The sequence below is a fragment of the Notamacropus eugenii genome, chromosome 3, assembly GCF_028372415.1.
Source record: "Notamacropus eugenii isolate mMacEug1 chromosome 3, mMacEug1.pri_v2, whole genome shotgun sequence".
In the NCBI taxonomy this organism is placed as follows: domain Eukaryota; kingdom Metazoa; phylum Chordata; class Mammalia; order Diprotodontia; family Macropodidae; genus Notamacropus; species Notamacropus eugenii.
In genome coordinates, this window is record NC_092874.1 from 224,141,468 (window position 1) to 224,285,646 (window position 144,179).

At 42.5% G+C, this 144,179-nt stretch overlaps 3 protein-coding genes, 1 long non-coding RNA gene and 1 other non-coding gene across 7 annotated transcripts in view; 3 read left to right on the plus strand and 2 right to left on the minus strand.

Moving 5' to 3' along the window:
- SCN8A (sodium voltage-gated channel alpha subunit 8) overlaps positions 1-13,956 on the plus strand; it is a 203,889-nt gene extending 189,933 nt beyond the window's left edge. For all 3 annotated transcript variants that reach the window (XM_072654715.1, XM_072654712.1, XM_072654713.1), the window contains 5 exons: positions 637-690; positions 1,322-1,459; positions 2,618-2,722; positions 5,071-5,341; positions 7,286-13,956. In XM_072654715.1, the coding sequence (XP_072510816.1) occupies positions 637-690; positions 1,322-1,459; positions 2,618-2,722; positions 5,071-5,341; positions 7,286-8,433 (1,716 nt within the window). In that variant the 3' untranslated portion in view covers positions 8,434-13,956. The remainder of the gene's footprint in view (positions 1-636; positions 691-1,321; positions 1,460-2,617; positions 2,723-5,070; positions 5,342-7,285) is intronic.
- A 1,391-nt stretch (positions 13,957-15,347) lies between these two features.
- TMDD1 (transmembrane and death domain 1) lies at positions 15,348-16,749 on the minus strand. Its single transcript, XM_072654716.1, has one exon. The coding sequence runs from the start codon at positions 16,532-16,534 to the stop codon at positions 15,668-15,670; it is 867 nt and encodes a 288-aa protein (XP_072510817.1). The 5' UTR covers positions 16,535-16,749; the 3' UTR covers positions 15,348-15,667.
- Positions 16,750-24,348: 7,599 nt separating this feature from the next.
- On the minus strand, positions 24,349-71,329 carry FIGNL2 (fidgetin like 2). The gene is made up of 2 exons (XM_072654717.1): positions 71,109-71,329; positions 24,349-26,497 (listed from the first exon to the last, which is right to left on the minus strand). The coding sequence occupies exon 2, from the start codon at positions 26,484-26,486 to the stop codon at positions 24,456-24,458; it is 2,031 nt and encodes a 676-aa protein (XP_072510818.1). The 5' UTR covers positions 26,487-26,497; positions 71,109-71,329; the 3' UTR covers positions 24,349-24,455.
- LOC140497875 (U6 spliceosomal RNA) lies at positions 27,979-28,085 on the plus strand. The gene has a single exon (XR_011964886.1). It is a non-coding gene; the product is annotated as a U6 spliceosomal RNA (small nuclear RNA).
- On the plus strand, positions 70,690-75,772 carry LOC140534081 (uncharacterized). Its single transcript, XR_011977162.1, has 3 exons — positions 70,690-71,133; positions 73,376-73,410; positions 74,207-75,772. It is a non-coding gene; the product is annotated as an uncharacterized lncRNA (long non-coding RNA).
- Positions 75,773-144,179: the final 68,407 nt, after the last annotated feature.

The following is a 144,179-nucleotide window of genomic DNA, read 5'->3' on the forward strand; positions in this document are numbered from 1 at the left end:
ACAAAGGGGGAAGGAGCTGATGGTTTCTGAGGCCAATGCCTTAGATGAAGTGTGTTTATGAAGGAGAAGGGTAGCTGGGAGTTGGATGCTGTTAAAATATGACCGTGTCTTTTTCACACCCCTGTTGTTTATTGCAAAGTGTTTTTGAAATGCCCTTAATTCAGACTAGGTGCCCATTGGAGCCCAGGAACCATCCTGCCATGGACCCAAGCATCCACAGGCACAGTGGTGTAACCCCATTGTATTTGCTTGCCCTCAGGTTCATTTTGTAGGCTCTCTCTCTCTTTTTTTATTTTAGCAAAATGTTCCTTTTGCCTAGATTTTAGACCAAATGAAACATCTATTCCTCACCCAAGTGCCAATGTAGTTCTTTCCCAGGCTATTCTTGGTTGTACTTAGTGACTTGAACAAAACCCCCTTGGGAACCGTATTAACAAAGAGTTGGGAAATGTTGTGTCCAAGCCAGAAGGTACCTAGGCTCCCACAGAGTAAGATGCTTTCCTCCTGAGTGCTCCTTGAGACTCCAGCCTCTTTGGGAATTACCTAAACCATGACGCTTCTGCTTGTCCTTCCTCCCCCATCCCGAAGCAGGCTGGGCTGCTGCCTGCACAATCTAATGATGCCTTTGTTTGCCAGGCGACCTTCAAAGGCTGGATGGACATCATGTATGCAGCTGTGGATTCCCGAAAGGTAAGGGTCAGATGACACAACCTATCCCCTTCTGGTCTGGATAGAAAGCAAGAGGGGGGAGAAAAGGTGAATTAGTCTAAGGAAGTGTTTCTGAAAAGGTTTGGGATTGTCATCCTGGAGCATTTATTACATTACATGTTTATTACAGATTCTGGTTTCCCCCCTGAAAGTCCATCACTCTGCTAGGTTAGCGCCAGTTGATTAATCATTCCTAGAGCTCCAGATGTTGATTCCTGCTTGGTCCAGGGAGGATGCTGGCATCTGGGGCCTACTGCGCAAATCCATTCCCAGTGGAGCAGTGTGTCTCCGACTTGATTTCCCCTTTTTAACATGGGAGACTTGGTCAGGATAGGCCCATTTTATCCCCAGAACTCTCAAACCAGTCTAGTGAGAAGCATAAGGTTTTCTTCCTTGTTCAACAGCGAGAGAGAACAAATACTGTACAGTGTCTGCTACCACAATTGAGATGACCAGGGCAGAACAGGTGTTGCTGCTTTTCATATGTCACAATCTAAACTCTGTAATTCCCCCCAACACACACACACACACACACACACACACACACACACACACACACATGAGTTCAGAAAGGAACATGACTTTGGAATTTTTTTCTCTCGTCTTGTGGCAGCCTGATCAACAGCCTAAATATGAAGATAACATCTACATGTACATCTACTTTGTCATCTTCATCATCTTCGGCTCCTTTTTCACTCTGAACCTGTTCATTGGTGTCATCATTGACAACTTCAATCAACAAAAGAAAAAGATAGGTCTTCCCCCCTCCTTGCCCCCCCCCCCCACCCTGATCAAATCAGCTCCCAGCTATCATGAGTATGCCCAGCGTAAAACTGGGCCTCTCACAAGTGAAGCTTCCTCTCCTAACTCACAGAATTATAGAACCTTGGAGGTGGAAGAGAGGGAGATCAGAGGTCATCTAGCCCAGCCCCAGCCTGGGACTTAAAGCCCCTTCTGTGACAGCCCCCTGTTCAATGGCCTTGTCATTAACAGTCATTTTTGGTGTTTCAGGAGTTAATTATGCAGCATGAGGATTATCCAAGTTTTCTGTTTCTCCTCCCTTCTCTTTTCAGCTGTTTGAGTACTTTAATTACTTATTATCCCATTATCTGGGGGTCAGAACCAGAGAGAATCATTCTGGTTTAAAAAAAAAAAGTGATAGGAGAGGAATAGAAAATAGGAATCTATCAATCAGCAGGTATTTATTAAGCACCTAATGTGCGCCAGGCACTGTGCATTGCTGTAATAAAGTTTGAGGTATTCTATTTATTCCTATTAACTATGATCCACTTATTTTAGGCTTGTATAGAAGACTTTCATTCATTTTATAAGCTAGCTTCAACTACAGAAATTCTTAGAGATTCTCTATTTTGTTAAAATAGATCTTTGAGGTATTAAATATTACCTGAAATATGTGGGCCATGGGAAGTTTTATACCTTTAGAAAGATTTTTGTTTTTATGTGTTTCCACTTTTTATTCTATGTACCTCTTTGAAAGGGCGGCCTGTCTAGGATATACTTATGTGATTATGAAGACATTTTTATACTTATTTCAAAAGTCATTACCCTCCTGAGAGTAGGTACGCAGTATAGAGAAGTCTTGTCAGTCTCCAAGAAAACTAGAATTTTCCCCTGACCACCTGAAGACTGGAAGAACTCATTATTATCCAATTATTATCCAATCCAGCAGATTGGATCTTCTCTAGGCTGGATCTGAGAGAACTCAAGGGAAGGGCAGACCAAGGCAGATTCCCTCCAGGCTTTCCCTAAACAGGATCAGTGCCCCAAGACTACCTCAGCCTCACCTTGTTGCTTAGCACTACACTGCAGGGAGGTTCAGAGGGAACAAATAAAAGATTAGTGTCTGATCACAAGTTGTAACGGCTCGTCCTTTCTTTCCTTCCTTTACTTTGGAGGTCAGGACATCTTTATGACTGAAGAACAGAAAAAGTACTACAATGCCATGAAGAAGCTGGGCTCCAAGAAACCCCAGAAACCCATCCCCAGGCCCCTCGTAAGTGTCTGAGAGCTGAGGGCAAGAAGCAGTGCAGGCTGGGCCCTGGGAGGGGAGGAGAAGGGTGAAGGATTTCTCTCCTGTTCTCTCCTCCTCACTGAGCCATACCATGCAGATCTGTGGGTGAGGGAGATAGCAGCTCGGGGCCTTTCATTGGTGGGGAGATATGATGAAGGCGCAAAGGGATGTCATGTTAACAACAACTGGCAAAGAGCCTGGCGAGATCAGGGGTTTAAATGAGCAAGAATTGGCAGGGAGAATAAATCCAAAAATGTGTCTTTTTTTAGTTACTGTCTTCTCAGCTTTTCTCCATGAAGCAGTTGTGATCTGTACGGTCCACTTCTGGAAATCAGCAGAGATTCTTTGGGCAGCCATTGGGGAAGGGCAGAGAGGAGAGCAGGACAGGGAGCTCGCCCAGGCCTTTGCTGGTTCATAATTCCTGTGGGTGAAAATCAGAGCTCTTCATATAAGTTAATTTTTGGGGTGGTATCATTAGGCAGATAGCATCTAAGAAGATGCACCATAGCCAAGACTTTCCATGTTACTCTTCCTCTGACCCACTTGCTTCATTGGTAGATTGCTAAATGGGTTCCAAAGCAGGAGATAGCCCAGCAATTTGGAACTCAGAACTTAAAAAAAAAAAGAACGTGAAAAAGAGGGAATCATCTTCTTTTTCAATCCCAAGGTTCTTTCCTTTATTTCTTTTTATTAAAGTCACCATGGCAGTAACTGTCCTACACAGCTTCTGAAACAGGAGTTCTTTACCTGGGATCCATAAACTTGTCTGGTTTTTTAAAAAATATTTTAATAACAAAATGTCAGTATAATTGATTTCCTTTATAATCCTATGTATTTTATGCTTTTGAAAACATGATCCTGAGAAGGGGTCCATAGGCTTCATCAGACTGCCCCAACTTGTTCTAAAATACTATTTTTAGCTACTTTTCTGCTCTCCCACCTCATGTTTGAAATTTGTGAGAATTTGTGTCTTGAGGTGATAGGAGAGAGTAAACCTGAATATATTTTTCTTCAGGTAGATGCTTGTGTTCTTTTAAACTAGTGCAGCAAGGAGCAGTAAGATGAGTAAGTTCAAATCACTCATGTTATCTCAGATGTCACTAAGACAGCCCTGAGCGACCAGGCCAGAAGAAGTGAGAGTCCCACTGCCCTCTTCCCTGAGATGATGACTTCTGCAGATTTAGTGTGAGTTTCTTGGGGCCATGTTTTAGAAAGGACATTAACAAGATAGAGAATGGCCAAAAGATGGTGACCAGGATGGAGAAGAGACTAGGGACAATGCTAAAGAAGGATCTTTGAAGGGCCTGCAGAAGAGAAAGCTTAGCAAGGACGTGATAGCCATTTAAGTATTTGAAGGACTGTCATGTGGATATGACACATGTCATGGGTCAAGATGGGGCTTGTTCTGCTTGATCCCAAGGACTAGGCCAGGAGTGAGGAACCTGTAACCTTAAGGCCGCAGGTATCCCACCCCTGGACTAGACCTAGAAGGAGAGAGTAGAAATTAAGAGAACCAAATTAAAACTCAGTGAAAGGAAAACTTCCTAACAGCTTGCAGTTGTACAAAAAATGAAAGAGGCTGTCTTGGGAGGTAGCAGGTTGTCCTTTCCTGGCAGTCTTTAGCTAAAAGGTGGATGATCACTTGTTGAGCCTCTTGTAAAGGAAATTTTTGTTCAAGTACCAGCTGAACTGGATGGCCTCTGAAGGTCCTTCCAACTCAGATGCTGTGAGACAGGGGCAAGGAGGAGGAAGGAATAGCTGGAGAACCACCAAAGGAGGAAAGACAACCAGAATAGGAAAGAAGATTCAAATCTTTGCTATAGGAGGATCCTTTGAAGGGACTAAGAAGGTTTAACCTAGAGAAGTTGCCTTAAGGGGCACATGAGAACTGTTCCAAGAATTGGGTAGACTGGATTTTTGCTGTTTGACCCCAGAGGGTCAAGCTGGTCAGACTGGCTGCCTCAGAAGGTGGCAGAGACTGGATGGCAATCTGTTAGGTACGTTGTCGTAGGGATTCTTTTCAGGTGCGGGTTGAGCTAGGTGACCTTCCAGTTCTGAAGTTCTGCTGGGGATATTGGGAAGTGTGAATAGGGTCCATGGTACAAATGAAATCTTTGCAGCCAAACAATTTTAGAAATCTCTTTGTAAGATAGGGCAACCACTATTCCTAGCAGGATGCCAGAGCAGATCTCTATAAAAAGAAGGGGAGAGTTACTGGGTTAGTAAGGTAGGGAGGTCAGTACTACATCTAGTAGTCAAATATTTCCTTTGCTTGAGAAAGTTCTTCTGAATCTCCATGTTTTTCCTTCTTCCTCTACATATTTCCTCAGAACAATATCCAAGGTGTTGTCTTTGATTTTGTAACTCAACAAGCTTTTGACATCGTGATCATGATGCTCATTTGCCTCAATATGGTGACGATGATGGTAGAGACAGACACCCAGAGCAAGCAGATGGAGAACATCCTCTATTGGATTAACCTGGTCTTTGTCATCTTCTTCACATGCGAGTGTGTGCTCAAGATGTTTGCTTTGCGGCACTACTACTTTACTATTGGTTGGAACATCTTTGACTTTGTGGTGGTCATCCTCTCCATTGTTGGTGAGCCAAAGGGATCAAGAGGGGAGGGCTTCTGGCATTTTGGGGGCAGACTGGATCCCCCAGCCAGCTCGGAAACATTTGTACTACTTGCAGTTCACAAGTAACTCACGAGCACCAATGAGAGAAATGGCTGAGCTATGTATTAGGCTTTAGATATGAGGAAATGATTAGACTTGGTCCTTGCTCTCAAAGAACATAACAGTCTAATAGGGAAAAAAAATAGATGTTATCATCAAAATATTTGTTTGAAATACTTGGGGCAGCTAGATGGTGCAATGAATAGAGCACTGGCCATAGAATCAGTGAACCTGAATTCAAATCCAGCCTCAGACATTTGGGCAAGTCACTTAACCCCAACTGTCTTGCCTTCCCACCTGTAAATAATAAAATAAAATACTGAGGGAAGTATGAAAAGAGAAAAAAAACCTAGTCAGAGATTTTTAGGTTTAAAAATGGCGAGGAAAATCCAGAAAAAATTCTGGAGGTGGCTTTCTGCTAAAATTTGAAGTATAAGGAACTAGAGGAGGATGTGGATTGAGTATATTGTCCCACCACTGGAGGTTTTCACTAAAACAAGATGGGGAAGCCACCCTGGTTCAGTTCAGATTTGGTCTTGAATCCTGGCTCTCAGAGTGAGACTGAACCCAGAAGACATTTGGAGGTTTTCCTGGTATCCTGCTGAGAAAAGAGGGGCGGACGTGAGTTTGAGAATATTTGCTGTCATTCCTTATCCTATCCACTTTTGGGGACTATTGACCTTTCCTACATATTCCGTCCTCTCCTGGTAGCTACAAGTACAGGCATTGTTGTCTTGGAAACTGCAGTGGGTGCTGTAACTCCGCATTTGCCTCCTCCAGTAACCCCAAGCTAGCTTGCTTCTCCCTTTTTTGCCTCTCTCTTCCCTGAAAATAAAAATCCAGTTTGGACTGACTCCTGATGACCAGATAAACCCCATAGGCACTAGAAAGTAATGGGTATTGCCCAAAGCAGAAAGAGTTCAGGAGAAACCTTAGATTTGAGCTGTGGGCCGTGAGATTATTCCTTGTTGGGCTTAGATCACATCCAGCTTTCTTGAATACTTCACAAAATCCTTAGGCTGGAAAAAGTCAGGAGAGGTCAGTCATTCAGTCCAGCCCCCTTCCTCTGTACATTCCTCAAAGAGAAAGTACTCTTTCCTCTCAAGGAAAGGAACTCCCACCTGACCCCATTAACACATTTCAGTATTCAGTTTCTTGGTAGAGTTGCCCTAATTTATACTCTCTCATGTCCCAGGTGAAGCTTTTTCCTATTTATTTGGCCCTTGGAAAAAATTAAAATTTTTTCTGTGAGAAAGCTCTAAAGAGCAGAAACTGATTTTCCTGTGCAAGTTTTATGTTCCGATTTTTTCACCATCTCATGCTTCTCGTCTCTCCCCTTCTAACTTCTCTACCATCACCCTTGAGTTATGTAGACCACTATAGAATTCTAATCAGGGTTATACGCAGGCTGAACGTAAAGGGGAAAAGACATGGCCGATATGTTTTGTCAGTGCATTTGTATCTTTTGACAATGTGGGCATTTTTTTTTAACTTTTAACTGTGGTACCACATTGAGACCATACTTACAAGAGTCTAGTAGCCTTTGTAACCCTGGGAAAGCCATTCCATTCTCATGTGTCCTTTTCTTGTCTCTCAAGGATGTTGAAATATGAAGGAGACAGTAAACTTGGCATTTGTTTCAAACTCCTTATAGGAAAGGCACCTTGTACATTTAATGTAGTGGTCCTATAATTTTTAGCTTATGAGAAATTGGGGGATGTTTTCTCTAAGGAGACCTACGACTGTAAGGGGAATTGGTCTATAAATTAGCTATGATTTTCTTGGGGCTAAAGGAGCCTGGGCAGGGAGATGAGGGCTAGATTGTGTCCATATTCTGACTTGTCTTCTTCTACCCTTTTATCCCTAGGAATGTTCCTAGCTGATATAATAGAGAAATATTTTGTGTCCCCAACTCTATTCCGAGTCATCCGATTGGCCCGAATTGGACGCATCTTGCGTCTTATCAAAGGAGCCAAAGGGATCCGTACCCTTCTCTTTGCCTTAATGATGTCCTTGCCAGCCCTTTTCAATATCGGCCTTTTGCTCTTCTTGGTCATGTTCATCTTCTCCATCTTTGGGATGTCTAACTTTGCCTATGTCAAACATGAAGCTGGTATTGACGACATGTTCAACTTTGAGACATTTGGCAATAGCATGATCTGCCTGTTTCAAATCACCACCTCAGCCGGCTGGGATGGTCTCCTGCTGCCCATATTGAACCGCCCACCTGACTGCAGCCTGGATAAGGAGCACCCAGGCAGCGGCTTTAAGGGAGACTGCGGGAACCCTTCGGTGGGGATCTTCTTCTTTGTCAGCTACATCATCATCTCCTTCCTGATTGTGGTAAATATGTACATTGCCATTATCTTGGAGAACTTCAGTGTGGCCACAGAGGAGAGTGCAGACCCTCTGAGTGAGGATGACTTTGAGACCTTCTATGAGATATGGGAGAAGTTTGACCCTGATGCCACGCAGTTCATTGAGTATTGTAAACTGGCAGACTTTGCTGATGCTTTAGAGCACCCACTTCGTGTCCCAAAGCCCAACACCATTGAGCTCATTGCTATGGATCTGCCAATGGTAAGTGGCGACCGCATCCACTGTCTGGACATCCTTTTTGCCTTTACCAAGAGGGTCCTGGGGGACAGTGGAGAGCTGGATGTCCTTCGGCAGCAGATGGAAGAGAGGTTCGTAGCATCCAATCCTTCCAAAATGTCTTACGAACCCATCACCACCACACTGCGACGCAAGCAGGAAGATGTGTCCGCAGTGGTCCTTCAGCGCGCCTATCGGGGACATTTAGCCAGACGGGGCTTCATCAGCCGAAAGCTAACCTCCAATAAGCTGGAGAATGGGGTCACGCACCGGGAGAAGAAAGAAGGAACCCCTTCTACAGCCTCCCTCCCATCCTATGACAGTGTAACGAAGCCTGAAAAGGAGAAACAAGAGCGCGCAGAGGAAGGAAGGAGGGAAAGAGCCAAAAGACAAAAAGAGGTCAGGGAATCAAAGTGTTAGAGGAAAAGCAAAAAATTATATATTGTACAGATTTAAAACTTGAAAGTGAAAGATTGTTTACAAACTTCCTGATTATTGTCAGTGCAGACAGCTGTGGAGACACCCTTCCCCAGAGATCTATACCAGACGTAGTCCACTTCCCATATAACAAGGTCGCGTCTTGAGCAGTGACCTGCCAGAGGCAAAGGACCCTTCTCTATGGACACATGGATTTCCTAATGCTCGGGCAGGTGGTTACTGCATGTTTTCACATCAGTCAATGCAACTTTAGGACAAAACCAAGAGGAAACAAAAACAGGACACAGTGAATAGGCTGCCGGGACCAGCATATTTCCGTTGCAGCCAAACGGGTTTTATTTTCTCATTTTATTGATTCTCAGAAGCAGAAAGCACCACTTTAACAGTTTGTTTGTTCATGCAAACTATATTTGCATTCTTACATTAGTTAAGCAGCTAAAAAAAAAAAGAAAGAAAAGAAAACACATTTAGCCCATGTCATTTAATTGTCACTTTCTTTGGTATTAACCGCATCTTCTTTACATGGGCTTCACATGGTTTGGAGATGGGTGGGAAAAACAACCAGGTTTCTTCAGGCTGAGGAGGACTTGCTCAGGCCAATTCCAAACATTGTGCTCGTTCACTGCGTAGAAACGTTTTGCATGATGGCATGCTGTGATCAGAAGTCATGCATGAGAACCATACACCACAGGACACTAATGACCTGTCCACTGCACTGGGTCATCCTTGGGACAGGACCCAGCCCTGCACCGGCCACTGTATTGGGAGACAATGGTAAGATGTCCACGCCCACTACAATTCCTTATCCGTTCTTAGAAGTCTTTCACACACTTCCCAGGTAATAACAAAACAAAACAAAAGCAAAACCAACCCACCAAACCGACAAGCAGGCCAAATCGGGTGTTTTTTATGTTAAACAGACATTTCTGACATACAGCCATTATTGCATATTTAAAACATGAACTCCTAAATGCTGCTCCATGTCCTGTTCATGGGGATACTGATACCAAATGGCTTGTATCAAAAACATCACTGTAAAACCAAATCCTACGGCTTACAGAAACAAACAGAACCAGTTCATTTGTACCTTGCAATATTTACAATGATAATTCAGCCTTTGCACTGGAGAACAGGCATTATTTGGGATGGAGATAAGTGCTATTAGAAAGTAGCACGTTATCTCGTGGTATTTCAGGGAACTTGAGCCAGCCTGTGGCTGGGGGCTAAGGAATTCTCACTTCACTTAGCATCATGTCCTTCTGCATTCTTGCTTTCTCTGGAAGGAGGAGGTGGGGGGAGGGAGGGTTCAAATATTCTATCCTGGTCTTTTGGCTCTTCTGCAGTGGGGTGGTATATACAGCCTGGCTCTCTGCATGACCTTTCTTTGCTTCCATAACATTTTCCACCAGACAGGGGTTCTCACTGACCTCTCTGGAATGGGGTGGACAGAAGCAACAGGACTGTGCTGGGGCTGTCACTGACCTTTGTGGTACAGCAGTAGTTGAAAAGTTCTGAGGTGGAGATGGAACCACCTTTTTACCTAATTCCATTTGGTTTCTTCTCTGCAGCACTCTTGATGGGAAGGGGATTTCATAATCATACTCCAGGAAGTTCTAATTTCTCCCAGCACATTTGGTTTCTGCCAGTTTTGTTGTCTATTTAGTCAGCTCTCTGTTCCCGCTGTCCATTTCCACTGGCCTGTGATTTTAGGGCAGGGTTACCTTGCCCATAGAATGAATTCCCCCTCAAAAAATATACTTTTCCATCCTGTTTAAGGAAAGAATGTTTTAGTCCCATGGTTTCTCATTGTGCTGACTTTTGATTTTCAAACTGAGATGCTGCAGCCAAGTGCCAACGAAAGAAAAGAGGGAGAAATATGAGAGTGTGGACCAAATCAAATACAACCTTCTGGAACCAGAAAAAGGGGAAAAAATCCCCCCCCAAAAAACCCATATACACCGACCTGCCTTGCAATAGAAGCACTTAGGTTGTCATTTCACAGTTTAACTGGCTTGTTTTGCATAGACCAAACCACAGCCAATCAGTAAGCAGAACTCTCCATTAGGGTGGACTTAGTGACAAGGGAGCGAGGTCCATTCAGTTCTCCTAGACCAATTCCAGCAATGTCATCAGCAGAGCTGTCTGCCCTACTATACCAGATACAAGAATGGGAAGTCATTTTTATCCGCCAGTTACCCTCCTTACCACTAGATTGTATAGTCACATACATATGTACAGGCTCCATTGTAAACAGCACAAAACAAAAGCTGAGACGTGTGGTTAAACTTTTTAAGAGAATTATAAATACTGTAATATATCATCATTTTATTTTATTGGCATGCCTTTTGTAAATACAAAAGATTAACTAAATTAAATAGGAAATGGCTTCTGGCTTATGCCATTGTCATGTTTATTTTTATTTTTTATACTTTTCTTTCTTCTTAGGTCTTAGATGCTGTCAGCCAATGTACATCCCCAAACCAGACAGACAAAAAATTTTTTTATTGCTAATGGTCTTTTCCAAAATGACAAAAAAAAGTTTATTTTTGTTCCAATGTGCAATAAATTCTAACCACTTCTATGCAAGATTTGGCTAAACTTCATAATTGTTGTTAGGTCTTGAGATAGGCAACAGAGTTGTAACATCCAGCATGGCGGGTACATGGAGTGCTCATGCTAATGATGTCATTAAGCTACTAGAGCGTAATAACGAGATTTTCCCTGAAATTTAACTGTTTTTTCCTTGCCCTAATTCCCCATCCCCAACCCAACAGGCTTCCTCCTCAGTACCACGTGGGCCTTGGTATCTGACATCCCTCCACCAGCTTCCCAGGGAATAGTTCGTTCCCGCTGTCATTTGAAGTTTCATCTTTTTTTGTTGTGGTTTAAAAAAAAAGAAAAGATGTAGTAACTCTTCTGACCCTTCTTGCCCATACCTAGTCACCCACCTCCACCCTACTCCAACACTCCTTTTGGTAGCAAATGACACCATCACCAGCAGTTTACACCCACAGAGAATGGGCACTAAACTGAGAGAATTACTACTGACATTTTTGTATGTCTTCCCTGGGCAGGTGAGTGGCAATACTTTGCCAAAAACTAAAAATGCCAATCAGGAAAGCAGCAGCATCCACAGTACCACTGCGCGCATATATATAAATATATATATAGATATATAAATATAAATATTTATTTTTTGTAGCCAGGTCCTTGGTGCAGTATTTATACTTGGGAATCCACCTTTAAAAGAGGACAAAAAAGCAAACAGACACACGATGCTGTCCATTTAAAAAGCCAAGCCAAAGCCTCGAGCAGCAGCATCAGACGGTGCAGTTGTCGGTGGGTTCGGTTCGTACCACCCCCTCCCCCGCCTTCTTTCCTTCCAACTGTGGTTGCTCTAGAGGAATTCCAAGCAGAGGGCAAGATGGAAGTTGGGGGAAGGGTAGAAAAACTGATCCAATCCAAATGAGCTGCGCTTAATCCTTGCTGAATGCATCCTGTTTGGCATGGGGAGTCCATGTAGGAGAATTAAGTAGAGACCCCGAGGCAGAACCCCTGGGGTCACCTCACCCAAAGTCCTTTTCTTTTTCTGCCGAAACAACTGTAAACCTGTAAAAGACCAATAATGAAAGATGGGTGTATTAGTGACTGCATGGAGACCGATGCTGCTCTAGGGCAGGTGTGATCAAATACATCACTATCGTAAGCCAAAAGGAAACCTAATAAAAATGACCCTTTTTACTGTACAAGGCAAGTTCGTCTTGGTGTGTGTCTGTTGCTTGACTGTCCCGGTTCTTGAGTTCTGATTTGGGTCTGGGAAATGAGATGGTAGCGAATTTGAGTTGGGAAGGGAGGGAAGAGAGATCAGAAAGTCTCTTGGAAGGCGGTGGTTTCAGGGGCAGGAGCATAGTAAGATGGGAGTGGAAAACCTGACCCAGACTCAGATGCCAACCCCAACAAATGCCCACACTGGATCTTGGCCCAGAGCCCCCAGAAACCTACCAGCCTCCCTGGCTGAGTTTCTGCAAGGTGTCGTTAGTGTCGGTCCTGCTGGTTTGGTCTCAGCTGCTTTCCCCATTACATAACAAATTTCACACTTCTTCAGTGGGCGTGGCTCCCAGTAGCTTCCCCCTCTCCCCCCCTTTGCTATGCAGTACACTGACCCCTGGCCATCACTGCTTCTACGGTTGGACACAACGGGGCTGATTCTGAATATAAATCACTCCCCAAAATACGTTCTACAACAGCCCGATAAAGGGCACCCCTCTTGTAGGCCATAACTCTGGTCCAGAGATACGCAATAGCAAAAAACAAGTGCTTGTGGCTAGGCTCGGGAAGCTGCTGGTTTGAAAGGAGGTAGATGGCAGTCCCATCCCCAAAGCCAATTTTTGTTTTTTTTCTCCTGGCCCCCAGCTCTGCAATGGAGGCACGTTTGCCATCAGTTAGGACTTGAGCCCTGAGCATCTTCAACCGTGTTGCCTACTTTTTCCCCAGTGCCCAGTTTTTGCAAAAAGCTTTGTCCATTTTTCAGAAACCTCATCCCACACGCTGCACCTACTCACACTCCCTGAGGAATTGGCTACAACTGGCCAGCACAGTGGGGAAATCAGGTCAGGATCAGGGAGAGAACACAAGGTTTGCACCAGAATGGAACAAAGCACTCAGCGCCTGGTTGCCTTGGTCTTCCTTCTCGAAAGGTAGCCAGCCCAGCTCTTTTCCAAAGTCAGAACAATCTCCTGGGGCTCCCACTGCTGCTGCTGTACGTAGAGGTTGTTGAGAAGCTTGAGGTGGGTGTAGGTGTGCGAGTGTTGTGTGTATGCGCGCGCGTGTGTTGTGTGTCTGTATGTATGTGTATAGGACATTTATAGGTAAAGGGGAGTGTGACCCAGTGGTTTCAGCAAAGGGACAGGACTCCTGGATTCCACCCTCAGCTCCTGCCACTGGCTCGTTCTGTGGCCTTGGGCAAGTCACTTAACCTCTCTGTGCCTCAGTTTCCTCATCTGTAAAATGGGGATAATAATACTGACCTACCTCACAGGGGTGTTGTGAGGCTTCAACTAAATGTCTGTAAAGCGCTTTGAGGTCCATGAGGCAAAGGCACTAGGGACGAGCAAAAAGTATTATTATTATAACTATTCTTGAACTGAGGAAGATGAAACAGTCCCATAAATGCTGCTATTATGAGAGCCATTTTAAATTGCACTGCTCCAACCACCCCCGCTTCTCAGCATCAGAACAGCAGGTCGAAAAAATGGCTTTCTTTTCACTTGCTTCCAGAGTTGGTGATAACTAGACAGTCTATATTGTTTTCCTTGTTGTATCTCCTTCCCCCACCCTCTTGGCTTGTTCCCTGTTCCGTTTCTGCGGAGAAAGGCAGGCATGCTTGAGACATGGGAATGTATAGTGGGTTGGAAGATTATAGTCTGAAATTTTGATTTTACTTTGTACTGTACATCTTTTTACTTTAGAATTTGCAATAAAGGGTTACATCAATCTTGTTTTCAACTCTCCTCTTGGATCGGCCTGTCATTCTCTCATTGCTGTCAATCTTCATCTCCCTCAGCAGAGTCCTTTTAGCTTTTAGCCCAGCCTTGGAGGGAGGGAAGGAGGCTCCAATCAGGGATGACTTTGACCCTAGTTCGAGATGGGTGCAGGCTAAATTGGCCTTGATTTCTTAGGGCATTCAGCCTCATTATTACACACACACACACACACACACACACACACACACACACACACACACAACCTATTTGGGAAAGGTCAGAAAAAGAATTATCAACAGGTTGAGCTTATAGTCAAAGCTGCCTAAACTCCTAGAATTTTGCCCAACCTGTTGAGGAAGAAAGGAGAGGACTCTATCCTCCGCACTTAGATTTGCCACAGTGACAGCCAAAATGATCTATAGCATCAATGCCTAATACATGAAGAGTAGTATGGTAGAATTTGGAATCAGACTGTTTGGATTGCCACCAACTTGCTGTGGAACCTTAAACGCCTAACTCATTTCCCTTTCCTGGAGCTAAGGGGATTGGACCAGATAGGCCCTGATGTCCTTTCCACCTTTAAAATCCTATCTAGGACAATTTTCTAATTCTGGCTCTGAGTCACCAACTTAGCTATGTAACCCTGGACACATTTGTTTCCCCATCTGTAAAAGGGGTCAAGCTCCTTCCTCTCAAGGTGGTTGTGGTGATCATAACGAGAGATAATGGAAAAGTTTGAAGACCTGGGTTCAAATCCTGCCTCAGATAAATACTGTTTGGGTGATCCTGGTTAAGTCACTTAACCTGTCTAAAGTTGTTGTCAAAGACGTTGTCAACCTTCATTGGTAGAGGGAATTTCCTCACTGGCTTAGTTCCCAATACCCATGAAATCTATTCCCTATCCAAAATGCCAATCCCCAGACTCTTGTTGCAAGATGACCCTTGTCACAAACCTGTAAGTACTTCTTCCATTTTCTGCCTGCTGCTCCCTCCCGTCCACCCAGCAATCCATGCTTCTCCTCCCCCCCCCCCCCCCGAAAAAAATCCCCAGCATCCTCATTACTTCTGGCCACAGGGAGGGAAGTGGGCTCTAATTCCGATCTCTTCTGCTCTCCCCCAGTCCCGAAGGCCACCATCTCCTGCTTGAGACTGAATTTGGCCTGCAACTAAAGCTTAAGTTTTCAAAAAACGTGATTTGTTGAGTCCAGTTCGGAAATGCTTTTGCTGAGATAATGGCATGGGGAGCTTAGAGGATGACTGTTACTTCTTTATGTCCTCACATGAATAAGGAGAAAGAATTTAGGTCCAGATAATTATCAGTACACTGATCCTTGAGAATAACATCTCTAAGAGTAGGCCGGAGGTCTTCCCATATCTATGCTTTACATTCTTTTTATAAACAAATAAACAAACAAAACTTTTGTATTGTTTTTGAATATTTATTTCCAAGACCCCATCATTTGTGTTTGTGTGTGGTGTGTGTGTGTGTGTGTGTGTGTGCATGTGTAATTGTGTGGTTATCTTGTATTTGTCCAGAGTCAAAATATCCTACCAATATTTGGGCACTGCTTACAGAACAACTTGTGTTTTGCAGACTGGAAACCGAAGAATCCTAAAGCCACATGCTTTCACACACAATGTATGTGGTTAGCCCCTTGTTGCTGCATTCCCGGGGTGTGCCTCTACAGTTCCGGGGCACTTAGGAGACGGTGAGGACACCAGCATGAGCTCCATTAAGGAAGAGTTTTAATTTCCCACAGGCAGTGGGGCCCGCTGGACCTCAAGAGGGGTGCGGAGACTAAGCCGGGGCGCTCGGACCTACACTCCCCGTCCTGGTCCTCGTCCCCAGCAGCCCCTGTGACCCACAGCGAGAGGAGGATGGTGAGCACGCCGAGCCCGAAGGCTCCCAACAAACCGGAGAAGAAGCCGACGATCAGGGACGAGAGCCAGTGGACCCTACCGCGCGGGTACGGACCCTGCGGCAGCCTCTCCACGATCAGCTCCAGCGCGTCCCAGGCGTCCAGGGCATCCCAGTCATCCGCGGCATCCCAGTCCGGGAGCAGCGCGCGGGGCCGCAGGGGCTGCGCCGGGGTGGGCTGCGCCGCCGCCGCTTTCTCGTAGGGCTGCGCGAATTTCCTCAGCTCCAACGTGGCCTCTTGGTGCAGGCTTTTGGCCAGCTCCCGAGCCACGTCGGGGCGGCCGCTGCGCCGCAGAACCCGGGCTACCCGGTCCCACGCCAGGGCCGGCGCCTTGGCCGCCAGCCACACCGCCAGCTCCTTCCGACACACGCTGTCCGCGTCCAGCCGCCGCAGGTCCCGCGGCTCCCGCCGCCGCCGCCGCCGCAGCCGCCGCAGCCCCGGCCTCGCGGGCTCATCTTCCGGAGGCCTCCGGTCCTCGGACAGTCGGGCCAGCTCCGCCTCGGGGTCGGGCTCGGGCGCCTCCAGGAGAGCTCGGAACAGATCGCATTCCTCCGGGGTCAGCATCTCGGCCAGGCGGACCGCCATGTGAGGGCCCATGGCGTCCTCGGCCGCCGCCGGCCCCAGCGTCCAGCCCAGCAGGACCAGTGCCAGGAGCGGAGGCCGCCACCAGCTACTCGCCATCGCCACGGTGCCAACGGCTCCAATGCTCGGAAATTCGAGGGACAGTAGGGGAGGGGGCTCCGAACCCAGGGGGCCAATGGGGAGGGCCACCTTCTGTCCGGGGTCTGCCCGACTGCTCCCCCGCGAGACGCAAGCAGTCAGGTATCCCGCTTTCTGATTTTTCAGCGTCAGGCCCTGGCTGACACTCGGGTACACTTTGGGTACACTCCTGGGCCCTTCGGGAGTGTCACCCCGAAATCTCAGGGCACTTTATACAATAGTAATTTTTATGTCAATCCATTTTCTCTTACACACGTGTCTTTACCTGTCTCTCCATTCCTTTAATGTTTTGCCCCCCAAAAATGTAGAAACTTTGGAGTCTGGAAGATCATAGATTTAGCCTGGGAAGGGACCTTGGAGGTTATCTAGTCCCATTTCCTCATTCTTCCCACCCGGAAATTCATGCCAAAAGAGGGGAACCACAATGATCTGGAGGGCAGAACTAAGCCTGGAACCCAAGTCCCCTGCCTCTCCATCTGTTCCCTCTCTCCTCCCCTCCCTCTTACCTTTTCCTGTCTTGCACAGGGGTATTCCTGGAGACCACATCCAATCAACAATAGTGAAACTCAGCTGAATTCCTTTTTAAGGGTCCTAAAATCTCCAACGCCCGCGTGGGTGTTGGAGGAGGGGAGAGAGATACAGGCCCCTTTCTCCCCGCTGCCTTTTAGTGCTGGAGGGGTCAGATCCCATGGCATCTGTACATCAAAAAGAACTACATTTCCATGAAGAGAGAAGGCTGAGACCATTTTCGATAGTGCCTTCCTTCCGCAGTCCCTAAATACACCACCCACCCCTGCCCGGTACCCGAACCATTTACAATCTGGGATTGGGGTCAGTAATTATTGGAGACACAAAAAGTTTCCATCGTCGTTTCTGCCTATTATAACGGTAGGCAATACATTTTTACAGAATTTTCCTGAGAATAACCCAGTGAAGCAGACAGGATGGGAATTAATACACCCATTTTTAAGAAAAAGAAGTTTTTTACCTGTGAAGTACTCATGAACACAGCACACAAACGTCTAAGATGGAATTTGTTTGTGCCTAAGTCTCCTAATACGCATTCCATTAAGCCACACTTCCTTCCAGGTAAAACCTTTTGAGGACAGGAGACTGCCAGTATGCAAATCTCCCTACGGCTATGCCTCTCATTTAGCCGCATTTCTGTTCATGACCTCCATGGTTACAGGGGAGGGACTCTGGGACAAGCTGTCTTACTTTCAGGAGGACCTTGGGCAAATCCTGATTCTTCCCTGGATTTTCCCATTTTTCCATGATGGGAGTGAGGGGACAAAATCCCTCCTCTAAAGTTCTGTTCTTACCTCCAGCACTATTTGGCTTTGGAGGTGGCTCCTCACTCTCTTATATCCTCACCCTCTGTCTTCACTCAGGCTTCCCTACTGAGGAGAAAGAGGAGGGAGGCTTCCGTCCTAGGGTAATTTTGTGAGATGGATAAAATAGTTGGTCTTGGGGTGGGGGTGTCTTAGGCCAGGGTTCCAAAGGGCTGGGCTCTGCCCAACAGCTAACTCCAGGATTTCGTAGGAAGGTGGTTTTTTTTCCCCATAGGGAGAGAGGTTGGTCCAGATAAGCACTGAGGTTCCTATGACTCTGTGACCTAAGATTGTCTGTCATCTTGCGGCATCAAAGAAGAATCCTTGATAGAGGCTTCAGATTTGTTTCAGGGGTGGTTTGTTTTTTTAAATAAAGTTCTCTTCTCTTCTCCTCTTCCCCCATCCTCAACTGTGCATGTACTTAACTTAGGTCAAACCTGGACCACACTCTCCAACTCCAAGGATGGCATCAGGGTTCAACCAAATGGTGTCCCATGGGATCTCAAAGCACTTTATAAATCAACAATCTCCTCTCAGCTCCCCATAGGGCACACTCCCTTTCCAAAAAATGGACAGAAATTCACCCATGGCTCTCTATGAAGGGTTTGGAATAAATTATCCGATGGTTCTTTTCAGGTGCAAATTTTGTGATCCAAGAGCTAGTATCCAGCCAGTATAGGCCCTTGACCTCTGCTCTTCCTCCCTCTTAGTTCTCATTCTCTCTCTCCTTTTCCTCCCTCCCTTTTCCCTCAGGCCTCTCTACCTCCTATTCAGGACTGAGCTGGTAGATGCTTTGGAAGAAAGTGAGCCTGTTTCCCCTCCTCTCCCTGTAAGAAAGAAGAAAAGATGTGGCAAGAGAGAGAGTTCCCTTGGCAGGCTCAGAGAAGCTGGATGTTGTGGGATGAGGAAAAGGACAGTCTGTCTGCCCAGGCCAGGGAGTGAGTCAAAAGTTGTGCCAGAATCCAACCCTAATCATCAGGGAGGACAGAGGTTATGGGTATGCAGATACATAAAGACACAGGGTCTTCTCACCTTCATGCAGAGATGTTCTATCATACACAAACACACAAAAAATAAGACACATAAAGGTCTAGTACTCCCAGTGAAAGGAGGAGGCTACCAGACACATACATACATACCTGTGTGCGCAGTTGCATGCACAAACTCATAGAAATACATTCACATGGAGAAACACTTAACCAGTCAAGATCCACACAACCATACAGGAGAGTATTCAGACAGTAGTGAGAAGGATACTGACTGAGTGCCAGAAAACCTAGGTTTTAATCTATGATCTGTCACTGTAAGACCTGAGCCTCAGTTTCTTTATCTGTAATATGAGATGACCTTTAAAGTGCCTTCCAATTTTGACATTCTATGACTCCAAACCCCATCTCAGTACCTGCCCCTCCCATTATTATTTAAATACCCCTTGTCCTAAAAGGTTTACCTCAGGTCCCATGAAGCCCTCCACAATTACTCTGGTTCTCATTGGCTTTCTCCTTAGAACTCAGCCCCGAATTCGTGGGTTGGGCTGCATAATTTAGCACATTTCATACAGTATTAGGAACCATAGGCTGAAAGGGGTGTCAGTATGAAGTCTAATTTCTCAATATACAACTGAAACCCAGATAGGGAAGGGATGTGTCCATGAGCCAAGTTACTCCTGAATAACGACAGCATTGCTTTCTTGGTTACAGAAGAAGCAGATGTAAAGAACTAGGTGTATACAGTAAGCACTTAATAAATGCCTGATATCACTGAGGAGACACAGCTAGGTTGCTCAGTGGATAGAGCATAGAACTTGGAACTGAGGACACCTGAGTTCAAATCCTGCCTCAGACACTTATTAGCTATGTGATCTTGGGCAAATAATTAACCTCTGCCCATCTATTTCTTCATTGGCAAAATCGAGATAACAATGCTTTATTTTAGTTACTGTGAGGATCAAATGAGATATTTGTAAAGCACTTTGCAAAATCTGAAAGCACTTTATAAATTCTAGCTATTATCACTAAGCAGGTGCTCAAGAAACCTTCCTGGACTTGACCCAATAACATTTCAGTATTTCAAGGACCTGTGATTTTGACCCTGTGGGTACTTCTTCCACTAATATAGAACATATGATATAGTGGGTGATCTTTAAGAAGTTTCTGTGGTCAAAAAGGTATCACCCTGTGGCCAGTCTGGCAACGAGCCTCTGTGAACTTAGCTCTTCCACACATTTCTTGTTGTGTTCTTCCATTGCCAAAGACCATGCCATCAGACATGACTTGCTCTTGACTTTGTTCTGAGTGAGGGAGGGCTGTGCAAGGTCACCAGCCTCACTTCTCCAGAGCCACTTAGATCCAGTGACCAGATATTCAGTCACACTTGAAAACTTTCAAGCTTGTCAAGCCCTTGGACCTGCCAAGAGTTGACAACTCAACTGCTTGCCTAGCCTTCAAAAATGCGACCCCAAAACCAAGATGAATCATGTTAGTTAGTAAGACGTCAGTGGAGGATTAAGTAACACAATTCAAACCAGACAGCCAGGCACCCTCACTAGCAGGCACCCAATAAATCTGTTTGATGCATGAAGAAAGACCAGACATTCATTCAGGCATTACCTGTGACCACCCTTCCCAGGTGCTTATTTCACCACTACCCTCCTCCCACCCCAGCCCTAGTAGGTTCCCCAAGAAAACCACTGGCACCTCACATCATCTCTTTAATACTGTGTAATACAATTTTTTTCTTTAAAATACAGTTGGTTTTTTTTTTTTTTTTGAGGTAGACAGACCACAACTCCAGAGCATGGGTCAGACAGGAGATAAATATGCCCACGTACAATACATTGCAAAATGAGGTAGAAATGGTTAGTTACACACCTCCTCCCCTGACAAAATGTGAGGGCAGGAAGAAAAGGACCAGCTGGTAAAGTAGGGCACAGGCCCCTCCCAGACACCCTGCCCCTGGATTCTTTGGTAAACCCTCCCAGGCCCTCCCCCCAGTGACCTGAAATCTTCAGCTCCAAGGTATCCTGAAGATGTTTTAGTTCTCCTCCCCACCCAATTCCCCTTGAGGTAGGTGTATCTCTGTGTTCCCATTGTATAGATGGGTAGACGAGACATCTTGGGGATTAGGGAGTATGAGGGGGAACTTTCCCCGTGTGCAAAGTGGGGCCTGGGGGTAAACAATGAGAAGTATAATAATATGGGCGGGGGGAGTATCCAGCAAAAGAGAGGATCCCTGGGACCTCCTGATTGGGGAGGGAATGGTCAGTGAGGGATCTTTATACATATCTCTGCCATAGAGCCAAGCCCACAAGTCAGGGGTAAATTCCCTGGGTGCTGGGTTTTGGGGGGCAAGTCTGTAAAACCAGTGCTAGCCATCCACCTCTCTAGGACCTAGGCTCATTCCCTCCCAATCCCCCTCCAAAAAAGTCTGAGTGGGAACCTGCAAATCTCCTCTCCCCTGGTCCTCCCTATGTTTTTTCCTATGTGATATGAATAGAACTGCTGTTACTGAGGAGCCAGGGAGCAGGGCTAGATTTATAGGGAAGGAAAGACAGGATGATGAAGGTAAAAGGGGAGGGTTAGATAGAAATAGGGGTGGGGGGAGAGACAATGAGAGGAAAGAACTGAAAAGGGAGGGATAATTCCTTTTCCCACTCCTGGGGCAAGACTTTGGATACAGCCTCCCCAGGGTCTGGGCAGACCCTGCCAAGCCAGGTAAGCAGGGCCTGAATGGAGAAACAGGATGGGGCAGCTAGATCCTGAATAACCCAGTGTCTCTAGCCCTAGCCCTACCGGGGAGATGCCTCAGTATCCCCTCTACAGATCTCTGCTTCAGCCTAAACGTAAATAGCAGGCTTCTAACCTAAGCCTGGGAACTGCGGGAGCTGGATGACCTTTGCCATGGTTCCTCTTGGCCATGCAGTCTGCATAGGGCCTAGTCTAGGCAGTGTGAATCCTTGTCTCTTCCCTTCCCCCTCTTTCAAGAGTCACCCACTGGGGAGGCTTAGGTTAATTTCAGGTTGCTAGATGATTGGGTCAAGAAAGGCCATTGTTACAGGCTAGGCCACCTCCTTGGGGACCATGAGAACAGCTGGTTTCATTTAGAAGGGAGGGGTCCCATTTAGAGCATCCTTCATCCCAGCATTAATGCTCAGGGAATCTAGAGGACCCAGGATGATGAGGGTAGGTCAATGGGGATAGTTTGAGACAGGAATGGAAAAGTAATCAAGGACCTGCAGTCAGGGAAAGGAGAAAAAAATAGGAGTGAGGCAGAGACAGGGTTATCAGGAAGAATCTGAAATTGATGCTAAAGACTGTCGGTACTCCTAGTTCCACAGACCAAGGCACAGAAACACCTTCCATCAGTCACAACCACATGTGGTTAGGACAAGAAGAGCCCTGGGCATCGGGATGTGTGAGGAGGAGGGGAGCATCTGAATCTTTGAGATAAAGATTCCCATAGCCTGGTTTCCCAGTGAGATGGAGGAAAGGGGAAACAATTGGGGAGGAGCCTAGTACAAACACCCTAAAGACAGGAGGAAGGCTGTCTCTTATCCCATCTTTGGTGCTGTCTAGTTCAGCAGCGGGGAACCTGTGCCCTCCAGGTCATATGTGGCCCTCTGGGCCCTCAAGTATGGCCCTTTGACTGAATCCAAACTTCACAGAACAAATCCCCCTAATAAAAGGATTTGTTGTATAAAACTTGGACTCAGTCAAAGGGCTGCACCAAGGACCTGAATCCCCTGCGCTCTGAGAGATGGACAGAGTAGGGAAGATCCCTTAGGTTTGCGGTCAGTTCTCAGGAGAGGAGTGTCCATGACAGGATACCACTTCTGGGAGTCCCTGGTATAGGTGGGATGGAGCAAACAAATATTTCACTTCATTGTTAGCTGCCCTCTCTCCCCATCTGCTCTCTTCATTATTAGAGCCAGGACACCAATCTTCCCATTCCAACTCTGGAAAACTTGACTTTCCCTGCCTTCTAAGGTAGTGCTGGAAATGACTTGCCCAGGTGTTTATGAGCCCCTCATAGGCATCACGGCTGCTCCTCCTTCCCACCAACTAAAAAACAAAACCCTTCCAGAGACATCTTAGTACAATTTCCATCTGAATCAAGTATGGGATCCTAAATCTCAGGAGGAGAGATGAGGTGACTTTTCCAGGACCTTCCCTTCCTAGACACCATCCATTAGAGCCCCCGAACTCCTGCCAAAACATGAGGACCCCTTTTTTCTTCCAGCTCCAGAGATGACCAGCACACAGAACTTCTACATTAGGATGAGGAAGGTCCCAGGACACAGGGTATGGTTTGGGTCTTTTTTTCTGATAGCTTTTTCAAAACTCACAACTTCTCTACAGAATCCAGCAGGAGACAGGCAGAGAAAAAGGGACTGGGGGATGTGAGGACGTCCAAGATGGAGAAGAATAAGGGGTAGGGAATATCCCCTGCCTTAAATAACCAAACCCAGCAACTCCCCCCTAAACCCCTATACTTATGGCCTCAGACCTAGAGAGGAAGTCCCAGAAATACATTCAGCTTCCCTTCCAGAAAGAGCGAGGAGTAGGGGGGAGGGCCAGAGTCAAGGAGTTTCTGATGCTAGCCCCGTTTCCTAAATCTTTTGGGGGAAAAGTTGCTCTCAGCCCCTTTAGGGGGAACATAGGGGAGTAGCTAAATTCAAAGACATTCTTTCTGGGGTTTATTCCTGAGTCATTAAAAAAAAAGACAGAAAACAACAACTTCTACAAACCTTACAAAAATAATAGGGAGGTATAGAATATTAAACATGCTACTCCCCCCACTCCAAAAAAAATCCCTCATTTGGGGTATTATTTGGCCTTTTTTTTTTGGCTCCCCCAGGCCAGAAGGTAGCCTGGGGTAGCAGAGCAGGGTCCCAGGAAGGAGACAGATATAAAGAGTATTGAATTCTTTCCCCATCCCTGGGATCTTTAAGAGCAGACAGAGGCTAGAGACCCCTTTGTCTGCTACTCATGAATACTCCTCTAGCTATCTGCTAGGGACAGAAAGTCAGACATAAAGACACAAGGGAAGAAGGGAGACACAGAAAGAGACAAGCAAAGAGAGGGCAAGATGGGGCAGGGGGAAAGAAATACAAAAAGACTGATGGAAATGGAAAGAGATCTTGAGGTAAAGGAAGGATATGACAGCCTGAAAGAGGCCCAAAAGACAAGAAGAGATGAAAAGGTAGTAAGAGAGAATAAGAGAGAGGCTGGGAAAGATGGAGATGAGACAACGAGAAGACAGAAAACAAGACAACCATCTCCACCAAGAGTACAGATGGAAAGAAAGGTTCCTGGGACCTGAGGTCACTTAGCCCAGGGCTGGAGTAATAAATAGTCGAGACCTGAGTACATTGAGCCTTCCCTGGGTGACCAGGCAGACCCAAAGCATCTTCCAATTCCCCCTCCCTCCCACCCTCCCCACATTCTTCCCATATACCCCTCCCTGATATCGGCCTGGTTCCAGAGACACCCCAAAGTAGTCATTGCTCCCTGCCAAGGAAGGGTCAGAGGGGGCGCTCCTCCACCCATTCATCAGTGTCCTGAGCCATACATCTTGTCCCATTCTACATACAAGTCCAACTCCTTGGGGGAGGCTTGGGGACACACTTTGGCCAAGGCTGCCTCAAAGTCTTTGTAGGATGGGGCTGGCTGCAACCCTGGGAGGCCCCCCCCAGCTCCAGCCCCAGCTCTGGCCACTGCCTGCTGGCACAGCTGTACCAGTTCACCCCCTGAGTATCCCTGTGTGCCCCGCACCAGAGCTGAAAGCTCCCCCTCACTTAGCCCACAGCCCTGCTGGGCTAGTGCCTGCTGGAGGATCTGCCCTCGGGCAGATGCATCAGGCAGGGACACATAGAATCGGTGAGCAAAGCGCCTGCGGGCAGCCTCATCCAGTGCCCCAGGTCGTGGTGTGGTGCCCACCACCACCACCCCCTCCCCACTAGTGCCACCCCCTCCATCCAGATAAGCCAGGAGCTGGGCCTGCAGGCTTCCAGAGGCAGGGGCCTCATCCTGGGCAGGCAGAAGGGCCTCCAGCTCGCTGATCACCAGCACAGCAGGGGGACGGCATCGGGCAGCAAAGAAGGCAGCCTGGAGCAGACGCCCACCTTCCCCTGCACCCTGGGCTGCCAAGGCTGCCCCACTCAGGCGCAGCAGCATGGAGCCCAGCTGGGTGGACAGGCACCGGCCCAAGAGAGACTTGCCTGCACCCCGAGGGCCAAAAAGCAGCAGAGTCCGAGGTGGGCAAGGCCCACGTGAATATGTGGCTGGTCTCAGCATGGGCCACACCAGCTCCTCTTCCAGGGCAGCCTTGAGGGCACCCTGCCCAGCGATGTCAGCCCATTGCACTGGGGGGCCACAGTCTACCATCTTGCTGGTCACTAGCTCCAGAGCCACAGGGTCCACACCCTTGGGGGGCTCTCCTGGGACAGCAAAGCCCCGAGAGATTGGGGCCAGCCCTCGCTCTACCGACACCCTCTCAGGGAACTTCTCAAAGGACTCCTGGTGTGGGGTATAGGCTGGAGAGCCTAATACCTTGAGAGAAGGGCCCCCGCCACTGCTGTACTTCCCTGACATTTCTTCCCTGGTCCCTGGCAGCTTCCCTCGGAACCCATTGCCTTGGCATTCACCATTGTTGTTTGAAGGAGGGTAGGAGGGACCATCGGAAATGGGGGGTTTGGGGGGCTCATAGCCATACTTGTGGTATCGACCTTCTCCCACTTCATCAAATGCCTTGCGCTTTAGTGAAATGACTGGTTCATTCCCGGGTGGGGGGGGCTGGAAACTGTAGGCTGCAGGTGTTGGTGGGGCAGGGGCTGCTGGGGGCAAGGGGGTGGGTGTGGCCAGACCTGAGGAAAGGTAAGGGGCAGGGGGTGGGTGTGGAGGGAGACCCCCAAATCCAGGCTGGGCTGCATAGCCTCCTGAGGGGTAGTTGTACAGGGAGCTAGAGGGGCCATAGCCAGGGGGAGGTGGTGGCTGTAGGAGTCCTGCTGAGGGTGGTGGGGGCAGAGCTGCACTTGCTTGCCCACAGTACCCAGTGGCAAGGTACCCCCCACCATATCCAGGACCATACTCCGGCCCTCCAGATGGCCCCCCACAGGCATTGCCAGTGTATAGAGGTTCAGGAAGATTCCCAGCTAATACAGGAGACCCTCCTAGGCCTCCTGGCCCCCCTCCCACACCCCCACTGACTGATTTTGTTCCTGGGAGACCCTCATGGAGGGAGGTAACTGGGTATGGCGGCTCTGCCCCGGGTGTCCCAGGCCAGGACTCCACATCTCCTTTGGCTCCATTGATGGCCCCAAAAGTGGTATCAGCATAGCCACCCAGGGTGGGCCTGTCATAGGGAGAGTTGAGGACCCCTGAGTACTTCTCAGCATAACGCTTGAGGAGATTGGAGGCTGTGAGGGTAGAGATGTCATCATGGGCCCAGGCATAGTGGCATCGCTGACGGCCTGCAGAGGGCAGCTCCAATTTGTGGGCTGGTGACGGAGTGGTAGAAGAGACATCCAGGTGCTGATCTGGCCACTGGTTGAGGGGCTGGGCATGTTCTGGTGTCCAGTGCATCTTCAACAGAGCTGAAGAAATAGAAGAAAGGAATCTATGAAACTCAAACCTAGGTTGTGCCAAGGCTGCTCAGTTCAGTGAGGGCATTAACCAGGGACAGACCTAGAGAGTCTCCTGCCCATTTCCCAACTGTCAAGTCCCCTTAGAGTTAACAGGGTCTTAGAAACAGGCAGTCAAAATTGTTGATCCCTGGCTTATGTGACCCCAGAGCATGGGTTACACCTTAGGGGCTCATTCAGGATACAAGGGGTTAATTTATAATCAACCTCAAGTGCCTAATCCTTCTTTAGGAGCTCCACCCACCTTTGAGGATCTTACAGGGTTTGGTTTGGTTTTAAGAGATTCAATGTACTTACCCTATTATGGTACAAATGTGGACAACTGTCTGAGATCCCACAGAGTTAAGGTTCATAAGCAGGGGATTTCCTGAATGCTTAAAAATCCTAAGTGCTGTCCCTTTTTGGAGGGGAAGCTGGATCAGACTGATTGGAACACCACAGATCACCCGGGCCCCTTACAGTTATAGCACACATGATTGTCCATACAGATGCATAGAAACAATACAAGCCATTAGGGTAAGCCTGGAGCATTCCTCTTGGCAGCATCTTATACACATGTTGATTCCTATATCTATACCTAGGCTCTCTTTCCTACCTCTGCCACTAGGGAGTTGTATGACCTAAGTAAGTCACCTTCTTGTTCTGGAACCATGGTTTCTTCCTTACAAAATGAGACAGTTGGCCGTGAACACAGACATATGCACAGATATAGATGCATACAACCCAGAATACATTTTCAAAGTTAGATACACATGCATGTCTACATATACATCAACACAAACCAATACCCACACAAAGAGCAATGGATTTGACATCATTTGACCTAGTTTCAAAACCATATTCTGGTACATATAGTCTGAATGACTTTGGCCATGGCAGTTCCAATTTCCAGTCCTCAGTTTCACAGAATTTCAGAATTTCAAATTTGCAAGGGGCCACAAAGGCCATCTAAACCCAATGGGACCTGAGGGGTCTCCTCTACAACCTAAGAAACAAGTGCTCACCCAGCCTTTGCCTCAAGACCTTCACTGACAGGGAACTCACCAACTCCAAAGGCATATACTTTGGAATAGCTCTCATGATTAGAAAGTTTTCCCTAATATGAAGCCTAAATTCTCTACCTCTTGCTCCCAGTACCTAGACCCTCCAGGGCCAGTTCAGGGGTTGCTAGAGACAGTTGCAACCAGCTGGCTCTGAAATTTTCATTGTGAGCATTTATAACTTGGAAATCACAACACTATAACTCGGTGCTTGATTTATTGTTTTGTTGATTGTCTAGGTTTAAGAAAAATATGGAGAAAATGTTAACAGTATGGATTAAATTTAAAAGCATGCAAAAAGTCATTTGTTAAACTCTTCATCAACATGCCTCTGGTTAAGCAGATCCAGTTCAATATCTCTTTCATATGACAGCCCTTTAAATGCTAGAAAGTGTGCTCACTTTGGCAACATATATTCTAAAATTGGAATGATACAGAAAAGATTAGCATGAACCTTGTGCAAGGGTGACAGGCAGATTAAGGAAAGGTGCTCTGTTTCTAGATAGATAGATGAATGGACAGATGAATAGAAAAACAGATTAGACAGACACATTAAACAGAAAGATTGATAAGATAGATTAGACAGACATAGATAAGATAGACAGACAGATAGATAGATGAAAGACAGAAAGATAGACAGACAGACATAGATTAGACAGATAGACAGAAAGATAGATTAAACAGATGAATATATATCAGACAAACAGATACATAGATTAGACAGACAGATTAGAAAGATACAGATACTTAGATTAGACAGACAGAAATAGATAGGTAGGAGAGACAGATTAGTCAAACTGATAGATTAGACAGAAAGAGGGAGAAAGAGAGAGGGGTGACAGAGAGGGGAGACACAGAGAGCGAGAGAGAGAGAGAGAAAGAGAGAGAGAGACAGAGAGAGAACCAGCACTCACTGCTAAGTATTGTGAATATAAAAGCATGCAAAAAGACAATCTGTATCCTCAAAAAGCTTATATTCTAATGGGAGAAGATAATATGGGAGGATAATAAGGGAAGTGAAAAGCAAGGCAGGAGGAGAGAAGCCCAAAGAGTAGATCAAACAATGAATGAAGTGAACTCATGAAATGGTGGCCCAGGCCAGCAACACATCAATGAGGGGACAGAAACTGAGGGCAGACAGGTTTCCTGAGTGGTAAGGGTACTGGAGAAGAGATAAATAAGTCCAGAGAATGACTTGAGGCAGAGATACCTATTGGGAAAAAAGTGAAATAATGTAATGGAGAGGTGATGAACTAGGTGGTAGTTGTGTGAACAAAGAGAAGAGATATGAGGAGAAAGATGTTGTGGACATAGAAATGGCAAGAGGTGGTAACTGACTGCACATATGGGCAAAGGAGAGTAATCAGGGATAATGCCAAGGTTGCCAATGTGGGAAACTAGAAAAATGATCTTGCTCTTGGCAGAGTCAGAGAGGTTCATCAAAGGGATGGGTTTGGGGGGAAAGAGAGTGAGTTCTGTTTTGGACATGTTGGGTTTAAGATGTTTCTGGGACATGTAGTTGGAAATGTGATTTGGGACAGAAGAAAGCCAGAATAGCTCAGAAGAGGGAAGAAGACTGAATATATAGATTGATGAATCATTTGCATAGTCATCTACATAATTAAATTCATAGGAGTTGATAAGGTCAGAAAGAAGGGGAGGAAAAGAGAGAGAGAGAGGAGGGGAGAGAGAGAGAAGGAGAGAGAGAGAGAGAGAGAGAGAGAGAGAGAGAGAGAGAGAGAGAGAGAGAGAGAGAGAGAGAGAGACAAGAACCTGGAGAGAGAAATGTCAAGAAAACCCAGAGAAGAGAAAGTATCTACGAGGAAAGGGTGACCAACAGTGTCAAAGGCTGCAGAGAGAGGTCAAGAAGGATGAGGACGGAGAAAAGGCCATTGGATCTGGCAATTAAGAGATCACTAGTAGCTTTGGAGAGAGCAGGTTCAGTTGAGTGATGAGGTCAGAGGCCAGATTTGTTGAGAAGTAAGTGAGAAGAGAGGAAGTGGAGGTGACAAGTGAGAATAGTTTTTTCTAGGAGCTCAGCAGAGAAAGGGAGGAGGGATAGAGGACAATAGCTTGAGGGTCTAATGAAGGTTTCTAGTTTTTTTTTTAGGAATGAGGAAGACTCAGGCTGTTTGTAGACCACAGGAAAGGAACTCGTACATAATAACAAAACCATTAACAACCACAAAATGACCACATTGGCCAGCATTTACGTAGGACTTCGAGGCTCCCGAAGCACTTTATATATGTTACCTCATTTAGTATTGGAAGAAATTGAAATTTAGCAAGAGGAGAAAGGTGAGTAAGGGGAGAATCCACTGGGCAAGACAGGAGAGGGTGGCATCAAGGGCAGCTGGCTCCTATGTCTTTTAAAAATCGAAGCTGGGTAATTAATTTCCTAAACGAACCCATCAGTCTCATTAGAAAACTCCCCTCTTCACTCTTCACAGGAATTTTTTCTAGTTTAGTCTTCAGAATTTAATTTCTGAGAGTTTCTCATTCTACCTAGGTGATATATACCCCACAGAGTTGAAATCCATGGGATCTAGCTATCCTTTCTCTGAATCCTTACTTCATAAAATGAAAAGGTTGGACTAGATTATCTCAAAGGTTCCTAGTTTCAAATCCAATGAAAGATCCTTCATTTACACACAGGCATAGACTGTGAATCGTGGGGAAGTGCTTCCTGACAGTTGGCCCCATACCTTATTCTCAAGGTTTTCTGGTAGGCACAGCTTCTCATATCACTCTGCACCCCATCAGACACAAATGACGAAGGGTATGAATTGGAGTCAAAGAGGTCCCAGGGCCCAAGGGCCAGCCAACACAGTGGAATTACTCAGTGTTCTGACACTGACTTCTGATTTTACTTTGCTTATCCTCTCTCCAAACACACTCATTTTTTTCTGTCAAGTCTCCCTGTTATTAAGGAGACACACAACAGATCCACTGACCTCACTCTTTTAAGATATATCATTGCTTTTGAGTGGAAAAGGGGCTAAAGAAGAGAATTTGGAACTCAAAACGTTTTTAAATGAATTTTATGACTTTGTATGTACAACCCAGATTGAATTGTCTGCCTTCTTAATGAGGGGGGTGGGGAGGGAGGGAGAGAATTGGAGCTCAACATTTTTAAAATGAAAGTTAAAAATTGTTTTTTACATGTAATTAGGGGGAAATAAAATACTAAATACAAGAAAGTTAAAATAAATACATTTATAAAAATATATATTAGAGCTTAGTGGAAAGAACACTACATTTTGAGTTGAGACTGGTTCAACTTCTGGCTTAATTACTTAATATTCATCCCTATTTTGGAAGAAGGTCAGTGGAGAAGTCCAAGAATTTGTGCCTAGCTCTCTGCTATTTATTTTTATCAATGACTTGAAAAAACCCAGAGATGGAATTACTATTGTGAGATGAAGGAATGACTTACAAAAAACATTCATTAAGTGTCTACTGAATGTAAAACACTCTCTAGGTGCCAGGGATACAAACAGAAAAGTAAGACAGAGGTTGCTCCCGTTCCAACAGAGGCAGACAACGCACGTGGAACATTTTAGCTATAAGTCAAATGGCAAGACCCTATGGTAGCAATAGCCTAACTAAAACATAAAATGAAAGGATCCAGATTCACAAAGATCTCAACAGGTTAAGAACATTGCGATGAGTCAATAATTTGAAATATAAAAGGCTGCTGTTCCCTTCCTCTCCTTTGCTCTATAAACCAAAGTAGGACTGACAAAGAATGAACCACGGAGAGAGACTAACCTCCTAAGCTTAATGCCTTGTATACAGAAGGAACCTAATAAATTATTGTTTAATTGAATCCAAAAGGATCTGGTGGATCATCTGGCTTTTCCATCTTCCCCATGGCAAATCAATCAACCCAAGCCACTTCTGTCTGCTCTCCCTGCCAGGCTGGAGAAGGACTTATTCCCAGTTTCCACTGGCAAGTCAATTTAAGAAGAGCTTCCTTTTCTCCTTTTAAACTTGCTTTACAATGAATGACCAACCTCTTGGGCTGTGATCCTAAGAACGAAGGAAGAAGGCAAGGAACAACAATAATTGATAATAACAACGAACATTCATATAGTAATTACTACGTACCAGGCACTGTGCTAAGGGCTATACCATTATTATATCATTTGATACTCACAACAACCCAGGGAGGTGGGTGTTATTATTACCCCCATTTTACAGATGACGAAACAGAGGCAAATGGGTTGGGTGACTTGACCCAGGGTCACAGAGCTGTGGGTTGTCTGAGGTTGGATTTGAACTCAGATCTCCTTGAAGACTCCAGGTCTAGTGCTCTGTATGCTGTACCACCTAGTTGCCCCTGGAAACACCCTCAGTACAGCAAAGGTAGTAGAACAATTCATCTAGGTAAGGGGATAAAAGTGTGGTCAGGGAGGAGCAGCCGCGCGAATATTAGAAAGGTGGGGAAGGCTGGCCTTGCGATTTTGTCTCCTATTTTAAACTTACAAAGCTGATTACATATGATTATTTATAAAAAATAAAAAAAAAAGATGTAACTCTCTACAACGTAAATAAAATCAGTTTTCTGAGTTTTCCACTAAAACATATGTTTTAGAAGCAAAATTTTTTTCACCTTAGTCATGTTGCATAGAATTAAAATGAATGGGAGAAACCATGAGAAAAACCAAACCAAACCAAAACATAACACAAAGAGAAAAGATGCTTCATTCTGTGTTCCAATTCCATAGATCTTCTTCTGGGTGTGGATGGCATTTTGCCTCAAGAGACCTTTGGGAATGTTTTAGGTCGCTGCATTGCTGGGAAGGGCTAGGTCTATCAGAAACAGTCCTCACACACTGTGGTTGTTACTGCATAGAAGTTTGTCCTGGTTCTGCTCATTTGACTCAGGAAAAGACAATAATTTTTGAATATTAATAAACAGCTGAAAACACACACACACACGTACACAAACTTGCTATAGGAGAATTAACAATTTTGCTTTCCAAGGCCTTTTCTAACTAGTAGTATGTGTAAAGAAGACCTGAAGCTTCCTTCCCTTCCAGGTTCTGCAAGACTTCCAGAGTATTAGTTTTCCAAAATGTCACTAGCCTTTTTCTCCACAGTCAGGGACCAAGTCTTACATATCTTGGTATATGACAATATCCCCCAGATGGTTTTTACATTGTTGGCGACCCCCCAAAAATATTTTTTGCATGAATGCCTTCTGAAACCTCTTCTTCCTTATTCTATCACTGGAGACCTTGCAGAACTGATCAGGGGAGAGTTGACTAATACTTGGTCCTACCTGAGTTATTCGCAGTCCCCCATCCCCCCACAAATGGCATACTTGCTCTTGGCTTATTTGGGTGAGTCAGTGTGATAGAGTAAAACCTATAGACTTGGAGTCAGAAAAGTTTCTCCAACACTCTCTATGAAACCTCTAGGCCTCCTTGGGCCTATCTGCTCATCCGTCAAATGGGTCCATACTCCTTTCAGCACTGCTTTCCCAACAGTGTGGTAAGGAAAGCACCATAAAAACATCAGACGTTAGGAAATATCTGACTTGGCATTTCGTTTTTCAGATAAGGAAACTGAGGCCCAGAGAAATGAACACCTTGTCCAAAGTCACAGAATGAATTCCTGGCAGAGATTATCCTAGAAACAATCTATAGCCTCTAAAATTCTCTGCTCTACAATTTTGAACTATGCCCAAAGGGCTACAAAAATGTGCATACCCTTTGACCCAGGGTCTAGGACTGTATCCCAAAGAGATCATAAAAATGAGAAAGGGTCCCACAAGTACAAAAATATTTATAGCAGCTCTCTTTGTGGTGGCCAAAAACTGGAAATCAAGGGGATGCCCATCAATTGGGGAATGGCTGAACAAGTTGTGGTATATGAATGTAATAGAATAATATCGTGCTATAAGAAATGAGGCACAGGAAGTCTTCAGAGAGGCCTGGAAGGACTTATATGAACTGATGCTGAGTGAAAGGAGCAGAACTAGAAGAATGTTGTACACAGCAACAACCACAGTGTTCGAGGAATTTTTCTGGCAGACTTAGCCCTTCACAGCAATGCAAGGACCTAAAAAATTCCCAATGGACTCATGAGGCAAAATGCCTACCACATCCAGAGAAAGAACTATGGAACTGGATCATAGAATGAAGCAGACCATTTTCTCTTGTGTTATGTTTATGGTTTCTCCCATTCATTTTAATTCTTCTATGCAACATGACTAAGGTGAAAATGTATTTAATAAGAATGTATGTGTAGAACCTATATAAGACTGTATGCCTTCTCAGGGAGGGAGTGGGGAGGAAGACGGGGGGGAAATCTAAGATATATGGAAGTGATTGTAGAAAATTGAAAATAAATCAAATAATTTAAAAAAATAAAATTCTCTCCTCTGGATCATACTGCTAAATCCCTAACTTAATAAGTGGGCCTTTCCCTCTCCCCTGGTGGGGGGTAGGGGTGGGGTGGGGAGAGAACGGAATACACATTGGACCTTGCCTATTGCATTGTTTTCCAAGGAAAAAACATTTAGCATAAAGCAGGTTTGTTTAGGATTCCATCTAAGGAAGTTTCTAAGGGAAAGGGAAGGGGACATGTATTTATTAAGTCCTATGTGCCAGGCTCAGTGCTAAGCACTTTACTATACATCTCCTATAATTCTCACAACAACCCTTGGAAGGTAGGTGCAATTATTAGACACATTTTACAGTTGAGAAAACCAAGGCAGACAGAGGGCTTCAGTCACTTGCACAGTGAGCAAGTGTCTAAAGCTGCATTTGAACTCAGGTCGTCCTGCTTGATCTACTGAAGAAAGTCTCGTAGTACCTAAGGCCCCTGACTCTAAAGTTACTCCATGAGGGGAGGCAGCTACGTGGCTCCCTTCATCCCGGTGTGATAAAGGGACGTCACTGCTCTCATGAAGATTTTACAGTCTCACCCATCTCCTGGCACAGAGGCAATGGACCAGAGGTGGGGGCACAATGAAGCATTCTTTCTCCAGCACAGCTGGAACTGGGGATTTGTCTTGCAGGACTATGCTTATTTGTTCTAAAGCAGAGCTTTTCTTTTTGTTTTTCTGGGATGGGAGGGGGGAGAGTAGGAAAGCAATGCCAAAGGGTAATGGAGGGAGTAATTTTTTTTAAAGGATGAAAAGAAAGAGAAGAACTTAAACAAATCATTTAAAAATAAACAGAAAAGAAGAAAATTCAGTAGGGGACAGAGATAAGCAAGAAGAGTTGAAACTACTCTGTTAAATTTTAATCTTTGGAAAAAAACTAAACTGTGTAGAGCAGGGGGTCTCCATTTAGGGTTAAAGTTCTTAGGTGCTCCTCTGCTTAGGTTAGATTTCAGGAAGTCCATGAACTTGGATGGAAAAAAAAATTACCTTTTTATTTTCACTCCCCTCTAGCTAAAATTCTACATTTCCTTCAATTACTGAAAACCAAGATTCTGAGGAAGGGTCCATAGGTTTCACCAGATGGTCAAAGGGGTCCGTGACACAAAGAAGATAAGAAAACTCTGACATGGAAGGCAAAAGCTCAAACAGTGCACACTGGAAGTTCAAAATTCCACATACCAACTGTTTTCTTTTTTTTTTCTATGCTGAAATGTTCATGTTTGTTAATAATAAATAAGCTCATAATAAAAAAGAAAAAAATGAAAAAGATTCTCTACCCTCTGTACACCCCCCCCCCCCCCTGCAATATCTCAGACTGGGACAAAGGGGGCCTTGGGAGGGGAGGATCCTATTGTCCTCTGTCTCCCGATGGAAATCTCATTAATCTATTCACTACAGCTCTGACAGGCCTTTTATGGAAGTCTTTTTGTCAACTGCTTAGAACTGGGGGTTGGGGGGACCTGGCTCACTGGGCATGGAAGTCATTTCCCAATCCTACGTCCTCTTCAAATGCCAGCTCCCCCAGTTGCTTCAAGGAGGGGAAGAAAAGAGGACATGGTAAAGAGAAAAAGGTTCTCAAAAAGGAGAGGGCAAGGAGAAGGATACAACAGAGAGGCAAGAAAAGAAATGGGGGGGGAGGAAAGGGGAGAGGTTACTTTTGCCTTTGTATCCCTAGCACTTAGAAGTGTTTGGCATATAGTAGGCACTTAATAAATGCTTGTTGATTGATTGGTTGAAAGCAAGGGAGAAGGGTATGAGAATAGGGAATGGGGAGAGGTCTGCTGAATTAACATTGACCTCCATTGCCAGGCCACCCCTTGTTAACCCCACCCTTTTCCCTTGCTCCCATTTTAGAAAGGGGATTCCCACCTCTCCCTTTCTGCCATCCAGCACTGAAAAGTCCAATATTTAAAAAGGATGATGACAATTATTGGAGGAGGTTCAGGAGGACAGACACACTACTGCACTGTTAGTAGAGTTGTGAACTGATCCAGCCATTTGGGAAAGCAATTTGTAACTATATCTCAAAAAGTCACTGAAATGTGAATACCTTTTGACCCAGTAATACTACTATCAGGCATGTACACCCAAGGTGATCAAAGAAAGAGGGAAATGACCCCATATGCATAAAAATACTTTTGGCTGCATTTTTTTGTCATCTTAAAGAACTAAAAGCAAGTGGATGTCTATCAAGTAGATGGTGACTGATTAAATTATGGCATAGGAATGCATGTGTGTTATTAAACTGTATGAGTGATGGAAGAGGAACGTGAATAAAATCAAGAGAACAATTTCCACAGCGATGCTGCTGTTACAAAGTTCCAAGAAAGTTTGGTGCACCTCCAGAGAACTGAGAGCAAATCATGCCTCCTCCCCATCTCTTGCCAGAGAAGTGGGGGCAGACAGGGCAGAATGCAACACACATTTCCAGCCATGACCAATGTGTGGATTTCTTATTTAGGGAGAGTGAAGAGTTATGATGGAAAGTCAGGGGAGGGGCATAGAGTCACCCCTAAAGACAAAAAAAGAGAAAAAATCAATAAAGTATTTTAAAATACACAGAAGAACGAATGAAGTTCAGAAAGGGACAAAAACAAGGCCGATGTTAGAACGACTGAGTTAAACTTAATATATACTTTTAAAATAGCTACGTATAATAAAGATGTCATGGTACAATAGGGAAAAAAAAGGTCCAGTGTCTGCGGCTTACATCTGTGGACTCCCAAGGAAGCCCACATAGAGGGGGTCAAGGGGGAAAGGTCAGAGAGATGCTGACTACTTTTTATATAACCCACTACCTGCTTTCTAGCCAATCTCCTGCCTTACTTCCATTAGATCCATAGCCTGATTTTTGTGAAGTTCTGGTTATAAGAATCAGTGCTATGATATCTTCCTTCAATATCCTACGCTTTTAGAACGAAGGGAAACTGGGAGTTTTCAATTTCCAGACTGAACAGACGGAGGAATGAAAGAAGCCGTGTGCTTTGTTCAGCATAGCAGGTGGGGGTTAGAGAAGCAAAAGGCAAGCTGGGTTTCTTGAAATCTTGTCCTCAGCGAAGGTGTGGGCTTCCCAAAAGCCTCAGTCCCTTCCTCTAACCGCAGCCAGAGCAAGGGGAGGGGGGAGGGGAAGTCCTAGGGTTCAAATGGAAAGGATGAAAGACCTAAAGATGTTTAGCCCAGAGAACATAAAACTTAGAAGGTACATGATCCCTGCCTTCAAATACTGAGAGATTAGATTTGTGCTCTTTGACCCTAGAAAGCAAGACGAGAAGCAAGGGATGGGAATTGAAGGGACGAAAACTTTGGCTCTCCATAAGGAAGAACTTTCTAACAATCAGAATTGTCCAAAAATAAAACAAGGTTGCCTATTTAATCAAAAACTGGATGACTGCATGTCAAGGCTGATGCCAAAGGGATTACTACACAATGGAGGGAAATGGGTCGAGAGGATCTCAGGGGTCCCTTCCAATTCCAGGATCATGATTCTATGAAATGAGTCCAATTCCAGGCCCAGGACCAAGTGAAGTAGCCAGGCTGGAACAATGAGGACTTTCCCCCTTAACTCTAAGGCTGTCCATCCCTTTTCTATCCATGAAATGGGTATGTCTCAGATGTCCACTCCCTCCCTCCTAGCGGATAGACTCCTGGGTCTTTGGGGACCTTTAACTACAAGGAAGGGGGGGCTGGAGCTTAAAGGGGAGTATGTGTGGCGAGTTAGAGCTGAGTGGAGTCAGCTGGTCAGCTTCTGCTCATTGTTTTATGGGTGAATAGCTATGTACCTTTGGGCAAGTCGGCTAATTTCTCAGTGTCCTAGTTTCACCATCTGTGAAAGTCAACTGACACCACAGGTCTTTATGGCCCCTCTGGGACCAGGAAATAATGCTATGAGACAAATAATCCTTCCTCCCCCATGTCCAGCCTGACCAGCTGAATGGGCTGCGCCATTCCCCTTTCTGGCCTCTGCTCAAGCTATTTTCCCTATGGGAGATGAATTCTCTCCCTCTTTCTCAGAGTCTATAGAAATCCCAACGTTCCAGCCTTCAAGGCCTTGTTCAAATCCCACTCCCTCCAGTGATCTCTCCCTCTTGGCCATGCTAAATGGTCTCCTTCTCTAACCCACAGACTTTGGAGCTGCAAGAGAGCTCAGAGTTCAAGTCCAAACTGACCACTTTTCAGGAGAGCAAACTGAGAAAAGCAGGATGGCTTGCACAAATTCCCATGTTCTAGAAGAGCCCAAGGCTGGATTCAAATTCAGGGTCCTTGTCTCCAAACTCTTTCCACTACAGCACAATGTCTTCATCTTCTCTCATGTTACTGTTCCCCCTCTAGTCAGACTACAAAATCTCTGCTTCTCAGTAACCTACCGAGTTAGGCATACAGATGGCCTAATATATACTTATCCATTCATTCTTGCCTGGGCTGAACAAGCCACCCTACACCACTCTCCACCTCCTTTGGCAGATGCCTGTCAAAGCAAAGAGGAAAGGGGAAAGACCAGGAAGTAGGAAGAGACTTAAGCCCTAAGGAAACTCCCAGTAGGATACAGAGAAAGAAAGACACATTCAGAACATACATGCAGACACAGAGAAAATGAAAAAAAATAGGAGCAGCTTGGCAGAGCCCTATAACATCAAATCAAGGTAGATGGCATATTGGCTAGGGTACTGGACCCGAGATCAGGAAGACGTGAGTTCAGATCTGACCTCAGAAACATCCTAGCTTTGTGACCTAGGGCAAGGGACTAAATCTTTGTCTGCTTCCCTTTCCTCAACTGTAAAATGGGGATAATAGCATCTACCTCAGGGTTTGAGGGAGGACCAAATTAGGTAATATTCTCTCAGGGCTTTGCAAACCTATCGCTGCCAGTTATGACGATGATGGTGACACTGTGGAGTGGTCAGTGATAGTAACAGAACCTAGAGGTCAGTAGACTAAGTGTTCCGAAAAAGAGGCAGGGGAAGTAGACTTGGCAAGGCAGAGAGGAGCACAGCAGGGGGCAAAAAGAAAAGACAAGGTCTATAAACAGTGGGAGAGCACCTTGGCACAGGAGGAGGGGAAACTCCCTTCCCAGAGGATGCCACACCTCCCCCCTTGTATGTCTGGCACCTTTACATACACATGGACTTAAGGCAGGAGTTCTTGGGAGGAGGAAAATTTGGGGTTCCAAATAGAAATGTAGACACGATAGCACTGAGATGAAAGACAGATCTCCCCACCTCCTGTCCATTACTGTCCCCCTCCCCAGTAAAACTAGGTAACACGTGTAGGTTAAACCTTAAAGGTTTACAAAGTGCTTTACACGTAATATCTCATTTGATTGCACAACCACCCATAGAGATGGTGCTCTCATTGTGCACATTTTTTAGATAGGAAAATTGAGGATTTGAATTCATGTCTTAAACCCCAAGACTGGCACTCCAACCACTATGCCATATAGCTGCCTCACTAGGCCATACCTCATTTGTGTTTTTAGTCCATCTGCCAATTCCTTCTGTCCCGTGTTCCTCCATTCCACCTGTGTCCCCTCCCCTCCCCTCCCTGACAAAGGGAAGGGATGGAATGCCCATCAAAGCCCTGACCCTTACACATGGTAAAAACATCACTGTGATTCTGATCCTGTTTCCTCATGGACAGTGGGGCCACTCGGCCTGCCCTCTCTCCTCTCCCAGACCAGGGAGAGAAGCAGCCCTGGCTGCTCAAGTGTCAAAAGCCAAACAGCAGGAGGTCAGCTTGAGAGCTGTCTGACCAAAAGACTACCTCCATCTGGACTGTATGTGAGGGGGTGGTGATAAGCAATGGAGAAGTCCCTTTTCGGTCCCCTCGGTCAGGGCCACAGCTGAGCTGTGTCCATCTGTTGGCCTGTAACTGAGTAGTCTCAAGTAGATGGGGGAGAGAGGGGAGGCAAGCACGGATGGGAAAGGTTAAACAAATTCTGGTAGAGGAATGGAATGGAATATTACTGAACTGGAAGAAATCACAGCAGGAAGAATATCAGAAAGGCTTCACAACCTGATCCAAAATAAAGCGAGCAGAGCCAAGGGGAAAAAATATGACTGCAACAATGTAAATAGAACTATAGAACAAATGAATATTAATGTTGCAAAATGACATAGAATAAGCTTGGACCCAAAGAAGAAAGAGAAGACATCCCCACATTATTCCTTTGCAGAAATAGAGGGGAAGAGGGACCTACAGGTGCAAAACAGGGCATACAGCCGGATTTTTTCCCCCATGTATTGATTAGTTTGGCTGAATGTTTTTTCTTTTTCTTAAAAAAAAAAATCCTTTGTTATAAGGGATGACTCTCTGGGAGTAGGAGGGGGAATGGTACAGGGAGAAACTGTATGCAGTGGAAAAGTAACATATAGCAATAAAAATCAATGTGGGGGGCAGGCAACTCCCTTCAGCAGGAACAGGCCATCCAGGTCAGGGTTCTCCAAATACAGAAGGGGGTGTGGCAGTATCCCCAAGCTCCCAGGCATTTGGGATACTACATATTCTCAATCTCAGTTCAGATCTGCTTTGTCAGAAAAGCTTGCCTATTCCCCTAATAACAATTCTTCAGCTACTGTACTGACCTCTATAGTAGATAATTCTCCTCCCTCCCAAAAAAAGGCAATTAAAAAAAAAATCATTCTTACTCAGCATGTTACAATTATTTGGATTATACCATGATGTAGTGAATCAAGTCAGAAACACCTGAATTCTAACCTTTGTTTTGACACTTAAATTACCATGCTCCAGGGGGAAGAGTGGCAGATTTGGAACCAGAGGGCCTGGGTTTGAATCTCTGCCACTTATACCTGTGTTACTCTGAGCAAATCTCTTATCCTTCTATGGGCCTTAGTCATCTCAATAATCTTCAAGATCCATTCCAGTTCTAAACTTATGACCCCCATTATCTTCTCTGGGTCTCAGTTTCCTCATTTGTAAAATGAAAGAGTTGGACTACATGAACTCTAAGATCCCTTCCCGGTCAGAGGTGCTGTAGGTCTATGACTCCCCTTCATTAAAATATTATCATTAAATATCATTAAATCATTAAAATATCAAATATTTCCACTAAATTCCCATTTAGAGAGAAGAGAAATAAGAGAAAACTATACGGACCTTCAATGCTTCCCCCAAAGTGGCTCATCCACAACTGGGGTTTTGATGAACAATCATAGTTTTAACATCTCCCAGATGACCAGTCCACAAATATTCCTAGCCATCTGACCTGGCAAGTAGGACCGTCCTCATATCTAGCCTACTGCATCCAAAACCTCCATATTTTTATCTTTAATCTCAGTAACAGAGCCAATGACATATCAGTGATGTTCTTTGCTTCTCCTTTATGGCCTTGGAGTAGGGTCATGACAGGATCTGCCCATCTGGCTTCCACACCCTATGTCTTCACAAATATCTTCCCTCCCTCTTATCCAGAGAGAAGAAGCAAAGGACCTGGCTCATTCAAGGAGCTTTGGGTGAGGGAAGATGAACGGTTTGTTGCCCAGTGGTACAGGCTAGGGCTAGGCTAAGGAATGGCCCATCTCCCTCCCTCCTTACCATCTCTCTCTAAGCTCTTACTCTTTCTCACCATCCTCATCCTCACTATATGCCAGCAACAGCAAAGAGAAGGAGAACTGAAAAAAAAGCCTCTGGAAAGAATACAGTCCAGGAAGCACAGAGGGTCCATCCTGGAACACTAACTAGGCTTAGCTAGGAGAGACGCAATTTTCCAATCTCCATTCCAAAAGGTCAGGTTTATCCCTACATTGGGAGGATGGAGATGGGGGGAGGGTAAGAAAAAGGAGAGAAGGAAGGGCTAGGGACTCCCTCACTCTTGGGGCCTGGACGAAGCCTTTGTCTCTGCCCAGTGGCCCAGGCAGGTGGGGGGGCGCCCGGGAGGAGGGGGAGAGGACACTAGGATAGGAACGGATGCTCCTCCGGTCTCCCCCCACCCCCCTGCCTCCCAGCTGCCACCAGCCCCTGGAGCATTGTAAGGCTCTGGGCCAATCACCAACCAGCTCAGAGAAAGTCCCAAAGCCCAGCTCAGTCCCAAGGGAGAGAATTAGCACTTTTGAACCACTCAACCCACAACTAACAAAGCAAGAGGCGGAGGGAAAGAGGGAGGAGGGAGAGAGAGCGGGAGGGAGGGAAGGGGGGAGGTCTTTTTTAAATTAAAAAAAGGGGAGGAGGACTTATTCCCCTCCCCAACCTAAGCTTCCCCCTCCCCCTCAAGAAAATAGGGGGCTGAAAGTAAGCAATTCCAATGGCACTTAATTTCTAATGAAGACAATGAATCATTGATAAAATAGCTTCCTGAAATCGAGTCTAATGGCCCATCTATTGTGCCCCGGGGTCTCGGGGGGTGAGGGTCTAGCTCCCAAGCCTGCCCTTCCCTAACGTCACCAGGCACCGATCTCTGCGGGGACAACGAATGAACGAGCTAACTCCTCCTTCCTTCCCCCCGCTCCGCCCCTCATTGGGGTCCCCCCCCCAAACACCCTCCCACACACAGCCCACGCGGGCCCACGCACGCAAACCCCAGCATGCATGCACATGTACACACACATCCATCCCCCAGCCTGGCATCTGCCAGCGGGCAGGCAGCAGGAGTGGCTGGGGGCGGGGCGGGCAGGGACACCCCTCCACCCCTCCACCCCCCCCCCCCACCCCCGCAATCTGGCCTTGTTCCGGGGCCCGAGCCCCGGCACGCTTTGTTCCGCTTCCTCGCTGAGTGACAGCTAGTTTGTGGCGCCCCTGGGGCTTCCGAGAGGGCTCCGGCCCTCGGCCGAACTAAGCTAATGGCTTTTCCAGCGGTGGTCCTTTCAGGCCAGGCTGGGCAGCTCGCCCGCGGCTTCCCCTCCCCCGGCCGTCCTTCCTCGAGTCCTTCACTACCCCCCAGCACCTCTCCGATCCCCAAAACCCAGCCGCAGCAGGTGGCCGCCGTTACAGGGATGGGTCACAGCCGTTCCTTGTCTACATCTTGCCTCCAGTGACCACTAAGCCGCCTGCCCCACTCACATTCAGGGGTCCCTCTAAACCGGCTCCACATTTCTAAGTTAGAAATACCTCAAGTAGAAAGAAAGCACAAGAACAACGGGGTCAGGGCCCTGGGACGTATCCTTGGCTCTGCCCGGGGGATCTCTGTAAGGGACATATCATCACTTCACCTCCATAAAGGAGATTAGACCAGATGACCTCCAAAGGTTCCTTCCAGTCCAAAATCCTGTGAGTCTAAAAGCTCTCCTTCTTCCTGGCTATATGACCTTAGGTAAGCCACCAAACACTTCTTCCCATCTGTAAAATGGGGATAAAACTTTTGGCTTCACCCCATAGATGTCAAAGATATAGAAAGGATGCTGGATTTGGCGTCACAGAGCCAGGGTCTGAATCTTGATTCTTGAATGTCACCCCACCCCCAATCCCTGGACCCCCTGCCCAAGAACGCTTGAAAGGAGCAAAAAAAAAAAATCTTACAGCATCAGCTTTTAAATAGTATGTGGGTTCAGAACAGGAGGAAAGGTAGGTAGTGCTAATTTAAGAGAGTGCTAACTTAAGGAAGCTGACCTAGGGACTTTCTCCTTCCTATGCCGCATGACCTGGGGCCAAAATTCAGGATGGCACTGTTAGACTTCTACTCCAACATGTACAAATCTTCAATTCTGCATGCCCTCCTTTGAAGATTACAACCCCTCCATAACCGAGTAGAAATAGCTTCTGGAGTGGCCATGGGAAAGAAAATCATCCCTGTGGCCAATTTAACAATGGGTCTCACCAAATTTAACTAGAGTGGCCCTCAGAGAGGCTTTACTGGGTCAGTATCTTTCCAGTCTGTGCAGTCCAGAATCACTGAGACATCAGAGAAGGATCAAAGTTCTGCTTCTTTATGGTTTAAATAAGTCTTCTGGGCTAATCTGGGAGCCTATTTATCCCCATGTAACACAGTGGCACTGGCAAAATACTCAGCAGCAAACAACTGACTTACAAGCAGTTTCTGAAAGACTCGGAACATTTTATTGGTACTTTCGTTGGAGTACTAATTGGGGCAGCTAGGTGGCGCATTGGATAGAGTGAAGGCCTCAAGTTAGGAAGACTCACCTTCATGAGTTCAAATCTATCCTCAGACACCTGTGTGACCCTGGCCCAAGTCACCTGATTGCCTCAGTTTCCTCATCTGTAAAATGAGCTGGAGAAGAAAATGACAAACTACTCCAGCATCTTTGCCAAGAAAACTCCAAACAAAATGTCTGATACATCCAATAAAGTAAATAAGTAAGTACTTGTTATTTTGGGTTATTGTATATACCTTGTAACTCTTTCACTAGGCTCTAAGACAGGGCACAAAACTGTTTGGATTCAGTCAAAGGGCTGAACTCGAGGACCTAGAGGGCCACTTGTGGACTCAAGGCTGCAGGTTCTTCACTCCTGCTCTAAGGTTTTTTAGGGAAGGATCCAGGACTCCTCAGTTATCTAAAATATCCACTCAATAGTGATAGCGATGTTGATAGAGGTAGGAGTGAATCTGGGCCTGGAATCAGGAAGACCTGAGTTAAATTCAATCTTAGACATTTACTAGCTGTGTGACCCTGGGCAAGTCATTTAACCTCTGACTGACTCAGTTTCCTCAACTATAAACTGGGGATAATAACAGTACCTACCTCACAAGTTGTTGTGCGGATCTAATGAGATAAAATTTGTAAAGCATTTAGCACAGTGTCTATCACACAGTAGGTGCTTTATACATTTTAACTGTTTTAATTATTATTCAATAAACCCTTGTTGAATTGAAAAATAACTCTTCATAAATTGTGGATAGCTGAAACTACTTTACTATTCCCAATTTCTAAGCCCCCAGTGACCACAGCCTCTCTTCCCTCCTCCCCAGTCATTTCTTCCCCAGGCTTCTCTAGTCTCAGCTCAGTGCAGGTCTAAGTCATACAATGTCAGAGCTGTGAGGGGTGTAGGAGATAATTACATCCAGCACCCTTGTTGTGCAGATGAGGAAACCGAGGTCAAGGGAGAAGTGATTTTGTTCAAAGTTATATTGCGGCAGATCTGGGATTCAAACCAAGGTCCTTTGAATCTACAACCCCCCAACAAGTGTGTCCTCTTGCCCTTCCCCCCCATCTCTCTCTCTCCTGAAGTACAGCAGAGCCTGAAGGCAGAAGCCAGTGAGATACCCCCTCCATTAGGTTCACAGCCTGATTTCTCATTAGGCGGTCTGATTGCTTTTACCCAGGCCTTGGGTTTCAAAGTGAAAGAAAGAGCTGGGATGAGGAGGGAGGTGCTCCCCTTTCCCTGACCATTCCCTGTGGCTTATGACTACTCATTGCCCCTAGTAAAATCCCTTCCCTACCCTCACCCCAATCTCAGTCCTGTCCTATCCAATCTTTCTCTTCTCTAGGAAGCCTCATAAACTTCCATTACTACTCTCCTACCATCAGGACTCCAAAGAGAGAAGTCCCCAAGATTGAACTCTGATCATGTAAGCCTGGAATTGGAGGCTCTGGGCCATAGGTTACATTCACATACACCTGCCCCGCTCCTACACACATGGAAGTGCTCATTCTGTACTTTATCACAAAATTCTGACCATTTATTTCCATCCTCTCTTTTTACTGATGAGAAAACTTGAATTCATTTACCCTTGTTCATATGCTGCTTTTTAAGTAGTCCAGTCTGTGTCTCTGTATGTCTTATGTGTCTGCCTCCCTTTTCCTGTTACACCAAAACACTGCAGGGGCCCTGGCTCTTCCCCCAGTTTCTAGCCACATCATCACAGAAGAATGGAGCATGGCCAGGTGGTGTGTGGTTGGGGGGGTAGAACTCACAAGATCAAAGATTTGGAGTTAGAAGTGAGCTTGGGGTCATCTAATTCAACCCTCTCGTTTAAAAATGAGAAACTGAGGCCCCCAAAGGTCACATGACTTGCCCAAGGTCATACCCTCTTTCTCCTCCTCTCTCTCAAGTCACCAATGATCTCTTAACTGCCGGAGACAATGGTCTTTTCTCAGGCCTCACCCCTCTTGACCTCTCAGCAGCCTCAGACAATGTGGATCACCCTTTCCTCCATATACTTTCTCTTTTCTAGGTCTTCAAGGCATTGCTTCCTCTAGCTTTTCCTCCTACTTGTCAGACAGCTCCTTCTTGGTCTAATTGCCTGCCTTTTCTCTTCTCTTTCTACAAGTCTGCTCACTGAAATGGCCTCATCTCCTCACATGGGTTTAATTAGCATCACTCTGCAAATCTACCTAGCTTGAGTTTTTCTCCAGAGCTCCAATCCCACGTCGTAAGCTATTTTCCGAATATGACTATAGCCAACATTGATATAATACTTACTATGTTTGAGGCATTGTGCTAAGCGCTTTACAAATATTCTATCATTTTATCTTCACAACAACCCTGGGAGACTGATGTAATAATTTCCGTTTTATGGATGGGGAAACTGAGGTATTAAATGATTTGCCGATGATCACCTACCTAGGAAGCACCTGAGATCATATTTGAATTTAGGTCTTCCCGACTCCAGGCCTCACGCTCTATCCACTACACCATGCAACTCCTCTCATGTTTCCAACTCTTGGTCTCCTGTAAGCATCTTGTGTCCAAAATAGAACTTACTCCTTCCCCCCAAATCCCCAAATCCTCTTCCTAACATCTCTATTTTCTGTCCAGGATCACTACCACCCTTTCAGTCTCTCACATCAAAACCTCTGAGATGTCCTCAGTATCTCATTCTCTTTCATCTCACATATTTAATCATTTCACAAGTCATAGATTGGAAGGTTCTTTTTGATTTTAAATCTATGCTGATATATATATAGTACTGTACATTCCACCTATATCTCTTTTCTCATCATATCTCACATCACTCAAATCATTCTACTTAAGGCCTTCACCACCTCTCCAGGGATTATTGCAATAACCCCCTCATTAACCTTCCTGCCTCAGATCTTTCCCCCTCTATCCCTCAGCATCTATCAACAACCACATAAAAAGCTTCCAAATCACTAATGATAAGAAAAATGCAAATGAAAACAAGTATGAGCCTCAAACTCATACCTATTAGATTAGTAAAGTAACAAAAAGGGAAAATGACAATTGTTGGAAGGAAAAGTAGGAGGAAGGACCCACTAATGCAGAGTTGATTCAATCACCCAGGAAAGCAAACAGCTCTAAATTTCCTCTTGTAGAAAAAAAATATACAAAATCTTCCTTTAAAACCTGGCTACAACCTACCCTTCACAGCTTTATTACAAACTATTATTACAAACCAGGCTTCTCACTGTTCTTCACAGGCAACATTCCATCTCCAGCCTCTCTGCCTTCGTCTAGGCTGTGCCATATACCTGGAATGAACTCTCTCCTTACCTCTCTGCCTCTCAGAATCCCTAATGTCCTTCAAAACTCAGGTTCAAATGCCACCTTCTACATAAAGTCTTTTCTGATGTCTCTAGTTGCTTCCCCTCAAAATTACTTTGTATCTACTTTGTATATCTCGATATATGCATGTATCCTTTCTCCAACCCCCACCACTTCCCCATATACTATGAGGTCCTTGAAAACAAGGACTTTTTTCATATATATCTGTTTCTGGCTTAGTACAATTCATTGCACATAAGCAGGAGCTTAACAAATGTTGATTGATCATTAAGCTACCCTACCTGGGCCCTCTTCACCTTAGACCTATTCTACTATTCTCCCTTTCTGTTGCAGGTCTACAAAGCCCATGAGAGTCAAATTTATTGACTTTGGGTCATGTAGGCAGCCTCCCTTGTATTAGGCTAGGCAAAAGTTAGGGAATTCAAAATGAAGAGAAGGAAGGAGAAAGTTGGAGGTGGGAGTTAAGAGGATCATTGTTATGGGAGCTTCTGGCTTGGTGGAATTACCAGGGAGATCCCAAGTCCCTGGAAATCTTTACTCCTGTCAGTAGATTGTGCAATTCAGGGTATCCACTCTAAGCCAAGCTCAGGGAACAAGCTTCCTACCTTCTGCCTCAGCAGAACTGCCTCTTCCTCTCTTTCTTCCTCTCTTCCTATTTTCTCCTCCCCCCTCCCCCCAATATCCTTCCCATAGACCCAAGGGAGTACAGAGCATTAGAAACTCCAGGAATGAAGCCAGGATGTCTGCCTTTCAAGACCCAGCAGCTTTACGCACCCCCCCCACCCCCGCCCCGGGGAGCCCTACCTGGCTGAAACCATCCCTCCAGGCCCGGGCAGATGTGGACAGGGTGAAAAGTGGAGAGTGGGAGAGAGAGGGAAGGAAGAGAAATCACTCTTAGTCATCTCAGGATGTTGCAGAATTTTTTAGAGACCTGAGAGATGGCTTCATCTGACTTAGCCTCCCACACATTCAGCTTCCCATTCCTTAGTTAAGCTCAACCTTCACCCCCACCTCCTCAGCTTAACATCCCCTTGTTTACTGGATGGCTCCTAGCAGCCACATGAGCCCTGTCCCACACTCTAGGCCCCCATCCTTTACCCCAAGTCTGGCATCTCCTACAGTTCCCTCATTCCCCACATAACATCTCATCCTCTACATTTATGGCCCCATCTCCTATGCACCTTCACCTCCATGCACTCAGCTCACTTACCTTCCACAAGCACACACAGTTCCCTGTACTTATTTCTCTATACTAATTCATCCATTCCCTATACTAAGCTCCTTCCATCTCATACTTAATTTTCTCCTCCACACCCCACCCCCATCCCTATCCTACAAACAATACTCCCCAAGGCCTGGAATCCATGCTCCCCATCTCCCAGAGTTACAAACAGTCCACTGCACCCCACCCCTGTCTCCAAGGCTGGGAATTTCTTCCCAAGAGACATATTAAGGGGAAAAATGTAATAGAGTGGAAAGAACACTGATCTGAGGATCAAAAGCCCTGACTTTGGACCCTGACTCTGTCCCCCTACTAGCCAAGGATCTCTTACCTGCTTTGTCACTTAACCTCTCTGAGGCTCGTTTCTTATCTGTAAAATGGGAATATAGGAATACTTACACTACCTTCCTCAGAGAGTTACTGTGAAGAAATCTATTTACCAACTAGAAATCCTTTCTCCTTTCCTTCTCCCCTGCTTTCTTGCTCCCCACCCCATCCCTTCTTTCCTTTCCCTGTAGTCATGAAAAGAAATCCCTGCTCCCAAATGGGAAGCACCAGGGGATTAATATCCTTAGCCAATGTACATTGCTATGGTACTTGACTTTCCAGGTAGTTTCTGGACCCATTAAGCGTATGTGAAAGCCCACCCTCCCCAAACCCTGCTCATGCCCCCTCCCCACTGTTCTGATCTGATCCTTCCTTCCATATAAGACTTTACCACCTTGCCGCCTGATTATCTCACTTTCCCACTGCTCCAGTGCTCCTTCCATAGGGATCCTGGGCTTGAAATTTTAGATTACAGTCACTGGGCTATCTTCCATTTCCTCCCCAAGTCTTTATTCCTCCAGGGAACCCCGATTTCATCAATGCATCCTTGTATGTTGGGGCTTCAGACCCATCTTCTGCAGGTTTTAATCTAAATCAGAAAGGCTTGAGTTCAAATACAGACTCAGACTCTCAGTAGCTCTACGGCTCTGGGCAAGTCACTTAACCTTTGCCCATATTGGTTTCTTCATCTGTAAAATGGAAATAATAGCACCGACCTCTCAGGGATGTTATGAGGGTCAAATGAGATAATATTTACAAAGTGCCGGACACATAGTAGATACTGTATCAGTACTAATGTTACTATTACTATTCTGAATCTCCCCTTTACTAGCTATGTGACTCTAGGCCAGTCCCCTAAAACACTGAGCCCTAGTTTCCTCCTCTCTGAAATATGAATAAAAACCCCACTATTACCAATCCCACGATAGAGGGTTAAGGTCAAAAACCTGGGGATAAGTAGGTATAGTAGTTAATACTCTAGAAATTCATGGGCTTTTCCCGAAAGGGTTCATGTCCTGCCAGAATGAGTACTGACTTGTACATTAGAGGTCCTCAGAATGTTTATTAAATTGAATACTGTGATGATTAAGTTTTGGGAAGGATGACCTTTCAATGTATCCTTTCAGTGGCTTGAGTCTGACCGCGTCTGAACTGAAGGGGGGAAGACAGAAGAACCCTGCTCTGGCTTATGCCACCCTCGGCTTCCTCCAAGCCCTAAAACTAGAGATCACATCCTCCTACCCCCCACCTCTGGCTCTTTGCAGCTATCTTCAATCAGTCCTCAGAATCCAAAGGTGGTGGCTTCCTGAGGCAGAGTACATTGTTTTCATTCATCCAGCTGCCAGAGTTCTTTCATCCTCACTATCTCATCAACCCATCAATCAATCAACATGGCACAGTAGTTAGGTCTGGTCTGGAGATAGGAATAAAGAAATGAAATAGGCCTTGCCCTCACTTAGCATGCTCACTGATAAGTATGTAAAGGACAGAAACAAAATCAATTTACAGTAATTTGGGTGGGGAGGGAGAAACCACTAACCACTCGAAAGTCCTTTTAAACTGAAGAGCTTTAAAGGGAGCTAGGGGTTCCTAAAGCTGAAGGTGAGTAGGGAGAACATTCTAGGCCTGAGGCACAGCTTGTACAAAGGCAAAGAGGTGGGAGATGGAATGTCATGTATGAGGAACAGGAGTATGCCAGTTTCACCAGAGGGGATCATGCGTGATGGGAGTTATACCTCTATAATCATTCCGAAAAAAAGAAGCTGGAGTCAGATTGTGATTTAAAGGTCAAACAGAAGTTTGTATTTTAATCTAAGGGTAAATGGGAGCCATTGAAGCTTCTTGGGTAGAGGATTGATATAATCAGACCTCTGCTTTGGTAACATTAGTTTGGCAGTTATGTGGAAGAAATATGGATTGAATAATAGTAATAATATATAGCACTTTAAGAATTGCAAAGCACTTTACCAATATTATTTCATTTGATCCTTCCAGCAACCCTGGGAAATAGGTACTATTATTATCCCCATTCTAAAGATGAGGAAGTTGAGGCAAATAGAGATGAAGTGACTTGTCTTAGATCACACAGCTAGTAAGTATCTGAGGTAGGATTGGAACTCAGATCTTCCTGATTCCAAGTCCAGAATTCTATCCACTGCACTGCAGGGAGACCAAAATAACAAGCTATTGTGATAATCCAGGGAAGAGATAATGAGGACATTTGTAATGTGGGTATCGAGGAAGAGAAGGTGATAACACTTGGCTGGACACCAGGAGTGAGAGAGATTGTTAAGTGGGGTGACTGCAAGATTGGTCATGCACTTGACAAGAAGAGCACAGTGGGGTAAAAATAGGTCAGGAATTAGGAGGAGGGTTGGGTCTAGGGAAAAAGATAACAAGTTCTGTTTTGTATGTGCTGAGTTTGAGATGCTTATGGGACATCCAGGTGGAGAGGTCAAGTTTCCCCTCCCCACACTACTTTCTACTTAGTTTATCCATATCCTGTACATTCTGATACAGAAATGCTAGGGAAACTCTGCAGCACTGGGGGCAGGAAGACTGTCCCAGATCTAATCTGAATGAATAGGTGGGTCAAACTGACCTCTAGGGATCCTCTTCCAATTCTCTCAGTTTCTCTCTCAGTCTAGAAATGGGAACAAAACCCAATATTAAAAGCTAGTGTATACATAGCAATCTGAGGTTTGGGCCTTTATTCTTGGCCCATCTAGGCTTTAGGCCTAGATGGACTCTAAGAGCCTTGGTTTCTCATCTTCCTTCCCCTCAGCCCTTTTCCTTCCTCATCAAAACTCTTCTCAGCAGAGATCTCTGCCTCTAAGAGTGACGAGGTCAGGTAAGAAACCACCTGATGGGAGAAGTGAACTTGAATGGTTAAGGTAAGGCTTTTTGAAAATTAATATGGATTTGGTGCCTTTCCTTCTTCCCAACCCCAGCTCTCTTATTCAAACTTATTGAAACATTTCAAACCCTTCAGCCTTGAGGCTCCATGGCCATCCATCCTTTTCACTACTACCAGATTAATTTTCCTTATGAATAGCTCTGGAAATGCCACTTCCCTGCTAAACAAACAAACAAACAAACAAAAAAACTCAACCCCTTTCAATGACTCCCTCAATGCCTATTAAATAATAGGCATTATTTAATGCCCAGCTCCTTGGTCTAGTATTTAAGGGTTCAAATTACCACTCTAACACCATCTTTCTCTACTCCATCCCAGATACCCTTTGATCTAACCAAACTGGATTAGTAACTTCCCCAAACATGGGAATATTTGTCTTTGAATACCTTTGTTTATACTTTCTCTGGACCTGAAATAAGGCTCCCTCTTGTCCTCACTCATCTCCACCTATCCAAACCCTCTTTATCCTCAAAGCCCAACTCTGATGCTCCCTCCTCCATGAAGCATCTCTGATCCTCCCAGCTGAAGGGGATGCCTGATTCCACTGAACCCCCATAACCCTATGAGCCTTTACTGTATCACAGATCACATTCTGCCTTGCATTGCCATTTAGCATATGCACTGATCTTTGAATTTCAGCTCTGACACTTATGACCTAGATTATAATCACTTGGTCAAATCACTTACTCTCTGGGCTCGTTTCCTCATTTGTAAAATGAAGGGGTCAGAGTGTAATATGATCATCAATAAAGTTCCTGCCAGCTTTAAATCCTATGATCCTCCTACATCAGGGTTTATTAACCCAGGATCCGAAGAACCCCAAAGAGTCCATGGAAATATTTCAGACAGTCCTTGAACTTAGATGGAAAAAATATATCCTTATTTCAATAACTTCTAATTGATATTTAGCACTCCTTTTGATATGAATGTAGGCAAGAAAACACAATTCTGAGAAGGTTCACCAGACTGCCAAAGGGGGCAGAGTGAACACACGGTTAGAAACTGCAGTAGTAGATTCTAATTCCCATGAAGGAAGAGACTGTTATTTTCCATTTTTATATCTGTAGTCTGCCATGTATAGAGTAGGCTCTTTAGATGATTGCTGAAGAATGAATAGGTGACTGGCACTAATATGTGATATGACTCTACTTCATTCATTAAAATGGAGACAGTACCTAACCAGGCAGCTAAGAGGTACAGTAAACAGACTGCTGAGTCAGGAAGACCTGTGTTCAAATCCAGCCTCATATACTGAGACTGTCCTTTACGGAGCAAGTCATTTAACCCTGTTGGCCTCAGTTTCTTCAATATAAAATGATGATGATGATGATACCAACCTCACAGAGTCATCTCAAGGATCAAATGAGCTAACATTTGCAAAGCACACAGCCCATCGGCTAGCACCTAATAAGGATTTAATAAATGTTTGCTCCTTTCTCCCCTGCCTGTCTCTCAGGGCTCTCTTGAGAACCAGATGAGCTCACATTTACATATCATTTTTGAGTTTACAAAGCTTATTCTTTACAACAACCCCAGTGAAGTATTATTATCCCCATTTTACAGGTAAAGAAACTGAGATCCAGGGAGGCAAAGACTTGTCCAAGTTCATACGGTTAAGAAACGGCAGAGCTCGAATTCCAATCCCAGCAGGAGCCTGGAGGCAAACTCCAATCCAGCCGTCCTTAAATATTACAGTCTTGTTTAAATGTACACAGTTCTACCAACACCACCACAATCCGAGTCCTCATTACTTCTTCCTTGGGTTATTGCCTGGTGTCCCCCCAGGGGAATGCAAGCAACTTGAGGGCAGAAACTACCTTTCACCCCTTTCAGTTCTTCAGTAAATAATAGGTGCTTAACAATTGTTTACTGATTGATTGCCTGATATCCCCAAATCTCTGCACCTTCCAATTCATCCTGTACCTTCGTAATAAATACGCATAGTAAAGCAAAGCAAATTCTTTCACATGCTTATTTATTATGAGGATTTTCTCTTTTTTTGTTTAGCTAGGGGTGATGTGGGAGAGAACAAAATAAATGCTTTTTAATTGAAAAATTTTTAAAGAGAATAAAATGAGTGTGAGATCAGAAAGAGAGTTGTGACTGGTGGAAGGAATAGCCACACACATTCAAATTACTGACACGTAAGTGGAGAAAGGGCAGCTAGGTGGTACAGTGGATAAAGTGCTAGATCTAGAGTAAGACAGACCTTAGTTCAAAACCAGCCTCACACACTGACTAATTGTGTGACCTGGAGAAAGTCATGTAACCCTCTCTGACTCAGTTTCCTTGTCTGTAAAATGAGTTAGGGTGAAAATAGCAAACTGCTACAGTGTCAATGCCAAGAAATCCCCAAGTGGGTTTCTTCACAAGAACTAAGGAGGCTTTACATGAACAGACTGTTGTCCCAAAAGTGTGTGCAATTCCAACAAGGTTAGGTGGATCTGGATCTGTTTCAGTGTCTGGACCCAAAAAACAGACATTAATAGGTTGGACAACTTGGCATTTCTGCTAAGACTCTGTGACAGAAGTCTCTAGAAGAGTGCACCAAGAATATGTCTGGAGTCCTGTGCTTTCAGTAATCTTGTCAATAACTGGAACGAAGGTAAGATGATTGTCAAATTTGCAAGAGAGGGTTACCACAGAGTGATTGAGTCAGGACTCAACCAGATCTCCATAAGCTAGAAAGATGGGTAGAATCTTACCTAAGAAGACAAATTTATCCCCCAATCCCAGAATTTAGGGGATGCTCCAGCAAACTTCTGCTTCTACCTCACTGGTTCAAATCTTTTCTGTCCTTCAGGGCCTCAGCTGAAGTTCCACTTTCTCCAGGAATCCTGTTCTGAATCACAAGGGATTTCTTGGTCACCTGAGCTCCTAAAACACTTGCAGTTTGTACTGATCATTTTGTAAGTGACCCTACTTTTTCTTATCAAGGAAGGAAAGGAAAACAGTTACAAGTACTTATTAAGCACTGCCAAGCGCCATGCACGTACTTCATAACAATGATCTCATTTTGTTACTCAGTTGTTCCATGTATGTTCTCCATCCCAGCCCTCAAATCAATTTGAAGCTTCTTGAGAACGAGATTCCTATCTTTATCCCTTAGTCTTATGCACATAGTAGGTGCTCACTAAATTGTTTAGTAAGTGAATGAATATAGCAGTGAATTGTGGGATAGATGAATTAACGAACAAGAGATTGGGCGAGAGAAAGAATTTATTAAATGCTTACTTTGTGCTAAGCTAACACAGGCTGTTCAAGTCTCGAAATGCCAAATATAAAGCTACCCAACTGGATCCTGTTGAGGGTGCAGTTGGGAGAGAGGGGGCACAGTCAAGGTTTCATAGCAGGACCAGGACCAGAACCCAAGCGTTTGCATTCTCAGGGCAGTGCCTTTAGAGGTCTGAGAGATGCAGAAAATAAGTAAGTCCTGAGTGTGTTCTGTGATAGGATTTTGCTGAGAAGGTCCAGGAGGGAATAATGTATCTGATGGGAAAATCTGAATTCAAATTTGACTTCAGACACTTACAAGCTATGTGACCCCGGGTGAGTCATTTAACTGGTCTATCTCAGTTTCCTCATCTGTAAAACGGAGATAATAGCAGCGCCTACCTCCCAAGGTTGTAGTGAGGCAGGGGAATGAGATATTTGTAAAACTCTCTGAAAACCTTAAAGGGCTAAATAAATTTTAAGTGTTATCATCATCAACATTTTCACAGATCATTAGCTCCCAGTGACTGGTCCCGCTCCCTAAGCATCGCCAGTGGAAGTCTGGAGAGAGACAGAAGACAAAACTTGACACTACTGAGAATAGAGATCGTCCTCATGGACTGTTATTAGGTAATCCTGTAGGTCAGATCTGCTGGTCTTTGCTTCAGTGAGCCTCATGGCTACCTGCTCATTTACTTGCTCAGAGAGACCTTTAAGGAGGAAAGGGAATGGGGGGAGTAAGAAAGGGAAAACCTAGGGAGGGGTCCGGCACATAGATAACCTCAAAGAGCCAATAATCCAAAAGCTAGTCCTGCTTGACTTTGAAACTGATCTGGTTTATAGTAGATATGGGCTCAGATCAATAGTAAAACACATCTGTATCAGTGGGAGGAGTCATGGAATAAACTGTTGATCATTTCTTAGAGATAGCTATGTGTAGAAGGTCCTTAAAAAAAAAAAACGTCAGTTATAAGTTTAATTGATTTGGTTAGTGTTAAAGGGTCAAAGAAAAAATGCAGTCGTGAATAAAAAGTGGATCCTCAAGTCGGAAAGGCAGGGTCTCAAGACCTGTCTCTGACATATTTTGACCCTATGACCCTTTGCAGGTCCCTTAGCGTCTCAGTGCCCCTGGTCAACTCTCTCTGATTAGAAATTGCAGGATAACTGCAGATGTACACTGGTGGAGAGAATTTCTGCACAGGAATTCTATGCGTTCATGAAATCACAGGTCTGAATATTTTTCAGTTGTTTAGGGTTAAGTTTGTAATAAAAAAATTTGTATTGAAGGGACCTAGGATTCACGTCTTGGCCCTCTTCACGAATGAAGAACAACATTTTTCAGTCATGTCTGACTCTTTGTGACGTCATTTGGAGTTTTCTTGGCAAAGATCCTGGAGTGGTTTGTCATTTCCTTCTCCAGCTCATCAAACAGATGAGGAACCTGAGGCAAACAGGGTGAAGTGACTTGCCCAGGGTCACACAGCTAGTATCTAAAGTTGGATTTGAACTCATGAAGATGAATCTTTCTAACTCAAAACCAGTGTTCTAATCCACTGTGCTACCTAGCTACCCCATGATTTGCACATATTATATTATATATATTACAAGCCATGTTAATATCTTTTATTGCTAACATTACATATAATTTTATGTATATGAGTATCTGTGTACATATATGGGCATGTATGTATATAAGTATATATGCATGTATGTGTGTCTATCTTCTGATGCCTCATCATGGTATGGAGGTGACCCTGGGTTGCCAATATCACCAGCACCAAACACAGTGCCTTATACACTAAGGGACTTAACTTATTTGATGAATTGAACAGCAGAGAGACAAGATTAAGTAAATATTATGCAAGCTGGATCAATCTCTGCTGAGTCAGCTCAGTAGGAGGGACCAGGGTACAGAGGGATTAATCTGAGATTTCCTGAATGAGATGACTCTGGGGTAGAACTTAGAAGAAAATAAAGTATTTAGCACCAGAGACCTCATAATATGGTTTTTTAAAAAAAGTTCAACAAAATGAGAACTATCCAAGCTTTATTCTGGAAATGGATCCTTCTGACCTCAAGTATGCTTTGGAATTGCTTAATCAGCCAGCCACAGAATGTGGAACCAAACTGACTCCACTCCACCCAACATCCCTTAAATTGCATCAAGGAGTTAAAAAAACAAACTTGTCATCTCCTAGCTTCTCTCCACAATTATCATCCTTGTTGTGACCGTGGGCAAGTCGCTTCTCCCCTCTTAGAAACTCAGTTTCCTCATTTGTAAAATGAAGGAGTTAGACTGGATTAGAGGTGTCAAAAACAGAGATTACAGCCCAACCAGATTAAAATGTAATTAGGAAATATTTAACAAAATAAATGAAAATACAATAGAATATAGAAGATATTAATAATATGTGGTTTTCTAAGTCAATATGCCACAGGGATCCTTATGGATCCTTATCCATAATAGCTGCCATTTCTATTTTACTTTGATACTAAAGGAGTTTGATACTTTAGGAGGACCAGATGTCCTCCTAAAACTGCTAAGAATGTTCCAGAGTTTATGATCCCTGTTGCTGCTGTAATGCAGTCCATATGGACTCCCACTGACCTACTGCTTAACAGACTGACCCTAGTTGAGGTGAAAGAATGGTATTCTGGGAAAGAAGGTGCCCATTCTCTCTAGCTACAGACGAAGAAAGAATTCCAAATGGAAGACCTAGAGTGCATGCTTTGGTTAGGGGACTTCAAGCAGCTTCTTCTGTTTCGGAAAGGGAAGAGAAACACTCACGGTAATAAACTCACAGTGATCTCAGCTTGACATTCAACAGCCTTTCATAATCCATCTCCAGGTCACTCTGAAATTGTCCTTATTATGCTCTTGTGTACGCGCTACATTTCAGCCAAACTGGACCACTAAGCTCTTCCTGGCTTTTGCCAAACCCTCTCCCAGAATTCCCCAAAGCCTGGGACCCAGCTCCCTTTTCATCCCTAATTGTTGATATTGCTCTTGTCCCACATGGTACAATTCAGGTGTTTCCTCCCAAAGAAAGACAGCCAAGAGGGAAGGATTCTTAAGTGTGGTCTGGTCTGCGTCTTTTCTTTATCTGACATTCCTTCTGCTTTGTTTCATGCTTATTTGGATACTCACCTAATTACTCTCCCTGCCCCCAGCCCTCCACCCCCAAAAGCCCACCCCTTGGGGATAGTCTCTAATTTCTCCCATCTATTTTTGCTTTGGTATCAGTCTTCCACCCAGCAGCTATGCATAGTAAGTGCTTTAAAAATATTTGCTGAAACATTCTATGATGACCAACTATGACAGACTTAGTTCTTCTCAACAATATAATGATCCAAAATAATTCCAATAAACGCGTGACAGGAAATGCTAACCACATACACAGAAAGAACGATGATTCTGAACGCAGAATGAAGTGTACTATTTTCACTTTTTTGGCTACTTTTTTTCTTTCTTGTTGTTTTCCGCTTTTTTTCTGATTCTTCTTTTATAACATGACTAATGTGGAAATAGGTTTAATATGATTGTACATGTATAACCTGTATCAGATTATTTGCTGTCTTGGGGAGGGGGGAGGGAAGGAGAGAAAGGAGGAAGAAAAATCTGGAACTCAAAATCTTACAAAAATGTATGTTGAAAATTATCTTTACATGTAATTCGTAATGAAAATTATCTTTACAATTGGGGAAAATGCTATTAAGGAAAAATGTTTGCTGAACCTGAATGAAGCTATTGGGGGAAGGACAGGGAAGAGCTTTGTGGATTTTCAAAAAGCTTACATTTAATAGTCCCTATATTGGAAAATCTCATTGGATGATCCCTATTGCAAACTCCTCAGCCTGGCATTTAAGGCCCTGGTAATTTGGGCTCAATCTACCTTTGTAGATCTCTTTCACGTTCCATCCCACAACTAGCCTAGCTGTTACCTAAATTCCACATTCCATTTACTGAGTCCTTGAATTCCCAGGGGCCATCTGACCATGCCTGGAATGTAGGCCTTTGGTATCTGTGCCTCTTAAAATTATCTTCCTTCAAGGCCAACCTTGAATCTTTTCCTAATAGCTCTCCCCACCCTTCCCTTCTACCCCAATTTTGGGTGTTCTCTTTCCTCAAATCTCTTCGTATTTTATATCATGATTATGTTGCATCCCCACAGTCAAATAACAATAATTAACACAAAGTAGGAGGTAGAGTGGGAGGTGGGAAAGAGAAAAGGGTAAGGGATCAATTGCGATATCCAAACAGAACAAAATACAATTATGCTGTAAAAAATGAGGGAAATCACAGAGATATAGAAAGACTGATATGAACTGACGCTGAGTGAACTGAGCAGAACCAGGGAAACATTTTATACTATAATATTAGTATTATAAATACATACTTATATATAGTATAAATCAGTGTTACAAAAATGAATAATTTTGAAAGACTTAAGGATTCTGATCATCCACATGACCAACCATGTCTCTAGAGGAAAGAAGAATGTTACCCACCTAATAATGAATGAGAGATGATAGACCAATATGCCATATAAGAAGCGCATTTTGGGATGTGGTGAATGTGTCACTACATTTTGCTTAAAATGATACTTTTTCTCTCTCATTCTCTCTCTTTCTCTCCTCTTTCTTTATCTCTCTCACCTTGAATCCTTCCTTCCTTTCTTCCTTTTCTGTAGGTGGGAGAAAAAAATGAATGTTTGATCATTAAAAAAAGTAATTTTAAAATGCTTTTAAAACAAAAGCATAATGGCTCTTGAGTTAGTGGAGTTGAGTTCAAATTTCATCCTAGATGTTTACTACCTGTAAGACTTCAGGGTAGGGCCTCAGGTGAAGGGCCTCTGACATTCCTTCCAGTCCTATGTCTAAGATCCTCATCACCACCAGAAGAGGAAATTGCAACTCAGGGAGGTTAGGTAACTAGCCCAAGGTAATGCACTCAAGTATGAGAGGTAGATTTTGAACTAGATGCAAACCTTCCAGTACATTTTGCTCAATTTTTAGAGGGGAAGAATTGTCTCCTTTTTATGTGTGGGTGTTTGTCTTTGTATCCCCAGAGAGCACAAAGCAGGGGGTTTAATAAATATTTATTTAAATGAATTTAGGGAGGGGGATGGGTCTGCAACCTACTGAATTGAGAAAGGCAACATGGGAAGAACTAGGTGAAGGGACCTGGATTGGCATCCCTACTGTCTAAAGAGTGGTGAGGCCTTGGGCAAGTCATTTTTCATTCCTGTGAGCCTCATCTGTAAAACTAAGACAATTCTTAGTTTTAACTTAATTAATTAATTTAATTCCAGTCCTGTCTATCCCATAGGATTATTTAGGAATTAAGAACTAAAGGACAACAATGTTTTTGAAAAGCAAAAGATAACCTTTCCTCTCTTCCAGGCTCTGGGGCTCTTCCCCTCAGTTTCCTCTAGGCATTGCAAATTTGTTTGAATACTGGCCTGGACCCAGGCGACAGCCAGGGAGCTGCAGAAACAAGAAGATCCTCCGGAGCATTCCAAAGCGACAGAGAAAGTACTTTGAGATCAGTTCTGGTTTGGGATTCTCCAGGATGTGACTCCTCTTTCCGTGTACTCATGCCACCCTCACCCAATCCTTCTGAGCAGTAATGAGGTTATCATGCCCTCCTCCAAATTCCAGTGTCCAAATTAGTTAAATTATCTTTGTTAAATTATCTTAAATTATCTTACCCAGAAGGTATCTGAGCTGCCAGCTCCCTCCCACATATAACATGGCTTGTCACTCAGCACAGGAAGTCCCTCCCCATCCCCCACATCACACAGGACTTAAAGCTGGAAGCGACCTTAAAAATCAATCTCAGTATTTTACAGATGAGGAAATTAAGATACAAAGAGTGCAAGTGACTTTCCCTGGGACAAACAGCTAGCAAATATACGAGGCAAGGCTTGAATCCAAGTCCAGTGCCCTATGCATTAAACCATGCTGCATCTTGTGCCTCGCCAAATGCCAATCCTTTATTATTATTCCCTCCATCTACTTTTCCCCTCCTACTCAGGAACTGCTAAACAGGCCAGAGGCACCTCGATCCAAGACAGATTTGTTATGTAACCTCCACAGGGCCCACAATGCAGCTAAACAGTCCTTTTGCTCCTCCCTAACTCATTCTCTATCCCACTCCTCACACAGGCTATTGCAAGTCTTCTCTTCTCTCCCCAAGGCTCCCTCTTCCTCCACTCTCTCAGCTGAGGGCACCACCTCCATCAATTAACTCTTGGCATTTTCACTGGCTGTTCCCCCATGCCTGGAATGCTCTCCAACCACTTGGTTTCCCTGCTTTCTTCAAAAGTCCCAGCTAAAATCCTATATCTTGGTCCCCCTTAATTCTGGTGCCTTCCCTCTGTTGACTGTATCCAATTGATCTTGTATATATCTTGTCTTACATGCTGTCTCCTCCATTAGGGTGTGAGATCCGTGATGAGGACTGGCTTTTGCCTTTCTTTGCATTCCCAGAGCTTAGCACAGTGTCAGGTACACAGGAAGTACTTAATAAATGCTTATTTCATATTATACTTTACCCAGAAAATACAAACTATACAAAGCTCCCTCTTTTTTCTTCTTTATCTCAAAACTCCTAGACATCACCCTTCACTCTCTCCTCCTTCACTCTGCTCTTTGATAATTAGATGCTCCTTCTCTTTAAAACAGGAGACAAAAAGAAATACAATATAGACTCTATTATGTGACAAGCACTGAGCTAAGCACTTTACAAAAATGATCTCATTTGACCTGATGATCTGATTTGATACATGTAACCTTGATCTGTTTCCTCTTGTATTCTCCAGGAGATCCCTCCCTCAGTCATCCCCCACCTCAAATCATGTCTCTCTCTATCTAGTTCCCTTCAGTACTACCTAATGTCTCCCTCATCCTTAAGAAAAACTAAAAACCTTTCCTAAGCCCAACTATTCCCTCAAACCATTATCCTATACCTCACCTCCTTCTTAGCCAAATTTCTAGAAAAAAAGCTGTCAACAATTATTTCCTCCTTTCCTGCCTCAAATTCACCCAATTTTTTGCAGCCTGACTTCTGACCTGATCACTCAACTAAAACTGTTCTTTCCAAAGTTTTCAGTGATCTCTCAATTGCCAAATCTGACCACCTTTTACACTATCTCACTTTCTCTAAGACAGTTCAAGCAGCATCTTCTACAAAAGATCTTTACCTAATCACTCCAGATGCTAGTGTCCTAGCTTCCTTGCATTAATTTTGTACTTTTCCTGCATGTACTTAATGTGTATCTTTGATATAGGGTTAGGTACCACCAGTGTCAACAGTCTCTTTCATAGAGGCTATACCATTACCATATCTTTAAGACTTTGGAATCTTGCAGTGACAGCTTAAACTCCCATTGAAAAGTCAGTGATGCATCCAGAGAAAGAACAATGGAATTGGATCATAGAATGAAGCAGATCATTTTTTTTTGTATTATGTTTTGTTTTGCTTTATGGTTTCTCCCATCCATTTAATTCTTCTATTCAACATGACTAAGGTGAAAATGTGTTTAATATGAATGTATGTGTAGAACCTATATAAGATTGCACACCATCTTGGGGAGGGAGTGGGGAGGATGGGGGGAAGGAGGAAGAGGAGGGGAAAAAATCTAAGACATATGAAAGTGATTGTAGAACACTGAAAACAAATAAAATAATTTTTTTAAATAGTCAGTGATGAGTGAAAGTATGTACCCAGGAGTTTTCACTTTGACTTATGAGGAGTCTGTGGGGAGATCAAGAGTTTTAATCATGATCAACGAAGAGACAAAAAGATTGTTATTCTGAAGAGTTACCTCTTTGCAGTTGGAAAGACTCTGAAAATGGAGAGGAAAAAAAACCCTGATTCTCCGAGAGAAGTAAATTTAGCTCTTTCTTGTGAGTAAATAAGAAAAGGCTTTTTGAGAGACTTTGGGAAACCATGAATGGCCTGGATGTCACAAGTGAGAAGTGGAGGGTGACTGGCTATAATCTTCACAGGTAAAACACTGTGAATAATCTTTCTTCGTGTTAATATTCATTACAATGCTAATCAATTGTCACTGGGGTTTATTGAAGCCTCGGAAAGTAGAGGTTTGAGATATAGCGAAAGATGAGAAACTTCTTACGGGAAAAGAGATTTTTTTTAGTTTATTAAATACATAATATTTGATAAACTGGGTTTGAAGCTCAAAATTAATTAATAAGTGTGCCTGGGCTCTGGTTCCCTTTAGGAATATGGGTTAAGGCTAATTTTCTTCCCAAAGAGGTAACAAAGGCGAGGACTTGATTAGCCTAGGTTGGGGAGGTTGCTGGAGAAGGGGGAAGGCTCAAGCCATGTCCTTGGATACAGGTTCTGGAGAGCCTTTGGCTGTATGGATGTGGCTTGCTGGTCACCCAGGAGCATATAAAAAGTCCCATCTTCATGGGATGGGGGGGGTCTTTCAGCCTTGGTGGATGTCCCAAGACCATGTGAATCACCAGACTAGGTCTTGATGATTTGACAGGTTTCTATATGGAGATGAAAGGGGCCTATATCTGTGTGGGCTGAGTGTTACTGTACTTTTGTTGAATATTCTTTCTGTATTAGGCCTAAGGAAATCTTCTTTTATTAACTGTTCAATGTCCTCATCTTGATCCAGCTTCAAACTTGAACTAACAAGGTAATGGCTTGAATCAGTCCTACCCTTAATAACTCTAAACTTCGTGAAGTAATTTATAGATCATTAGGTAAATGTGAACAAACTTTTAAAATCTTGAATATAAAGTGCACCAGAGATAGCTTATGAATATCCAGACAAGACTTTTGTCATACACTACCCTGGAAAGCTTGGGAGCAGTGTTAAACCAAGAGGGATATCATTGGAAATCATTTGCCTTCAGCAGAGATAAGGAAACTAAGACACAGGCAAGACTTGAACTCAGGTCTTCCTGAATCCAAGTCCACTGTCCTATGCATTAAACCATATGCCCGTGCACTAAATCACTTGGTGACAGTTCAGACTAACAGTTCTGTAGATAAGTTGGATTTCTTCTTTGAAGTGAACTGTCCTCCCTTCATCACCACTACCTTCCCCCAGAGCCAACATGGATCATGCTCCGACCAAAACCATGAAGATGGTGCCATGGGCTATCATAGAAAAGTACTACACCTGTCTGGGCAATGACTTCCACACCCACAAGTACCTGTGCTAGGAGATGGCCATCACCCCCAGCCAGAAGTTCTGCCACAAGATATGTTATTCATCTATGAAGTAGATCCAGAGAGGTCCTGTGAGAGATATCTCTATCAAACTGCTAGAAGAAGAAAAGAGAAAGGAGAGGTAACTATATCCCTAAGGTCTCAGCTTTGGATCAGGAGATCACTGAAGTGGACCCTGATACCAAAGAAATGTTGAAACTCCTGGACTTTGGAAGTTTGTCCAGCCTGCAAGTTACCCAGCCTACTTTTGGAATAAATTCCAAATAAATTCCAAAAGACCAAAAGGAGCTGATTAATACTTATTTTTGACTTCTTTCCAACAAACTTGAGAAACTCTATCCCTCAAAAAATGAAATGGACGGTCAATGAAAAATTCAAAGATTATGTACATGGAGCTAAATATCAAATGTAAATTGACAAAAATATACAGATATATTTTGACTAGTAGCAAGTTAGTTGCTGTTCACCAGAGGATGGTAGCAATGGTGGCCAATTTTGAACTGAGCATATGCCACCAGCCTGGGAAAATTAATGTGGATATTGTTGTTCTGTCTTGAAGGCCATGTGACACAAAAACCATAGTAATTTCTAAAGAGGAAGTGAAAGCTAGATGTCGTACCTAAGGAGTCAGGTCATGACCAAATGGAAGTGTTATCTGGGAGTCTACAACTTCCATTAGACAGAATGTCAGCAGATCATCTGAGCCTTGGTTCGTTAAACCAACCTCTTTGTGACTTGGTTGTCTGAATGAGTAGAAGAGAGATTGGATGGTTGATGATGGACTGTGAGAAGTAATACAAGCTAAGAAGTAAGGCAATGATACTTAAAAGCTTGAGTTCCAGTCCTCAGAAACCATTCCATTGATGCAAAGATGGCAAAAGTTGAAGTTGTACAGAGATTGTCACTGTTGCTACACATGGGACATGGGGAAGTAGTTGGTGCCATACTGAGCATTTCTTATTATAGCCATGAAGGGAACAAGCATTTACTGAAGCCTACTATGTGCCAGGCACTGTGCTATGCCCTATACAAATATTATTTCCTTGAAAATGAAATAATTACCACACAGTAACTTTGGTCAGTAGAGGATTCAGAGCCAGTACATAACAGATTTTATTGGCCCAAGATGGCTGACTACAAAGAAAAGTATTGCCAAGTCATGCAGCATTTTTGTAGAATATAAGCACTAGCAAACCTTTGGAATTTGTCTGTATTGACATTTCATCACTGGAAGGAGATAGGAAGAACATAAGCCATATTTTGGATTGATCATTTCTCTAGATAGGAAAAGGCATACCCAACTAGAAACCCCATAGTTGCTAAAGTAATGTGGAAGAAGTATCTTTCAACGTATGGATTTGCTGCCAGGATTCACTTTGACCAAAGAAGAGTCTTTGAAATCAAGTTATTTAAAGAAATGCCAGCTTTGGGCAGGTAACTGAGAATTGTACATTGCCATCCTCGATGAGACCCACAATCTGAAGGTTTCAACCAAATGTTGATGGACATATGAAGAACATTCTGAAGGCTGAACACAAAGTTCAGTGGGGTCAACATATTGTATTTTTAGTTTATTAGTATAACTCCATTAGAAATTATACCATAGGTTTTATAACATATTTACTCATGCCTGGCCATAAATCATGCATACCTATTGATATGATTTAGAGTTTCAGAAACTGAAACAGATATAGTCACTCACAAACAATACTTATCTCGGTTGACAGAAGCTGAAGAACTTTTACCAACTGGCTATGACCTCAGCTTAAAAGAATTCTTTCAGAAATAAACAAAGGTACGATGTCCAAGTTTGTTATCAAGAACTACAGCAGGTGACAGGGCTTTGCTGAGAAACCTTGGGATTCAAGGAATCTACCACAAATAGGACATGTAGAGATGGCTAATGCTTTCAAGTTGCTGAGAGACTGGGTAACTTGCCAGTGAATAGAATAATACTAGAAAGTAGTGGAGGAGAATGCAAGGTGTCTTGGGGTGACAGGAGGGGAGAGATGGGAAGAAATTTGAAACTCAAAATCTTGTAGAAATGAATGCTGAAAACTAAAATAAATAAATAAATTTTAAAAAAAGAAAGTAGAGGAGGTTCTATATAATACAATTCATTTAAACCATCTATTGCCTAGATGGTTTAGAGTCAGTTGGACTCCCTGAGGATCTAGAAGTAAGTAAGGATGAGCAACTAAGAGGTGTTTGAGACTGTCCATCAATTATAACTAGATTTTCTGAGTTAGAAAATGGCTCAGAAAGATATGCTTCCAGTGAGCTTGACACCATGTCCAGAAATACAACAACCTTGGTATAGACTAAGGAGGTTCAGACAAAGTTCAAACCCAGTTTAGACAAAGTAGGGGAAGGGAGGTTAGGCAGTCACTTCCCTGGCTAAAACTTCATTTATAGAGAGCTCTAAGGTGGAGGCTTAGAGGAAAAAGAACCAAGTACTAAGCTTAAATATAAGGAAAGGTAGTATCAAAGTTCAAGTATTCATATAGAAAGGTAAGCAGATCACAAAAGAACCATCACCATTTGACTTCTGGCTAAACGGAACTTATAATGTTATAGAAAAAGAAGAAGCAGATAGTCATGGAGTCAGATGTAGTTCCTGTTGATAAATTATATACTGTGTTACTCTATACTTTTATGTATACAGTGTTATGAATATATTATTGTGATTATTATTATAATTACTAGTATGTCATTTTAAAGTAGTATTTTATTATTATTATTAATGGTAGTGTACAGTTTTTCTCCTTATCTGAAACAACTTATCAAGTGGTGCTTTGCATTATATTTGTATCATTTGTGTCTAATATTAAAGATATTTGATATACCCCAAATGATTTTTCAGGGGACTAAAAAAGTTTTGACGATGTGGAGAATAAACACTAGCTCCTTCACAAAGTCCTTCACAAAAATAATAGCTACTGTTTCTGTATCTTTAACAGGTATTGGAATCTTAGAACAACGATACTGAACTTTCATTCCTTGAGAAGTCAGTGGTAAGTATATGTTTTAACTTTGGACCATACAGACTCTGAAGAAGAGTTTGAGTATCATCTATAGAGAGACGGAGTTTTAGTTGTCATCTGTAGTGAGTTTAAGGTTTGACTACCATCTTTGAGAAGACACCAAGATTAACTGTCATTCTGAAGTTACCTGCCATACCTGGAGAGAGACGGAAAGAACAGAGAGAAAGTACTGATTTCCGGAGAGGACTGAATTTAGTTCTTATATTGTAAAATAAATAAGAAGAGGATTCTTAAAATACTTTGGATTTTCTTGGGACAGAACAGTGAGACTGCGATCTAGAAGTGAAGGCAAGAATAACAACAATGGTTAAGAAATAACACTAGCTACAAACTTCCTCATAGCTAAAACATTGCAGATAATTATGTCTTTGTGTTATTTTGGTTACATTGTTAATAAATTACATGGTTGGCAACTGATATTCATTTAAGCCCAACAGAGTAGGGGTTTGAGACATATTGAGAGATAAGCAATGGTTTACGAGAAAATAAGTTTCTTTAGTTTATTAAATAAAAATGTTGGCACTGGAATTCAGAACTGATTACTTAATTAATGAGGCTAAGATTTTCATAATTAATAAAGAAATATATAAACATGCCCCCCAATTTCCTTAAAATGCAAGAAAATGAGAATGACTAGGAGTAACAAGTCAAATGTGAGGTATAGTAATGGCCACTCTGCATAGGCTACACGTGAGCGTGACTGACCTTAAAACTAAGTTCCACAAAAATATATATGTTGTCTCCTCCTTGAAAGCAGGAAATTATTGCAGTTGTGTTTCCGTCACTTAGCACAGTGCCTATCATAGAGTGAGTGCTTAATAAATGCTTGCTTGATAGACTGACATATAGGCAGAGCACTGGGATATGAGACCAGATAGAGAGACAGACAGACAGACAGATAGGTATAGACAGCTTTTAATCCTAATTCCAACACTTGCTATCTCTGAGACTTTTGAGCCTCAGTTTCCTCATGTGTAAAACAAGGTTAATATTAATTGCACTACCTTCCTCAAAGAGTTGTGAAGAAATATGTGGCAAAACTTAAAGCACCATATTACAAATGTTATTGTTATCACGTCACCTAGTCTAGTGAGACTCCATATCCTAGTGATAATTCATAGCCTCACAACCCAGGTCGTCAAGTCCCTACTTACATACATTCTAGGCAGGGGCACACATATCGGTAACTCCAGATCCCTGCTCCACCCCCCACACCACTCCCAACCTCTATCTAACTGGCCTGGCATCATGGGAGATTTGGTCTTTCTCACTGGAGAGGGGGTAGGGAGAAGGTGTCTGACGCTGCTTCATATATAATAGCAAGGCAGAGCTAAATTCATAGGAAATAACTCCTGAGGTGGAATATATGGAGGCTGTCACTGAGGCTTCTGGGAAAGACTTTTGGCATTTGAGGGGAAAGCATCATTTTTCTGTCTCTTTTCTTTCCTGTCCTTTCCAGTGGGTATGGGATATTACAGGCAAAGTAGCTCCTAAGGCCCATTTGAATACTTTCTGTAAGAGGAAAAGATTATTTTCTAGGAGAGTTCCCTGCCTCTTTAATTCAGATCCCCAGCAGGGCCACTAGGGCCAGTTCATCTCCAGTATCTAGTGGACACCAGTAGTTTTCATTCAGAACCCCTGGCAGTTATCTCTCTTTCCTTTTCCCTTCCTCCCCCAACAGGGAATTACTTCTGTCGGTCCCCCCCTCCAGCCACAGGAAACTGTAACTAATTGTGGCCTGAGGCGCTAGCCTTCTAGCTCCTCTTCCCCCAACCCCTCCTCATATGTAGTAAAGGTTTTGGGGATAGTGGGCAAGGAGAGAGGCAGGGTTCAGATACAGGCACATAGGAATCCACATCTGAGAATATATTTTTTTTCTAGATGTGTCAGGGAAATTTTAACAGGATTCCACCCTGTAGCCACCAGCCCCTGTGCCTTGTGCTCAATCCTCTTTCCCCTCCCTATCCACCTCCTCCCTCTGTCCCGGCACTGGTCTTGGGACAAGGCAGCCCCTCCAGTCCCTGCCTGGGACAACAATCCCTAGCCGAGTCATTGGCCACCGGTCGCAGCAAAACACAACACAAACATTCTTCCGTCCTCTATTCTCCTCCAAATTAGGTCTCTATGGAGACAGGCACAGGCAGCCTGACAGCCCCGCAGCCTAATCCTGATTTAGTGACCATCCCAGTAACAGCCCACCCACCCCAGCAGCCTGGGCCCAGCTTCCCCCAGGCCCTCCCCTTCCTCTCTTCTCCTCTTCTTTTCTCTCATTTCCCAAGCCCTCTCCTTAGCTAGGGGGAGAGAATAAGGATCCGGAAAGATCCTAAAAATGGGGTCCAGGATACAAGGAGAGGGGTAAGAGTTTTCTGCCCTTTGGCCAGATGGGGGTGGGGTGGAGACAAAGTGACCTTTCTGATCAAAACTGATCCATGTAAAATGAGGGGGTTGGACTACATGACCTCCAAGGCCCAACAATAATAGTTCCCCTTTTCATAGCACTTTACCTATACTATGTCATTTCATCCTCACAGCTGTGACATGGGGGTAATTTTTCCAATGAGGAAACTGAGTTGCCCAGGGTCACAGAGCTAGTATGTGAAGTTAGATTCAAATCGAGGGCCTTCTGACTCCCAGTACAGTTCTCTAGCTACTGTTGCCTCCTGTTTCCCTGCCCAAGAGTCAAAGGACCTGGCTTTGAAATTTGCCTCTGCCATGTATTAACTTGGCAAATCACCTTCCTCTCTTCTGCAGCTCATTTTTCTGGTTTGTATAATGAAAGGCTCTGGTGGCTAGAGGATTTCTAAGGTGCCTTCTAACCCTAACTCTACCGCCTTCCATGTCTAATATTTGGTGGTTTTGAAGTAGTCACCTCCAGGGCTCTAACCTAGAGGAAGCAGAACACATCTCAAGGGCTCTCCTGGCATGTCATTGGGTGTCCAGAGAAACCCTAGGAGTCTAGGAGCCTCGTCTGATATTTCCTTTGGTGCAGAAGAGGACTGGGAAAAAAGAGGAATCTTCTGCTCTTATTATAAATACCCTGCTCCCTCTGGAGCCTGGAGTCTGGGGCCAGGAGGGAGGAAATGAACTGCAAAGAACCAGCAGACTCCAAATGTCCGAGGGGCACCAGGCAGGAGCCAGGAGGGGTTGGGGAGTCCTTTAGGCAGTGGGGGCAGGGTTGAACTGTGCCAGATAGTGTCTGCCCTTACTCTCCTGTCACTTGGGGAGGGGGTGGATTGAGAACCTATCCTGCTCCGACAACGCCCCCCCCCATACAACACACACACACACACACACACACACACACACACACACACACACACACACACACACACACACACACACACGCACACACACGCACACAGAGGCCTCTGGACAAAGACCTGACCGGGGTGGGAGGGGCCAGAGGGCCGGCCCCTCAGCTCCTACAGCCCCGGCGGCTCCTTCTGACCCACGACCCCAAAGATCGTAGCCCGTCCGGCGGCTCCCAAACCTTGGCAGGCTCCTCCCCAGAGCCAGCTGCAAGTCAAGGGTGCAGCGGCGGACCCTACTGAGAAGGGGAGCGCCCGGGGGCGTCCCAGCGTGGGGACTGCCTTCCCCGGAGTAGCTGACCCTGGGCTCCCAAGCACCAGCACTGGCCTTCTCTGCCCTCCCGACCCCGTCCCGGCTCGGCCCTAGTTCACCCACCCCAACCCGGCCCCGCCAGGGTCCGGCTCTCGGACAATCCTTCCGGACTCCCCGCCCCGACCGATCGCACACTCCTCGCCGGCTGCCCCTGCCCCGACCCCGGCCCGCAGCCCCCGCCCCCGGCCCGCGCGTACCTCGGCATCCCGGCCCCAGTTCTAGGTGAGCGTGCGAGGGCCGGGGGGGCGTCCGGTACCGGGGCCGGGCCGGGAGCAGAGGCGCGGGCCGGGGGCTGCGGGCGGGAGCGGGGGGGCGGCGGCGGCGGCGGGCCGACCGGCCGCGACGCTGACCATCCTGGGGACGCTGCTGCCGCTGCCGCTGCCGCGGCTGGGAGCGGGACTGGGCAGTGGGGGTGGCCGGACAAGGGGCGGCCCTGGCTCCCCCCTCGGGCAGGACCCCCTCCCCCGCCCCTCCCCCGCCCCTCCCCCGCCTCCTCCCCGCCCCGGCCCCCTCGGCTCCCGCCCCTTTCCCTGCCCCTCCCCCTTACCTTTACCCCTCCCTCCCTCCCCCAACTCCTTCCAGCCCTCCTTCCTTTCCCTGTCCCCTCGCTTCCCTGCACTCCTTCCCTTCCCCCCTTCTCTCCGCCCTCCCTGCTCCCTCCCCTTAGTCTCTTCTTCCTTTCCGATCCTCCTTTCTTCTCTCCTTTCCTAACCTCTATCCCCCACCCCCACCTCCCCAGGGCTCTCCCAGCCCCTCCCCCTTCCCTCCCTCCCCCTCCTTCTCCTCTAAGATAAATTAGCCCGGAGGAGAGGGGGAAGAAGGCGAGTGGCCAATGGTGCGTGGAGAGTTGTCCTGGTTTCTCTCCCCAGGAGCGCCCCAGCGCGTCCCTTTTTCCTCTCTCCCCTCCCCCTTCCCATATGGGGCCTTCGAAGCCAGAGTTGGGGGACAAGGAAGGGGAGCGTTGGAGAAAGATCACGAAAGTAAGGGGGGGCGTTTAAATAGGAATAGATTTGGGGGAAAAGGCCAAGGAAGGGCTGAGGGCTGACCCCTGCGCATAGGGCTAGGCACGAGTGGGTAGGGTGTGGCTGATCCCAGGCCACTGGGTTTTCCCCGTGGACCTCCTGCCCAAGGTCTGCCGGGATCTGAGCAGGCTTCCTGGGCTGGAGTGCGGGCAAAGGGTCAGGTGATGAAATGGAAATTCGAAAACCCCATTCCATCCCAAAGCACGCCCTCTGTACTCTACCCAACTTGAGCAAATGAAACTGTTTTCTGAGAGGCGAACCTTTTCCCCCTGATTAGTATCCTTTAGGCATTCAATAAATATTCATTAAATGCTAATATGATAATAATAGCTGACATTTGTATCCCATTTGGTGCTTCCACAGTCCTTTTGCATACATACATATATATATATATTTTATTCGGTTCTCACAACTAACTCTGGATTTTTTTTAGCACCATTTTACAGATGAAGAAACTGAGGCAGAGAAAGTTCAAGTGACATGCCTGGCTGAAGTCACACAGTTAGCAAGGAGGGGAGCATTCAGGTCTTATAAATGCTGGGTTCTTTCCACTGCAGAGGGAAGCAAAATTGACAAGCTTTGAAACTAAACAGCAATGCCTTGAACAGGAATGGAAATAAATGATGAGATCCTAGGAAGGAAGGATCCCTGAGGGCTGAGATGGTCAAGGAAGGCTTCACAGAGGAGGGTGTAACCTCCTAAGCAGCCTCCTGACCTAAAGGATTCCAGCCAGTCTTTTGCTTAAGACTGAAAAGTATTTCATAGATCATCTAGCTCAAGGCCCTCATTTTGGGGCAGGGGTACGGAGTGGGGGGGTGGGGAGTACTGTGGGAAGGTCTACAGTTTTTTTTCATCACCCTGAGAACCGCTGGAGATCAACAGCCTATACTTAACAGTGTTAGAAAATTCTCTTGGACAGAGAAAGGCCCAAGATCACACAATTAGTATGTTTTCCCAGACTCTCTATCAACAATTCCATGCTGCCTCTCCTTTTATAGATGAGACAACAGGCCCAAAGAAGTTAAATGACTTGCCGAAGGTCACACAGCTGTAGCTCTAGTTACAGTTGCTCACTCTTCCACTCAGAAGTCAGCAAGATCTCCCTTTGGTCTCCTGAGTAAAGTTCTAACCCAATCTTTCTTTGAAGGCCCTCAGCACAATCTTATTATTTCAGTAGGTGGAGTAACTATTCATATACTCCAAGTTCCAGCCAAACTGAGCTAGATTAAAAAAAAAAACAAAAAAAACACAGGTGAAAATTTATCTCTGCACTCTGCCTAGAATACCTAGTAAATTCTTGTCCTTTAAAGTTCAACTCAGATACCCTTTTCTCTATGAAGCCTGGACTGACCTTTTCCCCAGCCCCTCCAGCTCTGTACCTCCCACAGAATTTTGTTTTCTCCTTGCTAATAGACATGTATTATATCATATTTATTTTACAGGTCACATCCTTCACTAGACTATAAGCTCTCTAAAGGTAAGGATGTACTGTGTCTAAACTTTGTATCCTCTTAGCACTCAAAACAGTCTCCTGCTCAAGACAGGTACTTAAATATATTATTTGATTGCTCTGAATGCCATGTACACAGTAGGGATTTAATAAATGCTCATAGAATTGAACTACTGTATGTCTTACAGAGTCCAGTTTGGTATATCATCTGACAGAAATCAGATGTCAGGGAGATCATGGAAAAGCCCCATGAGGCTCCACAGTTAGATCATCTCTGTTCCAATCATGCATTCAGTTAGTATAATTCTCACCTGAAAACCCAGCAGAGCTCCTCCAAACACCCTGATTGCTCTTAGCTGGGAGTTCTCTCTCCCCTCTCCCATTTACCTAATAGTATTGTAGACAAATAGGAAAAGTGTTCACCCCCTTCAAGGCTCTCTTCCATCCTTTCTCCTCTTACTCTCTCCCTCTTTTTCTTCATCATCTTCTATCATTCCTCCTTTTCACCTACACTCTTCTTTTCCCTCCCCAGCTTTTCTCTCTCCTTTTCACCTCCCCCTTTCCTTTTTTCTCTCCCCACTCCTTCCTTCCCTTCCCTACTAATTCAAATACCTTCTTACCCTTAATTCAAACTACCTAAGCCAGGCAGATTTCATTATGTTTTCTTTGCGTTTACAGAAATAACCCCATTACAGTTTTGTGCATGATGAAAGATAGCACGTTCTCAGACGTATACTAATATAGTCACATATAGTAGCTATAATTTAGGTACTGCTTTAAGGATTGACACTTACTTTACCTATATTATCTCATTTGATCTCAGACATAAACATACAGAGGCTGAAACATGAACGTTGAACCAGAAATAGGCAAATGCACTCATAGCGTGCTAGACTGTATCATCTCATCTGAGCTCAGTTTGAAGGCTCTCCGTGTCTGTGTGTGATATGTGTGAACGCACTTGGGAAAATGTACCCATAAATGCAAGACATCATCATCATTCAGCCCATTCCTTTGGACTTGATCTACAAGATGATCAAAAGCCACAACATAGACTCAAAACCTATACAGAGTGTGGACCTGCCATGAGTTCTCCGTATTGGTTGATTTCCCTAGACCCCTTACCATGGCCACCTTTGTTTCTCCAAATTGTCCCTTGAGATGGGCAGGCAGAGGCTGAGGATAAAGCTGCCCCTGCCCCCTCCCATCAGATGATTAAAGGTCATTTGTTCTAGGATTGGGCATTTGTCAGCCAGGGAGGCTGGAATGATGTATTAACAGGGATTTAATGAGCTTGAGGCTGGAGGAGCTACACTTCATTTCCTGACTATTCAGCCAGGATAGGGATGGTGTGTATATGGGGAGGATTCAGATTCCCCCCCCCCCCCACTCTACTACTGCCCCATCCTGCCCCAAGGACCAAGCATTTCTACAAGGACCAATCCATTCTGCATGTCAGGAGTGTTGGGGATCTGTTATGGATTGCTGTAATAGAAGAAACTTTGAGTCTGAAGATTTCAAGTCAGCTCTGTTGTGAGCTCTGAGAGTCACAGTTCCCTCTTCTGTAAAATGGGGGGTTCCCTTCTACCTTTAACAGTCAATGAGCCTAAGAATTGGCTCATCTGCCTTTCTCCAAAGAGAATCCCACTCATCCAGCCCAGTGAAAGAGATGGCACAGGCTCCCTTGATCATCCCTTACAGTGTCCCCTCCCTACTGGGAAGTTCTTTCTTGGGTGGACCTTTCTCTTGTGCTCTTATTGAAAATCGGGAGAGATTGGTCACTTTTGACCTTGGTGGATCAGTCTTTCATTCAGTTCACGTCAATAGACATTTATTAAGCATCTACTATTTGCAGAGTGCTGAGCCAGGCCCTGAGAATACCAAGACTAAAAGGAAAAAAATCCTTTCTCTCCAGAAGCTTATGGACAAAGAATCAGTAGAGTTAGAGCAGGAAACTGCTTTAGAATTCACCTAATTCAATCCTCTCCTTTCCTAGTTAAAGCAAAAGGGCCTACAGACAGAGGTTAAGTGATTATTTAAGCTTCACAAAAGTATATTGGAAGGGGTGGTGGGGTATGACATTTATACAAATAATTAAAGGCAAGGTAATTTGGAGAGGGCAGCTGAATGGCCTAATGGATATAGCCCTGGGCTCACAGAGGTTCCCAAAGTGGGGAAGGGGGGGGGGCTGGAACTATCCCTAGGGGTGGGAAGTAACCTTGGGTGCAATTGGGGGGCATTAAATAAAAATAAGGGAGTGATGGAAACATAAGAAAAGATAAGAAAAGTTTTTAAAACCATTTGTGTATATTTCATCTTTTGTATAACAGAGTTAAAGTCATAGTGATTACATTATTTTCCAAATAAATACACAAAAGTGCAAATTATAACCAATCAATGGTCAAGTCTGCTAACAGGTCTGAACAAGCAAGTGTTGGCAGGTTAGCTTTTTGGGCATTGTCAGGAAGTCCAGCATGCTTCAACAGGAATATGTGTGTGTAAGGACTTAACAAAACACAATACTATAAGGCTACATGATGTCATACTGTGTCATCAAAATTTCAATGCAAGAAAAACCCCACAAATTTAAAATAAATCATTAAATTTAAGATGCATTATTTAAAAAATATATTTTATATTTTTTGAAATGACGCAAATTTTTTAAAAAGCCCATTAAAGAGGTTAAAGAAAGTAGATTACCAGGGGGTCACTGCATAATTTTTTTTTGAAAAGGGGCAGTAGGCCAAATAAGTTTGGGATCCTCTTTAGAGTCAGGAAGACTCTTCTTCCTGAGTTCAAATCTGGCCTCAGACACTTCCTAGATGTGTGACTCTGGGCAAGTCACTTAACCTTGTTTGCCTCATTTTCCTCATCTTTAAAATGTGCTGGAGAAGGCAATGACAAACCACATAAGTATCTTTGCCAAGAAAGTTGGACACTACTGAAAAACAACTGAATCTGATGGGTGGGGAGGAAGGAGCCATAAACTTAAAGACATAGTCTTACAGTATGGTGAAAAGTACACTGAATGTGCAGTCAAAGGATCTAGGTTCAAATGCTGCCTCTCATGTTTGCTACCAGAATGATCCTGGGCAAATCACTTAATCCCTTTGGGCCTCACTTTCCTCATATACAAAATGAGGAAGTTAGCCTAAATCAGTGGTTCTCAGTCTTTTTGATCTCAAAACCCCTTTATACTCTTAAAAATTCGTGAGGAAACCCCCCCCCCTTCAAGAGCTTTTGTTTATGTGGGCATAATCTATTAATAGTTATATCAGAGATTAACACTGATTAAAAACTAAAAAAAATTAATTCATTTAAAAATAATAGGGGTGGAGCAAAGATGGCAGAGTAACAGCATGCATTTTCTAGAGCACTGCTCCCAAGACCAGTCAAATACCTATAAAAATTGGCTATCAACACATTCTGGAGCTGCAGAACTGACAGAATGATGGAGTGAAGCAAATCTCTAGTCCAAGACAGCCTGGAAGTTTGCTGGAAGTTTCTATCATGCCACGCAGGAGGCAGGGCACAGTCCAGTATGAGCAGGACCTTAGCAGGTCTTGGGGAGACTGAATCTTTCACACCTGTGGCAGTTTACAGACATCAAGACCCCAAAACACTGAGGACAAATTGGAAAGTCAGTGGAAAAAGCCTGTGAGACCAGTGTGGGAGAGTGGAGTGATCTGGCCCCAGTCACAGGGCAGATGGAGAAGGGGATGGAGGAACACCCAGCAGCCACAGCAGCACCAGGGACAGAGACAGTGACTGTTTCTGGAGCTCTAGGCCCACAGATTGTGGGGGAATTGAGTGGCTGACAGTACACCTCCTCAACCCCACTGGAAGCAGAGATCCACCTTGACAAAGAGCTCAAAAGTCAAGTAAATGGCTGGGGAAATGAGCAAAAAATGAAAAAAGAATCAGACTATAGAATCTTACTTTGGTGACAAGGGAGACCAAAACATGCAAATAGAAGACAACAAAGTCAAGGCTCCTCCATCCACAGCCTCCAAGAAAAATATGAATTGATCATAGGTCATGGAAGAGCTTAAAAAAGGATTTTGAAAATCAAGTAAGAGAAGTAGAGCAAAAATTGGGAAAAGAAATGACAATGATGTAAGAAAATTTCGAAAAATGAGTCAACTGCTAGCTAAAGGAGACCCCAAAAAATGCTGAAGAAAATAACATTGTGAAAAATAGACTAACTCAAATAACAAATGAGATCCAAAAAGCCAATGAAGAGAAGAATGCCTAAAAAGCAGAATTGGCCAGATGGAAAAGGAGGTCCAAAAGCTCACTGAAGAAAATAATTCCTTAAAGATTAAAATGGAGCAGATGGAAGCTAATGACTTTAAGAAAAATCAAGAAATTATAAAACAAAACCAAAGGAATGGAAAAATAGCAGACAATGTGAAATATCTCATTGGAAAAACAACTGACCTAGAAAATAGATCCAGGAGAGGCAATGTAAAAATTATGGGACTATCTGAAAGTAATGATCAAAAAAAAGAGCCTAGATATCATCTTCCAAGAAATTATCAAGAAAAACTGCCCTGAAATTCTAGAACCAGAGGGTAAAATAAATATTGAAAGAATCCACTGCTCACCTCCTAAAAGAGATCCCAAAAGGAAAACTCCTAGGAATAGTGTAGCCAAATTCCAGAGATCCTAGGTCAAGGAGAAAATATTGCAAGCAGCCAGAAAGAAACAATTTAAGTACTGTAGAAATACAATCAGGATAACATAAGATCTAGCAGCTTCTACATTAAGGGATCACAGGGTTTGGAATATGATATTCCAGAAGTCAAAGGAACTGGGATTAAAACCAAGAATCACCTACCCAGCAAAACTGAGTATGATACTTCAGGGGAAAAACATGGTTATTCAATGAAATAGAGGACTTTCAAGCATTCTTTTTAAAAAAAAAAATATATATATATATATATATAATTTACTTATTTTTCAGTTCTCAACATTCCCTCCACAAGAATTTGAATTCCAAATTTTTTCCCCATCTCTCCCCACCCCCACCCCGAGACAGCATGTACCCCATCCACGCCTTCCTCCAGTCTGTCCTCCCTTTTATTACCCACCCTTCTTCCATCCCCCTTCCCGCCTATTTTCCTGTAGGGCAAAATAGATTTCTATACACCATTGCCTGTATAGCTTAATTTCCAGTTGCATACTAAAACAATTTTTAACATTCATTCTTAAAGCTTTAAGTTCCATATTCTCTCCCTCCCTCCCTACCTTGAGAAAACAAGCAATTCAATATAGGTTATGCATGCAATGCAAAGCACTTCCACAATATTTATGTTGTAAAAGACTAACCACATTTCCCTCTGTCCTATCCTCCTCTCCATTTATTCCATTATCTCCCTTGACTTGTCCTCCCACAATAGTGTTTGCTTCTGATTATCCTTTTCCCCAATTTGCTGTCCATTCTATTATCTTCCCTCTCTTATCCCCTTGCCCCTTGCCTCCCTGCAGGGTAAATTAGATTTCCATATCCAATTGAATGTGTGTTATTCCCTCCTTAAGTGAAATCCCATGAGAGTAAGGCTCAGTTATTTAGTTTCATCTCCCCCCTCTTCCTCTCCATCCAGCTCACCCATGCCCTCTGTCTATGTATCTATATATCTATATCTATCTACCTATCTATATACATATATCCATGTACATATACATACCCACACATATATAATATACACATACATACCTACCCATACACACCTACATATATATATATGTATATATATTCCCTCTAACTACCTTAATAATGTAAAAAGTCTCATGAGTTACAAATAACATCTTTCCATGTAGGAATGTAAACAGTTCAACTGTAATGAGTTCCTTAAGACTTCTCTTTCCTGTTTACCTTTTCATATTTCTCTTGATTCTTGTATTTGAAATTCAAATTTCTTTTCAGCTATGGTATTTTCAATGAGAATGCTTGAAAGTCCTCTATTTCATTGAAATTCCATTTTTCCCCCAAAGTATTATACTCAGTTTTGCTGGGTAGGTGATTCTTGGTTTTAAACCTGTCTTCTTTGACCTCTGGAATATTATATTCCAAGTCCTTTGATCCCTTAGTGTAGAAGCTGCTAAATCCTGTTTTATACGGATTGTATTTCCACAATACTTGAATTGTTTCTTTCTGGCTGCTTATAATATTTTCTCCTTGACGTGGGAACTCTGGAATTTGGCTACAGTGTTCCTAGGAATTTTCCTTTTGGAATCTCTTTCAGGAGGTAATTGGTGAATTCTTTCCATTTCTATTTTACCCTCTGGTTCTAGAATATCAGGGCAATTTTCCTTGATAATTTCTTGAAAGATGATGTCTAGGCTCTTGTTTTGATCTTGACTTTCAGGTAGACCAATAATTTTTAAATTATCTCTCCTGAATCTATTTTCCAGGTCAGTTGTTTTTCCAACGAGCTATTTCACATTGTCTCCTATTTTTCATTCTTTTGGTTTTGTTTTGTAATTTCTTGGTTTCTCATAAAGTCATTAGCTTTCATCTGTTCCATTCTAATTTTTAAAGAACTGTTTTCTTCAGTGAAACCTCCTTTTGAACCTCCCTTTCCATTTGGCAAATTCTGCTTTTTAAAGCATTCTTCTCCTCATTGGCTTTTTAGACCTCTTTTGCCATTAGGGTTAGTATATTTTTTACAATGTGATTTTCTTCAGCATTTTTTGAGTCTCCATTAGCAAGCTGTTGACTTGCTTTTCATTATTTTCTTGCATCACTCTCATTTCTCTTCCCAATTTTTTTCTCCACCTCTCTTACTTGATTTTCAAAATCATTTTTGAGCTCTTCTATGGCCTGAGACAATTGCATATATTTTGGAGGTTTTGGATGTAGAAGCCTTAGCTTTCATGTCTTCCCCTGATGGTATGCTTTGTTCTTCCTCATCCAAGAGGATGGAAGAAAATACCTGTTCACCAAGAGAGTGACCTTCTATAATCTTATTTTTTTCTCACTTTTTTGGACATTTTCCCAGGCAGTTACTTGACTTTTGAGTCTTTTGTCAAATGGAGAGTATACTCTAGGGAACTGTAAGTTGTCAGTTCCTCTGTGATGGCACAATCAAGGGAGAGGAGTTTACTCCTCTCCTGGCCTTGTGCTCTGTTCTATGAACAACTTCAAGCATTTCTATCTGCCCAGGATCTGAGTAGGATTCCCTCTCCATAGTCATCACTTGCTTCACCACACCAGGGCTCCTCCTCACCCCAGCACTGCCACTCAGAACTGAGACTCAGATCAGCTACTCAATTCCCCTGGGATCTTTAGGCCAGGGCTCCAAAAGTGGATGCTGCTGCAGCAGTGGCTGCTGCTGCCCTGTGGTCAGGGCTGGGTTGGGACCACATTCCCCTCTCACCCAGGTGAAAGAGCTTTCTCACTGACCTTTGAAGCTGTCTTCAGCATTTGTCGGTTGAGAAATCTGGGAACCACAGCTGCTGCCTGTGATTTTGTGCCCTAAAGCCTGCTCCAGTCCTGTCCATGTCACACTATGTGGTGCAGGCTGGGCTATGCTCTGCTCTGAGCCCAATGATATAGACCTTGTCTTGGCGTGGAAATCTCTTTCACTCTGTCGTTTTGTGGTTTCTGCTGTTCTAGAATTTGTTTAGAGTCATTTTTTACAGGTATTTTATGGGCTATGGGGGGAGAACTTCTACAGGTCAGTCCTTCTACTCTACCATGTTGGCTCCACCCCATTTTCAAACACTCTTGATGAAACGACTAGAGCTGAATAGAAAATTTGATTTCAAACACAAGAATCAAGAGAAATATGAAAAGGTAAGCAGGAAAGAGAAACCATAAAGGGCTTACTAAAGTGAACTGTTTACATTCCTACATGGAAAGATAATATTTATAACTCTTAATACTTCTCTCAGTATTAGGGTAGTTGGAGGGATTATATACATATAGACAGAAGGTACAGAGTGAGTTGAATAGGAAGGGATGATATCTAAAAAAATAAAATTAAGGATTGAGAGAGGAATATATTGGGAGGAGAAAGTGAAAAATAGAATGGGACAAATTATCTCTCACATTAAACAGGCAAGAAAAAGCTTTTTTAATGGAAGGGAAGAGAGGAGAGGTAACAGGGGAAAAAGTGAAGCTTACTCTCATCACATTTGGCTTAAGGAGGGAATAACATATATACTCAATTTGCTATGAAAATCTATCTTAAACTACAGGAAAGGAGGGGAAAAGGGGATAAGTGGGGTGTGGGGGGATGATAGAAGGGAGGGCAAATGGGAGGAGGATATAATTAGAAGTAAATACTTTTGAGGAGGGATAGGGTCAAAAGAGAGAATAGAATAAATGGGGGCAGGATAGGATGGAGGGATATATAGTCTTTCACAACATGATTTTTATGGGAGTCTTTTGCATAACTACCCATGTGTAACATATATCGAATTGCTTCCCTTCTCAGTGGGGATGGGTGGGGAGGGAGGAAGGGAGAGAAGTTGGAACTCAGGGTTTTAAAAACAAATGTTAAAATTTGTTTTTGCATAGAACTAGGAAATAAGATATACAGGCAATGGATTATAGAAATCTATCTTGCCCTCCAAGAAAATAGAGGGGATGGGGATAAGAGAAGGGAGGGGTGTGATAGAAGGGAGGGAAGATTGGAGGGAAGGGAATCAGAATGCTCACTGTCTTGGGGTGGGGGAAGGGAGAGATGGGGAGAAAATTTGGAACTCAAAATCTTGTGGAAATGAATGCTGAAAACTAAAAATAAATAAATTAGGGAAAAAATGAAAAAAATAAATCAATTATATGTTAAAATAACATTTTAATGGAAAATAACTATATTTTCCCCCCAAAATGAGAAAAGTGGTATTGCTTCACATATTTTCACAAATCTCATTAATGTCTACCTTGATGAAGTACTACTGGATTTTCCTGCTTCTGCATTCCATCTGCTGTGATAAATTGTTTTGGTGAAATATATGAAGAAAATCTGGCCTCACATGTATATGCAATTAGAAAAGAGAGAAGTATTTTAATTTGTACTATTTTAAAAATAGTTTTGATTTCATGGACCCCATGAAAGGAGGGGGAATCTTTCAGGGGTCAACAGATAACATCTGGAGAACCCATGGATGAGATGATCCTAAAGGTACCTTCCGACTTTAAATCCTATGATATTTCTTTACTTACATTTGGTTACTTCAAAGATATATAGGGTGATAAAGATTGCAGCTCCTCTGTGTTTTAATAGATGTTTTCATAAATTACTGTGGAGGAAAAGAATCATTAACTAGTGGCCAACCTTGGAATGATCAATGCCACCAAAGCCTGGTGGCTAGTTCTCAGGGGTTAACACAGTCAGTTGCCAGATCCTTATTTAGAATCTTTTAAAAAAAAAAACCTTTAAAGGCCCAGGGTTAGCTAGCAAGTAATAGATGACATTTATATAAATATAAGGTTTGCAAAGCACTTTACATAGGTTATTTCATTTGATCCTCACAACAACCTTTTGACATTATTGGATGTTATTTTTTTTCCTTATTTTATGGATGAAGAAACTAAGGCCGAGAAAGATGAAGTGATTTGCCCAGGGTGTTATACCTAGTAAGTGTCTGAAGAAGGATTTGAACTCAGGTCTACCTAACTCTAAGTCCAGGAGGTAATAGAATAGGGAAGGTATCTCATTCTGTGGTTGTTGTTCATCCCTCATTCTTGAAGAGGACCAGTGACATCATGAGGATGATGTCTTGACTTGCCCATGAATTCATTATGCCCAATAATGAAGGGGAAGGAAAAGACAGAGACAGAGAGACAGAGGCAGACAGACAGAGAGCTCTTTGGGGAAGGGGGAGTAGAAGAGATTCTTTCCTGAGGAATCTTAGAGACTGGTGAAATTTAGGAAAAGGACAGGGAAGAGGGGGAGAAAGGAATACGAGGCAAGTGCTAGGTCTGGTGAAGGTGCTTCTTCCCATGTCCTGGGAAAAAAGAGACCTCATTGTCTCTTTTCCCCATATGACTGGGAGAAAATCCAGTCAATCCATCAAGCACTTTGGAGCCCCTATTATGTGTTATAGGAGCATAGATTTAGAGGTTGTAGAGACCTTAGAGAAAATCTAGTCCAGTTCCTTTATTTTTAAATAGACATGGGAACTGAGACCCGGAGCAGTCACACAGGTAGTACACAGTTGAGTTGGGATTTGCATCTAGGCTTTCAGACTCTTGGATCAGTGCTCTCCCTACAATATCATACTAATTCCAATTCAACTGAAAAAGCATTTATTAGCTTTCTACTATATGGAAGGCCCCAGGCCCTCAATACCCCAGGCACCCCAAGGACCTTTCCCAGTAAACTGTTTGTCTTATAATTTTAATGACTTTGATTTTGTTTGTCCAAAAGCTTTCAATTGTAAATTATCAAAATCTTCCATTTTATTTCCTATCCCTTTTATCCTCTCTATTTTATCTTATCCTATCTCCTCTGTCCCTTGTTTGGTGAAGAAATCTGTCTGACTAGAAGATTCTGAAAACATTAGGCTCTATATTGATAGGGAGGGTGGTAGTGGGAATTCCTCAGTCAGAATTCCCTTTGTTGATAAAATCATGTTTCTGGTCAAAAAAAAGAAAAGAATTGACCCATGATTGAGTAAGGCAGTGGTTCGCAAATTTTGGGTCTCAGAATTCTGTTAGACTCTTTAAAATGGAGACTCTCTGAGAGCTTTTGCTTGTATGGGTTATATCTATTGATGGTTTCCATATTAGAATTTAAAATGGATAGATTTTAAAAATATTGATTTATTTAAAAGTAACAATAATAAACCCATGTTTATATAAAAAATGTTGTGATGAAAAATTACTATTTAAAAATAATTAGTGAGAATGAATTTGTTTTACATATTTTTGTAAACATCTTTGATGACAACTTTAATAGGAAACAGTTGGATTTTCATATCTACTTCTGCATTCAATCTGTTGTGATATATTATTTTGATTGAAGTACAAAAAGAAAACCCAGTCTCACACGGACATATAGTTGGAAAATGGAGGAGTATTTTAATAAGCAAATAATATTCAATATTTTATCAAAACAATTTTGACCTTGTAAACTTCCTGAAAATGTCTTGGGGAACCCCAGGGGTCTCAGGACCACACTTTAAAAACTGCTGACATAGGGAACCCCAAGGGAGGATAATCCCTCTATTAACACAGGTTAGTATCTTCTCTCTATAGGATATATATGTATGTGTGGGTCTGTCTAAATATATAGATATGCCTAGTGGATTACATAGGTAGATATGGTTTGACATCTGATTTGGCGCACCAAGGCCATCTAACTGCCTTTCCTCTTTTGCGGAGAGTAGAAACGCCATGCTGACATGGCCCATAGCCTGGCTGTGGAATAGTGAGGAGGAGGCAGGCAGGATCCAGGACTGCCTGGAGGCTGAGCAATCTCTCCTCCAGTCTCTAAGAAAGGTATGGGGCTAGAATTAAATCTATCAGCCACCCCTCAAATATACCTAATCTAAGTATAGTAGTCTGCGTTCAGAAGATGTTGACCTAAACTGCATGTTCAAATCCTTTAACCCGTAATCTTTTAGATTGTGACTTTCATTTATTTGATTCAATTTCCTATTTATCTTAGACTTCAGAGAAACTAGATGCAAAATTTTTACAGTTAACGATTTCCCTTACAATTTTAACAATGATTTTGTTTGTATAAAAACTTTCAATTTTTTATGACCAAAATTGTCCACTTTATCTCCTATGATACTCTGTCCCTTGTTTGGTGAAGAAATCTTCCTCTAGCAATAGTTGTGAAATAGTTGTTCTTCTAATTGATTTAATATATGATCTTTTGTGAAGAGGCAATGAAGGATAGTGGAGAAAGACCAGAAGCCAAGAAAACCTGGGTTCAAGTCCTGTCTCTGATACATAAATGGCTCTGTGAGCATGGACAAGTACTTAACCTCTCAGGGCTGTAAAAAACTGTAGGACTGTAAGTAACAAAGAGGGTACCAACCTGCACTGGTTTAGGAAATTTTCTCATCTGGGAGTTCCATGCCTAATGAAATAGCAGGTCTAGTCCCCATCATTATTATCTTTTATATCTTGTTCAAGCATCCATTTGAAGATTAGTGTGGTATATTATGTGAGAGACTGATCTAAACCTAATTTCTTAGAGATCTAATTTAAATCAATTACCATTTTACCCCAGGACTTTTTGTCACATAGTGAGTCTTTGCCCCAGTAAAGACTTTATTGAACATTATACTATTCTATTTGATTGCTTTTAAAGTCTTGTGTACCTAATCTGTTTCATGGACAACCATTCTTTTTTTGGATCAGTACAAAATAGTTGTACTAATTACGACTTTATAGTATAGTTTGAGATTTGGTATTGGTCAACCTCTTTCCTTTTCATATTTTTCCTCATTATTTCCCTTGAAATTCTTGATCTTCTGTTTCTTAAGATGAATTTTTTCACTAGTTTTCATTAATGAATTTTTCATTATTTTCATTATTTGATTAAAGTAACCCTTTGGTTGCTTGGCTGGTAAAGCACTGAATCAGTAAATTAGTTGTGTAATCTTTATTACATTGGTACAGTCTTCATTATATGTTAAATCATATTTAACATATAATTATTTAAATCTGTATTTGTATAAAGCATTTTGTGGTTAAATTGATATATTTGTTTTGTGTGTCTTGGCAGGTGTACTTTAAGATATTTTATGCTAATTTGTTTTTTTGAAGGAAATTTCTCTTCCATTTCTTGCTTCTGAGTTTTGTTGGCATGTATAGTAAATATACCTTATATTTATATATAGTATATATGTTCTATATATGAAAAGAAAGATTGATGATTTTTATAGGTTTATCTTCTATATCCTGCTGCTTCGCTGAAATTATCAACTTCTAGTTGAAACTCTAGGATTCTCTTAAATCATTCTATCATCTGCAAAAAAGGAATTTTGTTTCTTCTTTGCCTGTGATTATCTTGATTTCTTTTTCTTGCTTATTTTTTATATAGTAGCTAGAAATGTTTTTATTGGAAACATACATATAATTTAATATTCCTATATTACACAAAAAATAGCTCTAAATAGATACTACTAACACATTAAGGAATGGTCCATTTATTTCTATGCATTTTAATATTTTTATCATAAAGTAATGTATTTTGTCAAAATTTTTTTAATTGATTGATATAATCACATGATTTTTATCATTTTTGCTATTATCTTTATAGTTTTCCCAATACTGAACCAACCCTGCATCCCAGGTATAAATCTAATCTCGCCATAGTATGTAATCTTTTAAATATGCTGTTGCAACTTCTTTGCTAATATTTTATTTAATTTTTTGCTTTCATATTTGTTAGAAGTGATGATCTATACTTTTCTTTCTCTGCTTTATCTCTCCCTGGCTTAGTTATTAGGATATTTATCTCTTAGAGTTTAGAAAGATTCCTTCTTTCCCTATTTTTGCAAACAATTAACTTATTATTGGAAGTAATCTTTCTTTGAATGTTTACTAAAATTCATTTGTAAATCTCTCTGATCTTACAGAGTTTTTTTAAAGTTCTTCCTTGACTTGCTCAATTTTGTTTTCTAAGATTAAATTACTTAAAAACTCTTTTTCTTGTTCTATTAATTTTGGCATTTTATATTTTGCAAATATCCATCTATTTAATTTATTTTGTTATTGATACTGACGTAGTTGGGCAAAATAGTTTCCAATAAAACTTCTTTTATTTCTTTTTCATTTATTGTGAATTTTTCTTTTTCATTTTTATTACAGAAATTTAGTTTTCCTAATTTTTCATCAGATTAGCAAAAGGTTCATCAGTTATTAGTCAAATCCCTCCTAGTTTTATTTATGTATGCAACACTCTTTTTAATTTGTAATTTTGTTTGCCTCATTTTTGGGTTTTCAAAATTTCCATTTTTGTCTTTCATGGAGGTTTTTTATTTGTTTCTTTTCTAGTATTTTTTAGTTGCCCACCAAATTCACTCATCTATGCTCTTTTGTTAATCAAAGTGTTTAGAGTTCTGAATTTTCCCTGAGGGACTGCTTTGACTGTATCCCCAAAATTTTGTTATGTTGTCCCATTGCATCTCATTTGTTATTCTGTCTGGTGCTCTTTTCAGGTATTTGCTGGAGTTTAAGTGGGAGAATTGAGCTCCTCTAGGACCTTTCATGACCCAGAAGTGTTCAGTTGCTAGATTTTGATTCTGCCACAGCAACATATTTCCCACATATCTCTCTTCACCTCACTCGCAAGACTCCTAACCGATCACCTCCTGCCTGAATAATGGGGACTCTCTGCTTAGTCTCTCCCAGCCTCTAATCCATCCTCCATACAGCAGACACAATCGTCTTTTTAAAGTATAGATCCTACTTTGTCACCATCTAAGTCAAGAGACCTTTCAGCAGTTCCCTATAAACCTTAAACCTACTGCACTCTGAAGCTGGGACGCCAATGCGCCCATGCCTAAGGGCTTTTCTAGACCCCCCTAGCTTTAGAATGATTATGAATAGTAACTGTTGCTGTGGCTTCGCCTCATTAAAGGGGCCATGCCTTGGCTACTTCTTAAACAGGCCTGTTCAATGAATGGGTGTTGCCTTATCCTAAGTGAGTACCTTCAAAGACCTTGGCCTAAAGGGGCCAAGGTCTCCCAGTGCATCCTGGGTCATCTCCAGTCATCCTGATGAATATCTGATCACTGGATTCAGATCACTCTGGAGGAGAAGTGAGGCTGGTGACCTGCACAGCCCTCCCTCACTCAAAACAAAGTCCAGTGCAAGTCATGTCATCATTCCTCTGATGGCATGGTCTTCTTTGGCAATGAAGGACGAGCACACAATTGCTTCCAAATAAAATACACACTCTTCCGACTAGCATCGAAAGCCCTCCATGATTATCTGTAGCCTACCTTTCCAGACTTATTACACATGTTCCTTTCACATACTTCACTTTTCAGACGAAGTGATCTGCTTGCTCTTGTTCATACACAGCATTCCATTTCCCACCTTCTAATTGGTCTCAGTGGATAGTCTTTTCTCTTCCAGTCCCTTTTCCACACAGTTGCCAAATTGCTATTTCTAAAGGTTGTATCTAGATATGTTCTTCCTTTCTTCAAGAAGCTTCTGTGGCTCCCTATTTCTTTCAAGTTAAAATGTGCTCTTCTGTTTGAAATTTAAATCCCTTTAAGGAGTCATCTGCAGTCATCCTGATCTATATCTTCCCACTAGATCCAGATGGCTCTGGAGGAGAAAGTGAGGCTGGTGACTTTGCACAGCCCTCCCTCACTTAAATCCAATTCACTTGAAAGTCATGGCATCACCTTTTTGATGTCATGGTCCTCTTTGAGAAGGAAGGACAAACATCATCAATGATCAAAGCCCTTTACAATCTGGCTCTACCTGTTTTCAGGCTGATTGTATGCTACACATTCTTCTTCATGTACTCTAAGTAAACTGGCCTGCTAGCCATTTCCTATACAATATTCCCGTACAATTTTCCATCTCCAACCTCCATGCCTTTTACTGGCTATTTCCTCCTTCCTGGAGTGATCACCTCTTCATCTGGGCCTCTTAAAACCACTAGCTCCCTCCAAGGCTCAGCCACCTCTTGCAGGGAGCCCTTCCTGATTCCAGTAATTATCAGTTTGCTCTCCATCTTCAAATTATCCCCTTTATACCTACCCAGTGGATACATTGTATTTTTACAATAGAAGGTAAGCTCCTTGAAAGCAGGGACCATTTTTCATTTTGTCTTTGTATCCCTGGAACTTTGCAGAGTCAACAGTAGGCACTTAATGAATACTTGTTAAAACAAAGCACTCTTCCATAATGGAAAAGAATATAACCAGAATGGTAGAGCTGGAAGAAAGGGGTTGTAATTACAGGCTATGTTCCTTCCCAATCTCGTTCATTCATTCATTCCACAAACATTTATTCCAAAAACAAACCCCCAACATTCAAGGTACTGTATGGGATGCAAAGATTGAGACCCAATCTTATGGCAATTACAGTCTAGGATGTTAGACAAAACCTTCCCATCAGTGCTACAATACAGGCTAGAATATGAGACCATATGGACTGATTTCATTGGTTCTCCCCCACCCAGAACCCAGGACGAGCATGTTTGTTGAAGGGAAGTACTCAGTCCCTAGCTGGCCCCTCTGTTTTACGCCTTCTTTCCTATCCAGGTATCCATGTTTCCGCTTTAGTGGGGAAAAAATTCGGGATTGGGAGTGGGAATAGTTACCATTGCTTGTTACTTATTCCTTTTCTTATGTTCATTTTCCTTCTCTCCAAAATAGGGATGAAAAACTGTATTATTTGCCCCAGAGGGTTGCTTCAAAGTTCAAATAAGATAATAAATGTGGAGATGTTTAAAAAAGAGAAAATGATGCAAATATGTGGTCGTAGAACTGTAGAACTTTAGAGCTGGAAGGCCATTTAGCCCAACTAAGTAATTTTACAAAATAGGAAACTGAGGCCTGGAGAGGGGAAATGACATCCCAAGGTATTATTGTTAGGCAGTTAGGTGGCACAGGGATTAGAATGCCAGGCCTGGAGTCTGCAAGACTCATCTTCCTGAGTTCAAATCTGGTCTCAGATACTTACTAGTTGTGTGACCTTGGGCAAGTCACTTAACCCTGTTTGCCTCAGTTTCCAAGCTGGAGAAGGAAATGGCAAGCCACTCCAGTATCTTTGCCAAGTAAACCCCAAACGGGATCACAAAGAGTCAGACACAACTGAAAGGACTCAACAACATTATTGCTGTTGTTATTATATTCTCCCTTATTTCATTCCTTCAGTTCCTAACATCCCATCCATTGTTGATTCAAGGAGATAACCCTTCCCAACTCCACTTGTATAAACACTCTTTCCTAATCTTCCCTTAGCCATACCAGGACTAATGCCCTCACCTCTCTGGCTCCACATCCTGTAAATATTTAACTCTCCTTATTATCTATTGATCATCCCAACTTGTTCTAAGTTCACTTATTGTCATTCTGACACCTCATCTCTACTTGTTCCTGTCTCTAGCTCTGTCTGTCTGCTTGTCCCAGGCTGAGAAGTTCAAGGGCAGGGCCCCCAAAGCATAGACCCAGCAACACCTCAACTAGGCCTGTAACCCAAAGAGATGAAAGAAAGAGGAAAAAATGGTACATTGGTACAAAGATGTTAACAGCAAAGAAGCTCTTTTTGTAGTAGCAGAGAACTGGAAACTTAGAGAATGGTCCAGCTATGAAGCTGCTGAACAAAGTATGGTGTATAAATGTGAGGGAATATTCTTGTGCTGTAAGAACTTTTAAAACCTATAGTTTTAGAGAAACCTGATATAAAGTAAAGGGAACAGAGGGCAGCTAGGTGGCGAAGTGCATAGAGTGCTGGGCCTGGAGTCATCAGGACTCATTTTCCTGAGTTCAAATCCAGCCTCAGACACTTACTAGCTGTGTGACCCTGGGCAAGTCACCCCTGTTTGCCTCAGTTTCCTCATAACACCTGTCTCATGGGGTTGTTGTGAAGATCATAAGAGACCAAGCCAAAAGATGGTGAAGCATGCATAGGGGAGGAGAGAAGAAGCAAGCATTTATTATACCCCTGCTATGTACCAGTAACTGCCAATAGATTTACAGACATGATCTCATTTTATCATCACAACAACCCTGTGAAGTAAGTGCTATTGTTATCCCTGTTTTACAGATGGAGAAACTGAGACAAAGAGAGGCTAAGTGATTTCCTTGAAAAGAATAGTAATAATTCATTGAAAGGAGTTTGGTTTTTATTATTATAAACAAGAACTATCAAACACAAATGCTCAGATACACAAATGATAATAAAAAATTATAAAATGATAAACTTTTATTTTTTGTATTTTAAAGTATATATGTATATATTATACTTCTATAAAAAATGTCTGCTTAACAAGGTAACAAAAAATTATGCTCTATTTGATTTGGTTCTAGCTGATACCCCCCCCCCCAACCCCCTTCCCATTCTTGTATTTCCCAGTATTTTGTTAATATCTCACATTTACAGAGCACTTAACAGTTTAAATGTAAAACTGTGCTAAGACTTTTGGTGATATGTATATATGCATATGTGTGTATATGTATCTATACATAAGTGTGTGTGTGTGTATGTGGAGAGAGAGAGAGAGAGAGAGAGAGAGAGAGAGAGGGAGAGAGAGAGAGAGAGAGAGAGAGAGAGAGAGAGAGAGAGAGAGAGAGAGAGAGAGAGAGAGAGAGAGAGAGGAGAGAGAGGAGAGAGAGGAGAGAGAGAGAGAGAGAGAGAGAGAGAGAGAGAGAGAAGAGAGAGAGAGAGAGAGAGAGAGAGAGAGAGAGAGAGAGAGGAGAGAGAGAGAGAGAGAGAGAGAGAGAGAGGAGAGAGAGAGAGAGAGAGAGGAGAGAGAGGAGAGAGAGAGAGAGAGAGAGAGAGAGAGAGAGAGAGAGAGAGAGACGAGAGAGAGAGAGAGAGAGACTGGAGAGAGACTAGAGAGAGAGAGAGAGAGAGACCCTCGAGAAACATTGTGCTTTGAGTATTCCCAGTTTGCCTAGCGTGGAACCTGCTTCATCCTCTTCCATATGGGGGGGTGGGATGTAGCCTCCCTGATTGGCCACTTGCATCATTAAAAGGTAGCTGCGCTCTTTGTTGGCAATTCCTATTTGCTGAGGCCAGTGTGGACACAAGGAACTGAACTTGGTGAGAGAAGAAGGGACTTATCTTTCCCTGCTCCCCCTCTTTTTTTTGCTCCCCCTCTTTTAACCCAGCTCTGAAAAATGGGCCTGAGGGTATTTGTTTCTGTTCTGTGTTGTTTGTCCCCAGTTCAAACTGTTAAGCAAAACAGTTGGCTTTAATTGGCCACCCAAAAAAATGTATGTTTCATTCTTCTCTCGTAATTCATCACTTCTCTGGCAGGAGGTGGAAAATATGCTTCCTTACTGGTCCTCTGGAATTGCCATCAGTCACTACATTGATCAGAGTTTTTAAGTCTTTCAAAGTGGAGAAAATCTCTCTGGATAAGAAGGGTCTAAGTGTTTTTGTGAAATTCTTACTTCTGTGACTGATTTGCCACCCACTTGTCTTAAGTGGAACTTTGGAACGTCAGTTTCTGACTCATTCACTCCAACCCAGTCTGTACCTGGATATCAGCTGATGTCCCTAAGATTAGACATCAACTCCCTTTACAAGTACTCAGGCTCACAAACATCAAATCATATTTTCACAGTGAAGAATTTAGTCCTTTCTCTGGAGTAAAGGAGTACCTTTCCCTTTCCTGAGGGATCCTATCTCTTTCCACCCCAACAGAGACCTGTGCAACCTTATTGACTCAAACTACTCCTTTGAGTAGGATTCGGGAGAACAAGGTCAAGGTTTTCTCCTTCTTGTTGTTCCCTAAATGCTTGTAGATCCTATGAAATTATGAATGTTTTGATTCATCTCATAGTGACTGATTTATAAGTCCCGTAATCCTTTTTTTAACATACGTAAGTATGTGCTTGCTTCTTTGAATTTGATTGGCTGTAGTGCCAGAACTGGGATCCATTCAAAAAGGTTTCTCTTCATGATGTGGCTAGAGAACTGGAACCAGTTATAGAATGTCTTCGATGCTCCAAATCTCTCCAAGGCAGTTCTATTACATGTTGTCATAACACTGTGGAGTCAAATCCTCCCCACACCCCTTCCACATGGGGGATTGCATCAGCCAAAAATGCCAATACCTGCTGATCAGCTCCTCCTTACATATTGAATGTCAGACTTTATCTGAGATTTGTTGTCATGATGTTTTCTCAGTTAAATGCTTCTCTCCTAATTCTATCTGAATGGATTTCATTCGTGCAAAAACTTTTCAATTTTATATACTTTAGAATGTCCATTTTATCTTTTATGGCCACCTCTACCCTTTGTTTAGTTAAAGCATTCTTCTGTTAGCCAAAGTTGGACAAGGTACTTCCTTCCATTTTCCACTATTTTAGAAAAAAAATTAAGTGATCTTTTATTTTTAGCTATATATCCATTTGGAGCTTATTGTAGCATATACTGAAAGATAATAAGTAATTTAGAAAGATAGGAAGATAATTTCTGCCAAATTGCTTTGCAATTTGCCCAGTAGTTTTTGTCAACTAAGGAGTACTTATTCTAATTGTTAGTATCCTTGTGTATCCCAAACTATGCTTGAGTGCTTCTAGGTTTTGCTTACCTATTCTGTACTCTTGATCCACTGTTCTGTAGTTTAACTAGTAGGGAACTATACCCATTAATACTTCCTTTTCTTTTTAGGAAATATTAAGCAATAACGTTATGTCAGTGTTATGACAGTCTAAGGACTGGTATTACTTGAATGAAAGATCTGATAGGTCTCATTTGAATAGGAAGGCTTACTTAGCATCAAGGAGACAAGCCCCTCATCTGAAGTCATTGGTTTCATTCTAATCAAAGGCCTAATAAGATCTTGCAACAGGAGACAATCAAGGTCAGGAAAGGATCTTAATTCCCTGGAATTAAGAGACTTTGTCCCATTTCTTGTGACAAACTAGGAGGGAAGTAAGTGCCTTTGCTTTACTCAGTTTAAGAATAGAATCTCCTGAATTCAATGATCTTCGAGCAGATTGAAAGGGAGATCTTCTGGCATATAGTAGGAACTTAATAAATGTTGATTGAATGGTTACAGAGGGAATAATTGGCTTGGGGAAGTGATTTCTTTTAGGGTCCGTTGAATATTGACATATGGTTTACTTTGTGCCTTTGTTTTATCTTGCTGAAGGAATTTTGTCTTTTGTCTTTTCAACACTATAAAATGTAAGAGGACATTGCTTGAAGCAAGGAAAGTTTCAATTAGCAATAGAAACTTTGCCCACTTGGGTCTTCTTCCAAGTTGAAATGCATGTCTGGGTGCATATGCACACATATGTAATATAACACACACATATATATGCATGTCTGATTTTTTATTCTCTGGGTGTATACATACATATGTATATATGTATACACACACAAACACACGTTTGGTTGCTTGGTTCTTGTTGTTTGTGAAGAGGACCAAAGTGACATCACTGTGTTGGAGTCAAGGTATAGTGTGTCTGACTGGCTGATCAGACCAATTCCAACTCAGAAGACTCTACCACAGATTGGGCGTGAATAGTAGTCCAAATGAACCTTAGAAATGGAGATGTCTCACACAAGAGGAACCTGATGGCATTCAAAAAAGCTTCTTCAGTTGGAAGTTTGGCTAAAGAAGGATTGACTTCAACCTAAGGTATATAATCAGTGGCTTCCGATTTGATTGATGATGATATGTTGAGAACACTGTGAAAGTGTGCAGCCCATTTCTCCAGGATCATGTCTTTATTACAGATCAATGTGGCTCCATCAGTACTGAATAATTGAGATACACCATAGATCTTTGGTCTGTAAATAGCATTCAGGGCATCATAAAAGTGCTTTAGGTTGTTAATATCAGTGTAAAACTGAATTTCATCTCTGTTCTTGCTGAGTCAAGAATCCTACATCTTTCTAAGTTTCATTTGTGCTTTACTTTTGATGGAGTTAAACACTGTCTTCTTAGAGACAGAAAAACTATCCTGCTGGAAAAACCCTGTGGAGCTCTCATTTTTTCACCATCTGAATTTCTCCATAATTTTTATCAAACCAGTCTTGACGTTTTCAAGTAGTCTAACCCAGATTAATAAATGCAGTGCTGTACACCAAAACTCTGAAAGCTGCCCACTCCTTTTCTGCTCCACTGTTGCCAACCACATATTTTGTCTCAGTTTTCTCTCCAAGTTGGCAACAAACTGTTCATGCTTGATGAAGTGCTCTAATCTGTTGACATTGTCTTCTGGTAGCCATCTTGCCTTGGGGCCACTACTTTTGTTGAATTTGAATATTTAACTTGGAGAGATAAGTCTGTGATCAGTCCAGCACTATGTACCACATAGCACCTTCATCACTCTTACATCCTATCCTGTCTTTCTCTTCTCCTTATGACATTTAAATGCCAATGTTTGTTTTGAGGGTGTATCCAGTAAGTTTTATTGCATTTAGGTAAGTGGAGGATAGTGTTGGTGATGAGAAGGTCATGAGACACACAGGTCTTCAGTAGTGACTGTTGACTGTTGCTATTTTCAACTCCATTCCTCCTAAGGCCTTCTTACGATGTCTGATAATTTGTGCCTACTCTGGCATTAAAATCACCCAGGATTACAAAATTGATGATGATGGTCTCCAGGTCTTCATAAAATCTTTCTTTGACCTCATCGGTATTTGTCATGCAGGGAGCGTACACATCGATGATGATGGCATGGCAATTTCCTGTAAGTGTCTGTCATGCACTCCTTTGGGTAGGCATACAAGCTTGTTGACTGGATTAGTTTTGATTGTGAAACCTATGCCAGCTTCATAGCACTCCCCTTCACTGTAGCCACTCCAGAAAAATGTGTATCCAGCTCTCACTTCAGTAAGCTGGCCTTCATTTACCAATCTTATTTTACTCAAGGCTTCTCTTTGGATGCAATACTTGCTGAGTTCTCTCACAAGAGCTGTTCGTCTTTCAAGTCTACTGGATTTCATATTGTCCATAAGCGTGCACACATTCCATGTACCAAAGGTGAGTGCAATCATCTTTGCAAAAGTTTTTGTACATTTTTTTCTGTTTTGATCATAGGATAGGATCCTCACCTGCTGATGTAAGCAGGCTAGGGTTGGGTGAAGCAGACGATTTTTAAGGCATCTTTTCTAGCCCTTTCCTCATGCCAGGAGGTGAACAATGCAGTCCTTAAAAAAGACTGCTTAGACACCTAGCAGGTTGTAGAATCTTACGGCTGCTTCAATTCAGTAGGAAGATGACCCTATGGCCTGGGCCACCTGTGTGCAGGGTTGTGACAAGACTCCCAATGTATCTACACCTGCTACTTTGTCATTTACTGTCACCACAGGACTTTGAGGTATGTAAAAAAATGGTAAAATGGTATAGGTGATGGCTTTTGATTCATGTATAAGTTGGATTAAAGTGAGGCAGAGTGGCACAAAGTCATTGGCCTCACTTTCTCTTCCAGTCATTGGACACCAGTGGCAAGACAACTGGTGATGGCCTGGGATATAGTGAATTACCTTGGAGTTGTCAGTGTTTAATCAAGCTCTAAGCACTCTACAGAGCTTGCTTCATCTGCTTTCATTAGGACAGATTGTTCTCATCTACTCATTCCTCTGGAGCAAGTATTCACATGCTTGGGATAGACACCTTCTCAATTCATCAAAGGGTCTGAAACTTCTCAGTTACCCTTAATCCAATTTAGCCTATCTGCCTTAATGGTTTATCAGGGTGTGGTCACTGTGAATGCTATGGCTTCTTGAAGACATGGGTAAGAGGTGGATGAATCAGGTGGACACCAAAGATGGAAAGCAGTCCTCACACCAGAGGTACTAGTCTTCCCTGAACACACCCTAAACTCCATTTTCACTTAGCTAGGAAAGCTTTGCCTATTTGCATCTTTCTCCTAGTAGAAATGCATTTGTGTGTATATACAAATATGCAATATAATATATGTAAATACACACACACATATATATATATACACACACATGGCTGACCTTTTGACTCTGTGTGTATGTGTATACATGTACATATGTGTGTATACATATACACACATACTCATCTACACCTATGATAAAAAATTCCCTTCAAGATTCTTGACTTTTTGATCATATACATGTGTGCATATACATAAATACACAATGCAAACCTACTATATATGTATGCATGTATGTATGGCCAAGTCAAAAATCTTGAGGAGATTTTTTTTTAAATGAAGAATTAAGTGATGGGGCAGGGTCTAACATGACCAGACCTGGAAGTACCCTACAAAACAGTAATTATCAAAACTCTTTCTTACCAGTGTAGGAGAAAAACTCTATTCTTCCAAATTTTTTAGCCCATAACTATTAGATCCAGTGAATTAATAATACCATATATAGTAATAATAATTAACAATACTAGTAAAATTAATAATAGCAGTAAATTACATATAATTTACATATATGTGCCATGTATATACATATAAACACATGTGTATACATATATGTGTGCATACATACTCACATGTGTGTATGTGTGTGTGTGTGCGGGTAGATATAGATATAGATGTATTCTCATTGGTTGAGTTGAGAGCTTATCTCATTCCCAGGTGAAGAGCTCATTCACTTTTGTGTGTTCTTTGATTTTTATCTCCATGAATTCTTTGATTTCTGTTTGCTATTTGCTTGGATAAATGGGTTTACTCACTACTCACTATTTGTGATGGTCTTATATGTAACTAGCATTTGATGGGAAGGGGCCTGGAGTAATCAGGGAAATGGTTTTTCTTTTGAATCTCTTAGGCGCTCACTGGACACTGAGTCCATGATCCTGGCAGTTCCTACCCTGTTTATTTGAAGGTCAAATTTATGATCTTTGGCTGGACACCCATTGTAGTTATTCTTTCTATTTCATAATCACTACTCAGTATGGTAGTCTCCTTAGACTACTGTTGGAATAATTATGAGGTGAGTTGAGCTGTACTGCTTCCTATTCTTCCAAAATCTTGACTGCCATAATCTCTTTCTTAAGATATAGTCATTCAATCATCATTTATTCCTTTAATTTCCTCAAATTTGCTTTTCTTTTCTTTGCTTCTCTTATTCAAGAGTCTACCCAGTTTTGACTTTCTAACATAAATACTTGAACACCCTCAATTCTATTAAAGATACCATTTTTCCCTCTTATAGGATTTTGCTCAGCTTTACAGGATAAGCTATTTTTGGCATTTTTCTTTTGCATTTTGTCATACTGTATTGCAGAATTTCCTTTGCTTCAAATATTTGCTGTAAAATTTTAGTTGATTCTGTTTCCTTGACATTTGTTCTCTTTTTTCCCCTTGGCTATTTGTAGCATCTCCCATTTCCATCCACTCCCCTTCATCTACAAGCACTAGTATTTGTTCATCACTTCTCTAGGTATATTAAATTTGGAGTTTCAGGTGGTAATCTATGGATTCTGTGCATTTTTCATTTAGCCCTATACTTCCAGTAGTTCCTGGCATTTTTCTTTTATGATGTCTTGCTGTGCTGTATTGGTCCCCACCAAAGGGTATTCTTCGTGTGTGTGTGTGTGTGTGTGTGTGTGTGTGTGTAGGGAGTTACGGGGTCTAGTAAAAATCTGCAACCCCTTTATCTGTGTCCTCACTTAGGGTTGGATTAGCTGTGTCCTCATCCCACCCTGGAGAGAGGGAGCTAAGCCAGGGCTGGGAATTAGCCTTCACATATAAAAGCCTTCGCCTATAGTTTTTGGTTCTTCTAAAATAAATGGGACTTGAACATGAAAAAAAAGGGAAACTGGGTGACACCGTGGATAGACCATTAGGCCTAGAGTCAAGGAAGACTTGAATTCAAATTCAGCCTCAGATACTTACTAACTGTGTGACTCTGGGCAAGTCACTTGACTATTTGCCCTGGTTTCTTCATTTGTAAAAAAAACTAGAGAAGGAAATGCAAACCACTCCAATATCTTTACCAAGAAAACCCCAAATGAGGTCATAAGGAGTTGAGGACAATTAAAATGACTAAACAACAATACATACATATATATATATATATACACACACACATATATAAATACACACATATACATACATACACACATACATCTATATATATAAATTAATAAATAAAAATTTTAAATATTCTGCTTTACAGTGGTTTTCAGGAATCCCTATCATTCTTAAGTCATGCCTCATGTATTCTACTTTTCAAGTCATTTGATTTTGTGTTCATATTTCTTGTTTTATTACTGAATTTTTTTTGTTCTGTTTTTTCCGCTTTTCTGCCTTCTGGTCTAGGCTCTTTCTCCTCCTTCCAAATACTCTAATTTCATTCTTTATCTCAGGTTTCAATTTTCTTCATTTCTTCCAATCATTCTAGGAAAACTTATAGCCAACCCATTTTGTTTTTGAGGTTCCACCACTGGTGCTCAGGATCTCTCGCTGGTTTGTTGAGATGGGGCTTGCTGCTGGCTTCCTGGGACACTTCCTGCCCTGGGCACCCCTTTCACCCTTGTGAGATGGACCTCCAAGTTTCTTGGACCATATTTTGGCTGGTTCTGCTATTCCAGGATTCGTTTGGAGGCTCTATTTTATCGTGGTTTGGAGGTGGGCATGGGAGAGTTGCAGTGGTTTATTGCTCATTCCACCATCTTGGCTCCTGAAGTCTATCTGGTTGGTAGTCTCTTAACCCATAGTATTTAGTCTCTTAACCCATAGTATTTCTTCACTGCATTCAGAATTTTCTTCAGTTTGTTTATATCTCCAGTCTCTTAGCTAGGGATGGCTAGAAAAGGTACTCTTCCTTGTTTTCTTTTGAAATTTTCTTGGTTTTGCAGTTTTTTGGAATTACTGTCTCTCTGGCCTCTCAGTGCTGCAAGTAGCCCCATTGAGATTTCAGTCCTTTCAATCAATCAACATTCATTCACTATCAACTATGTGCCAGGCATACAAAAAGAAGCAAACAAATGTATACAAAGAAAGCTACATACAGGATAAATAGGAAATAATCAACAGAGGAAAAACACTACAATTAAGAGGGCTTGGGGAAGGCTTCTTGTAAAAGGTGTGATTTTAGTTGAAACTTAAAAGAAGCCAGAGAGGTAGTAGTCTGAGCGGAGGAGGAGAGCATTCCAGGCATGGGGGCTGAACAGAGAAAATGTCTGGAGTCAAGAGTTAGAGTATCTTTTTTGTGAAACAGTCAAGAGGTCAGTATCCCTGAATGAGAGCATGTGTTTGGGGAGTAAGATGTACAAAAACTGGAAAAGTACGAGGGGGCTGAGGGTTTTGCATTCCAAACAGAGCATTTTTATTTGCTCCTGAAGACAATAGGAAGCCACGGGAGTTTACTGAGTAGGGCATCTGCATGATCAGTCCTGTGCTTTAGGAAAATCACTTTGCTGACTGAATGGATTGGACTGAAAATGGACTTGAGGTAGGCAGACCCACCAGCAGCTACTGCAACAGTCCGGGCATGAGGGAATGAGGACCTGTACTAGAATGGTGGTGGTGTCAGAGGAGTGAAAAGGGGAAAGAGATGTTCCAGAGGTGAAATCCATAAGCCCTGCATTTTATATTGGGGAAATGGGGAAGGTTACATTTGAGAGAGAGTGAGGAATCCAGGAGTCATCCTAGGCCTAGAGAGAGAGAGACTGGGTAAGTTTGTCTGGTGATGGATTTTTTCCCCTGTCCTCTCATAATCTTGGTTTACAACATGAAAGTAGAGTTCATGTTCCTAGCTGGAGCTGATCCTGAGAACCTAATCTCTATATCTTGCCCACTCTCATAGCATCCATAGTTGGGATAGCTGTGTTGGGATCATAATGGTCTCCAACTTCTCCCCACTGATACAACACCAGATTGGGATGTTGGGCAGGACTAGGCCTGCCTCCTTCTACCCTTCCCCAAGTCTGTGGATGCCCTACCGGGCCAGAACCTTCTTCCTTCAAAAAGAGCTACCGACTGTGATTCTAAATCAGAAATCCTGTTCTCTGTGTCCTGACTCCTCTAGAGGTTCTGGAAAGGACCCTAGTCCTAGTGGGGCTTCCTTGGTGCTGGCTCACACCCATTCTACTTCTTTCTCATTATGTCTCTTTCCCTGTCTTTTGCAGAGAGTGGGGGGTGGAGGTGGGGGAGAATAGTAGGTGGTAGGGTAGGGACTATCGCTTTCAGGTGACCCTCTTAATCCTCTGTTTAAGCTTTTAAAATCCTTCATACTTCATCTTGGCCCCTTCCTACTTTTCCAGTATACTTATACTTTACTCTCCTCTATGCTCTCAGCTCTACTGGCCTCCTGGCTGATCCTCAGAAGGACACTCCTCTGTTCCTTTCCTCCATGTCTGAAATGCCTTGTTTCCCTTCAAGTATCACCTCTAATCCTACCTTCTGCAGGAAGCCTCTCTTGGTCCCCTCTGGAGCTGCTGTTGCTTTCTCCTCAGATTACCTGTGCAGGTACCTTGTATGTACTTTGCTATTTGCATATTATCTCCCCAGTTAGAATGTAAGATCTTCCAGGGAAGACACAGTCCTTAACAGTGCCCAGCACATTAAGTGCTTCACTGACTGCCCAACTGTTGCTCCCCTGCTTCACATGCCCCTATTTTCTATTGGTTTTGAAATGGTTCTAAAAGGAAATAACTGGACTTGGTTAGAATTTTCATGTGGCTCTTTTTGCCAAAATTCCTTCTTGTTGGACATTTCATTTTCCACTCTAGGCTTAGTTCCAGTGAATTGGTCCCATGCACTGCCTTTCTTCCCATATCCAAATGGAGAACCTCCATTGATTCAGGATCTCCTACTGAGTCTTGGGGTTCATAACAGCTCCTCCATTGGGTTCAAATTTGGCCTAGACACTTACTAGCTGGGTGACCCTGGCCAACTCATTTAGCCCTGTTTATCTCAGTTTCTTCATCTGTAAAATGAGCTGGAGAAGGAAACGATGAGCCACTCCAGTATCTTTGCTAAGAAACCCCCAAATGAGGTCACAGAGAGTTGGACTCCAGTGAAATGACTCAGCAACAAAAACTTCTACTCCCTACTTGTCTTCCTATTATTCTTCATCTTCCTCCAAAGAGACTGGGCCAGAACATGCAGATTAACCTGAAGCCACTCCAAGAAAGCAGAATTGAGGTGGGAATATTGCAGAAATCAGGAATAAGTTGGCAGACTGCTCTCATCACAGATCAAGCAGGAGGACAGGGAGCAGCCTCTCCTTACATATTTATTTTCTCATTTGATCCTCACATCACCTCTGTGGGGTTGGTAGTATAAGTATTAGTATCCCCATTTTACATATGAGGAAACTGAGGCTCAGAAAACTTGGTCAAGTTCACATAGCCAGTCACAGTGGCAGAGTAAGCCTTTCCCTCATTCTTTCTGATCTCCCAAGCATTGACATCCAAAATGTTGTCCTGTATATCTTGTGTTCTGAATATATTTTGCATCTCTCCATCAGATGTGACAGGGATTCTGTGAGTCCTTCCCCTCCCCCAGCCCTTAAGAGAGATCTCTGGGGTAGAAGTGGGAGATGTTTAGTGGAGATGGGCATATGATGGAATTCTCTCCCAATTCCCACTCCCATAGGGAAGGCCAGGGGAGTAAAAAGGAAGGGATCCTACTTAGTCTGAGACCCCTGGGAGCAAGGGACATCTGTGGGTGTCACTGGAACAGACTCACTGCCTGTCTCCAGCTTCCCTGCCCCATGCTTCTAATTCAGGGGCATGCTCTCCTTTCCTCTTTCCCCACCACCTACCTCTAACCTTCAAACAAAAGATGTCACCCCTGACTCCTAGTCTCATATTCTGCCCTTTCTCCTTGCTCCACCACCTGCCCATCCCCATCTTATTAGGTCCAGCCTCACCCTGGTCACTAACTATTCTTAATTTATTTCACCCACTTACATCACTATGTAAATTCTATGCAAAACTAAGGCATGTTTCCTGCTTCTGGACTGGCCAGAGTGAAATCCTTTGTCTGTCCAATCCAGCAGGTTGGAAGCATAATCAGGTTCTCTATCATAAATCCTGAGTTGTCAGTGTTAATGGCTCCTGACTAATTGCCTAGGACTTGGGATTCAGAGCTCTGGCTGGCCATTAAAATTCAATCAGGCAGAGCACTGAGCTATTAAATATTCATTGGCCGAGCTTCTTAACATAGGACTGGGGTACAGCTCTGACCACTCCATCATCCTGTCCCTTGTTCAGGTGTCTCCCTACCCTGCTCCTCTCCAGCTCTTCTCCCTCCCCTCCTTGGCTAAATGACTGATTTCTATCCAGCAGCACCTGGTGTTCCAACTATCTCCCTCTTTACGCCTTAGCCTCCCACTCCATCCTGGTTTGGCTATGTTTTTCTTAACCAAAAAGGACATACAGTCTGACAAAGGGGAATCTTTTTGCAGATCCTCAGGAAAATGGCACATGCTGCTTTTGACATTGTCATGTATGGTGACTGTTAATGGTGCCCCTTGCTGAAGAGAAGTGACTGTTGCCCAGAGACCAGGGATCCTAGACCAGCTGCATGACCCTGGGCAGCTGTGCAGAAAGTAGGAGAGAAGCACATTGAGTAAGACAGGGAGTAACCTCTCCTTACATACTCATTTTCTCATATCACTCCTGTGAGGTTCATAATATTTTAGTATCCCCATTTTACAGATGAGGAAACTGAGGCTCAGAAAACTTGGTCAAGGTCACATAGCTAGTAAGTGGCAGAACAAGTCTGTCTCCCATTCTTTCTGGTTTCCCTAACACTGATGTCCAGAGCTTTGTCCTTTACATCTTGTGTCCTGGGTATGTCTCCCATCTCTCCATCAGATATGACTGAGATTCTCTTTTTAAGTCTTTCTGCTCTCCTGGCCCCCAAGAGAGGTCTTTTGGTAGGTGGGTGGGTTAGCTGAGGTGGGTATATGATGGAATTCTCTCTCACTTTCCTCAGAGAATTGAATTTAGAATCAAGGAGGTCTGGATTCAAATCAGTCTTTGTCTGACAGTACTAGCTGCGTGACCATGGACAGGTTGTTCTGAATCTGTTTTCTCATCTGTAAAATGGCACTGCATTATCTTCCTCATGGGGATTTGGTAAGCAAAACATTTTGTAAAGCTCATAGCAGCTGTGGACACATGAACAATTTCTGCTACAGACCTCTTTGGGCCTCTAATGAAATGAGGACGAAAATTTTTCGCTTGCCTCTCCATGGAGAATGAGAAGACAAATGAGAAATCCTTGGGGAATCTCAAACATAGAGGTCCCTAAAGCAGACCTGGGGAGGGATAGGAGATATTGGGAGTTGAGGGGAGGTTAGAAAGGAGGCATTTTGGAGGAAAGAGATAAGAACATCTGGAACTAGGGAAGACCTGAGATTTTGGCAGGTGGGGTAGGGTTACAGATAAAGATCTGAAGGGATAGTTAGCTTTCCAGTCAGCTGCCCCAGGTCCATCCACAGCTCCTTGTCCTCTTTTCCCTGCTACTACTTCTCCCAATCCAACAAATCCAAAAATAATTTTTTAACTATTGGCATAGTAGATAGAGTATTGAACTTAGTGTCAGGAAGATGGCTTCAAATTCCACCTCTGGCACCTGCTAGCTATGATATTATGGGAGAATCTGTTGTGTGCTCTCACCCTCAGTATCCTTATCTGCAAAATACGCATAATACTGCCTGTAGAACATAGAACATACTACATAGGATTATTACAAGGCTTACATGAGATATCATAGGTAAGGTGCTTTGAAAACTTTAAAGCGTCATAGAAATTACATTTACTTATTCTCTAGGCATCTCCTTTGTGCAGAGCACTGTGCTAGGTATTTGATGTATATCTGTCTGTAGAGCCAAAAAGTGATTCTGAAAAATGGACTTTGGAAGAGTGGCTTCCTTGGGAGTTCCTGAGATTACTCTATATAAAATGCTTCTCAGAGGAGATGATTGCCAACAGAAGGGTGAGCCCATTTCTTGGCCTGGCTTGCCAACTGACACGGACCTTAAAGGAGCTGTATAGACAGTACAGAGGCAAGGTGAAGTTGAGATGCCAATTCAATAGACTCAGAAATTTTCTCATGTTTTGATAATTTAGGTATCAACCTTGTGGGAGAATTTTACATTACTGCTTCAAGCTTAAACCTTTGTGAGTCTTTTATATTTAAGCATTTCTTTTGTGTGAAAGAAATAAAGAGTTGTACACTGAATAGCTGTTTACTGTCCATTTTGAGGCCCCTCTACACATACTTTAAGTGATTCTTCCTGCGGCTCCAGGTTTAAAGAGCTATAGTGTAGGGGAAAAGGTCTTTATCTTTAGGAGCCAGTCTCTCTTTGGGACTAAACCTAGTCCACATACATGAGCTGAGAATTAGGGATCCCTTTAGAGGGAGAAGCCAAGCACTCCAGGCCCATTAAGCCCAGCAGCAGTTCAGTGTTGTTACATAAATAAACAAAAGAAAGGAAAAAATCAATAATTTAAGTAAAACTGCAGACTAGGAACATGGTAGGCAGATGGTAGTATGGTGAGGGTGGAGAGCCTGAGGGAAGGGGATTTCATTAGTAAAACTGTCAGGGGCAAAGAATTAATTTAAAAGAAGGGGATAAAATATTTTTTTAAAAAAAGAAAAAATACAAGTCTAACATTCATAACTTTAAATGTGAACAAATTAATCAATCTAATAAAAATGGAAGTGGCAGAATGAATAAGAAAACAAAACTCAAATTATTATATATGAATTAGTGGGATGTTATTGTGTTGTAAGAAAAGAGAAAAGTGATAGATTCAGAAAAATCCTACAGTATTTGTAATAACTGATTCAGAGTGAGGTAACCAGAACCAAGAGAATAATTTGTGCCACTACAGCATTCGAAAAGAAAACAACTGTCAAAGACTTAAGAAATCTGATCAATGCAGTGACTAGAGCAGAAGATCAATGAATCATGATTTCCTTCATCTTGGCAGAAAGTAATGGACAGAGGCACAGAATGAGTCATACGTCTTTCAGCCAATATGTGGATTTGTTTTGCTCAACTAAATGCATTTGTTACAAGGGAGTATGGGTTTTTCTGGGAGGAAAGAAAGGAGACATTTAGGGAGAAATGGGGGAATTAACCAGTTAACATTTTTAAAGCACCTATTACATGCAGGGCACCATGCTATGTGTTAATGATTTCAAAAAAGAAAAACATATCCATAAGTAGACAAAGTAGGACAGTATTAAAATTACCACATTAAATTTATAACAATTTTTTTAAAATCCAAGCTTATGTCATAGATTCCTAATTTCACATATAATTCTCTCTTGGGTTTTGTCCCTTGATTATGGAAATGCTCATGTTTGTTGGAGTTTGTTAAGTTCATGGTGGGAAAAAATGTTTTTAAAAGTTAAAGCACACATTGAGAATGAAAGAAATTAAGAATGATATAAATAATGAAAGGGATTTTCAGTGCTCATGGATAGGGCATGTCAATATAATAAAAATGAAAATAGCACCTGAATTAATTTAAAGATTTAGTGTTATACCACTCAGAGCACCAAGGAGATGATTTACAGAGCTGGACAAAATAAAATAAAATTCTTTGAGAAAAAAATTATTTAGACCAAAGGTTACTAACTTGGAGTTCATAAACTGGAAAAAAGATTTTTATAACTGTATTTCAACATAATTGGTTTCCTTTGTAATAATATGTGCTGCATTTCTTTAAAAAAAAACAATATTTTGAAAAGGAATCCATAGGCTTCACCAGACTGCCAAAGGAGTCATGACATAAAAATATAAAGGAAAACAATTAAAGTAGGAATGAATGAGGGATAATACTTCCAGATCCCAAATCATGTTGTAAACAATAACAATAAAACAATTTGGTACTGGTTAAAAGAAAATAGAAAATTAGATGACTGAAACAGACTAGATAAAAAGAATCAGAAAAACTGAAATCAATAACTCAGTGTTTATTAAGCCTCAAAATAGGAATTAGCTATGGAAGAACTCATATCTGACATAAACTGCTAGGAACAGTCTGGCAGAAATCAGGTTTAGACCAACTTCTTACACCATAGATTGTAAACTCATAATGGATAAGTGATTTAAAAATGAAAAGTTATACCTCTTAAAAAGAAACTCAGATCAGGTACCTTTTACAACTATAACTAGGAAGTGAATTCTTAACCAAATAAGGGATAATCACACAAAACAAAAAGATAATTTCTGTTACATGTAATTGAAAAGATTTTTGCATTAACAAAATGAACATAAGTAGGATACTAAAGGTTGATTGAGAAAAAACCATTGTATTAAATATTTCTGATAAGGATACGATATTCAAGACAACTTGAATTCATAGACAACAAACAAAAGAATGAATGAATGAGAGAACATTTATTAAGTGATTGTTAAATGACATATACCAGGCACCTTGATAAGTTCTAGGGACACATATACAAAAAACAAAAGTCTCTGTCCTAAGGGAGTTTACATTCTCATAAGGGAAGTCAAGACATATAGGATATTGGTGTACAGGGAAAGGTAAATTGGTTTGAGAAGGCTTGGAGATGGTGAGTGGAGTCATGATGCAATTGATTGATATACTTTTTCTAGGAATAGTTAGTGTTGAGTTAATTAATGTTCCCAGAACAAAAGGTAGAAATGAGGGGAGAGAAAGGTATGGAAGGAAGTTGGTAGAGTGTAACATGGTGAATCTGGGGCTATCAGATATACGGTGAACTCTCACCAATCAGGAGAATATAGAACCAGAAATATATGAGCAGAAGACATTTCCCAATAGACATGAAAAGATGTGAACAAAATGATTCTCAGAAGAACTGTAAACTATTAAAAACTATATGAAAGAATATTCCATATCACTAATAATAAGAGAAATAGAAATCATAACAACCCTGAGATTTACCTTAAAAATTTTTGCAAGATTTATGAGAGGATAGGCATACCAATGCACTCTTGTTTGAGCTGTGAATGGGTCCAACCATTCTGGAAAGCCATTTGGAATGATGTGGAGAACAGAACCATAATGTCCATATTTGACTCAGAGATTCCACTACTATGCACATACCCCAATTAGGGTATTAAAATAATAATAAAATAAAAATAGATCTCATATACACCAAAATATTTACAACAGCAGTTTTTGTAGAAGCAAAAACAAACCAAACAGAAAACAAGAAACAAAAAACTGGAAACAACTCAGAAAACAATCAGTTGAGGAATCAATAACCAAGTGTGGCAAATGAAAGGAATAGAAAATTCTTGTGCTATAAGAAGAAAGAGGAGACATGAAATGATATTGAGTGAAGCTAGAAAAATCAGGAAAACAAGACACATATTGACCACTACTACAACAATGGTGAGAACACCATCAAAGCAATCCAAAGTGAATGCTGTGAAATTATGATGACTGAAGTTGGCCCCAAAGAATAAATGAGATGCCACCTCCCCTCACCCTCTCCCCCTGCCCCAGTTCTTCCAAATGGTAAATGACGGTGGGCGTGGGATGCTGCATACAAGGTCAGACTTTTTGGATGGATCAGTTAATTTTGCTGGTGTTTCCTCCCGTTTTTCCTTTTCTTTTTTATAAAGGATGGCTCTCTGGGAGGAGAAGGGACATGATGGGAAATGTAGAAGCAAAAGATGATAAACATTTTTTAAAAAAAATAACTGTTTATGAGTATGTGTGTGGTTGTGTGTGTAAAGGTCTTTCATAAATTTCCACATTTATTTCTTTTCTCTTCCTTATTGAAAAAGCCCTCTCTTTGTAGCAAAGACTCAAAAGAAAATGAAAAAAATGTTCAGCAAAGCAGACTAACATAGCCCTTGAGTCTGATTGTATATGCAATATTCCATACTTCTGCAAGGAAAAGTTTATTTTCTTAACTCTCCTCCAGGGCCAAGGTTGGCTATTATAATTACACAGTATAAAATTGGTGTGTGTGTGTGGGGGAGGGGTGATGTTCTTTCCCTTAAATTGTTACCATTGTATATCTTGTTTTCTTTGTTCTGTCTTCTCTGAATTCTTCATATTCATTGTTTCTTTTGGTGTATTAATATCCCATTATATTCATGTACCCCAATTTGTTTAGCCATTCCCTAACTGATGGGAAGTTATTTTATTTCCAATTACTTGCAGTCACTGAAAGTGTCGCTATGATTATCTTGGTGTGTGTGAGACCTTTCTTACTTCCTCAAGGAGGTACAAGGCAAAAGATGACTACATATGACACTCAGTAGAATCTCTGGGTCAAAGAGCATTTTACCTATTTTGTTACATCTTTTTTTAAATCATAGATGGTTGGTTGTTGTCCTTCCTCTTTGAAAAGGACCAAAATGACATCACCATGATAAAGTGAAATTTCAGTGTGTTTGACTGTGGCTGATCAGACCAATACAAGCTCAGAATGCTCTACCACAGGTTGGGCACAAATAGTCCACGTGAATATTTGAGGTGGATATCCCTAATTTGTGCAACCTGCGTTCACTTTGTGCTGTCTCAATTCTACTTTGCTCAAAGAGCACAGCACCCTTTCTGATGTGGACACGCCATGCTAAGCACTCCTGTGCCAGTGTCTCCCATGTTGCACAGTCAAATCCAAAGTTCTTGAGAGAGACCTTGAGAGTGTCCTTGTATCGTTTCTACTGGCCACCATGTGATTGCCTTTCCCATGCAAGTTCTCCATAAAATAGTTTTCTGGCAAGCATACATTTTGCATTCAGACAACATGGCCAGGCCATCGGAGTTGCGCTCTCTGAAGCATAGTTTGAATACTTGGTAGTTCAGTTCGAGCAAGGGTTTCAGTATCTGGTACCTTATCCTGCCAGGTGATCCTTAGAATCTTCCTAAGACAGTTCAAATGGAAGTGATTCAGTTTCCTGGCATGGCGCTGGTAGACTGTCCATGTTTCACAAGCATGCAACAATGAGGTCAGCACAATGGCTCTGTAGACCTTCAGTTTGGTAGTCAGTCTAATACCTCTTCTCTCCCAAACTTTTCTTCAAGCTAAAACACTGAGCTAGCTCTGGCAACGCATGCGTCAACCTCATTGTCAATGTATACATCCCTGGAAAGTACACTACCAAGGTAAGTGAACTTATCCACAGCATTTAGAATTTCTCCATTTGTTGTAACTGATGGTTCCATGTATGGATGGTGTGGTAGTGGCTGATGGAGCACCTGTGTTTTTTTGGTTTTAATTATTAGGCCAAAATTAGCACAGGCAGCAGAGAATTGATCCATACTTTGTTGCATCTCAGCTTCAGAGGCTGCATGGGGTGCACAATCATCTGCAAACAGAAAATCATTCACCAACACTCCTTCCACTTTGGTCTTGGCTTGTAGCCTTTTCAAATTGAAGAACCTACCCTCAGTATGGTCATTGACCTTGATGCCGTGTTCATCTTCACTGAAAACATTTGTCAACATGGCTGAAAACATCATGCCAAAATTGCTTTTCAGAATGGTAGGACAAATTTGTAACCATACCAACAGTGGATCAGTGTGCCTTTCTTCCTCAAAGTCATCTGATATTTACTATTTTCACCTTTTGCCATCTTTGCCAATATGCTGGAGGTAAGATGAAACTTAAAAATAATTTTAAGAGAGTCATAGAATTCAGAACTAGAAGGGACCTTAAAAAGTCACCAAATCCAATCCCCTAATTTTTAAGATGAGGAAACTGAGGCCCAGACTTGTCCAAAGTTATATAGCTAATAGGTAGCAAAGCTGGGATCCAAATCGAGATCCTCTGATTCCAATCCTTTCCCCACTATATTAAAACCACTTTCTCCATGCTCACTTTTGCAAAGAGAAAGCTGTTTTCAGCAGGACTGATACTTTTATCTCCTAAGTCTATGAATTTACAAAGGGAGAAGGTGAAGTGATCCCAATAACCCCTGTTACTACAGGAGGGCAAGACCATTGCTCCTACTCAGTCCTAAAGTCTAAGTCCATTGATTGGGATAACTCATCCAATATCTTTAGTGGGAGGAAGGGAAAGGGAAAGAAACAGTCTCTGATAAGTTTCTCATTCATTCAGAGCGGGAAGAAAGAAAGTCACATCCCTGAATACTATACAGACCATATTTTCAGCATAACCCAAGAGCAGACCCTCAGGTGAAGCAGCCTTGAACTCTGGGAATGAGAGATGGCATTGGAAATAACCCCCTCCCTTCTCACAATGCCCACCCTGCACCCCCAAAGGATGTGGCCTATTCAAGATGTCAAGGGCCTGATTCTCAGCAGGGTGGCCTGGAAGTCATCAAAGAAGATTTGATGAGGGGGAGGAGGCTGGACTTGAGTGACCTTGTGGCTGGAATTAAGAGGGATGAGAGAGGAAAGAAGAGGATAACCAGGATACAAGTGATTTAAGTTGTGCCTCCTGAGCAGGAAGTCTGTGGAGAAAACAAGATGCCCATCTTACATAGAGGAGTGATCTTTTGGGCAGACACTGGGCACTATAACTAATAAGACTATGATGAGGGTTTGGTGGGTACAGTCATGGTCATGGCCTAAGCCCCCAGGATTTGGGGAGAGGAGCCTTTAGGGCAAGTCTAGGGTCTCCTCAAGCATGGGCATAGGTTTCTACTAATGCCTCCCTGACCCCATCCTGGGGTAGAGGAAATTAGGTTTAAGGTTATAAAATGCTTTTCTTAAAGCAACTGGGGAAGACAGTACAGTATTGATCTCTTCATTTTACAGCTGGGTAAACCGAAGCTCTGAGAAGTTGGGTGGGTGACATTGTTTCAGTCTCTGATCCAGGTGAAGCTTGACCCTCTCCAGCCCCTGAGCCTTTATTTCCATCAACCTACCATCAACCATGACCACTAGGTCCTCTTTCTTTTTCTTCTCTAGGCCTGACCTTCTCTTTTGCCAACTTTGCACCAAGGTGGAACAAGGGATTGACTTGGAGTCAGGAAGACCCTGAATTCAAATCTGGCCTCAGATACTTACAAGATGTGTGACCCTGGACAAGTCACTTAACTACTCTATGCTTCAGTTTCCCTGTGTGTAAAACCAGAATAACAATAGCACCCAGAGTTGTTGTGTGACTCAAACAAGGTAATATTGGTAAAGCACTTTGCAAATCTTAATGAGCTACATTCTGGTTAGTTCTTATTATTTATTACTATTTCTCCTCTTCCATTACTGCTTATGCATGCCTCTTAATACAGTGTAATGGGAAGAGCTTGGGTCTTAGTGTCAGAAGACATGGGTCCAAGGCCTGCACTGACCCCTTGGTCCCACCTTTGCTTCCCTTTCATTCAACCAACATTGACTTAGCAGCTCTACCGTTCTAAGTACAGGGAATAAAAACACAGACATGAGAAAGACCCATGGTGGATGGTGGGGTGGAGGGGGAGAAGATCCAGGGCTTGATGAATGTGGAGGAATTGGGTTTCCCTCAGGATCCCATAGAATTCAGGGATGCCTGGAGCTCCCTGATGAAGAGGACACAACTAGGGAATGTTCCAATGGATCTGGGGCTCCTTCCCTGCGATGATGATCAAAGATCACGGTCAACCTGTCCAGTCCAGCAGATGCAACTCTGTCTTCCTTCTGACTTCTGAAGATGCCAGCTGAAGATTCTGCTTGTCCACCTGTCCCCCCTCATGCTCACCACTCATCAGCCCTTCCTTTGTTCCCTTCTCAGACGCTGACCTGAGGGCATGATCCATTCCTCAGAGCCCATATGGCCCCAGCTGCCCTCACCCACTGTGGAAGATCATCACTTTCATTTCTTCAGAGGACGTTATATCCCAGGTTTCACTGACTTGTAGTAATACCAGTAAAACGTTGTTCTTAAAAACACAAACTTTTTTTTCAGGAGGGATCATGAAAGGAGTTTTGCAACTTGCTGAAGGAAATACAGCCTGCTTTCTTCCTCCTGTTCAAATCTGAACCCAATTAGTGGCATATTTGTAGTGTCTGTTAGTTGCTTGTCAGTCCATCGGCATATGATATATATATGTTATATGTGTATACATGAAGTATATGTTTAATATGCTGATAGAAGGCATATATATGTGGATAGTGTATATATTTGTAGATGTGTATATACATACACATAAATGCTTTTCTTAAAGAATACATATGCTTTAAGAGAAATTATATATATGCATATGTATATATATGTATGTGTGTATATGTATATGCATGTGTGTGCATACACATATATGTGTGTATATATATTCTATGTTGCCCTTTCCATAGAGTTGATTTTTAAAAAGTATTCACATATACACATATGTGAATTCACATTCACATTCATCAGTATATTATATACTGTATATAAAATATATATTAGAGAACATGTGTGTATACACACATATACATGTACACACACACATATATACAGACTCTCCTGCCTTTTCCATAGGGTTGCTTTTAAAAAAGCATTCACATATACATATATACTGTTCATCAGTATTTTATATACTGTATCTATAAATAATAGAGAACAAATGTGTGTATACACACATATACATATATGCATATAAATACATGCATATACACATATACAACCAACCAACCACATACACATGCATATATGTGTGTTTTTCTATGCTACCTTTTCCATAAAGTTGCTTTTTAAAAAGCATTCATATATACATACATACTGTTTATCAGTATATTATATATTATATATATATATAAAATTACCAAACATATGTGTGTATGCACACATACAATATGCATATGTGTTAATAGGAGCAGCTAGGCAGTGCAGTGGATAGTGCACGAGGCCAGAAATCAGGAAGACTCAGATACTAGCTATGGGACCATGTGCAAATCACTTAACCTTGATTGCCTTGGTTTCCTCATCTGTAAAATGAACTGGAGAAGGAAATGGCAAACCCCTCCAGTATCTCAGCCTAAAAAACTTCAAATGGGGACATAGAGTGTTGACATGACTGAAACGACTGAATAACAACAGCATATGTGTATACATTTACATATACACACATATATATGTGTATGCATATATGTATATATACACACACCCCTTACCTACAGATGAGAAGCCAAGGTAAAGGCAGTTCAAAGTATCCTTGCAACATATTTGACATTCCAAATAGATGCCCATACTTACCCCTTGATAAGACAAACAGGGTAGCTTAAAAAGAAATCAGACAAATGCAGACAATCCCTGAGAAGTCAGTTAGCTTGAAAAGGGATTAAGTGCTTGGGGTTGACTTCTCAGTGTTCCCAGACTATCAGGCAGACCTTATCCTATAAGGGTACAATTCATAAGAATCTCAGATAAGCTGTTTGGACTTAGGCCACAACAAGGCAAGTGGTCTAGATTTATTTAAAAGTAAAATAAAAAAAATAACATGTGTGAGTCCTCAAAGGGTGCCAAGGTGCATTGCTAGAATCCTGGTAATACACCATCCAAGTTATTAGCTTCTGTTCTCATAATGGACACAGTAATGTAGCAAACATCAGCAGAGAGGTATTCAACTTTGTAAAAATTTCCTCAGAGAAACTGGTTAACTATAAAGAAAACACATCAGAAAACTAATCTAATATCTAATTATAGTCTGAAAGTATAAGAAAGGAAAACAATAGAAAAATACCAATTTCCCCCATGGATCCCTACAGTACTTGGGGCATGACAAAAGGAAAATCCCAGAGGACAACCTGGGATCTCCAATAGATCTCTGAAAAAGCTTATGAAATAGATCTCAGACAAGCCTTTACAGTGTTTTACACCCTTCTACTGTGCCACCCCTACCCCCATAAAAAAACCCTCATTTTCATAGATTAGGCAATCTATGGGACAATTATCCTTCTCTGAGGGTCCTTTAATGGTAATTTAAATGGGAAGATCTTTCTCATCGATTAATAGGCCCATATGACCTTCTTAAATCACCTGAAAACCTAAGTTACATGTGGTGGGAGGAGCTTGCTGAATGGGTCCAGCAGGAAGGGTGGAGCAGAACCAGGAGGAAGTTAGTGAGAGTGGTAGGGGTGGAGGAGAGAGGATGCAGGCCAGGAGGAGCGGCAAGCCTTCTAAGTGTTGGATTGTGGGATGGCCCTGGCAGTGGGGGGAAGGCTTGTGAATGCCTTTGTCCCCAGTGCTGCTAATTTGTATTGACTTTTTGGTTGCTATGATGGATTTGGCTTTCTGGTGTTTGAATTTGGCTTTCTGGTGTCTGAGTAATTGTTTTTCTTCTGCCTTCTATGTGGAGAATCTTTTATACTTGGCAATTCAGAACTACTCCAGTATATTCATAGCCATCCTCAGTGCTGTGAATATTGCCTAGGATACAGGTCTTTAGTGCTAAAACTGTAACTCATGAATCCCTACCAGCAGCCAGCTAAAAAGATTAATTCAAAGGAAAGGCATATGCTGAAGTGGTAGAGCATGAATCTTTCCTCTTTCTATGACCACAACACAACTACTGGTTCCACTTCATGATGAAAAAAGATTTAGTCCTTTATATCCATAACTTTCTACAGGCATCCACAAGTGTCCCTCACTGCCACTATTGTGTTTTTTTGCCTCTTCTTACAGTGTCTTTATGATTTTCCCCTTCAGAGGAGCATATCTTTTGGGTAAACCACTGCCCCAGAGTCTCTGGGTCTGCTCCCTGTTGGGTATAGATCTTCCCCTGGGTAAGTTACTCTGCTCTAAGATGCTATTACAGATGTGGAAGGTGGAAATGGAAAGACAAATCTGGAAAAGGTGTAAGGGAGCACCTAAGAGCAATTGATTCCCTCTGGAGAGCTGGGATCCCAAAAATGACTCCTCTATTGAAAGAATTCATGCTGCTAAGAATCAAGGGGATGCTCACCATTTGGGGAATGGCTGAATAAGTTGTGGTATATGAATGTAATGGAATACTATGGTGCTATAAGAATGATGAACAGGTAGACTTCAGAAAAACCTGAACTTATATGAACTGATGCAGAGTGAAGTGAGCAGAACCAGGAGAACATTATACACAGTAGCAGCCACAGTGTGCAAGGACTGATTTTGGTAGACTTAGCCCTTCTCAACAATACAAGGACCTAAAACATTTCGAAAGGACTCGATGCAAAATACCATCCACATCCAGAGAAAGAACTGTGGAATCAGAACATAGAATGAAGCAGATTATTTTCTCTTTTATTATGTTCTGTTTTGTTTTTCTCTCATGGTTTCTCTCATTCATTTAATTCATCTATGCAATATGCCTAGTGTGAAAATGTGATTAATAGAAATGTATGTGTAGAGTCCATATAAGACTGCATGCTGTCTTGGGGAGAGGGAGGGGGGAGGGAGGGAAAGAAAATTTAAAATTTATGGAAGTGAATGTTGAAAACTGAAAACAAGCAAGTTAATAAATTTGGAAGAAAAAATCTAAAAAAAAAACAAAACCATGAAAGAGTTCATTCTGTCTCAATTGATAAACTGGATAAACTAGTTTTTGAAAAATCTCCAGGGACATGGTTGACCTTTCAAAAAGCCAGTGTAAATTGCACTAGAATTCCATCATGTTGAACTGAAGAACCCCCTGAAATAGCAAAAAAGTAGAAACGTGTATTTACATTTCCTTTATGCTTCTTTTATAATAATAGTAATAACTAAAACTTATATAATGAATGCAACCCAAGTTTCAATCCTGGAACATTTGTATGAAACCATTGTTTGCTTGAAGGGAGTTGGTTTCAGTGCTTTGGAGAGGAGAGAGAATCTTCTTTATTTCTGTTTTGAGAGAGGATATCTATGGTTCCAGAGTCTCTTCAGGGAGAAGATACTCATGGAGAAAGAACAGACTTTGTAAGACAATCAAGAGAGGGAAAGCCAGCTCCTCAACATACCCCAGATTTCTGCTTGCTGCCCTACAGACTGTAGGGAATGTCTTCTTGATTGGTTGACCTGGGATAGCTTGCTCCCAGCAGAAGAACTCCTTCATGACATGTGTTTTCTGCTATATTCTAATCTATATAATGTTTGCTCTCTGCTGAGATAAATAAGTTTTCCTTGGTATTCACTGTGACATTCTTTTACATAACTAGAAGATGGTAGGAAGGAGTCAAGTTAGCATATGTCAGCTTAGGGTACTCTTTCCTCTTTAAGGGATTGTGATCAGGAAAACAGCTTGAACCTAAAAATATCTTTGCCCTAGATCAACAATATTTAGCAGGCAGATATTTTTCATTCTAGGTCAGTAACCCCTGTCTCTGGAAGGAGAAGAGTGTGGCCTTCTTCAGAGTAAGAGAGAGGACTCTCTTTCAGCGAGTCCATGATCTTTCTCCTAGTCTCCGTCAGGCAGGAATCAAACCCTTCCTTAGAGAGGGCTGGACAGAATTCAGAGATGTCTATTTATGCCTCTCACTGATCTACACAACTGATATGGACGTGCATATAACCTACACGGACAGAATGCACAACCTACACTTAATATTTATACAGTATTTAAGTGGGTACATATGGGACCCAGATTTGACTCATACTCGGCCAACCAAAGACAGAGGGACTCATAGGAAAGGAGGCAGAGGTCTGCTTCTGGGAAAAGTCACCCTGCATTCCTTTACCACATAGGTGAGAACACAACAGTTGAGAACAGACTCTTTCCTACTGGCTGTGGGATCAGAATGGGTTGTGTCTTTAAAACTGCCAAACTGGGACAGTATCTGTCTCTTTCTAGTTTCATCCCAGCGAAAAGGACCCACTGCCCCACAGCACAGGCACTGTGAACTAAGATAGAGGATTACTTCCCCTCCCCACCCTTTTTAGGCCATTTGAACATGAGAATTGGGCTTGAAGTTTTGGTCAGTTTCATTTGTCCTTTTCAGTTCTAAAGGGGTGTGGGAAGACCCATGGTGACCTTGAAGCCCAGGATTCCAGGCCAGATGTTACCAGCAGAAAAGTCCTGAGGAGCCACAGTGCCAGGACTTAAGGGGGTAGGGGGTTACCCTTTGGACTTTGAACTTGATGGAACCAGGAATTGAATTAAATTGTGAATTTAATCCTCATCCCTGCTGCAGAGACTGAGGTAGTGAAAGAGGGGGATTGTGCTCTCCAGGTGCTGGGAGTGGTGGTGGTGGGGAGATGTTTGTGTATTTGTTCTAGCTGTTCCTGTGAAGTAAATGTGCCTTTGTAAAAACTAATCTAAGTGTTAAGTAGTTAAATGGAATTAGGGTGCTCAGGGACCTTTCAAAATTTGGAAACACAATTAAGGGGGCCTTGAGTCAATGGCAGAAATTCTTCCACCTTCTGGAGGAAGAGTGAAATGTAACATACCTAGCCTTCAGGCGGGGGTGAGGGGTGGGGGTGGGGGTGGGGTGGTCAGGGAAGTCTCTGTAACACACCCACCCACACACAAACACATTCGACTAAAGGAAGGAATAAAATGCACACTCATTTTGGTATGAAAACCTATCTTACAATACAGGAAAGTAGGGGAGAAGAGGATAAGTAGGGTGAGGGGGATGATGGAAGGGAGTGTGTGTGTGTGTGTGTGTGTGTGTGTGTGTGTGTGTAGGGGGGGAAGGTGAGAATGGGAGAGAGAAAAGGAAAAGAGGGGGAAGAAGGGTGAGAAGGAAGGAGAGAGGGAGGAAGGAAAAGAGAGGAGAGAGAAGACAGAGACAGAGAAACAGAGACAGAGAGACAGACAGAAAGAGGACACCGAGAGATATTCAGGGTTCATATATATTCTAATTCTCATAATAACCCTTCGAAGGAGGTGTTATGTTTATCTCAATTTTACCTATGAGGAAACATATCCAGAGAAATTCAGCGATTTGCGCAGTTTCTGAGGTGAGTTATCAGGCAGAAGAGAGATACAGACTAGGTATGATTTAAAGAGGGAGAAATCACTTCCAGCTAGGGTTGGGGGGAGAGAAGGAGAATCAAGGAAGACTTCATGGAGGAGATAACACATGAGTTGGGCCTTGAAGGAAGGAGAGAATTTTGTAGGCACAAATAAGGGGGATGTTATCTATTTTAGGAATGGAGGACTGTAAGAAAAGATAGGATAGCAGAATCATTGAATATAACACGGAAAGGATTGTAAAGATCCTTTAGTTCGGGGGTTCTTAGCATTTTTTTGTGGGTCCTGGACTCCTTTAACAATCTAGGAAAATTGACAAATCCCTTCTCAGAATAATGTTTTTAAAATACATAAAATAAAATAAAAGATGCTATCTGCGTACAGAGAAAGAACTGATAAATAAAGTATGTATGGAATGATTTTACATACATACACATATTTCTGTTAAATGGTAGCCATTGGGAGAGGAAGAAAAGAAAAAAATAAATTTACGTGACAAATTATTATATATTTAAAAGAAATGCAAGTTGTACACACTAGATTTGCAGTTTCATGTGCAATCTTTTTATTTTTCTACTATTATAGAAATACTTGTTTTATTTCATAAATTAAAAATAAAACAAATAAAAATCTTAAAAATAAAACATAGGATTATAAAGGAAACTCTATTGTACTGAAATAAAGATATGATTTTTTTTCCATCCAGTTTTAGGGACCTCCTGAAATCTATCCATGGGTCCCAGGTTAAGAACCCCTGATCTAGTCCAACTCACACATTTTTAAAGATGAAGACACTGATACAATAGCTCATGTTTCTATCATTTTTTCTTATTTTTACAAAGTGTCTTCCCCACAACAGCTCCAGAAGCAGACAGAGTAAGCAGTATTATCTTGACTTTGTAGAAGAAGAAACTGATATCCAGAGAAGCTCACCAGCAACTCAAATCCAGTAAAGGGTATAATCCAGTTTGGAGAGAGTACTGCAGAGCATCTCAGAAACTGTTCAGTGGAGGAAGAAGCTACTGAAAGACCCAGTACAGATTTGCCTGTTTTTAAATTTAAATTTATTTATTCAAGTTTTCAACATTCACTTCCACAAAATTTTGGGTTCCAAATTTTCTCCCCATTTGTCCCCTCCCCCCTCCCCAAAATGCTGAGCATTCTAATTACCCCTATCACCAATCTGTCCTCCCTTCTAACATCCCTCCATTCCCTTCTTCCCATCTTCTCTTTTGTCCTGTAAGGCAAGATAACTTTCTATACCCCATTACCTATATTTCTTATTTCCTAGTTGCAAGAACAACACTCAACAGTTGTTCCTAAAACTTTGAGTTCCAACTTCTCTTCATCCCTCCCTCCCCACCCATTCCCTTTGGGAAGGCAAGCAATTCAATATAGGCCATATCTGTGTAGTTTTGCAAATGACTTCCATAATAGTCGTGTTGTGTAAGACTAACTATACGTCCCTCCTGCCCCCTGTTTTTCTGTTCTCTCTTTTGATCCTATCCCTCCCCAAGAGTGTTGATTTCTAATTGCTCCCTCCTCCCACTGCCCTCCCTTCCATTATCCCCCCCACCCTGCTTATCCCCTTCTCTCCCACTTTCCTGTATTGTAACATAGGTTTTCATACCAAAACGAATATGTATTTTATTCCTTCCTTTAGTCGAATGTGATGAGAGTAAGCTTCATGTTTTTCTTTCACCTCCCCCTTTTTCCCTCCACTGAAAAGTCTTTTACTTGCCTCTTTTATGAGAGATAATTTGCCCCATTCCATTTCTCCCTTTCTCCTCCCAATATATTTCTCTCTCACCCCTTAATTTCATTATTTTAAGATATGATCCCATCCTATTCAATTCACCCTGTGCTTTCTGTGTGTGTATGTATGTGTGCGTGTGTGTGTGTGTGTGTGTAATTCTACCAACTACCCAGATACTGAAAAAAGTTTCAAGAGTTAGAAATATTGTCTTTCCATGTAGGAATGTAAACAGTTCAACTGTAGTAAGTCCCTTATGACTTCTCTTTGCTGTTTATCTTTTCATACTTCTCTTCATTCTTGTGTTTGAAAGTCAAATTTTTCTTTTCAGCTCTGGTCTTTTCATCAAGAATGCTTGCAAGTCCTCTATTTCATTGAAAGACCATTTTTTCCCCTGAAGTATTATAGTCAGTTTTGCTGGGTAGGTGATTCTTGGTTTTAGTCCTAGTTCCTTTGACTTCTGGAATATCATATTCCACGCCCTTCGATCCCTTAATGTAGAAGCTGCAAGATCTTGCGTTATCCTGATTGTATTTCCACAATACTTGAATTGTTTCTTTCTAGCTGCTTGCAATATTTTCTCCTTGCCCAGGGAACTCTGGAATTTGGCCATAATGTTCCTAGGAGTTTCTCTCTTTTTTTTTTTTTTAACTTTTAACATTTATTTTCACAACATTTTGGGTTACAAATTTTCTCCCCTTTTATCCCCTCCCCCCCCCAGACCCAAGCATTCTAATTGCCCCTGTGACCAATCTGCTCTCTCTTCTATCATCCCTCTCTGCCCTTGTCTCCGTCTTCTCTTTTGTCCTGTAGGGCCAGATAGCTTTCTTTACCCCTTAACCTGTATTTCTTATTTCCTAGTGGTAAGAACATTACAGTTAATCCTAACACTCTGAGTTCCAACTTCTTTAGCTCCCTCCCTCTCAACCCCTTCCCTTTGGGAAGCACGCAATTCAATACAGGCCAAATCTGTGTAGTTTTGCAAATGATTTCCATAATAGTTGTGTTGTATAGGACTAACTATATTTCCCTCCATCCTATCCTGTCCCCCATTACTTCTATTCTCTTATGATCCTTTCCCTCCCCGTGAGTGTCGACCTCAGATTGCATTCTCCTCCCCATGCCCTCCCCTCTATCATCCCCCCCCACCCTGCTTGTGCCCTTGTCCCCCACTCTCTTGTATTGTGAGATAGGTTTTCCTATCAAAATGAGTGTGCATTTTATTCTTTCCTTTAGTGGAATGTGATGAGAGTAGACCTCATGTTTTTCTCTCGCCTCCCCTCTTTATCCCTCCACTAATGAGTCTTTTGCTTGCCTCTTTTATGAGAGATAATTTGCCCCATTCAATTTCTCCCTTTCTCCTCCCAATATTTCTCTCTCACTGCTTGATTTCATTTTTTTTTTTTAAGATATGATCCCATCCTCTTCAATTCACTCTGTGCACTCTGTCTCTATGTATGTGTGCGTGTGTGCATGTGTGTGTGTGTACTCCCACCCAGTACCCAGATACTGAAATGTTTCAAGAGTTACAAATATTGTCTTTCCATGTAGGAATGTAAACAGTTCAACTTTAGTAAGTCCCTTATGACTTCTCTTTGCTGTTCACCTTTTCATGCTTCTCTTCATTCTTGTGTTTGAAAGTCAAATTTTCTTTTCAGCTCTGGTCTTTTCATCAAGAAAATTTGAAAATCCTCTATTTCATTGAAAGACCATTTTTTCTCCTGAAGTATTATACTCAGTTTTGCTGGGTAGGTGATTCTTGGTTTTAGTCCTAGTTCCTTTGACTTCTGGAATATCCTATTCCATGCCCTTCGATCCCTTAATGTAGAGGCTGCTAGATCTTGTGTTATCCTGATTGTATTTCCACAATACTTGAATTGTTTCTTTCTAGCTGCTTGCAATATTTTCTCCTTCACCTGGGAATTCTGGAATTTGGCCACAATGTTCCTAGGAGTTTCTCTTTTTGGATCTCTTTCATGCGGTGTTCTGTGGATTCCTTAAATATTTATTTTGCCCTCTGGTTCTAGAATCTCAGGGCAGTTTTCGTTGATAATTTCATGGAAGATGATGTCTAGGCTCTTCTTTTGATCATGGTTTTCAGGTAGTCCCAAAATTTTTACATTGTCTCTCCTGAATCTATTTTCCAGGTCAGTTGTTTTTCCAATGAGATATTTCACATTATCTTCCATTTTTCCAATCTTCTCGCTATGTTCTGTGATATCTTGCTTTCTCACAAAGTCCTTAGCGTCCATCTGTGCCATTCTAGCTTTGAAAGAACTATTTTCTTCAGTGAGCTTTTGAATCTCCTTTTCCATTTGGCTAATTCTGCTTTTGAAAGCATTCTTCTCCTCATTGGCTTTTTGAACCTCTTTTGCCAATTGAGTTAGGCTAGGTGTTAATTTCTTCAACATTTTTTTGGTTCTCCTTTAGCAGGGAGCTGATCTGCTTTTCATGCTTTTCTTTCATCTCTCTCATTTCTCTTCCCAGCTTTTCCTCCACCTCTCTAACTTGATTTTCAAAATTCTTTTTGAGCTCTTCCATGGCCTGAGCCCATTGGGTGGGCTGGGACACAGAAGCCTTGATTTCTGTGTCTTTGCCTGATGGTAAGCATTGTTCTTCCTCATCAGAAAGGAAGGGAGGAAATGTCTGTTCTCCAAGAAAGTAGCCTTCAATAGTCTTATTTCTTTTCCCTTTTCTGGGCATTTTCCCCAGCCAGTGACTTGACCTCTGAATATTCTCTTCACACCTACCTCGCCTCCTGGTCCTCCCAGCCAGCGTTTGGGGACTGAGATTCAAATGCTGCTTCCTGCCTTAGGGCTTTTGGTGGGGGCAGGGCTGCTATTCAGTGTGAGAATTAAGTTCAGGTGGTCAGGTCGGGGCAGGGCCGCCTCTCAGGCTCAGTTCCCTCAGGGGGTTTATGCACAGACCTTCCACAATGGATCCAGGCTCCCGCCCACTTGGGGAGCCCCTGTCTGCAGCCGCCTCTCAGCTTCTACCTCCCGGGGGGGCCCGAATCATGGGGGCACCCCACTCCCCTCTCGACCCGCCAAAGAGACTCTCTCACTGACCCCCGTCACCTGTGGGCGGAGGGCCTTGTGCAGCCGCTGGAGATCCCGTCCCTGAAGCCTGCTTGGGTCTGTTTCTCTTGGTGCTGTGGCCGCAGCAGGTCTGGGCTGGGCTGGGCTCCGCGTCTGCAGCGCAATGGACCTTTTGCGAGAGGTTTGCAGGTCCCTCTGTGGGTGGAGGGACCCGCGTGGCCGCTGGAGATCCCTTCCCCGAAGCCCGCTCAGATCTTTTCCTCTCAGTGCCGCAGCTGCTGCAGGGCTGCCCCCTGCTCCCAGTCCCAGCGCCCAGTCCGCAGTGTGAAGGACCCCCCACGAGAGGTCTGCAGGTCTCTCTGGAACAGAAATCTCCCTCGCTCCAATATTCCGTGGCCTCTCGGTGCAGAATTCACCATGAGTTACTCCCCTGTAGCCAATCTGTGGGTTGTGGGTTCGGAGCTATGTGTATGTGCGTCTTTCTACTCCGCCATCTTGGCTCCGCCCCTCAGGAGTTTCTCTTTTTGAATCTCTTTCAGGAGGTGATTGGTGGATTCTTTCAGTATTTATTTTGCCCCCTGGTTCTAGAATATCAGGGCAGTTTTCCTTGATAATTTCATGAAAGATGATATCCAGGCTCTTTTTTGATCATGGCTTTCAGGTAGTCCCATCATTTTTAAATTGTCTCTCCTGGATGTTTTTCCAATGAGATATTTCACATTATCTTCCATTTTTTCATTCTTTTGGTTTTGTTTTGTGATTTGTTGGTTTCTCATAAAGTCATTAGCCTCCATCTGTTCCATTCTAATTTTGAAAGAACTATTTTCTTCAGTGAGCTTTTGAACCTCCTTTTCCATTTGGTTAATTCTGCTGTTTAAAGCATTCTTCTCCTCATTGGCTTTTTGGACCTCTTTTGCCAATTGAGTTAGCCTATTTTTCAAGGTGTAATTTTCTTCAGCATTTTTTTGGGTCTCCTTTAGCAAGTTGTTGACCTGCTTTTCATGCTTTTCTTGCATCTCTCTCATTTCTCTTTCCAGTTTTTCCTCCACCTCTCTTACTTGATTTTCAAAATCCTTTTTGAGTTCTTCCATGGCCTGAGACCATTGAATATTTATTTTGGATGTTTGGGATACATAAGCCTTGACTTTTATGTCTTTCCCTGATGGTAAGCATTGTTCTTCCTCGTCAGAAAGGATGGGAGAAGATATCTGTTCACCAAGAAAGTAACCTTCTATAGTCTTATTTTTTTCCCCTTTTCTGGGCATTTTCCCAGCCAGTTACTTGACTTTTGGGTTCTTTGTCAAAAGTAGAGTATACTCTGGGAATCTGTAAGATCTTAGTTCCTCCAAGGTGGCACAATCAAGCGTGTGCTGGTATGGGCGCAGAGAGGAATTTTTGTGCCCAGAATCTTAGCAGAGTTTCCTCTCCACAGCCACCTGGCCTCCAGTTCTGCCAAGTCAGCACTGGGGGCTGATTTTCAGATAAGCTGGATGGGCAGGGTGGCCATTCAGTGTGAGACTAAGACAGCTCCCCCAGGGCCTCCACGCAGGGCTGAGGCAAGAATCAGCTCCTCAGTGCCCCCAGGGTTTTTACGCTCCAACAATGGATGCGGCTGCTGTGCCTGCGTATGTGGCCTCTGCAGCTGCTGCCTGAAGCTGGAGCTATGGGAAGGCCCTTCTCCCTTCCCAGCCAGCTAAAAAAGCCCTGTCACTGACCTTTGGCGCCTGTGGGTTGAGGGATTTGAGAACTCGCTACTGTTGCTTCTGAGACTGGAGATTCCACCCTCAAGGGCTATTTGTGAGCCATGTGCCACAGCCAAGGCTGGGCTGGGCTCCACTCCACATCCTGTGCAACAGACATTTCCAGTGGGCCTTTCAGGTCACCCTGGGCTGGAAATCTCCTCCACTCTGTTGTTCTCCACTTCTGCTGCTCCAGAATTTGTTGAGAGTCCCTCTCTACAGGTATTTTATGTGCTGTGTGGGGAGACCCTGGGTATGTGTGTCTTTCTTCTCTGCCATCTTGGCTCCACCCCCTCCAGATTTGCCTTTGATAAAAGGAGGTCAGAAGTATGGAGTACATTTCAAATAGTGATGTGGGAGATGAATGAATCAAAGAATGGAAAAACATTTTAAGCATTTACTATGTGTAAAACATTGTGTTAAGTACTGGGAATACTAGTAGAAAAGTAAGAAAATTCCTCCTCATCAGGGGCTCCCATTCTAATAGGAAAGACAGCAAATAGAATGAATGGAAGGAGCATCTTAACTCGCAGAATAGCAGAGAGAACTAGGTTTGGAGTTAGGGTTTGGTTTTGCTGTGTAACATTGGGGCACATGGGGTGTTTAAGGAGCACCAGCACCTCTGGTGTGAGGGCTGCTCCTCATCCACCTTTGGTGTCCACCTTTCACCCACCTTTCACCTGTGGCTCCAAGAAAACGTATATGTACAGTGGCCACACCCCAGTAAACTATCTTGGTGAACAGGCTAAACCAGGTTGAGTGTAACAGACAGGACTCAAACCCCGTTGGTGAGTTAGGGGGTTGTCTACCAAAGCATGTGAGGACTTTCCCCTGGTGGAATGGGCGAATGAGAACAATTTGTTCCAACAGCGAAGAAGTTGGCTGAAGCAAGGTCTGCAGAATGCTCAGAGTTTAGTCAGACTTTGAAGACAAGGTCATCCACAACATCCTGAGCCATCACTAGTTCTGACTTTTGTTTTGTCACTGGACTTCGATGACTTTGGAAGAGACAGTGAGGCTGACAACTTTGTGCAACTCTGCCTCACTTCAACTCACAAGGAAGTCAAAACATTGACACAAGATGTCCTTTGAAAATGAGGATCAAACAATAATAACATTGGGTAAGTCCATTTATGTTTTCGGCATTAATTTCCTCATCTGGGGCAGCTGGGTGTCATTTTAGTGGCTAGGACAGTGGATCTGTAATTAGGAAGACTCATCTTCATGAATTCAAATCCAGTCTCAGACACTTACTAGCTGTGTGACCCTGGACAAGTCACTGAATAACTTTCTGCCTCAGTTTCCTCATCTGTAAAATGAGCTGGAGAAGGAAATGGCAAACCACTTCTGTATCTTTGCCAAGAAGGCAAAGAAGAGTTGGATTGGACCAAACAACAACAATTCTTCCTCTACCAAATAGAGATTGGTTGCTAATTGGTTTCTAAGGTGCCTTGCATCTCTAAACCCTATATCTACTACTGTATCCACTCTGGGACCATTAACCCTCTTTTGGTCCTACTTCTGGTCAGCATGTGCTACAAGAGATGTGGGAGAACTCCTGGCTTTTTGATACCCTCTCCTCCCCTCCTCCCCATACCCAGAGCTCCATCATTGTTACCTCTCCAAATGGAAAGGGACAGATAAAAGTTAACCTCTCACCCCCAGCAGATCCTGGTTCTGGGTGGGGGGTGGAGTATGTCTGCCATTTATTAGTGAGTGGAGAGTCCCCAGGCTGGGATGCCTCAAACATCAACACATCAGAGCTGGAGAAGCCAGATGTCCTAATTCATCAACAATCCTGGTTTACTTGGTGTTTGGTTCCCATTAGAAATTGCCCTAGATCTGGGCCTTGGTCTTCTTGAAGACAGGACTAGATTCCTAAGCTGATCCCTACCCTGCCCCCACCTCCCACAACTCTCTCCAAACCACCTTGATATTTCCAGAAGATGAAGTCTGAAATTTCTTTAGGGAAAAGGGATAAGACCTTTCCTTCCCTAATGAGAGAAAAGACTCAAAACCCCATCCTGGGAGAGTTATGGTAATGGTGTAGATTATATTTGTGTGTTAAAATCTGTTATCAGAGTAGGTTTGATTAGGGCAGACCTGCACAACTTGGTGGTAGATGAGGCCAAAATTTTAAAAGGCTAAACTTCTTCCAGCTGCAGATAGGGTAGAGACAGATGGTTGATTACCGTGGATCATGTGACAAACAAGAGAGAGTGGCAAACAAGTGGCAACCAGACATTTTACCCTCAGGTTTGGGCTGCCAGTGACTTACATGTTGTACCGGCCTGAGTTAGAGAGGAAAGGAGTTTCTGAGAAAGATGGGGTGAAAAATGGAGGCGGGGACACAGAAGATGTTCTTTCTCTAATGGAAGAAATCATGATATAGATGTCTTTACTGGGAAAAGTATTATATTAAGAGTCTAGTCCTGGCTCAAAGGAATTTTGATCCTGATTAAATTGTCTCTTGCCAATCTATAACTCAGTTTCATATGGTCTCCCAGGGTCATATGGTAGCCAAGAAAACTAACTAAATCTTGGGCTGCATGAAGAGGTATGTGGTTCCTAGAAAGGGCATTGAAATGGAGTCAGAGGAGCTGGATTCAAATCACAGCTGTCCAACTTAGATACTTCCTTGTAACTTTAGGGAAGTCACTTAACCTTATAAGCCTTAGTTTATATATTTAGCTTTATAAACTTTATATATAAGCCTCATCTACATAAGGAGAGGGTTGGACCAGATATCCTCTGTAATCCCTTCCATTTTCCCCACTTAATAGTATTTCATTTTTTTCCAGTTACATGCAAAGAGAGTTTTCAATATTTTGAGTTCCAAGTGTTTTTCTCTCTCCCTTCAATCTCTCCTCCCCAAGATGGCATGCTATCTGATATAGGTTATACATGTACAATCATATTAGACATATTTCCACATTAGTCATGTTGTGAAAGAAGAATCAGAACAAGAGGGAAAACTCACGGGAAAGAAAAAAAGAGAGAAAATAGTATGCTTCAATCTGCATTAAGACTCCATGGTTCTTTCTCTGAACGTGGACAGCATTTTCCATCATGAATCCTTTGGAATTGTCTTGGATTATTGTATTGCTGAGAAGAGTTAAGTCTATCAAAGCTGATCATCACACAATGCGGCTGTCACTATATACAAGTTCTCCCGGTTCTGCTCACTTCACTCAGCGTCCGTTCAAGTAGATCTTTCCAGATTTTTCTGAAATCTGCTGCTCATGATTTTTTATAGCACAATATGCTTCCATTACATTCATATACCACAACTTGTTCAGTCACCCCCAACTGATGGACATTCCTTCCATTTCCAGTTCTTTGCCATCTGTGATCCCTTCCTGCAGCAAATCTAGGTGCCTGTAATTTCTGATGAGGTAGGTGATAGAAGTATTATCTTCTTTATTTTACAGAGAAGGAAACTGAGACCCAGAAAGAAAGTAAGAAGGGTGAGATTGCAGAATGTCAGTCGCAGAAGGAAACAGAGGAGAAAAACAAAGGAGAGGGAGCAGTAGGGCTTATTGCAACCCCCATCTGCCTTGTAATAAAAACAAACCTTTTAATGGAAGCCAGTGAAGGGGCCCTAAAAGAGGGAGGCTGAATTACTACCAGGTGTGAGGTCCAAGGCAAGAGGAATCCCAAATTTTGACAGAGACATTTCAGTTCACAGAGGTTCCTTAAAGATTCTCTTAGGGGAAGGGGCATGAGATTTAGTCTAGGTATTGAAAGAGCTAGGGGTGATTTCTAGTCTAGGGGTGATTTCAAAGCCTCCTGCCCTTGGTCAGCAATTAGGAGAGTGGAATGAGAAAGGTAATCAGTTTAATCACCAGATCTAATTCTTTTATATGCATTGTCTCATGATAACCCTGTGAAATGGTTACAGGGCAGTAAGGTGGCACAGTGGGTAGAATGCCAGCCCTGGAGTCAGGAAGATCTGAGTTCAAATCCATCCTTAGAAACTTACAAGCTGTGTGGCCCTGGGAAAGTCACTTACCTCTGTTTGCCTCAGTTTCCTCATTTGTAAAATGAGCTGGAGAAAGGAATGGCAAATCATTCCAGTATCTCTGCCAAGAAAACCTCAAATAGGGTCACAGAAGAGTCAGAGAGATCTAAAACAACTCAATGAATACATCTCTACATGTTTATAAGTTTTATTATTATTCATTTTAACAATCAGGAAGTTGAGACTCAGAGATTAAGTGACTTGTCTCAGATGTGAGATTCAAACCCAATTGTCTCTGATTCTAAGCTGAGTTTTCCTTGCTCTTTCCACTGTGCATACAGAGATGTGGTGTATGGTAGGCAGCAGCCAGCCAGCAGTTCCTGTCCCAGTCCTTCCCCAGTCCCTAAGAAAACCTCTTCACTCAGGCTGGACAGAGAGATGAGCCCTAGAAGCTCATCTGGTCCCTTCCCCCTATTTTCTCTTCTCTCTCCTCTACTTCTCCTGGAGAAGTCAGAGCTGCTCCTGTCAATAAACTAGGTGACCCAGTAGAAAGAGCATTGGTCCTGGAATCAAGATCTGAATTCAAATCCATCCATGGATATCTACTAGCTGTGTGTCCCTGGAAAAGTCACTTAACCACTGTCTGCCTCAGTTTCCCCTTCTGTAAAATGGGAATACCAATAGCGCCTACCTCTCAAGGTTGCTTTGAGGATCAAATGACTTGTAAATTTCTTAGCACAGTGCTTGGCAACATAGTAGGTGTTAATATACATTTCCTTTTTCTCTCCCTATACCTTCTCATTGCTATTAATACTGGCAATGTGGAGTTTTGTCAAGAGCGTTGGACTCAGGTTTGGGAGAGAACTGGCTTTGGATCTTGGCTTTACCACTTAATAGCTATGTCAAGGTTGGCAAGGTTACCAAGCCTCAGTTTCATGGCCCAAGAAATGGGAACAAAAGCTTATGTTTTCTTGCTCTGCAGGGCTGTTGTGAAGAAAGTGCTTGTGAAGTTCTTTTGGAAATGTTATTACTTTGACACACAGGTTGTCCCTAATAGCTCAGACCTACTAATGATCGTGAGTTCTTTATGATACGAAGTACTTTCAAAGGCATTCCCTCAAAGCAACTCTGTACAGTAGGTAAGCCAGGTTATTTTGTCTCCATTTAACAAGTAGGCAAACTGAGTCCCAGAGACGTTAAGTGACCTGCCCAAGGTCATACAGTTGTATGTGATAGAATGAGATCCAAAACGTGACCCTCCTCAATCTAAAGGCATGCTCTGTTACACCACACCGGCCATCATGCACCAAGTAGGCTGTGCCACACCCCCTTCCTCTCCCTGTGTGTGGTGTAGTGGACAGAGCTCCAAACCTGGAGTCAGGAGGAACTGAGTGACTTCAGATGCTCACCGCCTATATTGCTCTGTGTAAGTCACTTAATTTCTCTCTGCCTCAATATCCTCATCTGCAAAATGGGGATAATAAGAGCAAATTCCTCCCAGGGCTGTTGTGAGGATGAAATGAGATATTTGGAAAGCATTTTGCAGATTTTAAACCAATTACAAACGCTATTATTATTATCTTTACAAGCATACATATGACCTTTGGATCTCAGTTCCGTTACACAGAGGGCACTGGATGGTCAGGATGCATGCTCCCCTCGCTCCCACCCATGATAGGCCATTTCACCTCCCCTCCCCCAATTCAGAAGCCCAGGAATGGGGTAACGAAGGTGAACTGACCCTGACATCCCTCCCCACTCCTCTTCCATAACTCCAGCATCCTCTTGGTCCCATCCCTCTCTGGGCAAAGTGGACAATGTGCTCTTATGTGACTGAGAGGAGAGATGCCAGAGCAGAGCTCCCCTCCCCCAGCTCCCTGTCCCCCGAAATTTATAGGTTTCTTTTTGTCCTGCACAAAGACCTGAGTTTCTGGAGGCTGGAGGGGGAGAGGCACATTAAAAAGTCAGATGCTGAGTAACAGCCCACCACACCCACAGCTGCCATAAATCTGCCAGAAGCCTGAGCTCCTGCTCCTCCCCTTACCCTGGGTGGGAAGGAGAGTCTGTTCCCTGTACTCTTTGCCAGCCTCCCCCCTTAGACCCAGGACCATCTCCCGAGCCTTGACTTTCCTACCCTGAACCTTAAGCCAACTTTAGAGGCTTTCGAGTGGGAGGGGATGGAAGGGCCTGACCTGACCCACAACTGCTCCAGAAGACTGAGAAACTCTGAGCACTCCAGGATATACGTTTGTCATGCCCTAAAAGTCAGGCTGTTCTTCCTGAGGTCTATGTTCCATCTGTCCTGTTGCAATTTCAATCTTTCCCTAATTGTTTGGAATAGAATCACAAAATGTCAGCATGGAAAGGAACCTTAGAAACCTCTGAACCTAACAAATGAGGAAACTGGAAACCAGAAAGAAGTGACTTATCCAAGATCACACAATAAATAGCAGAGCTGGGACTTGAGCCCAGTTTTTCTGACTCTGGATCCAAGATTTTTCCCATTATAACATGACTTCTTCCATCAGCTTTTCCTGGGGGTTCTGGATCTCCCTAGAAGCAAGTCCTAGACACACCAAAACCCCTGCCTTGCCCCATCCCATGTTAAGGAAATTGTAAATGGCATAAAGTTAACATATCATTGGATTATGGATTTAGAGCTAGAAGGGAACTTAGAGATACCTAGTCTAATCCCCGTTTTTTTTACGTGAGAAAACTGGATTTTAGAAAGGTTAACTCATTTGCCCAAGGTCACACAAGATGTAGGGATCAGACATGGCATTTGAACCTAGAATCTTCTTTCCAGGGTCAATATCCATTCCATTGTACCATAAGAAACCTTAGACATCATATAGTACCATGATTCTTAAATTTTTTGGCCTCAGGTTCCCTTTACACACTTAAAAATTGTTGAAGTCCCCACAGAGTTGTTTTTTTTCAAATGTGGATTATATCCCAAGGCATGCTGGAGTCAGCTCATACCGGCTTGCAAGAGTCAGACATTAAATTTCCAGGGGGACTATTTATTCATTGGAAATCAGGAAATGCTACAGCTCAGGACTTGATTTATTGTTTTGTTGCTTATCTAGACATAAGTAAGTAAAGGAGAAAATGCTAATAACGAAAATTAAATTTTAAAATGAATCACATGTATATTTTTCAGAGTTGTTAAATATTTGCCAGTTTATTCCATTTATATTTATCAATATTAGATATATCAGAAATTAAAATGTTTCAACATTATTATGAAAATAGATTTGAAAAGGACACACACACACACACACACACACACACGTTCCTAGGCAACATTTGTTTGTGAGGCATTTGGCATTAAGGGACTTGCCCAAAGTCACACAGCTAAGTAAGCGCCTTGAACTCAGGTCCTCCTGACTCCAGGACCTGAGCTGTATCTACTGTGCCATCTAGCTACCCTTAGGCAAAATTTTGAAAAACTACACTGGTCTAGTCCAATTGCCTTATTTTATCTATAAGACAACTAACTCAGCATGGATAGATGGTCACATAGATAGCTGATATTGGAACCCAGGTCTTATGCTCAGTCTAGATGTCTTTCTACTGTTCCACACTGAGAATGGCCTTGAAATGAGGCAATTAGGTTGTATAGCACTTGACCTGGAGAAAGGAGAACCTGAATTCAAATCCTGCCTCAAATACTTACTAGTTTTGTGACCACATGAAAGTTACCTAACCTGTCTTGGAATCAGTTTCCTTACCTTCAAAATGGGGATAACAGTAACATCTTCTCCATGGGTGTTTTGAGGATCAAAGGAGATAACATTTGTAAAGAGCTTAGCAAATTGTAAAGTGCTACATATTAGCTATTATTATTAAAACTAGAAAAGGTGTAACCATTAGGTATCATTGAGAAGAAAAATTTGACCTTCTCTTTGATCTCTAACTCTACCTGACTTTTGCTGGGACATAAGATTTTCCTAAAGCTCCTAAATTTCAGTAATCTGAATCTAGTTACCATAGTAGCTCAGTTTGCTTTAGTCTAGGTCCCAATTAAGTAATTGTCTCTCTTTGAGAGTTTAGGGGTTTATAAATTAATGTTACAAATGAAAATCATCACTATAAAATCTTCTTAGACATATAGCTCTGAAGACTCAATTGGAGGGAAACCCCTACTATTCTGGATAGAGATTTATATCTCTGACCTTATTAAGTTCTCTGCATTTCCAGCAAGCCACTGATGTTCTCCATTTGTACTTTCCCATTATAGAATAAATATAGACATGAAGCTTAAAACATGAGTGAATGATTTTTATATGAAACAAAATGAGAAAACATCAACAGGTTAAAGAAATTGTGTGTGTGTGTGTGTGTGTATGTAATCATGAAGAAGTGACTATTGACAAACAGGCAAGGGACAGGAAATTTGGGAAGACTAAAACCTCATGGAGACTTTCCTCAGTTATTAAAGAGGTACCTGCAACTAGAAGCTTCGACCTGAGTTTTTGCTCCACTGAGTGGAGGCTGCTGAAGCCAGCAAGCTATGGTTAGTCCCTAGTCCTAGAGTTTACATCTCAAGATACCTCCTGGAACTCCATCACTGCCTCAGGACTACTGCTTCCACTCTCATCTGTCATCTTCTCTCTCCCTTCCGTTCTGTCTCCTTTCCCTTTTCCATAAGCTGATTGACTGACTCAAAATTCCTGGGAGTTACTGAAGTCTGTCTCCTGGCTCAAAGCTCAATCTTTTTCTGGGCTGAGGATGACACACTGTCCCTCCAGACCTCAACTCCCAGGATTCCCACTTAGAATTAGAATCCTTTTCCCTCCCACAGAAAAATCAGTCTAAATATTTCAGTCTAAGTATACTCAAATATCTGACTAATTATAGTTAATCGGTTACTTAAGTCCAGGTTAAGTGCCGAGTTAGTAAAAGAGCACCTGGTAGCTTTAATTAAAGTTACTTTGAACTTAATTAAGTTCAGCTCTTCAGCCTCCTCAAAAAGTGTTCCAGGTTATTGAAAGAATTTAAAGACATAATCAAGAAACCCCTGTCTGAGCACTTAGAGAAGCTGTGGATAATAGAAAATGAGCCAAAAGATTTGAGATAGGTAAATATTAATCTGATTTTCCAAAGGTTGATTCCAGGGATATCTAGTTAGAGGGGGCTAGACTTGAAGTCAGGCCTCAGAAACTTATCACCTCTATTACTTGGGCCAAGCTACTTAACCTGTTTGCCTCAGTTTTCTTATCTGTAAAACAGGGTTGATAGTAGTACCTGTCTCCTAGGATTGTTGGGAAGATAAAATGAGATTATAATCATAAAATGCTGTGCAAATTTTGAAGTGTTATATGAATGATACATTTTATTTTTTGAGAGATAGAAAATGTTTTAGGAAAACCTGGACTTACATGAATTGGTAAGTGAAGTAAACAGAACCAGTAGAATGTTGTACACAGTAACAACAACATCGTGCGATGATCTGAGAAATACAATGATCTAAGACAATTACAAAAGACCTGTGCTGGAAAATGCTGTCCACACCCACAGAAAGAACTGTGTAGTCTGAATGCAGGTTGAGGTGTACATCTGACATTAATCCCTAACAATATTCTCAAAGGGTTTAATTAAGTGTGTGGAAAAGTTTGCTAATGATTTGAGTTGTCCAAAAGTTTAACAGTGAGTTCTTCATCACAGAAAATATCCAAGAAGAGGCTGAATAACTATTTGTCAGGAACGTCATAGATAGTATTCCTATACTAGGTTGGACTAGAGCTTAAATGGATGTTTATGTGAATCTAGACAGGTCTTGCTTTTGTTACAATCTGACAGGAGAGACAAGTCAAGCAGACAGACTGACAGCTCTAGGTATAATAATTGTCTAAGTGTGCTCACTGAGTGTAGTGCTCCTCCTGGAAGGTAATGGGGATCCGAATTCTGAGCATGTGAGTGTAGATGCTTTCATTGGTAATTATTCCATTGATCCCTGGTTTTGGGACAGTGACGAATTCCCCCCTTAACATTGTGGGGGGGCGGGTTTCAGCAGGGAAGTTTTTGATCTTGAAGATAAAGGAGAATGAGGTAATACAGGAGAAACTGGGGATCAGGCCTCTGCCTGATCCTTATGCTAAAAATTTCCAGTTCAGGGTTGAGGAAAGAGAGGAAAGAAAAGAAAGGAAAGGAAACAAAAGGGGAAAGGAAGAAGGAAAGGGAAAGGAAAAATGAAAGAGAAAGGAAAGGGGAAAGGAAGAGAGAAAGAGAAGGAAAAAAGGGAGAGGAAGGGAGGGAAGAAAGAGAGTGAAAGAAAATAAGAGAGAGATAAAGGGGGAGAATGTGGGAGGAAGAGAAGAAGGAAAGGAAAAAAGAAAGAAAGAAAAACTGCATTACAATCAAATATCTATAGTGCCTCTGGAAATTCTGATTATTTGAATGCATGAATACTTGTGGAGAGATTAGAAAGGAGACACAACTAAATTGCAGAGTGGATAGAGCACTGAACCTAGAGTCCTAGAGTCAAGATCTAAAGTTGAAATTCAGCCTCAGACACTTAAGTCTGTGGCTTAATCTCTGCTTGCCTCAGTTTCCTCATCTGTAATATGGGGATAATAACACCTACCTCCTATGAGTTCTACAAGAAAAAAAATTCAGTCTACCTGTAAAGTACTTCACAAACTTTAAGACCCTCTATACATGGGAGCCACTATTACTATTGCTGTTAATAATAATAACAACCCAGAAAGGAAAGAAATCTAAACTGTTGAGGTTATTGTAAACATGATGTGGATTTTGCCAGAGCAAACTGGCTGGAGGTTCGTATTTGAGAAAGATGAGAGCTTTATTAATTTGTTTTTAAAATTTTGAATTCCCCAGAAAGGGGGCAAACACCTCTGGGGAAGGTATTCCTAGTAGAGTTTAGCTGGGATAGTCCCAGAAGCAGTAAACACTCTGAGGGCAGTCATTTTTTTCTTTTCCCTGGAGGATAGTACAGTGAATTTGAAAGGAAAGCCATCTCGCAAAAGGGGAGTGTGTGTGTGTGTGTGTGTGTGTGTGTGTGTGTGTGTGTGTGTGTGTGTGTGTGTGTGTGTGTAGGGGAGCAATTGGAAAATGGGAATTGAGAATGTCAAGGGTGGGATGGGAAATCAAGGATAGTATAGAGGCTATGATCTACAACTAAGATGTGTGTGTGTGTGTGTGTGTGTGTGTGTGTTCATCCTTCCTTGCTGAAGAAGACCACGCCATCAGAGAAATAATGATATGACTTGCACTTGACTTTGTTTTGAGTGAGTGAGGGCTGTGCAGGTCACCAGCCTCACTTCTCCTCCAGAGCCATCTGAATCCAGTGACCAGATATTCATCAGGATGACTGGAGATGACCCAGGATGAGGCAATGGGGTTAGGTGACTTGCCCAACGTCACATGGCTAGTGAGTGTCAAGTGTCTGAGGTGAGATTTGAACTCAGGTCCTCCTGACTCCTGCACTACTGCTCTATCCACTGCACCACCTAGCTGCCCTGACAACTAAGATGTAAATGAAGGGAGGAGTGCGCAGGGGGATAGTAATAATAAAATTGTTCTGAGTAAAGGTCATAGAATCATAAGGTCATAGATTTAGAGCTAGAAGGGACCTTAGACTTGGGAGAAGAAGCTGAAGGCTGCTTAGAATGGTGGTAGAAGGAAGGAACAGAGATAACTGATACTTAGATAGCACTTAAAAATGTGCAACACCCTTTACTACTTAAGAGCACTGATTGATTCTTACAATAATCCTGTGAGGTGGGTACTACAAAGGCTTTCACACTTACTGTACAAAGATGGGAACTGAGGCTCAGATTGGTCCATGGAGTCCAGAGCTATAATTAGGGAGATTTGACCCAGGGTACTCCATCATAAAAAGAAATTAGCAACTGGTTAGTAAGTTAAAAGAAAAACTGCCAGATAGCACACTTTCTCTTCCTTCAATCAGTGTCAAAATGAGAGGTAAATTCATCCCAGACCTTTTCCCACTCAGGAGCAAGTCTCTCCAGCAATGACCCTGAGGAGTTCCCATGCCTCTATTTCCCTTACATAGGGCAATGTCCTGGAGTTTTTTCCCTCACTCAGATAAATTTGTTTGAGTTGATTTGAGACAGTATGTTTCCTACTGCTTGCCCTAAGTGCCAAAACTGCAAGTTATGATCTTACTATGGTCACATAGTAAGGATTCGGAAGAAGGATTTGAACTCAGGTCCTTCTGACCATAAGTTTTAAATCTCAAAAATGAAGGCAAAATAGCATAATACTGTTGAATGGAAATAATCTGACCTTTCTGAGATTCCATTTCCTAAACTGTAAAAATGAAAATTCAGTTAAAAATATTTATGAATTATTTATAATGCATAAGGTACTTTATTTGAAGGCATAAAGATGAAAAATAACAGCTCCACTCTCAAGGAGTTTAAAAATCTAATAGGCAGGACATGCTATTCACAAGTAAATATGCAACAAAGTAGAATATGGTTGGGATAGAAGAAAAAGACAAAGTAACTTAGAAAAATTGATGAAGAAGAAATCAATCTTAATTTGGTTATTCATGGAATCTATTCCCCCAATATTTCACGGAGGTGACTGGCCATTAGGCTGGACTTTTCAGGACTGCAACAGAGATGAAGAGAGAGAATATTTCTGGCTGCACATGGAGGGGAGACTACAGAATGAGACTGAAGAACAGCTAATAGTCCAGCTTGGCTGAAATGTAAACTTCATGAAATAAAATAAAGCTGGAAAGGTAGCTTGGTATCAGGTTGCAGAGGGATTTAAATGTCAGACTGAGGAATTTGGGTTTTATTTTACAGGCAATAGGGAGTTGAAAAATTTTCGACAGATATACTTTGATTTCTTCATTAGAAAGATTACACAGGCAACTGTATAAAGGATGGCTTAGAATGGAGAGAAGCTGGAAGCTGAGATTCTTTTCAAGGACTGCAAAATTTTTGACTGTGGGGACAGAAATGTTGTTTCTGATATCTTCTTCACTCCTCCCCCTTCTTATGTGTGATAAGTGGGGAATATAAATTTTTTTCACCCCTGAAGGTGAATAATAATAAGTTGAGCTGGTTGGAGATAAGAAAGAGAAAAGGGAAAGAAACTAGTGAAAGGGGAGAGTAACATGAGAGAAGCTAACCCTTGAGGTTTTCTGACCCTCAGCTTACACAAAGGAGATAATATGGAAAGATTGTTCCACCCCAGAGATCCTCAACTTGCCTGAGAAATGTTGTGTATATGAAGATCAGCAGAAAAAGCTGAAGAAAGGGAGGGGGAGGGGAAATGTCCCCTACCCCCACTCCCAACAATGGAGAGAGAAAAGCTGCTACGACCACGTTCTCCAATCCCAATTTGATGAGCAGAAGAATGAAGATAGAACTTGTTTGGGACTCTGAGAATTTACACATATTTTGGCAGACTAACATTTGTTTCTTCCAGTGTCTGTTTTTTAAATACCTCTTTTTTAAAAACAACTTTCCTCTGTATGAAAAAAAGGAAAGATGTCCCAGTTGGTGACTTATATATCTGTTCACAGAAAGATTCTCAACTGAAAAAATTATGGTTTACAATGTAATGAAATATTATTGTACCATAAGAAATGACAAATTTAAGGAATTCAAAGTAATGGAGATAGTTATATAAACAGAATGTAGAGCCAGGAAAGAAATATATACAATTACCACAATAATGTGAATGAAAACACTTAAGTGACATCAGAAGTCAAATTAATACAATAAATAATCTTGATTCTAGAAATGAAACATAATACTTTCAAGAGTCAGGTGGTAGCTTACAGGTATGGAATGCTGCATTCACTGTCAGTCATAGTAAATGTTTCAGTTTCTTTTGCATCACTGTTTTTTCTTGGTTATAGGGAAAGCTCTGTGGTATGTGTGAGTGTGTGTGCGTGTGTGTGTGTGTCCATCTGTCTGTGTCTGAGTGTGTTTGTGGGGAGGGGGGCATAGTTATGGGGAATAACAATATTCCTAATGTTTCCAGTGTGACGAGGATGGAAAAAGTTATGTAATCATGGCAAAAAATTCAAACTAAGACTTGTCATTTCCTTGGCATTCATTTCTACTGAACACAGAAACTCAGGAAGACATGGAACATTCTGATGGTCCCTTAATTGTAGATAAAGGGAGACACTGTGATATAATGGGAAGCTTGTGAGATCTAGATTCCGGAGGGACCCAGATTTAAATCCAGACTCTGTCACCTACTATGTGACTTGAGCATCCTTTTATCCATCTGTAAAATGAAAATATATATATAGAGAGAGAACTTTACCTCACCAGGATATTGGGAATATAAAAAAAGATAACTAATATATGTGAAGTGCTTTGCAAATCTTAAAATGCTAGCCAAGTGGCCACTATTCTTTTGATGATGATGTCACCATTTTTGTCATGTGTCTACACAATCTTGATGCTAAACAGCACCATTATGCCAACCTAAGCCATGTTCAGGCATCTCATAGTCCCCTGTACCAACTTCACCCTACTATGCAGGGGGTGAAAATGGAAGTGAAGAACCTCGTTGGCAATGGGAATGGCATCCCCTTCTGGGCTATCATTCCATTAACCGATCAACAAGTATACATTGAGCAAGAAGATGTGACTAGGCCCCTACCTTTCCCCAGGCTTCAGGGCCCAAGTTAGTAAAGTGAGGAGCTGCAGCAGATGTCCTCCACCTTCTCTTCTGGATCTATGTGTCTATCTCTGTGTGCTCTACTCAGCTCTTACTTTCTCTCACCATTTACCCCTGTTCTTCCTACACTTTAGCTTTCTCTCACTCTCTAGCCTAAGACAGTGAGGATCAACTTCTAGTCTCATCCTCTACTGTGAGGACAGGGGGCTCTCAGATGACTCTTCCACCTATTCCTCTATCTAGCCCATATACTCTGGGGTATCCTTACACCCATTCCCACTCCCATTTATGACTTGAGTTCCCAGAGTTTGCCTATATTTCCCCCTCAGGATTCCAGGAGTACACCTAAGGGACCAGAGGTGATTCTCTAATGTAGTTTACTTGAGCCGTCACTCAGCTAGCTGGATAACTCAGTTCATCCTTTCCCTTCTTCCCGCTTCCTTCTCCTCTCCAAAGGAAGGCAAATTTGGACGGCCAGAGAATGCCCTGTTAACTTGGGGCTTGTTGACTAGATTTCTCTCTTTCTCTCTTTTTCTTCCTTTCTCTCTCTCTCTCTCTCTCTCTCTCTCTCTCTCTCTCTCTCTCTCTCTCTCTCTCTCTCTCCCTTCCTCCCTCCCTCCTTCTCTCTCTTTCTTCCTTTCCCTCTTTCTTTTTTTCTTTTCTTTCCCAATCCCTTAAACCCAGTGCACTCTGAAGCCCATAGATTGTACACCAATAGGTCCCTGCCCAATCTCCACTTAATGGCTGTTTTCTGGACCCTCCTGGCTTAAGAGTGATTATCAGTAGTAACTGTTGCACCTTCCCTCTCAGCTTGATTTTTTTATATATTTTTTCTTTTGCTCATTAAAAGGGCCATTCCCTGATTACTTCTTAAAGAGGCCTATTCACTGACTGGGCATCACCTCATTCTAAGTGAGTGAATAGGGCTTAGTCAAAAAAGGCCAAGGTCTCCCATTGCATCCTGGGCCATCTCCAGTCATCCTGAGGAATATCTGGTCACGGGATCCAGATGCCTCAGGAGGAGAAAGTGAGGCTGTTGACCTTGCACAGCCCTACCTCACTCAAAACAAAGTCAAGTGCAAGTCAGGTCATCATTTTTCCGATTTCGTGATCTTCAAAAACAAAGGATGAACACAAACAAAAAAGAAACAGTTGAGCCCCCACCAGTGTGCTTCTGCCTCAAGATTATCTAGTGGGAATCATTTAGTCAGTCAGCCTTAGGTAATTTTTTAGAGAGAAGGGAACAAGCACTTGTTAAGTGCATACTATATGTCAAGTTCTGTGCTAAGAGCTTTACAAATATTAAATCATTTGATCCTCACAACAACCCTAGGAAGTAAATGCTATTTTTCATTATTATATAGTCGAGAAAGGTGAGGCAGATTTACCCAGAGTCACACAGCTAGGAAGAATGAGGCTGAATTTGAACTCAGATCTTTCTGACTTGAGAGTCCAGTGCTCTATCCCCTGGACAACCTAGCTACCTCTTAGAAAGGGACAACTTTTGTTGTCGTTCAGTCATATTTAATGCCAGATCACCCCATTTGGAGTTTTCTTGGCAGAGATGCCAGAGTGGTTTGCTGTTTCCTTCTCTAGGTCATTTTACAGATGAGGAAACTGAGGTTAGTAAATGTCTGAGAATGGATTCAAAGTCATTAAGATGAGTCTTTGGCCCCAGTGCTCTATCCACTGTGCCACTTTAATGAGATGGTACAATAATATCAGTTGGATCAAAACAGCTCCTCCCCAAAAAATCTAGAGTAGAAAAAAGACAGAAGAGTCATTGGACATGTGAGTAAGTCTAGCAAAATTAGAGATTAGCTGGAAGTGACCTTAAAAGTCACCTACATGAATTAATCCAATAAACATTTATTAGACTCCTGCTATGTACAAAGGGTATCTGTAGGGGCTAAGGACACCAAGAGAAAATAAAAAAACATTTCCTGCCATAAAAAGCTTACAATCTACTGGAGAGACTGCCATATTCTGACCAGCTGCCTGGTCTACTGTTCATCTCAGGAATGCCCAGGGGTCCATTTTTTCGGGTCACTAACCCATGAATTTTCCAAACTAAAATTCTCCTCCCTAGTTACCCCTTCCCTATATGTGTGGTATACTCCTATGAAAACATAAGTTCCTTGAGGGTAGGGACTGTGTTTGTTTTTGTTTTTATAACCCAGAGCTTGGCACATAGTTGATTACACTTAAGTGATGACATTTAATAAATGCTTTTCCATCTCATAACTTCAGAAACAGGCTCACCTAATAGATGGCAACATTCAAACCCAAGTCTTCAGATTCCGAATATATGGTTCTTTCCACTACACCAGGTTGTGTCACCCATTGCCTTCTGTGACTGTCAATGACTAGGATACCTTCAATCAACGGTGGAAGCTAAGAGACCTTGGGCAAATCACTTCCCTCTCTGCTCCTCCTTCCTCCCTTACTTTTCCTCCTCTTCCTTCCTTCCCTCTCATCTTTCTGTCTCCCTTCTTCTTCAGTTCAATTCATTAAATATCTATTAAGTGCCTTCTATGTGCCAGGTAGACCTTGAAGCTACTTCTACCTTTGTTACCAAATTCCAGTCAGGCTTCAGGTTCTTCTGCCCTAGTCCTCCTACCTCCCTCCCTCCAGCCTTGGTAACTCTAGCCTGACTCTTCCTCTCTGGAAGGAGAAATACTTATCTAACCCTGCCTAGAGTCGCCACCTGCTGCCCTATGCTGGTAGTACCTAATATTGATACTTCATGAAACAGGACACTGACTTTCATAGAATCTCACAGGATGTTAGAAGTGGCAAGGATCAGAAACCACATTTTTTAAATTTAAAAAATGTTTTATTGATGCCTTCTGTCTTCACATCAGTCATTTCTGGGGGTGTAGTGGGAGGACCCTTTTCCCTTACCTCGTGCCCCCAATCTGAAGCTTGTTACAAAGAAAGTCAATGAAACAAAAGGGGATGGCATCTGACAACTTATCCCATCTTCGGCTCTCTCTCTGCCATGAAAAAGGAAGTATATTTCATTACCTGCTGTCTAGGAACCATTACTGCAAACCCCTATTTTTTTAGATGAGAAAACTAAGGCCAGGAGAAGTGATATCACTTCCCTAAGATTAGAGATTCCCCAACAAGTAAGAAGAGTTAGAACTGCCACCCTGGTGTCCTGACTCTGTCCAGCCCTCTTTCCATCACATCTCACTTGTGGTCTAGCGTGTGGCTAGGAGAGGGATTTCAGGGGACTGGTGTTTAATGGGAATGTGGTCCTGGAAGTCTCAGCAGAGACTCTTGGACCACCAGCATGATTGTGTCAATGTGGAAGTGTTCCTGAGCACCTCCAGCTCTGCCACTATCAGGGTTAAAAGCTGAAGGTTTCTGCTCAAGAGCTGTATCCTTTAATCCCAGAGATTTCCTGGCCCAAATCTCTTCATTCCTCTTTAAGCTGTCCTGACTAGAAATAAAACTCCAATGTAGTAGAAAAGAAATAGAAGGAGTGGTGGATCTGAAGCCAGAAGAAACTTGGGTTTGAAATCTGTTTATGACATTTATTAGCAGGAGCCAGATCAAATTTCTTGAGAGCTGATTGTTAAATTATTTATATCTCAGAAATCAGCAAATGCTATAAATCAGGGCTTGGTTTACTGTTTTATTGATTGTCTAACATGAGAAGGTGATGGAGAAAATGTTAAACAATGCAGATTTAACTTAAAAGTATGTCATGAAGACACCTTTTTGGGGGGGAGAGCTGCTTGTTAAACCTTTCCCAGCATATTCCTGCTTACTACCTGGGTGACCACAGACAAGTCACTAAACTTTTCTGAACTACAGCTTCTTCCTCTGGGGAGGGCGGCAATACTAGCTTTGGGGTTTATCACAGAGGGTTGTAAAGGTCTATGATATAATCTGCCCACTCTTAAGTGAAACATCAAAACCAGGTATTATTATAAATAAGAGACTGCAATGCAAAGCCTTGTTGCTTCTTAACCAGTCCTTAAGGGGTGAGGGTCATGAGTAGAGCCCCCCTCCCCATTTTGATATAGGTAAAGTCAGACTTGGAAAAAACCCACCTACAACAAAGCAGCTTTGAAGGGTGGGGGGAGGAGGGAGGAGGTCATCCCAGCCCTTTGCTGGTGGAGGGGAGCTTGTGTGCTTGGCTTTCTACTCAAGTTGATTCCTGGATGATGGCAGTCACCCCGCGATTCAGTCTGCTCTCTGAAGGGTGCTATGCAACCACCCTCCTACCACCTGCCTCCCCTATTCCCTAAGCGCCCCTCTTTCCTTTCCCTCTTCCCAGCATCCCTTTTCACTCCCTCTCTTGCTCCCTGAGCTTCCGTCCCGTCCCATCTTC

Excerpts from the sequence above, each read along its gene's own strand:
- TMDD1 (XM_072654716.1), bottom strand. The coding sequence starts at position 16,534 with ATGGCGAGTAGCTGGTGGCGGCCTCCGCTCCTGGCACTGGTCCTGCTG.
- FIGNL2 (XM_072654717.1), bottom strand. The coding sequence starts at position 26,486 with ATGCACTGGACACCAGAACATGCCCAGCCCCTCAACCAGTGGCCAGAT.